General features: G+C 47.5%; 1 protein-coding gene across 1 annotated transcript; it reads left to right on the top strand.

Moving 5' to 3' along the window:
• Positions 1-40,771: 40,771 nt before the first annotated feature.
• On the top strand, positions 40,772-136,868 carry LOC147113800 (regulator of G protein signaling 14-like). The gene is made up of 14 exons (XM_085995129.1): positions 40,772-40,853; positions 51,868-52,037; positions 55,474-55,566; positions 71,980-72,123; positions 74,315-74,494; positions 76,335-76,479; positions 84,925-85,040; positions 93,447-93,638; positions 124,515-124,591; positions 128,465-128,591; positions 130,074-130,171; positions 134,415-134,457; positions 135,292-135,430; positions 136,417-136,868. Exons 1-14 carry the CDS (start codon positions 40,772-40,774, stop codon positions 136,737-136,739), a joined length of 1,929 nt encoding a protein of 642 aa, XP_085851255.1. The 3' UTR covers positions 136,740-136,868.
• Positions 136,869-144,179: the final 7,311 nt, after the last annotated feature.

Below are 144,179 nucleotides of genomic sequence, written 5' to 3'. Positions count from 1 at the left end.
GTCCAATGAACTGCTGGTGGGCGGAGTGATGGCAGGAATGGGGCGGTAAATGTTTTGCCGCGATTTTACGAGGCACCCCTCCTCAGTTACCACTCTGTCAACATTGGGACCCTAGGGTGCGATTTTCCCAATGGAGGCGGATTCGAGGTGGGTTTCGGTTTGAGTGGGTTCCAAACCCGCCTCCACTGAGAGGTGGGAAAAATTTTCGATTTTCCCCTAATTGGCCAGTTGATTCCAGAGGTGTAGGTTCCCCTGGGCCAATTAGTGTTTTGGGACTGAAACTCGCCTCTGCTGACGTCACTTATCCAGCTTCATTTAAGGGCTGCTTGCTGCCTTGGCTCATTCCACTGGTTTTGGTCGATGCTGCACCACCTCCAAGCTGTTATCTCCTTGAAGAATGGCCAGCTCCAAGGCAAGGGCCTCCCCGAGGTTCTCGGATGAGGCGTTGGGTATGCTGGTTGGTTTAGGAGGGTCGTGCAACATGCTGAAAATGTGGTAAAATAACGAAGGCCTGTCAAAATAGGATTATAGAGGCCCTTAACTACTATTTAATGGTCTTAACTACCTCTCCCGACTGAGGGAGGCGGGACCAAATCGTGCCCATCAAACCCGCCTCTGGCAAAATTACGCGGAGGCTGGTTGGAGGCGGGTTCCGAACCTGACTTCAGTTTTTGTCATTTTGCCAACTGCCCTGCCTCCAAACCTGCCTCCTTGGCGCTGGGAAAATTGCCCCCCTAGTCTCTGACCGCAGCAATGAGAATAATGGCTGCGGTAAAGTCATAAACTGGCACTGTGCCAGCCTGTTGTAGGACAGCTGCATTTCCTTTGTCATTAGTGCTTTGTAGAAAGGATGAATGAATATTCGGATTTCACTCATCGCTTCTGCAGGGAAGTCCCGTGAGCTACAATTAAAAAAAATATTTTGACTCAAGTGCGAGCTGCCTTTTGGCTTAACACGACCCCGAATTTTACTTTCCATTGAAGTCAGTGGAGAGTAAAATCGAGTGTGGTGTATAGTGAGCCTCCAATTTGATCACGTCAGTTTCCCACCGGGGTGGGGTTAGGTTAAATGACCTTTTTATGACTCAAGGCATCCAGCCCATAATACAAATCTAATTGAATCTCTATTAAACCAGTCACTTGCCCGTGCATCTCAGTCCTGGCCAAAAGCTTGTTTAATTTAGTGTAACTATCCTCTAAACAGCTGTCTCCTTTGTGTTATAGCCACATAATCCAGGCAATTATAAAATAAATTGCATCCCTAGAACATCCTAAAGCACTTTATCGCTAATGAACTACTTCTGAACTGAATTCACTGTTTTGTAGGCCAATGCAATAGACAATTTGTGTGCAGCAAGGTCCCGCAAACAGTAATGAGGTAAACGACCAGTCAGTCTGTCTTTGGTGATTTTGGTTGAGGGAGCGAAATGTTGGCTAGGACACCAGGAGAACCTGGAGAGGCTGCAGAGGGATTTAATAAAATGATACCAGGGATGAGAGACGAGAGAAGCTGGGATTGTTCTCCTTAGAGCGGAGATGGTTAAGGGGAGATCTAATAGAGGTTTTCAAAATTATGAAGGGTTTTGATAGAGTAAATAAGGAGAAAATATTTCTGCTGGCAGGAGGGTCGGTAACCAAAGGACATGGATTTAAGATAATTGGCAAAAGAACCAGAGGGGAGATAAAGTGAATTTTTTTACACAGCGAGTTGTTATGATCTGGAATGCAAGGGTGTTGAATGCAGATTCAACAGTAACTTTCAAAAGGGAATTACATATATACTTAAAAGGAAAATAAATGCAGGGCTATGGGGAAAGAGCAGGGAAGTGGGACTAATTGGATAGTTCTTTCAAAGAGCAGGCACAGGCAAGTGTATTAGTTACGGGTAAGGACATATAAGAACATAATGGAGAAGAAATTGGCCCAGAAATTCGGGTCCCAACGTGTGAGTATGCATGCATGCACTGCACAAACGCAGGAAACTGGCACTTCCGCTCCCCTGAAAGAAGGGGTTCGGAAGTCGAACACGTGCGCCGGAGAGGCAGCACGTGCGCATCGAACTTATGTTTTTTTTGTAGGGTTCTCCGGGAGGGTAAGTCTCCAACAGTTACACATTTAAAAAGCAGGCGCAAGGCCTGCTTTTAACAAGGTAAGTGGTGAATTAATTAAAATTAAAACATTTTTTCCACAGGCTTATTATTTTTAAATACTTTAAAGAAAGGTAAGTTTATTTTTAGCCCCATTAGAAAAAGTGATTAATTTTTTCAAAAATTTAAATTATTGTTTAAAATAGTTATTTCATGTAATTTATAGTTATTTTAAAAATGTGATGTTTTAAAAAAAAATTATTTGAAGTTTTAGTGATGTTTTGGGGCTTATAGTATTTATAGGTTTGACAGCTCTTCCTGTCAAACTTATGAATGAAGCATTCCCTGCTACCATTGGCACTCCATGGCCCACGTGATCCCAGGGGATGCTTCGAACTAACTGCGCCCCTGGGATACGCAAGCACTGCACGCCGGCAGTTGGAGGAGGCCCAGGATTGGAATACCACGCGGGCCCACAGCTCAACGGCCGGCGCGCTAGGTAAGTGCAGGTCGGGGGCTTGCACCCGCGGGAAGCCCCCAATCCGAATTTCTGGGCCATTAACATAAGAAATAGGAGCAGGAATAGGCCATTTGGCCCTTCGCGCCTGCTCCACCATTTAATAAGATCATGGCTGATCTTCTACCTCATTTCCACTTTCCTGAACTATCCCCATATCCCTTGATGCCCTTAATATTCAAAAATCTATCGATCTCTGTCTTGAATATACTCAACGACTGAGCCTCCACAGCCCTCTGCGGTAGAGAATTCCAAAGATTCACCACCCTCTGAATGAAGAAATTTCTCCTCATCTCAGTTTTAAATGGCCGACCCCTTATTCTGAGACTGTGACCTCTGGTTCTAGACTCCCCAGCTAGGGGAAACATCCTTCCTGCATCTACCCTGTCAAGCCCTGTAAGAATTTTGTATGTTTCAATGAGATCACCTCTCATTCTTCTAAACTCTAGAGAATATAGGCCTAGTCTACTCAATCTCTCCTCATAGGACAATCTCCCCATCCCAGGAACCAGTCTGGTGAACCTTCGTTGCACTCCCCCTATGGCAACTATACCCTTCCTTAGGTAAAGAGACCAAAACTGTACACAATACTCAGGTGTGGTCTCACCAGGGCCCTATATAATTGCAGTAAGATGTCTTTACTCTTATACTCAAATCCTCTTGTAATAAAGGCCAACATACCATTTGCTTTCTTAATTGCTTGCTGTACCTGCATGTTAAATTTCAGTGATTCGTGTACAAGGACACCCAGGTCCCTCTGAACACCAACATTTCCCAATCTCTCACCATTTAAAAAAAATCTGCTTTTCTATTTTTCCTACCAAAGTGGATAACTTCACATTTCTCCACATTTATATTCCTTTTGCCATGTTCTTGCCCACTCACTTAGCATGTCCAAATCCCCTTGAAGCCTCCTTGCATTCTCCTCACAACTTACATTCCCACCCAGCTTTGTATCATCAGCAAACTTGGATATATTACATTTGGTCCCCTCATCCAAATCATTGGTTTAGATTGTAAATAGCTGAGGCCCAAGCACTGATCCTTGCAGTATCCCACTAGTTACAGCCTGCCAACCTGAAAATGACCCGTTTATTCCTACTCTCTGTTTTCTGTCCGTTAACCAATCCTCAATCTATGCTAATATATTACCCCCAATCCCATGAGCCCAAATTTTGTTTAATAACCTCTTGTGTGGCACCTTATCGAATGCCTTCTGAAAATCCGAATACACCACATCTACTGGTTCCGCCTTATCTATTTTGTTAGTTACAACCTCAAAAAACTCTAATAGATTTGTCAAAAACGATTTCCCTTTCATGAATCCGTTTGACTCTGCCCAATCCTAATATTATTTTCTAAGTGCCCTGTTACCACATCCTTAATACTAGATTCTAGCATTTCCCTACTACTGATGTTCAGCTAACTGGTCTATAGTTCCCCATTTTCTCTCATTTCTTTCTTAAATAGTGGGGTTACATTTGCTACCTTCCAATCCACGGGAGCCGTTCTATAATCTATGGAATTTTGGAAAATGACAACCAATGCATCCACTATCTCTATAGCTAACTCTTTCAAAACCCGAGGATGTAGGCCATCAGGTCCAGGGGTTTATCAGCTTTCAGTCCCATTAATTTCTCCAGTACTACTTTTTTACCAATGCTAATTTCTTTCAGTTCCTCATTCTCGCTAGGCCCTTGGTTGTCCCCTATTTCTGGGAAGCTTTTTGCGTCTTCTTCTGTGAAGACAAACACAAAGGGGGAGGAATTGGGTGGAGCCGCAAACGGGGCGCCAAGCTCGCCTGGGCGCCGGAATTAGCGCAGCGATCGGAGCAGTAGCGACCGCCGGAAATTCAGCTTGAACACCCCAAGAGGGACACGGGGCGAGGCTTGAGGCACTCCGCGTCCCTCTTAGGGCGCTGAAACTGAATATCGCTGTGCAACGTGCCGCAGCGCCACACGCTGCGGCACGGTGCGCTGCGGTACTGCAGGCCTTCCTCCTATTCTTAAGGGGGAGGGGCTTGCACCAACGCGATCGGAGATCGTGAGTGCCGGCAAAAGAGCCCGGCACCGAGGAGAAGTGCCGGGCTCTCGGAAAACAGTCGGCACTGCCGCGGGGGGAGATCAGGAGGCCGGGGACGGAGATGCTGGCAGGCGGCCGCCGAAAAAATGGCCGCCCCGCACCTCCACCTTAATTTGCGCCACTGCCGCCACAGGTAGGCCCTGTGAACCGGGCGCGATATGCGAACGGCGCTACAGAGGTGGGCGCTACCGAATATCGAGATCGGGGCAGTAGCGGGGCGCTGCGCACACCGATGACATCATCGGTGGCGGTGCAGCGCAACAGGCTAACGCCGCCATTAGCGCCCCAGCTAAATATCACGGGAGGCGTGGCCAGTGGCGCTAAAGCCACTGAGTGCCCTCTTTAGGCGCTAACTGGTGGCGCAGCCCACCGAATTTCTAGGCCAAAGTATTTGTTTAATTTCTCAGCCATTTCCTTATTCCCCATTAGAATTTCTCCTGTCTCAGCCTGTGAGGGACCCACATTTACTTTCGCTAATCTTTTCCTTTTTACATACCTATAGAAGCTTTTACAGTCTGTTTTTATGTCTCTCGCTAGTTTACTCTCATATTCTATTTTTCCTTTCTTTATCAATTTCTTGGTCCTCCTTTGTGGAATGCCATTTTAACCCAGTGTCTCCAACTGCTAGAGCTACATCTAATCCACAGAGAGAAGGAGTAAGCATCGAATGGTAGAATTCCGTCAGTAGTTCGGTCTATATTGTTTCAGTTCATTAACAGGTATTATCAAGTGAATAAGCATATGGGGACCATGGGCTTATAACTCAACAACAACAACAACAACTTGTATTTGTATAGCACCTTTAATGTAGTAAAACATCCCAAAGCACTTCACAGGAGCATTATAAAACAAAATTGACACCAAGCCACATTAGGAGATATTAGGGCAGATAAAGAGATTTGTTTTAAGGAGCATTTTAAAGGAGGAAAGAGAAGTAGAGAGGTGGAGAGGTTTAATGAGGGAATTCCAGAGCTTTAGGGCCTTGTCAGCTGAAGGCACGGCCACCCAATGCTTGAGCAATTATAATCAGGGATGCTCAAGAGGCCAGAATTAGAGGAGTGCAGATATCTCAGAGGGTTGTAGGGCTGGAGGAGATTACAGAGATAGGATGGGGCGAGGCCATAGAGGGATTTGAAAACAAGGGTGAGAATTTTAAAATCTAGGTGTTGCTTAACCAGGAGTCAATGTAGGTCAGCGAGCACAGGGGTGATGGGTGAATGGGACTTGGTGCGGGTTAGGACACGGGCAGCAGAGTTTTGGATGACCTCAAGTTTACGGAAGGTTGAACGTGGGAGGCTGGCCAGGAGTGCATTGGAATAGTCAAGTCTAGAGCTAACAAAGGCATGGATGAGGGTTTCAGCAGCAGATGAGCTGAGACAGGAGCGGAGTCGGGCGATTTTTCCTGAGGTGGTAATAGGCGGCCTTAGAAATGGTGCGGATTTGTGGTCGGAATCTCATTTCGGGGTCAAATATGACCCCAAAGTTGCAAACACTCTGGTTCAGCATCAGACAATTGCCAGGGAGAGGAATGGAGTTGGTGGCTAGGGAACAGAGTTTGTGGCGGGGAGCAAAGACAATAGCTTTGGTCTTCCCAGCTCAGAGTATCATCACAAAGACAGAGAGGTAATGTTGAGCCTACATCAGTTATAGTTTAGGCTGCAATTAGAATATTTTTATAATTCAATCTCGTAATCAGGGCATCATTGGCAAGGCCAACATTTATTGCCCATCCCTAGTTGCCCTGAGAAGGATGATGGTGGCCCTTCTTCCTGAACTGCTGTAGTCCGTGTGTTGACAATGCTCCCACAGTGTTGTTAGGTAGGGCGTTTTCAGGATTTTGACCCAGCGACAACGAAGGAACGGTGATATATGCCCAAGTCAGGATGGTGTGTGACTTGGAGGTGATTGTGTTCACATGCCTATTGCCATTGTTTCTAGATGGTGGAGGTTGCAGGTTTGGAATGTTGTCTCTAGTTTTGGCTGCTTTCCTTTGGAAGGATGTCAAGGCCATGGAGAGGGTGCAAAAGTGATTCACTAAGTAGATCCCAGGGATGAGAGTTTTTAGTTATGGGGAGCGACTAAACAAACTGGAGTTTTTTTCATTAGAACAAAGAACTTTAAGAGGAGATCTGATAGAAGTGTACAAAATTATGAGAATTTTGAGAATGTAAGCCAAAAAATCTGTTGGTGAGTCAGGATATAAATTTAAGGTTAATATTAAGAAAAATGCAATTGTTTTCATTTATTTTTCACAGGTTCTGGGTCCATCAAAAACTTACATTTCTCCAGTGCCCCTCACATACATAGAGAGACATCTCAAAGTACTGAACCCCTCACATATAGAGAAACATCTTATACAAATCAAAATACTGCAGATGCTGGAATTCTGAAATAAAAACAGAAAATGCTGGAAATACTCAGCAGGTCAGGCAGCATCTGTGGAGAGAGAAACAGAGTTAACGTTTCAGGTCAATGACCCTTCGTCAGAACTGGAAAAAGAACTGGACTTTTTCCAGTTCTGACGAAGGGTCATCGACCTGAAACGTTAACTCTGTTTCTCTCTCCACAGATGCTGCCTGACCTGCTGAGTATTTCCAGCATTTTCTGTTTATATTAGAGAGACATCTTAATGTACTGAACGTCTCACACACAGAAATATCTCAAAGCACTGAACTCCTCACATACAGAGAGAGATCTGAAAGTACTGAACTCCTCACATATAGAGAGACATCCTAATGTACTGAATGCCTCACATACAGAGAGAGAGATCTCAAAGTACTGAACCTCTTGCATATAGAGAGAGACTTCTCAAAGTAATGAACCCCTCACATACAGAGACACATCTTAAAGGCTCCTCACATAGTGCCACATGATCTTTTACATTCATCTGAGTGAGAAGAGGGGGCCTCAGTTTACCACCATCCAAAAGATGGCACATCTGATGGTGTAGTGCACTGAAGCGTTAGCCTAAACTATGACCTCAGATCACTGGAATGGGGCTTGAACCCACAACCATCTGACTCAGTGGTGTGAGTGCTGCCACTGCGCTGAGGTTGATACTTAGAGAAGCTTCTAGGTAATAAAGACATGGGCTGGGGTTTCAGCGCCAGTGTGGGCAGAAGTAGGGTGGAGGTGAGTAATGTGGAGGTCGAAGATAGTGATCTTGGTAATGAACGAGATGTGGGGGAGGAAGGTCAATTCAGGGTCCCGCAGTTGGCCAAGGTTACGGATCACCATACATGCCCAGAGGTACAAGCCAGGGTGGTTGATTAAATCAAGGCCCAAGGCATATAATTGCTGGCAGGAGCTGGAGAGAAGGCAGGACAAGTAGCTGTTATCAGAATGCCCAGTAGATGGTAGAATTTACTAGTTCCCATATTGAGCTTTGAGTCAGGAGACCAGTAGGTGTCAGGACCTCAGGTCTGGGAGACCAGCAAGAGCTTTACGTCGGGGAGACCAACAGGAGTCAGGACTTCGGGTCAGGAAACCAGCAGCAGTCAAGGTTCAAGGCAGGAGACCAATAAAAAAGAAGAAAGAAAGAATTGCATTTATATAGTGTCTTTCACGACCACCGGACATCTCAAAATGCTCAGCCAATGAAGTACTTTTTAGAGTGTAGTCACTGTTGTAATGTAGGAAACGTAGCAGCCAATTTGCACACAGCAAGCTCCCACAAACAGCAATGCGATACTGACCAGATAATCTGTTTTTAGTGATGTTGGTTGAGGGATAAATATTGGCCAGGACACCGGGGAACACTCCCCTGCTCTTCTTCAAAATAGTGCCATGGGATCTTTTACGTTCACCTGAGAGAGCAGACAGAGCCTCAGTTTAACATCTCATTTGAAAGACGGCACCTCCGACAGTGCAGCACTCCCTCAGCACTGCTCTGGTGTGTCAGCCTAGATTTTTGTGCTCAAGTCCCTGGAGTGAGACTTTGAAAACACAACCTTCTGACTCAGAGGCGAGAGTGCTACACACTGAGCCACAGCTGACACAATGGGAGTCAGGCCTTCGGGCTTTGGGTAAGGAGGCCAGCAGGAATCAGGGTTTTAGATGAGGAGGCTAGCGGTAGTCAAGGCTTCTGTGAAGGCCAATTGTAATGCGCCATTCACTGCCCTGGCTGAAATCAGCTAACTCAGCTCAGAGGGAGAAGTCAGATTTCACTATGGAACCCAATGTAATGCATGTAAGTGAAACACTGAGTTACCTTATCTTAGTCAGCAACAGGGCCCATAGTTCCTGCGTTAACTGATGGTTCTTGGCGATAGTGTAAAACGAGCAGACAGCTGCCCATTATACAGCACTCTGAATTGAAGGGAATGGACTTGAAAATTGGAAGAGATGTATAGCGGGCAGCTAATCCAATATTGCCATTTTACATTATTGCCCAAAGTCAAAATTACCATCTGTTGCATTTGAAGCTAATGCATATCTTAAAAATATGCAATATTTATAAGTTCCTATTTGCGCAACAGGAGCCTACCAACAAACAAAAACATAGAAAATATGTAATGTCAGATATAGAATCATCAGCTTGATCTAGTTCCCCTTTTCTCTGTTACTGTCCTTTTTATCTCCTTCCCTCTCAAAGACAGTGATGTGATTGGGTTTGGTTCAACTGGCACTGGAAAACCTCCTGTGTCTCGCTAGGTTGGCCATTCTTCAGGTGGAAGCTGGGACATTGAGTGTCAGCCGGAGGGGCTGAACCTTGTCTTCACCCAACATCCAGCCAGGCCACATTTCAGCGGAAATCAGTCCATAGCAATAAACATAGGAGCATTAGAAACAGGAATAGGCCATTGAGCCTGTTCCGTCATTCAGTTAAATCATGGCTGATCTGTACCTCGACCCCATTTACCCGCCTTTGCTCCAAATCCCTTGATACTCTTAACCAACAAAAATCTATCGATATCAGCCTTGAAAATTTCTGACATCTTCTCTACATCTACCCTATCAAACCCTTTCACAATCTTAAAGACCTCAATCAGGTCGCCCCTCAGCCTTTTCTTTTCTAGAGAAAAGAGCTCCAACCTGTTCAATCTTTCCTGATAGATATATAACTATACACATATTATATATATATACACATACCTCTTAAGATAAAACCTAGAATTCCATTAGCTTTTATTTTTAACAGCCTTGTGAACCTGAGGTGCTGCCTTTAATGTCCTGTCAATCTGTACCCACAAATGCCTCTGCTCTTCCACAGCATCAACCCTACTTTGATTCAGTGTATAATTACTGCTGTTACATTTTTTTACCAAAATGTATCACCTCACACTTATTAACATTGAATTCTATGTTATTTTTTTAGCTCATTCCCTCTTCTTATCAGTATCCTTTTGGAGCTTCCTTTGGTGTTTGAAAGACTTACCTATATCTCCTATTTTGGTGTCATCCACAAATTTTGACACAGCTCCCTCTAGGCCTATATCCAAATCATTGATATCCACAGTGTACAGAAGTGGCCCCAGAACTGAACCCTGTGGGACAGCACTACCCACTCCCAATCAATCTGAAAAACTGCCCTTAACTCCTACTCTCTGTTTGCTCCCTTATAGCTAATTTTTAATCCAGTTTGCTGTCTTTCCCCCTAATTCCATACCCCTTAATCTTTTCCACTAATCTCCCACCTGGTATCTTGCCAAAGGCTTTCCTCAAGTTGATATACACTATATCCACTGCATTTCCCTCATCTACCATGTCTGTTACCTCCTCAAAGAATTCTATGGGTTTATCAAGCACTGCTGCTGCTACCCTTGCTGAGATTAGTTAACTTTGTAGAGACCAGAGATCAAACCCTGGACCTTGCTGCTGTTTGTCTCAGGCAGTGAACTCTCAGGGACCTGTGAGTTATTTTAAGAAGTAGCAAGCAAAGCCAAACACAACATAACAACTTGCATTTATATAGTGCCTTTAAAGTGAAAACAAGTGGTAGGTAATGTTAGGGAGGTGGAAGTGTATGGCCTTTCAGTATAAGAAAAGGAAAGTGAGAAAAGGCCATCAGACCCATCGACACTTACCCTGACCTCTGGCCCAGACACCAGCTACATTTATTTGACTTGTGACAGAAACAATTAGCATTTTAGACTTTGTATTATTTCACCCAGGGATTAGTGCTGGTTTTTATAACTGATACTTAGGGTTAGGGGTAGCAGTTGTGTGCGACAGTGTCAGTAATACCAAGTACTGGCATATATGTGAATGTTGTAAAGTAAAACTGCATGTTAATCTGCTTCAAGACTATGAATGGAATCTCTCATCCCTTTCTATGTTCTTTTCTAGGCTATGGCCATTTCAGACGGAGGTTAGTATACTTGTATGGAGACAAGCAATGGACGACACTTGTGGTAGGATTGAGAAACTTGGGTTTCGGGGCATTGGGGGTTAAAGGAGAAAGACGATTAGAAACAGGTCCAATTATACTGGTTTAGATAAAATATAGTGATGTGGTGAACAACCTTCTACATTATACTGCACACATGCCTGGATCTGTCTGAGAGGATCCTGAATCACCTGGGCCAGCCTTTGACTCCCAATGTGACAAACAAGTCTCCTGAAGTGCATTCCTTCAGGTAGGACAAGGGAAGTCAGGAGATTTGTCTGCAGACTAGCAGATTTTTATTTTTTCCTCTACCAGCCCTGGGGCACTGAGGACAACAGTAACAGCCTACTACTTTTTTAGCTGGCATCAGTTAACATAGGGATATAGGAACAGGTGTAGGCCATTCAGCCCCTCGAGCCTGCTCTGAAATTCAGTTAGATCATGGCAGATCTGTACCTCAACCCCATTTACCCGCTTTTGCTCCATATCCCTTCATACTCTTACCCAACAAAAATCTATCGATCTCAGCCTTGAAAGTTTCAATTGGCCCACAGCATCCACAACTTTTTGGGGAACGAGCTCTAGATTTGCCTGACCTTTAGTGTGAAAATGTGCTTCCTGATTTTAATCCTAAATGGCGTAGCCCTAATTTTAAGATTGTGCCCCCTTGTTCTCAATTCTCCCCACCAGAGAAATAGTTTCTTTGCAAACACAGACAGGGATCAAACTAGGTCTATGGGGGAGAAATTGGGCACCTAAGCACCTCCCGTTAGCGCCTCCGGGGACGCTAACGAGGTGCTAAGCACTTACTGACCGGGCACGACGAGAAGATCGACTCCAGCTATATTCGGCGGGAGGTTTGCGGTGGCGATATGGCATTGCGCCCTGATCTCCTTCGTGCAGAGATCGTGACATCATCATCGTGTACATCGCCCCGGACCCGAACTTCGGATTCGCCCCCTGCAGTATTGCCAGGTGAAAACACCAGCAGCTGCAGGAGGTGTTCATCGGGAGGCCGGGCACTTCAGCGGCGACAATTAAAGGCGAACTGGCAGAAGTAAGAAAAAAGAAATTCTGGATTGCTATTTTTCTTTGTTTTCTTGTCTGCACCAGCGATCGATCAGCCCGGCACTCTGCTACAGTGCATTGGGCTGATCGGGCCGTATCGCGTCCCTTTAAGAGAGGGAAGGAGCCTTCCAACACGGCAGTGCTGCACACCTACCGCCCTGCCTGCTGCCTGTTGCGCTTGATTTAGCACACCACTTTCTTCCTGGAGTGCAAACCCCGAATTTTTTTAAAGCTGAAAAACATTAGCGCCTGGTGCTAGTTTTTTCAACTTTTAAAAGTTAGCGCCCCAAATGGGGCAATACTGAATTTCTCCCCCTATATTTCTTATCACCACACTGGTCAGTACAGGAGAGCTAGATTCCTATTGGATCATGTAAGATGCACTTTATTTAAGGGAATGAACAATAGCTCTTAGTACATGATAACTGCAGTGCTAGAATATCCAGTAGATGGAGCTGGGTCCAGAGGCTTGACTACATAATCCAGGCTGACACTCCAGTGCAGTACTGAGGAAGTGTCGTCACTGTTTAATGTAGGAAACGTGGCAGTCAATTAGCGCACAGCAAGATCCCACAAACAACAATGAGATGATGACCAGATAAACTGTTTTAGCGATGCTGATTGAGGAATAAATATTGGCCAGGATACTGGGAGAACTCCCCTGCTCTTCTTCGAATAGTGCCGTGAGATCTTTTACATCTTACTGAGAGGCCAGACGGGGCCTCGGTTTAACCGAAAGACGGCACCTCTGACAATGCAGCCCCCCCTCAGTACTGCACTGGAGTGTCAGCCTAGATTATGTGCTCAAAGTCTTTGGAGTGGGACTTGAACCCACAACATTCTGACCCAGAAGCAAGAGTGCCACCCACTGAGCCACGGCTGACACATTGGGGTTGATTTTCGCCTTTCCTGCCTGGGCATTAAGCATTGCCTGGGCGAAGCGCAGCAAGGAAAGTTGGGCCCGAGGAGAATAGTGGACCCCTTGCAGAATCCTCCTTTCTTGGTGAAAGAGAGAGACGGAGATAGGGAGGAAGAAAGAGAAGAGGACCAGAAGAAGAAGAAGGAAGATAGAGTTCTAGAAAGAAAGAGAGACTCACTCAAAATAAATGGAGACATGGCAGTAGCGGAAAACCGGCGGCAGCGGATGGGTTCTCCCTTTAAATGGGGTGGAGTGTAAATGGGCCGGCGATGAGCTGGTGCCCATTGTGTGTTGCCACCCAAAAGGAAATTCACTTGCTGAGAGAGAGGAAATGCAGGAAGAAAAAGCCCAGAACGCAGCAGATTTTCTCCCATTAGTTTCCATGGGCTGAAAGCCAGGTGGGTTGTGTTACCAGCGTGGGATCTTCCCTGCGGTTTTTGCAGTGTGTGCTTCGCCCAAGCGATGACTGATGCACAAGGGGGCGGTGACAGATGTCTACCCTGCACACTCAGTATATCACAGGGCTTAAACCCAATCAAATTTGAATCAGAGAGCTCGTGTGTCATATGCAGTCCCTTTCTTTCAGCTGCCTCTTGCCGTCATGCATTTAATTCAAGCACTGTGTGAGAGACATTCGGCTGGAATTTCCCCCCCAAAAAATGGGTGAGTTTGGAGCATGGGGGCAGTTAAAGTATTAAAAATGGGATTCCTGACCTGATCCCGCCTCAAATCCACCCACTTTCAGTTTTACTAGAGGCGAGATGGGAGGGTGGGCGACCAACCCGCTCCCAGGTGGCAGTACGCCAATTTAAATATTATGATGAGGCTGGAAGCCTCTTTTGTCCCCTCCATTTTGTGTTTAACTGCATGTGGATGATTTTCACACAATTTGTGAAACCCAGCAGTAAAGCCGAGGTGGGGACTACTGCATCCAGGAGGTAAGTGGCTTTATACCTACCTCCTGAATTTAGGGTCCGGACCATCGGAGACCCCGTCACGAGGCCTCTGATCACCTTCCAGGCCTCCCCTCCCCACCCGAGGCCTCCCCCCCGCTCCCCAACGATGATGATGAGGCCGGCCACGATCCTCTGGTGGCCAGCCCCGATCCTCTCTCCACCCTGCCATTCCCCGGCCGACCCCCCCACGATCCCTGGCCGCCCCCCACCCCCAACCAGTTCCCGGCTGACCCCCCCGCCCCACCCGATCCCCGACCCCTGCCGATTGCCGATCCCCGACCCCTAACCCCTGCCGATTGCCGATCCCTGATCCCTGCCGTTGCTCTCTCCACCCCTCCCGATCCCCGAACCCTATCGATTGCCGCTCCTCCTACCGCGATCCCTCCCCCGGACCGGCCCCTCACTTCTGAGGCCTACCCGCCCGCAGCCAGCCAGCCTCTCAATCTACCTGGCTATGGGCGGGAATCCGAGGCCTCACATTCAAATCAGGCCCTGCCATTAAAGTCAGCAGGGCCTGTGGGAAACCCAGCCTCCTGGGATTCCCGCCCACCTCGGAGGCCCCCGCCCCCAACCCACCTACCTGGAGAAAATTCCGGCCACAGTGAGCAGGGAAAAATGCAGGAAGGACAGGGCCTGAGAGAAGGAATCGTGCCTCGGGCTGTCTGATGGGATGAGTGGACAGCAGGTTCAGACAGAATTGTGGTCAGCTGCGATGCCCACTGAGGTAGAATAGCCTGCTGGCACTCACCATTGATGCTCACACATGGTGAAGTGAACCTGGAGTTATTATAGTACAAGTGTGATTGGAGAACAGAGAAGATAGGGCAAAGAGCAGTACAGAGCTAATTAAAAATGGAATTGTTTATTTTAGTAATATAAAGTTAATATCACAGAAAGAAGGCTGTCCCTGGAGTCTAGGTAGTTTTATTACTGCAATGTTAGAAGCTTATTTGAGTGCCGGAGTGTGTGAATTAAAAAAAAGATATTTAAACGGCCAGTCCTTGAAGCCTGAAATTCCCTGAACTGCCAGCGCTCTAAGGGTTAAATCACAATGCAAAATATTTAGGTTTTCGAAGCTTTGACAAAACCTTGTTAGCGATAAGTGTGCCTGAGGCTTGAGCAATTGTGACTAATTATCAGTGGGTGCTTTGAGGTGCGGAGTGCGATAGGAAGAATGGCTGCCTGTCATTCGGCCAGAAACCAGAAGGGGGCAGGTTATTTGAAATCAGGGTATGTACATTGTGAAGACCCAGATACTTGGTGTTGAATGTGAGTCTTCACAAATACAGCAGTATGTGATACGGAGTGGGGTCATTTTTAGCCCAACTCGCCTGGCGTGAAACTGACAGGATCAAATCGGCCGCCAGCTTTATACCCGGCCTAATTCTGCTTTTCACTGACTTCAATATTCTGAATAATAAATAGTATCTGAAGTACAGATAAGGGCATAACACTTCACCTTTGACCTCAATCTCTCTTTCTCTCCCCTCTGCCCAGAAGCTTCTGAGTTTCCCTTGTATACCCAACTTCCCCTGACACCCCCCCTCCCCAGAGTGGGAGGAGCCACAGCTCCACCTTCCCACAGCTCAGTCCCTCAGGATTGTCACAATGGGGGGAGTGCGCAGCCACTCAGCATTGCGTTTAAAGCTCCGGGGAGGGGAGCGGAGGGGGCACGGAACCTTCCTCAAAAACAGCGCGGGAAAGCTAAGCAATTCCCTCTGTTATCCAATTCTCCCAGTGACCTGGCAGTCACACTCGAATCCAAAACATCTGAGTTGGGACCAGATGGATGGTTACCCTGGCAACATGATTATATATCTACATATATAAAACAGTATGGCCTAGAAATTCGGTTGGTAGCGCCAGCGGTTAGCGCCTAAAGAGCCCGAGAATTGGGGCGTAACCCAATGTTGGGGCGGGCGCAATGAAGATAGCGACAACTCCCATATTGACTATACATTTAACGCCTGTGCTAAGTGTTTGCGCGCGCCCGCGTGCGCAAGCAGATCATGACGTCATTTCAGTGTGCAACGCCTTTTAGGCGCCCCGACCGGATATTGGGTGGCGCCCGGAACCTTTACGCCTAGCGCTGTTAGTGACAGTTCGAAGGAACGTTAGCAGGCCCTTCTCGGAGTCGGGGGGCGCTATTTAAAGGGGACAGCTCTAGTATAAAAGCTGCAGCCACTTGGCCTGTTCATTGCGATCATTGCTGAAGAGAGTTGGTGAGCTACTGTGGAGCAGAGTTTTTGGAATTTAGCATTAGAGTACTTGGGACCTTCAAACTTGTCCGGAGCAGTTGGAGCACTACACCTAACAGCGTTTTGACCAACTGGCATCGGGATGGGAACTGCTTTGGAGGGCGACGGCCTCATGGCCGAACACTGTGAAGGGGCAGAGAGACGGCAGGAGAGAGGGCTGGGATTGGCCAGAAGGAGGAGGGGCAATGGAGGTCGGCCAATCCGAGGGTATGCTGCGAGGGTCTTTAGGCAGCAGGTGTCATACCTTGACATGTCGGAGGAGCAGTGTGTGCAAAGGCTCCGATTCAGGAGGGACGTTGTTAATGAGCTGTGCTACCTGCTTGCTGAGGATCTGCAGCCGCGTCTACGGTGCAGGGCCTCTCTGTCGGTGGCTGTAAAACTGACTGTTGCCCTCAATTTCTATGCCACCGGATCCTTTCAGTCAGCCACTGGGGACATTGCGAATATCTCTCAGTTTGCAGTCCACTGTTGCATCCGGCAAGTTACAGCTGCCCTTTATAGATGAAGGCATCAATTCATCACCTTCCCTCTGACCCTGGAGAAGCAGGCGGAGCGTGCGCAGGGCTTCGCTGCTATTGCGGACTTCCCCATGGTGCAGGGGGCGATTGACTGCACACACATGGCTTTGAGGGCGCCATTCCAGAATCCTGAGGACTTCCGCAACCGCAAGGGGTTCCACTCCCTCAACGTGCAGCTGGTCTGTGACCACCGCCAAATCATCATGGCAGTCAACGCCCAATTCCCAGGGAGCAGCCATGATGCCTTTATCCTGCGGCAGACCTCAGTTTGTGACCTTTTTGAGGGGCCGGCTCGACCACGAGGCTGGCTTATTGGGGACAAGGGCTATCCTCTCTGACAATGGCTGATGACACCACTCCGTCTGGCCGCCACCCCAGCAGAAGAGCTGTTCAACAGCAGCCATCAGGCGACCAGGAACATTGCAGAGCACACTATTGGTGTGCTCAAACAGCGTTTCCGCTGTCTGGAACATTCAGGGGGAGCCCTGCAGTACTCGCCGGAGCAAGTGGGTCACATCGTCGTCGTCTGCTGCATGCTCCACAACTTGCCGATTCTACGCACCCAGCCAATTCCAGCTGTCCCTCAACGTCCAGCAGAGCAGGCGGACGAGGAGGAGGAGGAGGAGGAGGAAGAGCAGGCGGAGGAGGAGGAGGAGGAGGAGCATGCGGACGAGGAGGAGGAGGAGGAGGAAGATGGAAGGGCTCCTGAAAGTGGAAGGGCCATCCGTCAGAGGCTCATCAGGACTCGTTTCGAGGCCCCTCTGGTGGAATGATGGGTGTCTTTACTCCTGCGCACTTTGGATCTTTGAAAGCCTCTGAAGGCCAGCATCACTGTAAATAGTCACGTGTACCATAGCACATTAAAACTTTTCTTTATTGTCACAAAAGTCTTTCATTACAGCAAAACAACGTCAAGTCAACAGAAACCATAACTAACAAAATAACAGTTAACTCTTCGGCAAAGCCGCAAAACTAAACAAACCATTTCCAACAATTACAACAGGTGAGGGTGTCCTTGAATTTGGCCAAAGAAACATCTCAGCACCTCCCTCTACTGCTGGCCCCTTGATGGAGAACGACTTCTCTTTCCCGGTTGGCCCCTTCCCTCCCTGCTGCTCCTACGTAATTGAACCCCAGTGGCGGGGTCAAGGCTGGGGGACGCCTGCTGACTGTGTGGAAGCGCAGAAGCCCCTGAGGGACGGCCTGGCCGACCTCTGGTCTTGGAGGGTGCGGACGCAGGCTGCTTGATCTGAGCATGGCTGGAAGCAGCGTGCCCTGCAGGTGGTGGCAGCTGCACTGCAGACGTACCAGCGCTGGCATGTGCAATGGTCACCTGCCGAGAGAGGACACCTGCACCATGGTCAGACGACACACTGGCTCTCTGAGGGGACCGGTTCGGCTCATCCGCCACAATCGCATGCTCCACTGATTCCTGGCCTTGTATGGGACTGGAAGGGCCCGGGGTGATCCTAGCTGATGCAGATAGGGTGGCTGCAGTGAGAGTTTGTGTTGCTTCAATCTGGGTGTGGACGAGGCCGGCAAGTGACTGCGTGGCAGCAGTGAGGACCTGTGTGGCAGGTGCCAGTGCTTCAGAGAAGCCCTGGACAGTTCTTTCCATTGCTTCGGACAAGGCTGGAGCAGTCCGTTCCACTGCCTCGGACAAGCCCTGGACAGACCTTTCCAGGGATTGTCCGAAGCCCTGCACAGTCCTTTCCATAGCGGCCTCGAAGCCCTGGACAGTCCTCTCCATGGCTGCCCCGAAGCCCTGGAGAGTCCTCTCCACTGCTGCCCCAAAGTCCAACACACTCTTTGCCAGTGTTTCTATTGACTGAGGCATCCTCCCCACTGCAGCCATCAGCTCAGTGTGCCTGAGCCGGGCCTGGGTGCTCATTTCAGCCAGGCGACGCACCTCCTCTGCACTCTGTGCAGCAGTCATCACTCCCTGCCTTGCCCTCCGGGGAGCCGGTGGCCGAACTTGCCTACCCCCCTTGCGTTGCTGCATGCCGCTTGTTCCGGCAACTGGCTCATCATCAGAGCCCCCCGCCTCCCCTCCAGGGAACTACTATCCCCAGTCTGCAGATGTGTATGCTCCCCTGAGATTGGAACGGATGCTCCGGCTTCCTCCTGATCCTCGCCTCCGGAGGCACTGGCACTGGCAGCTTCAGGGCGTTGATCCCGAGTTGGTGATGAATCATCTGAAAGCAGGGAGGTGGAAGAGTGGCTTTAGCAAAAGGACAGGTTGGCGCAAGGCATGCCAGATTGCGGCAAGGCTCTGACATGGCTGCACACTGAGGAAGCATGCTGGCGGGGGGACCAAGTGGAAGGAAACAGCTGAAAAAGGTGAGAGCCTTACCCTCGCTGTTGAGAATGGGGTCGGCAGCTGCAGTGGTAACAGGACCACTCAGACGTCCTCCAAGAATCTGGTGCACTCTCTCCTCGAGATCTGTGAGAGTGATGACTTGTGGAGGCCCGCCACTGGTTCGAAGCTGGTCCTTTCGCATCGCCGCCAGCTTGGACTGCAGGGGAAAGAAGGGGAAGTTCTGTAACATGAGGCCTTGAGAGATCATCTCATGCCCCCCATGGTGCAAGAACCCTTACATGAGGCCTTGAGAGATCATCTCATGCCCCCCATGGTGCAAGAGCCCTTACATGTGGCCTTGAGTCAAATGTCCATGTGTGTGCCCAGAAAGGGCCATGGGTGCTTGCTGTCAGATGGCCATTGGGGCATCATGGCAACAGGGTGCTCGAAGTCAGGTGCAGATGGAGGGAATCAGAAGTTTGCATAAACAACACTCACCCGAACGACCCGAGTGAGGTCGTTGAATTTCTTCCTGCACTGAACAGGGCTCCTGGTCGCCATACTGCTGGAGTTGACCCTCAGAGAAACCTCCCTCCAAGATCGCCGGTAATCCTTTTGATTCGGCCTCCTGCCATTGTCAGGATACAGAACATCTCGACGGCGCTCCACTGCGGACACCAACTGGTCCAGAGCCTCAGTGCTGAAGCGCTCTGCTCTCTGTCTCACCTTCTCCATCCTCACCAAGTTTTTTGCGCCAGAGAAGGGCGAGCGTCGATTCTGAGGCCTACAGGGTGTTGAGTGTGGCAGCTCAGGCTGACTGACCCACCCCTTTAAGAGCCGGCCGGCGCCTGGAAGTCTCGTGGTTTTCGGTAATTGAAATCACCTGCGCTGCGCCCGTCCGCGCCGATATTGGGTAGCGCCTGAACTTTTGCGCCTTAGGAGCCCCGTGCAACGTCTGAATTCACGCCTCAATCCCCTTTGGGGGCGATGCAACCCAATATCGCGCCAGGCAGCGATAAGTTTCGTCTGGCTATAAACTTTGCGCAGCGCCAGTTCTAACGCCTCAAGCGGGGCTATACCCAATTTCTAGGCCTATGTCTCTCTGTCTCTCTGTCTGTCTGTCTCTCTGTCTCTCTGTCTGTCCGGCTATACAATCAAAAGTTATAGAGCGTACCTACACATATGTTATATCAAAAGAAAGCTCATCATTAGGGGACTCTTGTAGGCATATTTACTTTTTGGTCGGATAAAAATTGTGCCGACGGTTCAAAATTCCGCTCATTATCCGCTCATTAGCATCGAGTGACGTGAAGGTTGACCAATCGTACAGTCGAGCGACCCGACGGTCGACCAATCGCTGCGTCACGGGGGCGGGTTCATAGCGCGTGCGGGCGGGCCATCCTAGAGTCGAGTGACAGGACGATTGACCAATCCTATACTTCAGTGACCTGACGGTTGACCAATCGGTGCGTGTGTGGGCGGGCCTTATCATTCTGAAATGAGGTGAGTGGCCGCCATCTTGATTCCAAACTCTTCATTTCTTTTTCCCACTTTCTGCGTGTTTCTTTTCAAATGTACATTTCCAGCAAAAAAAAAAGTTGCTTTTAAAACACAAAGGCCTAGAAATTCAGTTGGTTGCGCCAGCCGTTAGCGCCTTAGGAGGAGTAGATTCCGGGCGTGAGGCGGCTTGCGCCCGGGCGAAGCGCAAACTGCGCCTCGCCCCAACTTCAGTAGAGATTTAGCGGCGGCGCAAAGTCTTTGCGCGCGCTCAGCTGCGCGCGCAGATCATGACGTAATTTCCTCGTGCAACGCCCTTTGTGCGCCCCCAACCGGAACTTCAGTCGCGCCGCCCCATTGTGCGCCTGGCGCCCCTAGCGACTGTGAAGTGGAACGGTGCTCAGCCGATGCGGGGCGCGGGGGGCGCAAATTAAAAGGCACTCATCCTGCAATATAAAACGCTGCCATTTTGCAGCACACCTTCTTGCGAAACGGATCTTTGGAGAGAGACAAAGGTAGATAGCTTTCTGCTTTGGCCCAACACTCGGACAGGTACTTCTGGCTTCAGGCCACAGATTTCAAAAAGTTTTTGCCTTCATTGACATCTCATTGTTTGCCAGCATATTATGGGGGCTGCAATGGGTGTAAACGCTGGCTTTCTCAATTACATCCAACGGGCTCAGAGACGCCATGAGAGACTGGCAGCCCTGGCTAGATGGAGAGGGGGCAACAGGCGTCGGCAAAGGAGGCCTTACCCACCCAAGGTATACCGCCAGCAGTTCTCCTATCTCCAGATGTCTGAGGAGCAGTGTGTTCGGAGGCTGCGATTCAGAAGGGAGGTGGTCACAGCGATCTGCCAGCTGCTTGCCGGTGATCTGCAGCCACAGCTGAGGTGCAGGACGCCTCTGTCGGTGGCAGTGAAGGTGACGGTGGCTCTCAACTTTTATGCCATCGGCTCCTTCCAAGCCGCTACTGGCGACATTGCCAACATCTCCCAGTTCGCCGTGCATTGCTGCATCCGCCAGGTGACCAATGCCCTTTTCAAAAGGAGACGTCAGTTCATCTCCTTCTCCATGGCCCTTGCCAAGCAGCAACAGCGTGCAATGGGCTTTGCAGCATTCGCGGGCTTCCCCTTGGTGCAGGGCGCCATTGACTGTACGCATGTGGCACTGCGGGCACATCTGGAGAATGCCGAGGATTACCGCAACCAGAAGGGCTACCATTCGCTGAACGTACAGCTGGTGTGTGACCACAGGCAGCTCATCCTAGCTGTCAATGCCCGCTTTCCAGGCAGCAGCCATGGTGCCTTCATCCTCCGACAGACTTCTGTGGCAGACATGTTCCAGGCCCAGCCTCACCCACGAGGATGGCTTATCGGGGACAAAGGCTGTCCTTTGTGTACCTGGCTGATGACCCCGCTCCGTGCGCCCAGCACCCCTGCTGAAGAGCGATACAACGAGAGCCATCAATCGACCAGGAACATCATCGAACAAACAATCGGCGTCCTGAAGCAACGGTTCCGCTGTCTCGATCGTTCTGGGGGAGCACTGCAGTATTCGCCGGAGCGAGTCTCCCATTTCGTCGTCGTTTACTGCATGCTGCACAACCTGGCTATCCGCAGGACTCAGCCACTGCCACCACACATTGGAGGACCACCTGAGGAGGAGGAGGAGGAGGAGGACCAGCACAGGAGGGAGGCACAAAGTGCAAGGGCCGCCCGTCGCCAGCTTATTGAACTTTGGTTCTAGGCCCCCTCTCAGGGGCTGGCTTGTGCCAATGTCAGCAGATGAATGTAGCCGCTCCACAAGCCCTCAACCGAGCAGGGCAACCAGGACTTAACCAAAAAACCATGCACACTGCAATTTAACAACAAAAATTTATTGAAAACCTCTGCCTTTCCCACATTACATGCTCATGTGGAGAAGGCCCCTCCAAAAACACAAAAATGCCAGTCTCGGCCTTACAAAAAGAAAGAAAGACACCAGTCTCGGCCTTACACAAATAAAGAAAGACACCAGTCTCGGCCTTACACAAATAAAGATAGACACCAGTCTCGGCCTTACACAAAAACAGATAGACACCAGTCTCGGCCTTACACCCAAACAACTGCAAAAGTGTTGGCCTTCCAACAAGCACCAGGCATTTGTGCATACCTCTACTTTTTGCTCTGCGAGGGCGATGCCTTGCGCATCCTTGCCTGGCCCCTGCCCGGCCTGCTGCTCCTCCTCAATGGGAGCCCAGTGGCTGCAGCAAGGCTGGGGGAAAGCTGCTGAGTGGCAGATGGCGAGACGGCAGATGCCCTTGGGGTCGGCCTGCACCAGCTCTGGCCTTGGAGTGGCCGGCTGCTGACTGCTCCAACTGTGGCTGGGCGGCAGCAGTCTGTCCAGCAGTTCGTGGCAGCTGCAATGGCGGAGTGGCCGTGTCGGCTGCAGGAATGGTGGCAACCTGGCAGATCGCAGGTGCTCGCTGGTCGCCTGACACATTGACACTCGCACGGGCCAGCAGTGCAGCATGCGCAGCAACCAGCTGAAGGACAGATTGCTGGGCTGCTGCTGCGCGGCGAGTGCCCTGGCGAGGCCTGGCTGATCCAGCGAGGGTGGCAGCAGTTAGTGCCCGTGTGGCCCTGGTCTGTGTCCGCAATACACCAGCCAGTGAATGGACGGCACGACTGAGCACTTGGCTAGAAGCCGACTGTGCTGCCGTGAAGTCCTGCAGACTCGTGGCCTGTGCTGCCGCGATGTCCTGCAGACTCCTGGCCTGTGCTGCATTGATGTCCTGCACACTCCTGGCCTGTGCTGCATTGAATTGTTCCAGACTCCTGGCCTGTGCTGCACTGAATTGTTGCAGACTCCTGGCCTGTGCTGACCCGAATTCCTGTACACTCCTTGCCAGTGACTCTATGGAGTCAGGCATCCGTGCCACTGCAGCCATGAGCTCAGTGTGCCTGCGCTCAGCCTGGACGGCCATTTCCTCTAGGAGGCGTACCTCCTCTGCGCTGACCGTCGCAGGACTGGAGGCCGCACTCACCCTCTGGGGAGAAGTCCGCCGAGCTTCCCCACCCCTCCCGCATTGCTGCAGGCCGCAGGGCCCCGGAGCTTCACTCTCCTCCGACCCTTCTCCCCGGCTCCCCTCCAGGGAAGACGTGTCCCCTACATCGGCATGGGCTGGCGCGGCTGAGGGTGGCACTGATGGGCCGGCTTTCTCTTCCTCCTCCTCGTCTTCCGAAGGGCTGACAGTGGCAGCTTGAGGGCCCGCCTCCTCACCTGGCGATTCACCATCTGAAAGCAGGAAGGCACAAGGGTAGCTTTAGAGTGAGGACAGGGCGGCAGCGAGGGAGGCGTGAGTGGTGCCATTCACCGCATTGGTCAGACAGTGGCAAAGGATGCTGATCTGATGCGCAAGTGGAACGAGAGAGGTCCAAAAGGTCATGCCCTTACCATTGGTGCCTAGAACAGGGTCAGCATCTCCAGTGGCGACGGGGCCAATCAGCCGGCCTCCCATAATGCGCTCCACATGCTGGTCGAGGTCGGAGAGCTCTTTGATGTCAGGATGGCCTCCCCGGTCTCAGTTTGGTTGTGCCAGTTGTGCGCAACCTTGGCCTGCAAGAGAAAGGACGGCCTCTAAGTACAGTGTGTAGCCCTGATCTTGTCTGCACTGCCTCCCATGGTCGAATAGCTTGTACAGTGTGTAGCCCTGATCTTGTCTGCACTGCCTCCCATGGTCAAATAGCTTGGACAGTGTGTAAAGTGCTGAATGTGCAAGTGATTTTCATGCCAGTCCCATAGCTGCTGGATGAGGGCTGGCCATTAGGGCTTTCAGGTCCCTTTGCCCATAATGTGAGGTGCACATGCAAGGATGAGGAGGACACTGGAAAGGGTACTCACCCTGACAACCCGAGTGAGGTCGTTGAACTTCTTGCGGCATTGCACAGCAGTCCTGGCAACCACGCTGTTGGAAGAGACCCTGTTGGACACCTCCCTCCAGGCTTTCCGGTAGGCGCTGGGCAGCGGCCTCTTGCCACCTTCTGGGTACAAAACATGGCGCCTGCGCTCCACTCCGCCAACCAGCACCCTCAGGTCACCGTCGCTGAAGCGCTGCGCTCTCTCCCTGGCCTTCTCCATAGTCCTGGGCGTTGTACAGGTGAAGCTGAAGTGGTCAGGCCTAGGTTGATGGCTGCAGTGTGCAGGGCGTGGCAGGCAAACAAATCGACCCTCCCCCTTTAAGAGCTGACCGGCGCCAGAGTGTCTGCCGTCAATCAAAAACTCGCCGCACCTGCGCTGCGCCCGGCCTCGGTGGTATCGCTCAGCACCGCCGGCTTAGCGCCTAAAGATAGTCGTGCATCGCCTGTTTTAGCGCAGCAGCAACCTCTTGGGGCGTTGCGACTGAATATCGGCGAAGGGGGCGCGACTTTGCGCCGGGCGCAAACTTTAGCGGCCGCCCGACTTTACCACCCCAAAAGCGGCTATAATGAATTTCTAGGCCATATTGTTTTGTAAAAAAGTTAATTAATTTGTAAATCTTTTCTCTAACCTGTATAATTTTCCTACCTTGCACCGTTTTTCCAGGCCTCGAAGCCTGGGCCTCTGTTGCCCAGCCACGCCCGAGCTAGGCACCTTCCGTCGCGCTGAACAAGTGGCCCGCGATCGCCGCCATCTTTGTGAAGGCTGGAGGGGGCGGGCCTGAGCCGAGCGTCGCCACCGCCGCCATCTTAGTAAAGGCGGGCGGGGCATGAGTCAGCGTGCGCCTCAACTTTGGCCCGGAACGCGACTTGAGTCCGGCCGGAATTCACGTGGTAGGTTGGGCACCGGCCGGTTCTGAGGTGCTGATGAGCGGCGGCGTTTCTCTCTCTGGTCTTGAAGCCGGCTCGGGCAGGGGGCCGGTGCTCGGGGGGGTGGGAGCACGGGGCTCGGGAGGGCGGGAGCACGGGGCTTGGTGGGGCGGGAGCGCGGGGCTTGGGAGAGCGGGAAGGGGCCGAAGGGTTACCCCGGCAACCGGGCCCAGCCCTCACTGTGGCCGTGGGCCACTCGCCCTCTCACTCTCCTTCCCTCTGTCTCGCTCCCCTCCCCCCTCTCTCCTCCCCCCTCTCTCTCTCCCCTCCCCCCTCTCTCCTCCCCCCTCTCCCTTCTCCCCTCCCCCTCTCCCTTCTCCCCTCCCCCCTCTCCCTCCACCCCCCTCCACCCCCCTTCCTCCCCTCCTTTCCCCCCTTCACCTCCCCCCCTTCCCCTCCCCTCCCCTCCCCCTCCTCCCCTTCTCCCCCCTCCCCCTCCCCTTCCCCTCCCCCCTCCTCCCCCTCCCCCCATCTCCCCTACCCCCCCACCCCTACCCCTAACCCCCTTCCCTCTACCCCTACCACCCCCTACCCCTACCCCCCTACCCCTACCCCCCCTACCCCTACCCCTAACCCCCTTCCCTCTACCCCTACCACTCCTTCCCCCTACCCCTACCCCCTTCCCCTACCCCTACCCCCCTTCCCCCTAGTCACTCTCTCTCTTCCCCCCAGTCGCTCTCTCTCTTTCCCCCAGTCGCTCTCTCTCTTCCCCCCAGTCGCTCTCTCTCTTCCCCCAGTCGCTCTCTCTCTTTCCCCCAGTCGCTCTCTCTCTTCCCCCCAGTTGCTCTCTCTCTTTCCCCCAGTCGCTCTCTCTCTTCCCCCCAGTCGCTCTCTCTCTTCCCCCCAGTCGCTCTCTCTCTTCTCTCCCAGTCGCTCTCTCTCTCTCTTCCAACAACAACATGCACTCGAAAAAGCCTCGGCACCGCCGGGCACTCCAGTGAGTATATATATATTTTAAACTGAGTTCAAGTAGCGCATGAGGTAATAAACAGAACATGTGAACTGCAGGGAGTGATGAGCTCTGCTTTTTATTGTTGGGATGTGCCATCGCTGGCAAGGCTGGCATTTTATTGCCCATCCCTAGCTGCTCATGGTACAACTGGGTGCTTTGCTCGACCACTTCAGAGGGTCAGTTAAGGGTCAACCACTTTGGTATGGGATTGGAATCATATATAGGCTAGAGAAGATAATGCCAGCAGGTTTCTTTCCCTAAAGGACATTAGTGAACCAAATTGGGTTTTTACTACAGTCACTTTTACTGATACCAGGTTTTAATTTCCAGTTTATTGTTTCAAACTGAATTCCAAGTTCTCAAACTGTCACGGTGGGATTTCAACTCACATACTGGATTACTAGCCCAGTAACATAGCCACTATTTGACTGGGCGTTGGTTCGAAGTTGGTGAAACTACAGCAGGGCTGTATAACCGTGTTTGTCTAGAATTTCTGTGGTGGTTCAGGGTTTTTTTTAGGTGTGGCTCAGACACGGGTTTGAGAGGAAGTAGATTAGACAGTTTCAGTTGCTACACGATATTCACAGAACTACTTCCTAGATTCGATTTCCAAAAAGAATCAAGCATTTTTGAGTTGAGTTAATTAGCCTCAGCACCCTGGCCTAGGGCAGCATTGTGCAATAGAAATCGCTCACTAGCCACAGGTGTTGCTATAAACGACACCATTTTAGTTACCTGTGCTAATTTTAGTAAAAAACGCCTTACACAATACAGGTAAATGTACGGCACGTGTGTATATTTACTTAACAAACATCGAACACCATTCAACAAGGAAGTAAAGCACTCACAACAATCAAACAAACGCTCGCACACGCTGCTTTTTGTCTTCCCATTTTACCAACAAACACATAAAAAGGTTAAAGTCCACATGCACCTGCCGTGCAAATATGAGTATTGAAATCACAGGCCCAAAGATGGTATCTATTACTCATTTTTAATTTACTAATCAGACATGGAGTTAGCCGAATCCAGATTTCCAATTAATCACATGTGGCTAGTCGCTAACGTATTGGACAAGACTGGTCTAGGGAGGGGACGATCAATCCGGATTCCTAGCAAGAGGAAGGGTGGGGGGTTGTGGATTTGGCGGGCGGGCGGGCGGGGGTAGAAATTTGTGGATTCATTAGGTCAGTGATGATTGCTAATTTTTACAAGCGTATACAAGTGGCAGCTTCGGCTTCAGAGTCCAAGTGAACAGTGCCCGAAGGAGAGAGAAAGGAAGTCCAGCATATTTACACTGTCAGAAATGCTTCAAAGCAGTTCAATACAATAAATTAGTCTGAAGTGACTGTTGTTAGCCAACAGCAAGATCCCACATACAACATTGAGATGAATAACCAATTAATCTGCTTTTGGTGGTGTAGTGTATGTAACTCTTCTACCTTTAAGAGAACTATTGTATGTAACCGTTCACCTTTAAGAGAACTATTTTAGGTGTGGCACTACTTTATCTTGGCTGCTGTATACTGTAATACCGACGGTGACCACACCAGTATATAAGTGCTGTGTCAGGATTTATTGGGCAGATTCGCCCTGACCTTCGAATAGTAAAGTCCTGTTTAAGTTACTCTTGTAGTCTGTGTATTACTTCGCTATACAACCCACAGACTTTACAGTGGCGACGAGTTCGATCTTACCCTGCGGCAACAATACTTCTGAAGAAGTAAACGAGCGTCGAGAAGAGGCACCCGCCCTCGTCGTTTTGCTGAGAGAAAACTCGAGTCTGCAGACCAAGAAAGGAGGAAGATTTCAAACACGAAGTCTTCCATCAGCAACAGGCACGGATTGTCCCTTCTGCCACGGTGGTGAGTGAGCCGATCAACACGAGAAGCAAGTCGGCCACGGTGACTGTGAGTAAAGGGAAATAGAAACAAATAAATGGAGGATAAGGGCGGTGCACTCGACCACGGTCGAGGGGGAAAGGAGCCGGACAGAAGTCGGGCCCAGAGGCGCTGAGACTGGGGCAGCGTGGAGCAGAAGCCGCGGTACAAGCGGGCTGGGGAGCGTCGTGAGACGACTAGACCGCGACGGCGAAAAAGGCCGGACAAATACCGCGACCACAAGGCGCTGCGACCGGATCGTAAGGCGCGGGAAGAGATAAAAATAAATAAACCGCGGAGAACGCAGCCGCAGCCGGGGAGGAAGCACCGGACTGCGAGAGGCTGGGAGGAGCGATTGGGTGAAAAAGGTCGGACAGTGACCGAGGCCACGAAGCGCTGCGACCGGGATCGTAAGGCGCGGGAAGAGATAAAATAAATAAATCGCGGAGAACTCAGCCGCAGCCGGGGAGGGAAGCACCGGACTGCGAGAGGGCTGGGAGGCGCGATTGAGAGCCGCGCGAGCGGGAGAAACAGAGTCCGAGCGAGAGCCGCGCGAACGGGAGAGACAGAGCCCGAGGAAGACTGAGCGAGATCCAGCCCGCGGCTGAAACCGTTCGCCGTCAACGGGTTGTACCCAGAGCCGGTTGCCCGGCCGAGAGAAGGGAATGCGCTGAAACCGAAGAGCAGGCTGCGAACCCCGAAAGCCAGCGGCCGTCGCCCGAGGGAAAAGCTTACCCCTCCTGCCAGGGGAAGAAAAGCGGGAACCGCCATCTTGAAAGTGGGCGGGAAAAGAAGATAAGCGCGGGAAACCGCGGGAAGCCGCCAGTAGGCGGAGAAAAAGACAGAAGCGGGAACCGCCATTTTGAAAGGGGCGGGGAAAGAAGATAAGCGCGGGAAACCGCCATCTGGAAAAAAAAAAGTTAAAGAATATTGTTGTTGTTCTCAGGAAGAATGTGAAGATGCCTAAGCATAGTAACAGCAACGGTTTCAATGCCGAGGTGGAAGACTGGCCCACGTATGTAGAACGCATCGAGATATATTGTACGGCTAATAAGATAGCAAATTATGAAAAAGCTCTAACCTTATTAAACTCAATGGGTGCGAGGACATACGGGTTATTGAAGCATCTTCTATCACCAGCTAAACTGGCGGATCAGTCTTTCGATAATATTGTTGCTGTCCTGAAGGATCATTTTAACCCCGCACCGCTGATGTTAGCGGAACGATCTAAATTTTACGGGAAAACACAACGAAAGCAACGCGGAGTACTTGGTCGAGCTGCGTAGACTAGCGAAATACTGCCAGTTTAGAGGAAATCTGACAGAGGCATTGCGAGACAAGTTCGTGTGTGGATTGTCGAAGGAAGGAACGCAAAAACGACTACTCGAAGAGCACGCTCTTACACTTGATAAGGCTGTCCTTATTGCAGCATCGCATAAAGCCGCAGCGAGAGGCACGGCGGAAATGCAGCGGAAGACAGCGGTACTCAGTGTGGATCAAATGACTTCGGGTACAACGAAATGTTCTCGTTGTGGGAAGACAACACACGACCAGAACCAATGCTGGGTTAAAAACCAGGACTGTAGGAAATGTGGCAAGATTGGCCACATAGCTAAGGTATGCCGGTCAGGAAAGAAGAGCAACAATAATAAGTCACCGCAGAAGAAGTACAGAAAGGTACATGAGGTGACTGGGAAGAGTCCAGATGAACAGAATTCGGACTCAGACTCCAACAGCAAGGCACTGGGTAGTCTGAGGATTCATAATGTGAGTAAAGAAGCTGACCGACAAACTATCTGGATCACACTACAGATTGCAAAAGTCCAAGTGAAGATGGAAGTGGACACCGGATCGGCGTTGACGGTCATAAATAAGCATGATTACAAAAAGTTATTCAAACATATTCCCCTACGGGATACGGAGATAGTATTGCAGACATACACGGGGCACAAAGTATACCCCATCGGAAAGATAGAAGTCAAGGTGAGATACAAAGACAAAGATCACCAAAGGATGGACTTGTATGTGCTGCCCGAGGGAGGTCCACCACTTCTGGGACGGGAGTGGATCAGGAAAATAAAGATAGACTGGCATTCACTAAACACAATGACGGTAGATTCCGGGAAGGAAGAGGTCAAACCTGAACGGTTGTCCAGAATATTGGACGAAGCTAAAGAGGTATTCCAGCAAGGACTGGAAACACTGAGAGGAATTAAAGCAAAAATCAAGATTGCAGAACATGCAAGCCCAAAATTTTTCAAAGCCAGATCGGTACCTTACGCGATACGACCTGCTGTGGAGGCAGAACTGGAAGAGCTTGAACGTTCAGGGGTACTGTCTAAGGTGGACTGGAGTGAATGGGCCAGGCCCATTGTTCCCGTCATGAAGTCTTCATCAAGTAACAAGCCAGGGGGACTGGGGAAGGTCCGCATCTGCGGAGATTTCAAGATCACAGTTAATCCGGTGCTTCACACGGTACAATACCCGCTTCCGCGGATTGAGGATATCTTTGCTTCATTGTCTGGCGGGCAACACTTCACCAAGATAGACCTGGCACAGGCATACTTACAAATGGAAGTAGAGGAAGAGTCGTGCCAGTATCTCACAATCAACACGCACAGAGGCTTGTATCGTTATAATAGACTGGTTTTTGGAGTAGCTTCGGCTCCAGCAATTTGGCAGAGGGCAATGGAGCAGGACTTACAAGGTGTTCCAAGCACGCAGTGTTACTTGGACGATATCCTGATTACGGGAGAAGACGAGGAGGAACACCTCACAAATTTGAAACTGGTGCTCACCAGGTTGAAGGAATATGGCCTTCGAGTTAATCGCCAGAAATGTGGGTTCTTCCAGAAACGGATCTCGTACTGCGGTCATGTCATTGACCAAGAGGGGCTGCACAAGTCGCCTGACAAGATAGAAGCTGTCGTGAAGGCCCCCGCTCCGGAAAACGTTTCACAGTTGAGATAGTTTCTGGGGTTGATTAATTATTATCACAAGTTTCTGCCAAATTTATCCACGGTGCTACATCCGCTGAATGCTCTGTTACGGAAAGAAGTGCCATGGAAGTGGAGCGAGGACTGTATAAAGGCCTTTCGCAGAAGCAAGGCGTTGATTACCTCTGAGGAAGTGTTGGCTCATTTCAACCCAACGTTACCTCTTCGTCTAGCTTGTGATGCTTCCCCTTATGGATTTGGAGCAGTACTTTCACACAAGTTACCAAATGGCTCGGAAAGGCCAGTTGCATTTGCGTCCCGATCGTTGACCTCCGCGGAGCGAAATTACGCTCAGATAGACAGGGAGGCCCTCAGCCTTGTGTGGGGAGTAAAGAAATTCAATCATTACCTGCAGGGCAAGAAGTTCACATTACTGACAGACCACCAGCCGTTGGTGTCCATATTCAACCCTAACAAGGCCGTTTCCACTATGACAGCGCAAAGGTTACAGAGGTGGTCCGTGTTACTTGGGGCACACCAATATGACATTGAATACAAAAGCTCCAAACAGCATGGAAATGCTGATGGGTTATCGCGCCTACCGTTGCCGGTAGTAGAAGAGGCGGCTACAATGGACCCGGTAGAGATGTTCCACTCATCCATAGTAGAATGTCTACCAGTAACCAATTCGATGATCGAGAATGAAACAAGAAATGACCCGACTCTCTCACGGGTCTACGATCTAACAGTGGAGGGATGGCCAGCACATGGCGAACCAACACTGCCAGCATTTTTGCAACGGAAAGAACAGCTGTCAGTGTGCCGAGGAACCTTGATGTGTGGATCGAGAGTGGTGATTCCACCCAAACTTCAGCATAAGGTGCTAAAGGAACTTCACGAGGGGCATCTGGGTGGAGTGAAAATGAAGAACCTAGCAAGAGCGTTTGTGTGGTGGCCAGGTATTGATGGAGACATCGAGGAAATAACCAAGAGTTGTCTAGGATGCCAGAAGGTCCAAAACGCGCCACCACAAGCTCCTTTGCATCCATGGGAGTGGCCCTCATCTCCTTGGCAAAGGGTACACATCGACTTTGCTGGTCCATTTATGGACTCAATGTTTCTAATAGCGGTGGATGCGCACTCCAAGTGGCCGGAGGTATTAAAGATGTCCTCCACCACCACGGAAAAAACCATCACAGTATTAAGGACCATGTTTGCCAGGAATGGGCTGCCGGAACAGGTCTGTTCTGATAATGGACCACAATTTGTGTCCGAAGAATTCAGGAAGTTCTTAAAAAGCAATGGGATCAAGCACTACACGTCAGCCCCATACCATCCCGCCACCAATGGCTTAGCTGAAAGGTTTGTCCAGACCTTCAAGAAGGCCATAAAGGCCATGGGTAATGAGAACATCAACTTACAACATAAGGTAGATAACTTCTTGTTGGTGTACAGGAATGCAACACATGCGGTCACAAATCAAACTCCCGCCATGATGTTTTTCAATAGAAGACTAAGATGCCGGCTGGATTTGATTAAGCCAAACGTCAGAAAGGACGTAGAGAACTGGCAATTCCAGGGCATGAATGAAAGGCCAACTAGATCTTTTCAGACAGGTCAACAAGTTTTGGCCCGGGACTACCGTACCGAGAAATGGCAGCCTGGAACTATTGTAAAAAGGCTAGGGCCGCTGCTGTATACAGTGGACATTGGTGACAGCATAATAAGGCGCCATGTTGACCAGATCATAGGGTCATCCACAAAGAGCCAACCTACTCCACAACCTTACACGGCTAATGTAGAAACAGAGATACCCAGAGCACCTACCTCCGATCTGGTAATACTGGAATCAGATGATCCTGACACTGTCCTTCAAGCTGAATCGGCCTTGCCGGAAGAACCTACTACCCCGCCGAAAACTACTACACCACCGAGGCGTTATCCGGACAGAGTCAGGAGACCTCCAGAGAGACTGAATCTGTGAACTGTTTTACATAATTTGTATATATGTTCTAATGATATGGTTAATGGGGAATAAGTATGTTGTAAGCTAAAAAGGGAGGATTGTAGTGTATGTAACTGTTCTACCTTTAAGAGAACTATTGTATGTAACCGTTCACCTTTAAGAGAACTATTTTAGGTGTGGCACTACTTTATCTTGGCTGCTGTATACTGTAATACCGACGGTGACCACACCAATATATAAGTGCTGTGTCAGGATTTATGGGCAGATTCGCCCTGACCTTCGAATAGTAAAGTCCTGTTTAAGTTACTCTTGTAGTCTGTGTATTACTTCGCTATACAACCCACAGACTTTACAGGTGGTGATGATTGAGGGAGGAATGTTGACCAGGACACCGGAAGAACTCTCCACTCTTGTTCGAATAGTGCCATGGCATCTTTAGTGTCCATCGGAATGGGAAGATTTGGCCTCCAGCTTCATGTCTCGCCTAAGGACGGCACCTATGACAGTACATCGCTCCCTCACTACACCACTGGAATGTCAGCCTGGATTGTGTGCTCAAGTCTCTGGAGAGGGACTTGAACCCATAAACAGAAGAGAGGAACGAAAGAATCTTTGAGAAAGGATACCGATTGGAGGGACAGCAGTTAACAAGCGACGAGCTCCATCTTTTGCATTCCGTTCCCTCTAACTAAATTGGGGAAGGACTTTTATTGCAGTAATAAATTTACTCAACAATCGGGAACAGCTTTATTACTGTAATATTAACAGAAAATTGCTAAACATCTAAATCTCAATTTTACACAAAAGGGTCTTTGCCGGATGCTGTTCTTCTAGACGAACGGGGACATTTTACACAACAGCAATAACTTGTATTTATATAGCACCTTTAACATAGTAAAATGTCCCAAGGCGCTGCACAGGAGTTTTTAAGACAAAAAATTTGACACCGAGCCACATAAGGATAAATTAAGGCAGGTGACCAAAAACTTGGTCAAAGGTTTTAAGGAGCCTCTTAAAGGAGAAAAGAGAGGTAATGAGGCGGAGAGGTTTAGGGAGGAAATTCCAGAGCTTAGGGCCTGGGCAATTGAAGGTATGGCCACCAAAGGTTGAGCGATTATAATCAGGGATGCTCAAGAGGGCAGAATTAGAGGAGCACAGATATCTCAGAGGGTTGTGGGGCTAGTGGAGATTACAGAGTTAGGAAGGGGTGAGGCCATGGAGGGATTTGAAAACAAGGATGAGAATTTTGAAATCGAAGCGTTGCTTAAATGTAGGTCAGCAAGCACAGGGGTGATGGGCGAATGGGACTTGGTGCGAGTTAGGACATCGGCAGCCGAGTTTTGGATGATCTCAGGTTTACGTAGGGTGGAATGTGGGAGGCCAGCCAGGAATGCATTGGAATAGTCAAGTCTAGAGGTAACAAAGGCATGGATGAGGGTTTCAGCAGCGGATGAGCTCAGGCAGGGGCAGAGACGGGCGATGTTACGGAGGTGGAAATAGGCAGTGACATGAATCTTGCCATTCACGTAGAAATGACTTATGGAATAATACGGAGCGGCCTGCTGGTGGCGCTGTCCAGGGAGAGTATAAACACTCGGGCATGGGCCCAGCTTGCTCAGGACATTTTGTAAACAGGAACTAGTGAAGGCCAACTAGACCTCCATGTTGTGAAACAGTTGATTAAAGCCTTGTTTAATACTCAGACCAAGTGTCTAGTAGTTTTCTTGCATCAATTTAATCAACTGGAACTGCTCCACGCTTTGAGTGGTTTTGGGAACAGACGGCTACGACTCAAACGGTAGAAGGGAACCAGAGGTAGTAATCAATCCATCATGGAGAAACTACTCCGACCCGCCCGTCTTGACCTGGACCCGAATTCACCTACAACTGCTAAGGTATGGAAACACTGGTATCGTACCATCAGCAACTTCCTCAGGGTGTGTGGTGAGAATGTTCCTGATAAGTTAGAGATACTTACCAATTATGTAGCCCCTCATGTGTTTGACTATATTGAAGACTGTTTAGACTATGACTCCGCTATCCAAATGCTACAGCAACTATATGTTAAGGCCCCAAATGAAATTTTCGCTCGGCATCTACTGCCCACAACTCGACAACAATCCGAGGTATCACTTGATGAATCCCTTCAAAAGCTTTGCAGGCTCAGCAAGGATTGTAATCTCAAAGCTGTCTCAGCTGAGCAGTACCAGAATGAGTTAATTCATGATTCCTTTATTTACGGAATTGCATCTCCCTTCATACGCCAGCGTCTGTTGGAGAATAAAACCCTTGAGTTACAAGCTGCCTATGACCAGGCATGTTCTCTGGACTTAGCAAAAAAAAATGCAGATGTCTATCATTTACCATGTGCACGGGCTGCTGCTATCACTTTTGGTGACTCCTCCGATGGACCTCAGGCGGAAGCCCTCACTGATGACGACTCTATCCTAGCTGATGATGACCTTACCCTAGAAGCCCTCACTGATGACGACCCTGCCCTAGCGGCATGTTGGCAATCTAGAAGGAAGTGTTTCTTCTGTGGAGGCAATGGCTATTTCAGCTTTCAACCTCCTCAAGCAACAACTGGAAAAAGCCACACTTCGTTCCATCAATGAAAATCTCCTTTTCGTGGTCGAGTGCGATGCATCGGAGGTGGTGATCTCGGCTACCTTGAATCAAGGTGGTCGACCTGTTGCATTTCTGTCCAGAACTTTGCAGGGTAGCGAGCTCCATTATCCTCCTGTCGAGAAGGAGGCTACAGCTATTACCGAAGCAATATGTAAATGGAGTCATTTTCTCGCACGTCACCATTTCACGCTTATAACCGATCAGCGCTCCGTGGCCTTTATGCTGGATAACCGAAAACGCACTATGATCAAGAATAACAAAATACAGCTCTGGAGGATGGAATTGGCCGTCTTTGGCTACACCATACATTATCGACCCGGCAAAGAGAATGTGGCCCCGGATACCCTCATGCGTGCATTCTGCTCTTCAATGTCAACTTCGACTCTTGCGGATCTTCATACTGACTTATGCCATCCTGGCGTTACTCGTATGTTGCACTTTGTGTGATCTAAAAATCTCCCATTTTCTACGGAAGATGTGAAAAGAACATGCTCCACTTGTAGAATTTGCGTGGAATTATAACCGCAATTCTTCCGTCCGCTGGATGGCTCGCTCATACATGCTACACAGCCTATGCAGCGACTCAGCATTGACTTTAAAGGGCCATTGCCTTCCTCAACGCGAAACACCTACTTGCTTACTATACGAATATTCACGCATTCCCTTTGCTTTCCCCTGTCCCAATATGCTTACTTCCACAGTGATCAAATGCCTCGATCAGGTCTTTTCCCTTTGCGGTATGGCCAATTTCATCCACTCTGATCGGGGTCCCTCCTTCATGTCAAGCGAACTCAAAAGTTATCTTTCCCAATGGGGAATCGCCACAAAAAAACGACACCATATCATCCTATTGGAAACGGACAGGTTGAGAGATACAAAGCTATCATTTGGAATGCTGTTGCGCTAAGGTCACGCAATCTACCAGACCAGCAGTGGGAAACTATGCTCCCTGGCGCATTGCATTCCATCAGGTCTCTTCTTTCTACATCCACCAATGTTACTCCTCACGAACGATTCTTCGGGTTTCAGCGTCGCTCCACTCATGGGACGTCTCTACCATCATGGTTGGCAGCTCCCGGGCCTGTGCTGCTCCGAAGATTCATCTGATCCTCCAAGAGTGATCCCCTCGTCGACGAGGTGGAACTAACGGACACCAATCCTACATACGCGTACGTGCGGTACCCTGGTGGCCAGGAGTCCACCGTTTCACTTTGGGATCTGGCTCCCTGTCCAACCGATCCCACGGACCCAATCGATAGAGGGATCCGTATCAACAACGCCAATACTCTGCGCTCCTCCGAGGATGATGCCTTACCCGGGACATCAAGGGATCTGCCAGCTACTCTGCCGGATCAACCTGGGGAACAGAGCGCTCCCCGCAGGATGGCCACCCGAAGCCAGGATGCTGGTCAATCACCGACTACTGAGCAGGATGAAGCCAGCTCTGCGCCTGTGGGGACCCGCACCCGGAGTCACGATCACCCCAGTCCCCCTCAGGTTGATCAAGACAACACAGGCCCTGCCAGCCCGCTGGTACGAACCAAGCGACCCAGGGACCAAGACGCGGTCCAAGGAGACATGCCTTCCTGCCACAAGCGGAGATCGAAATGACTGCGGCTATTCGTAGACCGACTAATTCGCTAGAAGGAAATCGCCGGTCTCCAATCCCTCAGGCGGGAAGAATGACATGAATCTTGCCATTCATGTTGAAATGACTTATGGAATAACACTGAGCGGCCTGCTGGTGGCGCTGTCCAGGGAGAGTATAAATACACGGGTATGGGCCCAGCTTGCTCAGGACATTTTGTAAACAGGAACTAGTGAAGGACAACTAGACCTCCATGTTGTGAAACGGTTGATTAAAGCCTTGTTTAATACTCAGACCAAGTGCCTTCTTACATCAGGCAGTCTTTATTATGCTGTGGATATGTGGCCGGAAGCTCATTTCAGGGTCAAATATGACACCAAGGTTGCGAACAATGTGGTTCAGTCTCAGACAGATGTTCAGGAGAGGGATGGAGTCAGTGGCTAGGGAACGGAGTTTGTGGCGGGGACTGAAAATAATGGTTTTGGTCTTCCCAATATTTAATTGGTGAAAATTTTTGCTCATCCAGAACAGAATGTCGGACTAGCAGTCTGACAATTTAGAGACCGTGGAGGGGTCGAGAGAAAAGGTAGTGAGTTAGAGCTGGGTGTCGTCAGCGTACATGTGAAAACTGACATTGTTTTCGGATGATGTCGCCAAAGGGCAATATGTAGATGAGAAACAGGAGGGGGCCAAAGATAGATCCTTGGGGGACACCAGAGGTAACGATGTGGGAGCAATGATTTTAACCGAATTCGCCTGGTGGGAACGAGGCTGGTTCCAATTCGACGTCCTGTTCTACACCTGTAAAACGAGCATCCGATCTGAACATTGCTCCCCCGTTCCCACCGGACAGGTGAGGTTAAAATAAACCCCTGGCTTCCAGCAGGGCAGGACTACTGAACATGACTACATCGCAGGCATGTGGACTTGGGCCCAGTGTTATCGTCGTTAGAAGTGACTCTGGAATTAATAAATGCCACAACTTGATCAGTTTGGGGGTGGGAGGCTTTTGAGAGTTTCATATCTTTAAGGAATTTTGACAACCGCACCTCCAAGTACCCGATTTCGAGAAACCAGGGCATACAGTCACAGCAGCTTGCAATACCCACCGTAGCTCACATAGAATATACAGGGCATAGAATGGGGGGTTGTTGTCATTGAAGGCCGTAGATGTTAATGCCAATTGAGAGGTTTAAAAGGGAGAAATTTTGAAGGACAAGATATGGAGAAAAGAAGAAAAAGATAGAGGAGATTTACCAGAATGACACCAGTGATATGAGGGACTTCAGTTTTGTAGAGAGACTAAAGAAGCTGGGATTGCTCTCCTTAGAGCAGAGAAGGTTATGTGGCGATTTAATAGAGGTGGTCAAAATTATGATTGGTTTTGATAGTATAAATAAGGAGAAACTGTTTCCACCGGCAGGAGGGTCGGGAACCAGAGGAAACACATTTATGGTAATGGGCAAAAGAACCAGATTGGAGATAAGGAGAATTTTTTTTACGCAGCGAGTTGTTCTGATCTAGAATGCATTGTCTAACTCAATCATAACTTTCAAAAGGAAATTGGCTTTATATAAGGAAATGAAATTGCAGGGCTATAGGGAAGAAGTGGGGATGTGGGGTTAATTGGAAAGCTCTGTCAAAGAGTCAGTACAGGCACAGTGGGCCGAATGGCCTCTTTCTGTGGTGTACGATTCTATGAAGGTGCCTTGGCAACAAAATGGCCGATCAGACTCGATGGGCCGGATTAACTACTCCTGTTCCTACGGCCTAGATTCTCCCCAACAGCAGCTTCGCTGTCACAGGTTGGGTTTATTCGCCTGCCCGATTGACCTAGATCTGATTAATTTGCATATTTCATGCAGATTCCTGGCAGTGTTCCCCGCCTGTGTGAGGGAGCCCTTGCATGGGTTGGTGTAAAATGGCTGGTAGAGGCCACTAGTGCAGCAGTGTCAGCAGTGGGGCCTCTCCTCCTGACAATTTCAAACTCTCAGCTGGAGGGATTGAATCGATTGCCCTGCGATCCTTGAATGATTCCAGAGTTTTTTTCCTTCACTACCCTATTCGACACGTTGCTTAATTTTTACAAGAGACGGTGTCCAAAACTGCATGCCGGTTCTGTGCTGCCGAGGTGGAGCCAACAACAACAACAAATTGCATTTATGTAGCATCTTTAACGTAGTAAAAACATCCAAAGGTGCTTCACAGGAGCGTTATCCGATAAAATTTGACACCGAGCCACATAAAGAGATATTAGGACAAGTAAACAAAAGGTTGGTCAAAGAGGTAGGCTTTAAGGAGAGCCTCAAAGGAGGAGGGAAGGGTAGAGAGGCAGAGAGGCTTAGGGAAGGAGTTCCAGGGCCTCGGCAGCTGAAGATACAGCTGCCAATGGTGGCACGATTAAAATCGGGGATGCTCAAGAGACCAGAATTGAAGGGGCGCAGAGATCTCAGAGGGTTGTAAAAAAAAAAGAAAGACTTACATTTATATAGCGCCTTTCATGACCACCGGACGTCTCAAAGCGCTTTACAGCCAATGAAATACTTTTGGAGTGTAGTCACTATTGTAATGTGGGAAATACGGCAGCCAATTTGTGCACAGCAAGCTCCCACAAACAGCAATGTGATAATGACCAGATAATCTGTTTTTTGTTCTGTTGATTGAGGGATAAATATTGGCAAGGACACTGGGGATAATTCCTCTGCTCATCTTTGAAATATTGTCTTGGGATCTTTTATGTCCTCCTGAGAGAGCAGACACCTCATCTGAAAGACGGCACTCTCCGACAGTGCAGCACTCCCTCAGCATTGCACTGGGAGTGTCAGCCTAGATTTATGTGCTCAAGTCCCTGGAGTGGGACTTGAACCCACAATCTCCTGACTTAGAGGTGAGTGTGCTACCCACAGCTGACACAGCTTTAGGGCTGGAGGAAGTTACAGAGATAGGGAGAGGTGAGAGGTCATGTAGGGATTTGAACACAAGGATGAGAATTTTTAAATCGAGGCGTTGCCGGACCGGGAGCCAATGTAGGTCAGCAAGCACATGGATGATTGGTGAACAGGATTTGGTGCGAGTTAGGATATGGGCAGCAGATTTTTGGATGAGCTCAAGTTTTACAGACATAGAGAACATGGGGCGGAGAATCGGTGTTGCAGCACTCTCACCAATTTGAGCGTGACTCCCCACAGGGAGCGCTAAAATTAAGACAGTGTTCCAAATGCAGCCTCGCCAGTGACCTGTGCAAGATGGGAATGGCCTGATGGGACTCTGTTATACTGGCAGGCAGGCACTTGCAACAGAAAGACACCACAACAGCGTGTTAATGCTGGTGAAACAGTTAATGAAAAGTGAGACTAACTGAACACAATGTGTTTGGGAACTATAGAGTGTCACTTCCTGTGAATTGTGTGAGGGAAAAGGAGGAAGGAGTAGTTTGGGATTCTGAAGAGCCCTCCTCAGTGATCATGTTGGTGTGTGCTGAGATTAACATGTTTAGTTTAAGACGTTTAGGATTCTTTAAAGGTCGATACAGTTTCAGAAGCTCTGGTGAGTGCCAGTTTGATGTGTGGTTACTGTGGTTTGGGGAGAATTGATGGGCCAAGGAGTCATTTTATTACCCTCAAGCTCGATTTAAAATAATAGGACCAAGAGAGCTGAGACCTCGTGAGGGGGTGGGGTCACTGGTGTCAAATTGGCTGGTTGATAGGTGGGTGGGCTTCGTGTCCAATGGGCTTGATCTACCATTGACCCCCATGAATTTGCTCATGATTGGCCAACGGTATTCCTGCCTGCACTTAGAAGCTCAACATTGTAGCAGGGGTGGGTGGGAAACGGTTGCTACTGAAGGATGTGAACAACAGCAGCTTCTTAAAGGAAGTCATTGATGTAGCCTCCAGAAATAGATTCTGCCTTATACTGGTCAGATATCTCCCCGGTGGAGTCTGATCATTTTATTTGTTGCTTTATCAAGAAAATTCCCTGAAAATGGCAAATCACCGGCTTGCGTCCTGGACTGTGGCATCTACTCGTTGCCACAGTTATTGAGCGGGCTTGGTTATGCATGCCTCACCTGTCAAAATGGTCATCAGCCGCCACTGCATCGGAAACATTTTATCCTGATAACAAACCGTACCGATAAAATCTTTTTAGATATGACGTAAAAACGGTACCATTTAGGATGAGATTATACTTGTAACGTCACTTGGGCGTGATGCAGGCAGTGAGTGCTGACTCCCAGTATAAGGGCAGCACGGTGGCGTAGTGGTTAGCACTCTTGCCTCACAGTGCCAGGGACCTGGGTTCAAATCGGGCCTCGGGTGACTGTCTGTGTGGAGTTTGCACATTCTCCCTGTGTTTGCGTGGGTTTTCTCCGGGTGCTCCGGTTTCCTCCCACAGTCCAAAGATGTGCGGGTTAGGTTGATTGGCCATGATAAAAATTGGCCCTTAGTGTTAGGGGGGATTAAATACGTGGGGTTACGGGGTTACTGGGATAGGGCTTGGGTGGGATGGCTGTCGGTGTAGGGACCGGGTGCTAGGGTTTGGATGATCAGCCATGATCTCGTTGAATGGCGGAGCAGGCTCGAAGGGCCGAATGGCCTACTCCTGCTCCTATCTTCTATGTTTCTATGTTTCTATAACAGGGCCCTATCTGGTTGCAATCCTTGGTGTAACCTTGCCCAGTACTGTTCATTGAAAACAACTTACTGAATGGCCTTCCTCATCTGTATCCATCTTGCATGAGCTTCTGCCTTAAGTGGAAATCGTATTGGAAAGAAGATCCTCGGGCTGGTGGTCAAAGGCGGTTCAGCACTTTACTTCCAGTCAAAATATCAATAACAACAACAACAACTTGCATTTATATAGCACCTTTAACATAGACAAATGCTTCACAGGAGTGTAATCAGACAAAGTTTGACACCAAGCCACGTAATGAGATATTAGGGCAGGTGACCAAACACTTAGTCAAAGATGTAGGTTTTAAGGAACATCTAAAAGGAGGAACGAGAAGTAGAGAGATGGAGAGGTTTAGGAAAGAAAGAAAAGACTTGTATTTATATAGTGATTTTCATGAGCACCGGACATCCCAAAGCGCTTTACAGCCAATGAAGTACTATTTTGAAGTGCAGTCACTGTTGTAATGTTGGAAAGTTGTAATGTAGTAAAATTGTAGGCCCTAAGCTCAGGAAGAGAATTCCTGAGCTTAGGGCCATGGCAGCTGAAGGCACGACCGCCAATGGGGGGGGCAAAGCAAGTGAGGGATGCATAAGAGACCAGAATTGGAGGAGCACAGAGATCGCGGAGAGCTGTAGGGCTGGCGGAGGTTACAGAGATAGGGAGGGGCGAGGCCATGGAGGGATTTCAACACGCAGATGAGAATTTTAAATTTGAGGTGTTGCTGGACTGGGAGCCAATGTAGGTCAACTAGTACAGGGGTGATGGCTGCTGGCATGTCTGAGCCCGACAATCATGGGACCCGATGTGCTGGCTGGGTTTAGTTGGGTATTTTTAGGTCTCTGCCTCAAGGAACATGGGAATTATCATTCACACTGAAACCTCACAATGATTTGAGAGGTATCAGGTGCTGTCCAACACAATTTACGTGGGTTCCGTACGTAATTCCTGACAGGATTATTGAAAGAAAGATTTTTAATTTCTACAGCATCTTATATCTCTTCAAAAAGTCTAAAAGCAATTCACAGAGTGACTTACTTTGAAGTGCAGACTGTTACAGTGGCCAATTGGCACACAGCAAGATCCCACAAACAATACCAAGATAAATGACCAAATAATCTGTTTTTGGTGATGTTGGTTGAGGGATGAATGTTGCCAAGGACACCAGTACAACTCTCTGCTCTTCAATTTGTGCCATGGCATCTTTTACATTCACCTGAAGTGGCAGACGTGGCTTTGGTTTAATGTTTCATTCGAAAGACACTCCCTCGATGCTGCACCAGAGTATCAACCCAGATTTTGTGTTTTATTATAATAGATGCAAGATTAAATGTAAGCGATTTAGGACAGAAAGCAGAAGAAACTTTATTTATACAGAGGGTTGTGAAGCTGCGGAATGCACTGCCGGATTAAGTGATTGAAGCAGGGACCAGGTCAACATTTGAGAATAGGTTAGATAGGTGGATTGGAAAGGGGATAAAGGAAAACAGGGCGGGCACATGGGATTAGAACTACTGCTAATGTGGAGGATAAACACCAACATGGAGTGATTGGGCCAAATGGCCTGTTTCCATGTTGTAATTTCTATGTAATTCAATGTAAGTAGAATACAGAGAAACTATTCCTCGATAGTGTTTATTGGTTGAACTATAAGGAGTTTGTGTCTTTTGATAGCGTCTTGTTCACACTCTGCAACATAACTACCCATTAACGCTCTGTCTTTTTTGAATTTGGATTTTACTCCTTACCCAGTGTCAAGCTTCTTTACTTTGTATGCCAATTGTGACAAGGTGCCTGGGTGATAAAAGGTTTGATTTCATCTTGACCGCCGATGTGCTACGGTGTTCAGAGTAGTTCCTTTTCTGGCATGCCTCAGTGCACTCAGGATCTGAAACATCAAAGTAGGAATTTCAGCAAAAATACAAAACAGGGAAGGGGTTGGGGGGTGCGGGGACGATGAGGTGCGACAAGGGTAGTAAGGACCAAAAGCAGGAAGTGAAATGAAGTAACATATATCAGTTTTCATCCTCGGTATCTCATTGCAGAGACATTTATAATAGAGACAGACAGTAACTCAAGGCAACAGCTCAGAAAATGAAACTAAAGAAAGTTAGTACTTTTTGTATGAGTTTTGTACTCATTGAGGTGACGGATGTTAGTGCTGGGAAATAGGACACATTATTCTATTTTGGGGGGAGTGAGTGTCAGCATTCAACACTCCCAAACAAGAAAGAGAGAAATCAGGAGCTTGCATTTATATAGTGCCTTCCACAACCTCAGGACATCCCAAAGTACTTTGCAGCCAGTGAAATATTTTTGAAGTGTGGTCACTCTTGTAATGTAGGAAACGTGTAAACAAATTTGTGCACAGCAAGGTCCCAGAAATAGCACTGAGATAAATAACCAATTAAAGTAGTGTTGGCTGATGGATAAATGTTAGCCAGGACACTGAGGACAACTTTCCTGCTCTTCTTTGAATAGTGCCATGGGTTCTTTTACATTCACCTGAGAGGGCAGACGGGGCCTGAACCTATGACCCTCTGACTCAGAGGAGAAAGTGCTATCACTAAGTCAAATACAGCTCCTTGCACTCTGCCCGGACTTCAAAAAAGCACCGCTAACAGCATCAGTATGATATTTTTCCATCTCTCGCACCAACCAACCTGATGCCTCTCTGAGTGAAATTGGTTTATACTCCTACACTGTACAGAGACCAGGAGCGTCACAGGTTCATTTCATGCCAATTTGTGCCAAATTTAAGGCAGTTTTGTACCCATTGGGCTCAGGTCCACTAGGGATTGAATTGAGACAATGGAGAAACACCCCTTCATATGTAATCTAAATGAGCTGGTGTGTAGGACTGGTAATGTGAGGTAGACACTGTGGGGGACAGTGAGGCTCCTGCACAGCACCTCATTAGTACAAAGGGCCTGAATTTAGATTCATGACATGCATTTTCTTGGTTTGATCTCAACAGACTCCTCCCTGTTTCTGTAGGGTCCATAACGCAATGCTCTGCGCCCATAGTTTGGAAGTGCAGTGTGTGCTATCTCTCCATATAAAGCGGCACTCAAGCCTGAGGCCTATACTTCATTCACTTAGCGTGCTGTACTGTGCCCTGAAGTGACTGTGGGGCTCGGGACCAGTGAAATCTTCCAAGCCCTGGGTGGGTTCATTAAGGTGCCAGCTTTCATTTAAATTGGAATGTCCTCCCCATGATGCAGACTTTCAGGCTTATTTACATTCTTAAATAAACAGGCCTTAAATAAAAATGTTTACTCCAGGGTGGGAGCACCCTTTGTGATGTACCTCTGCATGCTTGGTCTTCCAAGGTCAGTCTTTAAATGTCATTATGCCCCAAGGTTTTTGTAGTGTATGTACCTTGAAGAAGGAACTATATTCTGCAGCCCCTGTATACTGCAGTACCAGTAGTGACCACCCCTGTATATAAGCCTGTGTAGTAACTTTGTATAGTAGTTCCAGTTTTGTCTCCATTCAGTAAACACCTGTTATAACCAACTTCTGTAGTCCGTGTCTCAATTACGCACGGACATTACATTGGCGACGAACAGATCCGAACTTACCTACAGTTCTGCACCACCTCACGGGGATCCATCCCTGAAGTGAAGTTATTAGAGGTCGAAGCCAGAAGGAAGAAATCCAAAAAGAAAAAAAGAAAAAAACAAACAGAAGAAACGGGCGTCGACCGTGGGCAACTGCCCTCTGATTCATCGAATTCGAAGATTTGCAGGAGAGGCTGTCGAGAGCTGGGCTTGGTTATCCAGTCTATGGTGTTCCAGCTAATCGGGCTGGTGGCAGGTAGTACACTGATCCTTCCTGGGCTGCGGCGGGCTAGAGCTCGATCGGGTGGCTTTTCAACGGGGCCGAGCAGCGTTGTCGGGAAGAGGAGAGAGAGAGAGAGGGTGGAGCACACAGGGCGCGGCCGGTGCTAGGAAGCCGGGCAGCATACAGACCCAAGAAGAGGGAGGGAAGTGTCCCATAGGGTCTGCTCTGACGACAGGAACAGTAATTAAAATAAAAGAAAAAGAAATTAGAAGCGCAGAAAGCCGCGAGGAGCTGCAGTTTGCCACGGGCACCGCGGAGAGCGGCGTTGGCAGCAGCACGGGGGGAAGCGTGCGAAGACCATAGGGCGTCACCATCAAGGCATAAAAACGCCAGCAACAGCGCTGGCAGCAGCGGAAAAGGAAGAAAGCACGGGAGGCGCCATCTTAATCCAGCGGGGAAGAAGGCAAAGTGCGGGAGGCGCCATTTTGTTCAATCGGGGAAGAAGGCAAAGCGTGGGAGGCGCCATCATAGATCTCCAAGATGCTGAAGACTGGCAATATCACTGCCTTCGATAATGCAATGGAAGATTGGACCACATATGTGGAAAGAGTCGAAGTATATTGCAAGGCAAATGAAGTAGCCGATGAGAAAAAGGCATTGGTACTACTAAACTTAATGGGCACAAGAAGGTATGGCCTATTGTGGAACCTGATCACTCCAGTCAAACCGATGGCGAAGAGTTTTAACGAAGTTGTTGATATCCTACAGGAACACCTAAATCCTACACCGCTGCTGATAACAGAAAGATTTCAATTCCAAAGGAGAAATCAGCATAAAGATGAGAGCAATGCTGATTACCTTACGGAACTACGCAAGCTATCAAAGCACTGCCAGTTCGGAGCAGGACTGGCAGATACCCTACGGGACAAATTTGTCTGTGGACTCCTGAGTGAAGGAACCCAGAAGAGGTTACTCTCAGAGAAAGAGCTGACGCTAGATAAGGCTCTCAGCGTGGCAGTATCGTATGAAACAGTAGCAAGGGGAGCTGCGGAAATGCAGCAAAAGCCATAGGAATACGGCACTCATGAAATGACACGGGGATTTGAAAAATGTTATCGCTGCGGCAGAACAACCCATGACCAGAAGGACTGTTGGTCCAAGGACAAAACATGCAGGCAATGCGGAAAGATGGGACACATTGCACGAGTTTGCAGGTCCGGGAAGAAGACTAACGACAACAAAAAGACTACTAAGGAACAGAACAGGAAAGTACAAAAGATGACGGTCAGTAGTTCCGAAGACCAGAAGAGCGATAGTGAATCTGGGAACAAGAGACTAAGCTGTCTCAAACTACACAACGTAATCACAAAAGAGGATCACCGAACCATTTGGGTCACCCTCACGATAGCAGGGTCCCAAGTCAAAATGGAATTGGATACAGGATCAGCCCTGACCGTCATGAATCGACGAGACTATGAGTGACTATTCTCACATATACCCTTGAAAGACACATCCATTGTCTTGAAGACATATACGGGGCAGAAAGTATACCCCAGAGGGAAAATAAGTGTGCCTGTCGAATACAACGGCAAGGAAATACAGAAATTGTATCTGTACATACTGCAAGATGGTGGACCACCGTTATTGGGACGTGAATGGATCAGAAAGATAAGTTTAGAATGGCACTCCATTCAGGCACTGATTGTGGCTGATAAAAAGGATGACGATGTCACACCTGGACGATTGTCAAAAATCTTAGCTAACGCTAAAGAGGTATTTCAACAAGGACTGGGAACTCTTAAAGGCGTAACCGCTTCGATAAAAATAGAAGAGAATGCAATTCCCAAGTTTTTCAAAGCAAGACCGGTACCGTATGCAATTCGCCCAGCCGTCGAGGCAGAACTGGAGAATCTGGAGAACGCAGGCGTGTTATCTAAGGTAGACTGGAGCGAGTGGGCGACACCCATCGTTCCTGTCATGAAGAAAACGTTAAACAATAAGTCTGAGCAGCCAAGGAAGGTTCGCATCTGTGGGGACTTCAAGGTGACTGTGAACCCAGTCCTTCACACAGTACAGTATCCTCTTCTGAGGATAGAAGATATTTTTGCCTCACTATCTGGCGGGAAACATTTTACAAAAATTGACCTAGCGCAAGCATATTTGCAGATGGAGGTTGAAGAATCCTCTAGGAAATATCTCACGATAAACACTCACAAAGTTCTTTACCAGTATAATCGACTGGTATTCGGAGTAGCATCAGCTCCGGCTATATGGCAAAGAGCGATGGAACAAGTTCTGCAAGAGATTCCGGGGACTCAGTGTTACTTGGACGACATCCTAGTGACAGGTGAAAATGACAGTGAACACCTTGCCAACCTAGAGCAGGTGCTCACTAGACTAAGAGAACATGGGCTACGAGCCAATCGCCCCAAGTGCGAGTTTTTTAAGAAACAAATATCGTATTGTGGCCACGTGATTGATGAAGAGGGGTTACATAAGTCCCCTGACAAAATTGAAGCGGAAGTTAAGGCTCCAGCACCTGAAAATGTGTCGCAACTGAGGTCATTCCTCAGATTGGTGAATTACTACCATAACTTTTTGCCGAATTTGTCCACAGTTCTGCACCCACTGAACACCCTGCTACAAACTGGAGTAGCATGGAAATGGAGCGATGAATGTAAGCGGGCCTTTCAGAAGTATAAAGGCCTGATCACTTCAAGAGAAGTATTGGCTCACTACAACCCATCACTACCGATAAGACTGGCGTGTGATGCGTCTCCCTACGGCGTTGGAGCGTCACATAAATCCCTTGATGGTTCAGAGAGGCCGATAGCTTTTGCGTCACGCTCGTTAACTGCAGCCGAGCGTAACTATGCCCAGATTGACAGAGAGGCCCTCAGCCTGGTGTGGGGGGTGAAGAAGTTCAATCACTACCTGCACGGACAGAAATTTACTCTACTAACTGATCATCAACCGCTTGTCTCCATTTTCAACCCTAAGAAGGGCATCCCGATAATGACAGCACAGCGGCTACAGAGGCGGTCCCTTTTCCTAGCGGCACACCAATATGACATCAAGTACAAAGGAACTAAACAGCATGGGAATGCTGATGGATTGTCGCGCCTACTGTTGCCGATGGTGGAAGAAGCACCTGCAGTGGATCCTGTGGAGATATTCCACTTGACCACAGTCGAATGCCTCCCTGTGACGAATGCAAACATAGAAAAGGAAACACGAAATGACCCGACACTCTCCAGGGTCTATGATTTAACGGTGAAGGGATGGCCAGCACATGGCGAACCACTGTTGCCAGCATTCTCGCTGAGAAGAGAACAGCTGTCAGTGTGCCGAGGAACCTTGATGTGTGGACCCAGAGTAGTAATTCCACCCAAATTGAAGGATAGAGTGCTCAATGAGCTTCATGAGGGTCATCTGGGAGGGGTAAAAATGAAGAACTTAGCCAGAGCGTTTGTGTGGTGGCCAGGAATCGATAGAGAAATCAAAGAGATGACCAAGAGCTGTACAGGATGCCAGAAGGTCCAAAACGCCCCACCACAAGCCCCTCTACATCCATGGGAGTGGCCCTCATCTCCATGGCAAAGGGTACACACTGATTTTGCTGGTCCATTTATGGACTCGATGTTTTTAATTGCGGTGGATGCACATTCAAAGTGGCTAGAGGTAATAAAACTGTCCTCAACCACCACAGAAAAAACTATCACAGTCTTACGAACCATATTCGCCAGAAATGGGCTGCCTGAACAGATTTGCTCCGACAATGGACCACAGTTTGTGTCTGAAGAGTTCCGGAGGTTCTTAAAGAATAATGGTGTTAAGCATTACACATCCGCCCCGTATCATCCAGCCACCAATGGATTGGCTGAGAGGTTCGTTCAAACATTCAAGAAGGCTATCAAGGCAATGTGTAATGAAGACATACCCCTACAACACCAGGTGGATAACTTCTTGTTTGCCTACCGGAATGCGACACATGCGGTTACCAACCAAATTCCAGCCATGATGTTCTTCAATCGAAGACTAAGATGCCGCTTGGATTTGGTTAAGCCAAACATCAGAAGAGATGTGGAGAACAGGCAGTTTCAGAATATGAATGAAAGGCCAACCAGGAGTTTCAAGATAGGTCAACCAGTTTTGGCCCGGGACTACCGCACAGAGAAATGGCAGCCAGGAATGATCTGCACATGGCAAGGACCTCTAATGTATACCGTGGACGTTGGAGAGAGCATTGTAAGACGCCATGCTGACCAAATTCTAGAGTCACTGGATAACGTCAAATCTACACCACGATCCTATACACCTGGTGATGAAACCGAAGTACCAATTGCATCTACCTCAGAATCGGTGATATTGGAAGCAGACGAACCAAACAACGACGTTGATCCCGAATCAACTTTGCCAGAAGAACCTTATACCGCAAAGAGGCGTTATCCAGACAGAATCAGGAAGCCTCCTCAAAGACTGAATTTATAATTGATTAACTTCAGCTAATGTATATAGCAACTCTAATTGTAAATATGTTATTTAATTATTAATCGAATGTTATGTACTGTTTAGCTAAAAGGGGAGGAATTGTAGTGTATGTACCTTGAAGAAGGAACTATATTCTGCAGCCCCTGTATACTGCAGTACCAGTAGTGACCACCCCTGTATATAAGCCTGTGTAGTAACTTTGTATAGTAGTTCCAGTGTTGTCTCCATTCAGTGAACACCTGTTATAACCAACTTCTGCAGTCCGTGTCTCAATTACACACGGACATTACAGTTTTCTACAATTTAAAAAAAATAAAAACTGCTGCCAATTTAATGTCCGGCAGAAGCCCTTTAATAGCTGCTGGCACTTGGTAAGGTGACCCCTGACCCTCGTGGTGATTGCAACATATTACATGCTAAGCATAAGGAGCATGAAGAAATATCTAAATGTGCTGAACCTACCCCATTGGAGAGGCCAGCTCAGTGGGAGCAGGTGTATGCAGCTCCTGAGGAACACAAATCCTGGCAGTGCTCTACTGAGACCACAATATAACCCGACCCCCACCACCAACTTGGCTAGCTGAAACATTGACATCTTAGTTATTCAGATGTAAGTGTGAGTCCCTTGTTACAATAACTAACAGATTTTGCAATGAGTCAGAAGGCATAATCTTTTAGCTTCTGTTGATAATAAATGTCTCCATGAAATGAGTTTGGCCATGCCTCATGGAGCAGGAAGCTACCAAAGCAGGAAAGAGTAGGACAGAAGATGAGACACCAAACTTGGATTTTAAATGTCTTTCAGTTGTTGGAGAAAAGGAAGACTGAGGGAGATAAGAAATCCTGCAGTTTCAAAGTTCTGGGTAAGAATGATTGAGAATAGGCGAGCCGCATTGAGTCTTCTGTAGCAACACAGTGAGGATGTAAGGAGGCGATGCATAAAAGGTACAACACAGAAACAGGCCATTCAGCCAAGCCAGTTCGTGCTGGCATTTACCCTCCATGCAAGCATATTGTCCTTATCATATTTACCTACCCTGTTCCATTAGCCCTTCACCTTCTTTGCCTTCAACCATCTGTCCAATCTAATCTTGAATGTTGATGTAGGTTCTCTCTCAACCACTAATCCTGGAAGTGAATTCCATAGCCTCACAACTTTCTGTATGAAGATGTTTCTCCTGCCCTGATCTAAATCTCTGACATCTAATCATCCGTGACCCCTCATTCTAAACCCTTCAACTACTGGAACCCATATGCTTCTATCTGCCCTGTCCCCTTTTTTGGCTTGCTTTTTCTGCATGGTAGCCATGGAATAAACATGTAAAGGCTGTGGTTGCTGATGGTTCATTGAAATTTTCATGACTGAGATCAATATATTTTTGGGTAAAGGTACCAAGGGATATGGAGCAAAGGCAGGTAAATGGAGTTAAGATACAGATCAACCGTGATCTAATTGAATCATCAGCTCGAGGGGATGAATAGTTCCTATGTAGATATTGTATCCAATGTATCGTTTCAGCTAAACAAATTCAGTGCCATATCCATTGAAGTTTTTGTTGTTCAGCTTAGTGCTTTGATATCCAAAGACAATAACATGATCCAATCTCCACAGAGTTGAACATCAGTGAGGTTGATGGCCGTGGAAGTAACCAGAGTCTAAACAGCAATGTCAGTCTGCCCAATGTCCAGAGCAGTTCAGGCTACGCAGAGAGATCAGTGGCCAGCTGGGCAGTGTCCTTCGAAAGGCTTCTGCAGGACCCCATTGGTGTGAAGTATTTCACAGTAAGTATTCTGTTCTGCACCAAAGGCACATCTGTCACAAACGGCCACTACTCCAGGATCTTCCTGGAATGCAAAGATAACCCCGGCTTCTTTTCTCCACTACCAACTGTATCCTTAAACCTCTCTCCCCGTTCTCCCCATTCTCACCTCCAACAAGTGTGTCACTAAGATTTGAGGTCATCCGTTCAGCTGATCTGGTGCTTCTCCTCTTTCCCCTTTCCCAATAAATCAAACTTTGAACCTGCCTCTCTCTTTTTGTCATTCTATCTCTCTCTGTCAGGTTTCTCTCCCATAAACCCTCATGCTATCTCTGGCAGGGCCTACAACCCCCTTCCTCTTCCTCTGGCCTCTTATGCACCCCCTCCTACCTACATACCAACATTTGCGACCGTGTCTTCAGCCGCCTAGGCCCCACGCGCTGGAATTCCCACCGTGAAAACCCTTCTTCCACTTTGTCACTCCACCTCCCTCTCCTCTTTTAAGACCATCCTTAAAACCCACCTCTTTGACCAAGCTTATGGTCACTCCTCCTAATATCTCCTTCTTTGCCTCATTGTCCATTTTGCTTCATTGGCTGTAAAGCACTTTGGGATGTCCTGAGGTCATGAAAGGCATTATATAAATGCAAGTCTTTTCTTTTTTTATACTTCTATGTTAGAGGTGCTCAATAAATGGAAGTTGTTGTTCTTGATGGGGGAGGGGAATGTTGTAATTCTGGAGACACTTGTTACTTTTTTTTTAATGTATTCTCAGGATGTGGGCATCGCTGGCAAGGCCAGCCTTTATTGCCAAACCCTAGTTGCCTTGGGAAGGTCTTGGCATGTTAGGCCACTTCAGAGGGCAGGCAGTTAAGCATCAGCCACATTGGTATGGAAGTGACCAGACCGAGTAGGGACAGCAGGTTTCCTTCCCTAAAGGACAGTAGCAAACCACTTAAGACAGAGTCATGGTCACTTTTACTGATCCCAGCTTTTTATTACCTGATGATTTTTTAAATCTGAATTCAAATTTTCAGACTGCCATGGTGGGATTTGAACTCACATTCTCTGGATTACAAGTCCAGTAACTTAACCACAACACTACCCATACCACTATGCTTGTTGGATTAATTTTCGTAGAGTCAGAAATATTCAGAGGTATTTTTGGGGAATATTGTTAAATTTTCAGAAGTATTCGAAGGGTTAACCATACTGTTCACAGAAATTGTCTATTCCACTGATCTTCCATCCGGTTTTAACTTTCTTGAAAGATGATACCAAAATTAAGATGATAGAATCATAGAGTCATAATGACACAGAAGGAGACCATTTGGCCCATCGAGTCTCCCGCTCTATCCCTGTAAGTTTATTTCCCTCAAGAGCCTATCCAATTTCCTTTTGAAATCATTAGTCAGCTCTGCTTCCACCACCCTCGTTGGCAGCGAGTTCCAGGCCATTACCACTTGCTGCATAAAAAAGTTCTTCCTCACATTCCCCCGTATCTCTTCCCCAAAACCTTAAATCCGTGTCCCCTAGTATTTGTACCATCAGCTAATGGGAACAGCTGTTCTCTGTCTACCTTATCCAAACCCCTCATAATCTTGTACACCTCTATGAAATCTCCCCTCAGCCTCCTTTGCTCCAGGGAGAACAACCCCAGCTTCTCCAACCTAACCTTGTAACTAAAATCCCTCATCTCTGGAACCATTCTGGTAAATCTCCTCTGCACCCTCTCAAGGACTTTCACATCCTTCCTAAAGTATGGTGACCAGAACTGAATGCAATACTCTAATTGTGGCTTAACCAGAGCTTTATAAAGGTTCAGAATAACTTCCCTGCTTTTGTACTCAATACCTCTATTTATGAAGCCCAAGATCCCATATGCTTTGCTAACTACTCTCTCAATATGTCCTGCCACCTTCAAAGATCTATGCACATGAACCCCCAGGTCCCTCTGTCCCTGCACACACTTTAAATCTGTGCCATTAAGTCTATATTGCCTCTCCCTATCCCTTCTGCCAAAATGCATCACCTCACACTTCTCTGTATTAAATTCCATCTGCCACTTGTCTGCCTATTCTGCTAGCCTATCTATGTCCCATTGCAGTCAATTGGTATCCTTCTCACTGTTTGCCACACCTCCAAGTTTGGTGTCATCGGCAAATTTTGAAATTTTACTCTCTATTCCAATATCCAAGTCATTTATATATATCAAAAAAAGCAGTGGTCCGAGCACTGACCCTTGGGGAACACCACTGTCTACCATCCTCCAGTCTGAAAAACAACCATTTACCATGACTCGCTGTCTTCTGTCCTTAAGCCAATTTCTTATCCAAGCTGACACTGACCTATCTATTCCATGAGCCTCACTTTTGTTAACCAGCTTTTTATGTGGTACTTTGTCAAATGCTTTCTTAAAATCCATATAGTTATGTACTTATAAGGAATGGCTGAACAGGCTGAGGCTCTTTTCTGTAGAAAAGAGAAGGCTGAGGGGTGACCTGATAGATGACTTTAAAATTACGAAGGGAGGGAGACCAAAACTAGGGGCCATAAATATAAGGTAGTCACCAATAAATAGGGAATTCAGGAGAAACTTATTACCCAAAGAATGGTGAGAATGTGGAACTCGCTACCACAGGAGTAGTTGAGGCGAATAGCATAGATGCACTTAAGGGGAAGCTATATAAGCACATGAGGGAGAAAGGAATAGAAGGATATGCTGACAGGGTTAGATGAAGTAGGGTGGGAGGAGGTCCTTGCAGAGCATAAACACCGACATCGAAATCATTCTGTGAACAGGTTTGTTATAGATTGGAGAGAAATGTGGCCAATAAATCCACACCTGCACAAACCTAGAAGAAAATGAAATTAGTCAGTGGACAGTCATTGCCATATGATACTGTTAAAAATATATTTTTTCTGTGGTGAAAAGTGTGTTGTGAGTTTGTGGAAACTACTTCTGTGCTAGGAACGATGACGTTTTGAAGTACTTCTCATGTTAATTAGAAATTCATTGAATGTATCTAACCAGGCAGCCAAATGGCATGCAAGTTGGCCAAGATATTGCCTAGTGGCATGTGATGGAGGCCCGGGATTGACGGCCAATAGATTTTTGTCCCATCCTGTGGGCAGATGTCTTAACTCCACATAGTAGAGTTGAGTCACTCCTGGTCTTTGCACAGTGTAGGACTCTGAAGCACTTCTTAAGATCTACCTTTTTGACCAAGCTTTAGGTCAAATTTCTATTGAATATGCCTCTATGAAGCACCTTGGGATGTTTGTCTATAGTAAAGACGCTATATAAATGCAAGTAGTTGTTGTAGTAGCTGCAGCAGCTGTGTTTCTGGAGAGAGAAATGATAAAGTGAGGTTGATCTCTGAATATGAAACGGGTTAGCTGGGCCTAGCGAACCTTTCCCATTATTACAGTGATTGAGTTGTCTCCTCTTTCCTTAGGAGTTTTTAAAGAAGGAATTCAGTGCAGAAAACATATTATTTTGGCAAGCCTGTGAACGCTTTCAGCAGATCCCAGCAGATGACTTAGACCAAGTAAGTGTTGGCTGATTATACTTTCTACATATGCTTTGTTGTGGGTCTCCAACTTTCTCCTCTCCTCCAGAAGACACCAGCTGAGGCTGGGGTAAGGTTCCACGGATGCTGGTTGCCCTCCAGTATTCTCTTCAAGCGAACACCCTAGTACCCTAGCCTGGACAATGAGGCCTCCAATTTCGGGTGTTCCCCAATGACAAGGGATCCTCAGCAGGATGGGACTTTTACCTTTCACCTGCCTGCAGTCAGGGGGCATTTAAATATTTTGGGTGGGTACTGAGGCTATTTACAATAATGCCCAGCTCTGGTTGGGATGGGGAGAGTAGGGAAGGTATTTCAATGTGTTGCAACATACTTAACGTAGGAATTGATAGGCGAAACAATACCAAGGTCCATCTAGTACGCCTTCTACCATCCTGGTAGTTGCATGATACAGTAATAATGACTAATCATAGCAATCAGTCTCTATCAATTAGTCTACAACAGATCCAGACATGAGATGAGGAAAACCCCAGTGGTGAAGAGCTTTGGAAACCATGGGGGAAAAAGTCAGTATCGCCCCATTTGGGGAGCCATTTTCGGCCGTGCGCAAAGTTCAGCGCCTGGTGCTAATTATCGCCTCTGACAGCAAACTTGGCTTTTATCGCCCCTGGAGGTGATTGGAGCGCTAAATCAGGTGCTACACACCTCTCTTAAGGTGAAAATGCCAAGGAGTGAGGCGCTACCTCAGAGTGCTGGCGAAGCAAGGAAGGGCAAATCAAAATAAACCTGCAAAGTGCTGCTCAGTACTCAAAACTCCTTCACACAGCGTTGAATCTCTCCAGAAGTCTCTCTCTCTCAGAATGCGTGGTGCAAAAATGTCACCGACTAAAAAAGGCAGGAAGCGGTCGCCTTTAAATAGCGCTCCCCCAATCCCTTTCTGACAGCAAAACGCTCCCCTCAACCTGTCATTGCTAGCGGCAGGCGGTAAGGCAGGGGGCGCCACTCGATATCCGATCCAGGGGGCACTAACAGGGCATTGCGCACTCGACTGACGTCACGATCTGCCGGCGCAGGAGATCGTGGCGGTAGTGTTTCGCTCCGCTGCAAAATGTCCAGTTAATTTCGCGAGCGGCGCAAACATCGCCGCGGCCGGGCGCTAGTTGCTTTGTGCCCCAATTGGCGCCCTCTTAAGGTGCTAACAGGAGGCGCAAACAACTGAATTTTTCCTCCCCATAGGTCCAAAGCCACCTTATTCCTCCCAAGAATGCTACACTTACCACATGTTACGTCTCAAATTACTCATATACTGAATCCCAAAATGTTATTTTCTGAAAATCTATTTAATTTGCATTTTAAGAATCAATACTAACTGCTTTCACCAACTCCCTAGGGACCATGCTCTACGGATTGACCACTTGCTCACTGAAATATTGGTTTCCACAGATTAGTTTTGATTTCCGCTGATAAGTTTGCCAGTTAAAGTTGCCGGCCTCTGTAATGCTATCGCTCATAAATCAATTGCATTGCAAAAATTAGCCTTTCCAATTTTACATTCTTCAGAGGCCTATGGCAATTCTGGAAATCAACTATGCTAAGGGGCAAAGACAGAATATATCAAATGACATATTTCCCTCATTTGTATGTCATCATATTATGTGGGCGGATGTATCATGTGACTTGAAAGAAAGAAAGACTTGCATTTATGTCGCGCCTTTCACGACCACCAGATGTATCAAAGCACTTTACAGTCAATTAAGTACTTTTGAAGTGGAGTCACTGTTGTAATGTGGGAAATGCAGCAGCCAATTTGCAAACAGCAATGTGATAATGACCAGATAATCTGTTTTTGTTATGTTGGTTGAGGGATAAATATTGGCCAGGACACAGGGGATAACTCCCCTGCTCTTCTTCGAATTAATGCCATGGGATCTTTTACATCCACCTGAGAGCGCAAACGGGGCCTCGGTTTAACGTCTTATCCAAAAGACGGCACCTCCAATGATGCAGCACTCCCTCAGCACTGCACTGGAGTGTCAGCCTAGCTTTATGTGCTCCAGTCCCTGAAGTGGGACTTGAACCCACAACCTTCTGACTCAGGCGAGTGTGCTACCAACTGAGCCACAGCTGCTCCAAATTTGGCGTAACTCTTGAGGGGGCCGTGGAGTGGAGAAAACCCAGTGCCATGGGGTCCCACCTCAAATTGCACCCTGTATCGGATTAGGGCGTTGTTTGCATCACAACAGGAGAGCAAATTTAGTGTAGGCTATTTGACCCTGGGAGTTACAGTGAAGCCCGATTCGTTCCTGTCCCACCATCCACCCATACACAGCCTTTGGATTGGGAGTTGGAACCTTGTCTGTATTCATTATCTCCTGGCCTTTTTCTAGTACAGAGGCCCTGAGGCCAATTGCAAAACCTTGGTTGAGATCAACTAACTCAATAATTGTAGTGTATGTACCTTTAAGAGGAACTATGTTTTTGAAGCCCCTGTATACTGTAGTACCAGTAGTGACCACTCGGGTATATAAGCCTGTGTAGCGTCTTGTGTAGTTAGTTCACCTCCAGACTTTGTTCAGTAAACACTTGTTAAATCAACTCCTGCATTCCGTGCCTCCATTAACACACGGATCTAACAGTGGCGACGAGTTAGAAACGAACTTACCTGCAATTCGGCAGCACCTCAAGGGGATCGATTCCTCAGACGAAGGTCGAAGCCAGAAGCAAGAAAAAAAAAACTGTGGTTTCACCAGCTAAACGGGCTGGTGGCAGGTAGTGCACTGATCCTTCCTGGGCTGCGGCGGGCTAGAACTCGATCGGGTGGCTCTGCAACGGGGCTGGGCAGCGAGTCGGGAAGCAGAAGCAAAGAGAGAGAGAGGGTGGAGCACTCAGGGCACGGCCGGTGCTGCAAAGCAGGTCGGCGTTCGGACCGAGCAGAGGGAGGGGAAAGTCCCAGAGGGTCCGCTCCACGACGGGAGCGGTTCTCCAAGTAACGGAGAAACTATTGAAACGATATATAAAAAAAATAAAATAGAAATACCGCGAAAAGCTGCAGGTCGTAACGGGAACCGCGGAGAACAGCGTTGGCAGCAGCGGCAGCGGCGGGAAAGCGCGGGAGGCGCCATGTTAACTCGGCGGGGAAGAAAGAAAAGCGTGGGAGGCGCCATTTTGATCCATCGGGGACGGAGGAAAAGCACGGGAAACGCCATTTTAGATTTTCAAGATGCCGAAGACTGGCAATATTACTGCTTTCGATAGTGATATAGAAGATTGGACCACATATGTGGAAAGAGTGGAGGTATATTGCAAGGTGAACGAAGTAACGGATGATAAAAAGGCATCGGTACTTCTAAATCTGATGGGCGCAAGGACATATGGGCTGTTACAAAATTTGATCACTCCAGCCAAACCGATGGACAAGAATTTTAAGGAGATTGTTGATACCTTACAGGAGCACTTAAACCCAACACCGCTGCTGATAGCGGAACGATTCAATTCTTCAGGAGGAATCAGCACAAGAATGAAAGTAACGCTGATTACCTCACCGAATTACGAAAGCTGTCAAAGCACTGCCAATTCGGGGCAGGACTGGCAGATTCTCTACGAGACAAATTCGTCTGCAGTCTCCTAAGCGAAGGAACACAGAAAAGAGTACTTTCTGAGAAAGATTTGACACTGGACAAGGCTTTCAGTGTGGCTGTATCATACGAAGCAGCAGCAAGAGGAGCTGCAGAGATACAGCAAAAGCCACAGGACTTCGGCACCTATGAAATGACACGGGGTTTCGAGAGATGTTATCGCTGCGGCAGATCCACCCATGACCAGAAGGACTGCTGGTTCAAGGACAAAGCATGCAGGCAATGCGGAAAGATGGGACACATTGCACGTGTATGCAGATCTGGAAAGAAATCTGCTGACAGTAAAAAGATCAATAAGGAAAAGTACAGAAAGGTACAAATGATGACGGTCAGTAGCTCCAAAGACCAGAAGAGCGATAGCGACTCCGGAAACAAGAGACTAAGCTGTCTCAAATTACATAATGTAATTGCCAAAGAAGATTACCAGACCATTTGGGTTACCCTCACGATAGCAGGGTCCCCAGTCAAAATGGAGCTAGATACAGGATCAGCTCTGACCGTCATGAGTCGACGGGATTACGAGCGGCTATTTCCGCATATACCTTTGAAAGACACATCCATTATCTTGAAGACATATACGGGGCAGAAAGTATACCCCAGAGGGAAAATAAGGGTGCCTGTTGTATACAACGGCAAGGAAATACAGAAGTTGTATTTATAGGTTCTGCAAGATGGTGGTCCACCGTTGTTGGGACATGAATGGATCAGAAAGATACGTTTAGACTGGCACTCCATTCAGGCACTGACGGTGACCAGTAAGAAAAAAAACGATGATGACGTCATACCTGGACGATTAAAAGAAATCTTGGCCAGCGCCAAAGAAATGTTTCAATAGGAACTAGGAATCCTGAAAGGCGCCACCGCCTCAATAAAAGTGGAAGATGCGGCAATTCCCAAGTTTTTTAAGGCAAGGCCGGTGCCATACGCAATTCGTCCAGCCGTCGAGGCAGAGCTGGAGAATTTGGAAAAAACAGGTGTGTTATCCAAGGTAGATTGGAGCGAGTGGGCAACACCCATCGTCCCGGTCATGAAGAAAATGTTGAATAATGATAAATCTGAAGAACAGAGAAAAGTTCGCATCTGTGGGGACTTCAAGGTGACTGTAAACCCAGTTCTTCACACGGTACAGTATCCTCTTCCTAGGATAGAAGATATTTTCGCCTCACTATCCAGAGGGAAACGTTTCACCAAAATTGACTTAGCACAGGCATATCTACAGATGGAGGTTGAGGAGGCCTCTAAAAAGTATCTCACGATAAACACAAACAAAGGCCTGTACCAGTACAATCGACTGGTTTTCGGAGTGGCATCAGCTCCGGCTATCTGGCAAAGAGCTATGGAGCAAGTCCTGCAAGGGATTCCGGGGACTCAATGCTACCCAGACGACATCCTTGTAACAGGAGAAAACGACAACGAGCACCTTGCCAACTTGGAGCAGGTGCTCACGAGGCTGAGAGAACGGGGCCTACGAGCAAATCGCCCCAAGTGTGAATTTTTCCAGAAACAAATATATTGTGGCCATGTCATTAACGAAGAAGGGTTGCATAAGTCACCTGAAAAAATTGAAGCGGTCGTAAAGGCCCCAGCGCCTGAAAATGTCTCACAATTAAGGTCGTTCCTGGGATTAGTAAATTACTATCATAAATTTTTACCAAACTTGTCGACGGTTCTGCACCCTCTTAACGCACTGCTACAAATGGGAGTAGTTTGGAAATGGAGCGAAGACTGTAAACATGCCTTCCATAAATGCGAAGGCTTGATCACGTCCAGGGAAGTGTTGGCTCATTACAACCCATCACTGCCAATCAGACTGGCGTGCGATGCACCCCTTACGGCGTGGGAGCGGTATTATCGCATAGATTCCCTGATGGCTCGGAGCAGCCGATAGCTTTTGCGTCACGCTCATTGAACTCAGCTGAGCGTAACTATGCCCAGATCGACAGGGAGGCACTCAGCCTGGTGTGGGGGGTGAAGAAATTCAACCATTACCTACACGGACAAAAATTTACCTTGTTGACTGAACATCAACCCCTCGTCTCCATATTCAACCCTAAAAAGGGCGTTCCCATTATGACAGCGCAAAGGCTACAGAGGTGGTCCCTTTTCCTAGGGGCACACCAATATGACATAGAATACAAAGGAACAAAACAGCATGGGAATGCTGACGGGTTATCGCGCCTACCATTGCCAACGGTGGAAGAGGCGCCTACAGTGGACCCAGTGGAGATGTTCCACTCGACCATAGTGGAATGTCTACCGGTGACAAATTCTACCATTTAAAAGGAAACGGGATATGACCCGACTCTCTCATGAGTCTACAATTTAACGGTGAAGGGATGGCCAGCACATGGCGCACCACTGTTGCCAGCATTCTCGCAAAGAAGAGAACAGCTGTCAGTGTGCCGAGGAACCTTGATGTGTGGATCCAGAGTGGTGATTCCACCCAAACTCTAGGATAAAGTGCTAAAGGAGCTTCACGAGGGGCATCTGGGTGGAGTGAAAATGAAGAACTTAGCCAGAGCGTTTGTGTGGTGGCCAGGTATCGATGGAGACATCGAAGAAATGACCAAGAGCTGTCTAGGATGCCAGAAGGTCCAAAACACCCCACCACAAGCCCCTCTACATCCATGGGAGTGGCCCTCATCTCCATGGCAAAGGGTACATATCGACTTTGCTGGTCCATTTATGGACTCAATGTTCTTAATCGCGGTGGATGCACACTCCAAGTGGCCGGAGGTAATAAAGATGTCCTCCACCACCACGGAAAAAACCATCACAGTATTAAGGACCATATTCGCCAGGAATGGGCTGCCTGAACAGACCTGTTCTGATAATGGACCGCAATTTGTATCCGAAGAATTCAGGAAGTTCTTAAAAAACAATGGGGTTAAGCACTACACGTCCGCCCCATACCATCCCGCCACCAATGGATTGGCTGAAAGGTTTGTCCAGACCTTCAAGAAGGCCATAAAGGCCATGGGTAATGAAGACATAAATCTACAACATAAGGTAGATAACTTCTTGTTTGCGTACAGGAATGCAACACATGTGGTTACAAACCAAACCCCCGCCATGATGTTTTTCAATAGACGCCTAAGATGCCAGCTGGATTTGGTCAAGCCAAACGTCAGAAGGGACGTAGAGAACCGACAATTTCAAAGCATGAATGAAAGGCCAACTAGAACCTTCCAGATAGGTCAACCAGTTTTGGCCCGGGACTACTGTACCGAGAAATGGCAGCCTGGAACTATTTGCACACGACTAGGACCGCTGATGTATACCGTGGACATTGGAGAAAGCATAATAAGGCACCATGCTGACCAGATCATAGAGTCATCCGAAAAAGGACAACCTACACCACAACTCTATACGCCTAGTGATGAAGCAGAGATACCCTTAGTATCTACCTCCGATCCAGTGATACTGGAACCAGATGAACCCGACACTGGCATTGAAGCCGAATCGACCTTGCCAAAAGAACCTACTACACCACCGAGGCGTTATCCGGACCGACTCAGGAAGCCTCCAGACAGACTGAATTTGTAATTGATTAACTTCAGCAAATGTGTATATTATTGTTCTTGTAAAAATGTTATTTAATGATTACTTAAAATGTTATGTACTATTTATCTAAAAGGGGAGGAATTGTAATGTATGTACCTTTAAGAGGAACTATGTTTTTGAAGCCCCTGTATACTGTAGTACCAGTAGTGACCACTCGGGTATATAAGCCTGTGTAGCGTCTTGTGTAGTTAGTTCACCTCCAGACTTTGTTCAGTAAACACTTGTTAAATCAACTCCTGCATTCCGTGTCTCCATTAACACACGGATCTAACAATACAGATGAAGGGATTTAATCTGGGACCTTAGAAAGAAAGAAAACTTACATTTCTATAGCGCCTTTCAATACCTCAGGATGTCCCAAAGTGCTTTACAGTCAATGGAGTACTTTTTGAATTTTAGTTGCTGTTGTAATGTAGGAAACGCGGCAGCCAATTTGTGCACACAAACAGCAATGTGATAAATAACCAGAGCATCTGTTTTTTTATTGATGTTGGCCAAGGGGTAAATATAGACACTGGGGAAAACACCCTGCTCCTCTTCGAATAGTGCCCTAGGATAAATATAGACACTGGGGATAACTCCCTGCTCTTCTTCGAATAGTGCCCTAGGATAAATATAGACACTGGGGATAACGCCCTGCTCTTCTTCGAATAGTGCCCTAGGATTAATATAGACACTGGGGATAACGCTCTGCTCTTCTTCGAATAGTGCCCTAGGATAAATATAGACACTGGGGATAACGCCCTGCTCTTCTTCGAATAGTGCCCTAGGATAAATATAGACACTGGGGATAACTCCCCGTTCCTCTTCGAATAGTGCCCTAGGATAAATATAGACACTGGGGATAACACCCCGCTCTTCTTCGAATAGTGCCCTAGGATAAATATAGACACTGGGGATAACTCCCCGCTCTTCTTCGAATAGTGCCCTAGGATAAATATAGACACTGGGGATAACTCCCCGCTCTTCTTCGAATAGTGCCCGAGGATAAATATAGACACTGGGGATAACTCCCTGCTCTTCTTCGAATAGTGCCCTAGGATAAATATAGACACTGGGGATAACTCCCTGCTCTTCTTCGAATAGTGCCCTAGGATAAATATAGACACTGGGGATAACTCCCTGCTCTTCTTCGAATAGTGCCCTAGGATAAATATAGACACTGGGGATAACTCCCTGCTCTTCTTCGAATAGTGCCCTAGGATAAATATAGACACTGGGGATAACGCCCTGCTCTTCTTCGAATAGTGCCCTAGGATAAATATAGACACTGGGGATAACTCCCTGCTCTTCTTCGAATAGTGCCCTAGGATAAATATAGACACTGGGGATAACTCCCTGCTCTTCTTCGAATAGTGCCCTAGGATAAATATAGACACTGGGGATAACTCCCTGCTCTTCTTCGAATAGTGCCCTAGGATAAATATAGACACTGGGGATAACTCCCTGCTCTTCTTCGAATAGTGCCCTAGGATAAATATAGACACTGGGGATAACTCCCCGCTCTTCTTCGAATAGTGCCCTAGGATAAATATAGACACTGGGGATAACTCCCTGCTCTTCTTCGAATAGTGCCCTAGGATAAATATAGACACTGGGGATAACGCCCTGCTCTTCTTCGAATAGTGCCCGAGGATAAATATAGACACTGGGGATAACTCCCTGCTCTTCTTCGAATAGTGCCCTAGGATAAATATAGACACTGGGGATAACGCCCTGCTCTTCTTCGAATAGTGCCCTAGGATAAATATAGACACTGGGGATAACTCCCTGCTCTTCTTCGAATAGTGCCCTAGGATAAATATAGACACTGGGGATAACTCCCTGCTCTTCTTCGAATAGTGCCCTAGGATAAATATAGACACTGGGGATAACTCCCTGCTCTTCTTCGAATAGTGCCCTAGGATAAATATAGACACTGGGGATAACTCCCTGCTCTTCTTCGAATAGTGCCCTAGGATAAATATAGACACTGGGGATAACTCCCCGCTCTTCTTCGAATAGTGCCCTAGGATAAATATAGACACTGGGGATAACTCCCCGCTCTTCTTCGAATAGTGCCCTAGGATAAATATAGACACTGGGGATAACTCCCCGCTCTTCTTCGAATAGTGCCCTAGGATAAATATAGACACTGGGGATAACTCCCCGCTCTTCTTCGAATAGTGCCCTAGGATAAATATAGACACTGGGGATAACTCCCTGCTCTTCTTCGAAAAGTGCCCTAGGATAAATATAGACACTGGGGATAACGCTCTGCTCTTCTTCGAATAGTGCCCTAGGATAAATATAGACACTGGGGATAACTCCCCGCTCTTCTTCGAATAGTGCCCTAGGATAAATATAGACACTGGGGATAACTCCCTGCTCTTCTTCTAAAAGTGCCCTAGGATAAATATAGACACTGGGGATAACTCCCTGCTCTTCTTCGAATAGTGCCCTAGGATAAATATAGACACTGGGGATAACTCCCTGCTCTTCTTCGAATAGTGCCCTAGGATAAATATAGACACTGGGGATAACTCCCTGCTCTTCTTCGAATAGTGCCCTAGGATAAATATAGACACTGGGGATAACGCCCTGCTCTTCTTCGAATAGTGCCCTAGGATAAATATAGACACTGGGGATAACTCCCTGCTCTTCTTCGAATAGTGCCCTAGGATAAATATAGACACTGGGGATAACTCCCCGCTCTTCTTCGAATAGTGCCCTAGGATAAATATAGACACTGGGGATAACTCCCCGCTCTTCTTCGAATAGTGCCCTAGGATAAATATAGACACTGGGGATAACTCCCCGCTCTTCTTCGAATAGTGCCCTAGGATAAATATAGACACTGGGGATAACTCCCTGCTCTTCTTCGAAAAGTGCCCTAGGATAAATATAGACACTGGGGATAACGCCCTGCTCTTCTTCGAATAGTGCCCTAGGATAAATATAGACACTGGGGATAACGCTCTGCTCTTCTTCGAATAGTGCCCTAGGATAAATATAGACACTGGGGATAACTCCCTGCTCTTCTTCGAATTGTGCCCTAGGATAAATATAGACACTGGGGATAACTCCCTGCTCTTCTTCGAATAATGCCCTAGGATTAATATAGACACTGGGGATAACGCTCTGCTCTTCTTCGAATAGTGCCCTAGGATAAATATAGACACTGGGGATAACGCCCTGCTCTTCTTCGAATAGTGCCCTAGGATAAATATAGACACTGGGGATAACGTCCTGCTCTTCTTCGAATAGTGCCCTAGGATAAATATAGACACTGGGGATAACTCCCCGCTCTTCTTCGAATAGTGCCCTAGGATAAATATAGACACTGGGGATAACTCCCCGCTCTTCTTCGAATAGTGCCCTAGGATAAATATAGACACTGGGGATAACTCCCCGCTCTTCTTCGAATAGTGCCCTAGGATAAATATAGACACTGGGGATAACATCCTGCTCTTCTTCGAATAGTGCCCTAGGATTAATATAGACACTGGGGATAACTCCCTGCTCTTCTTCGAATAGTGCCCTAGGATAAATATAGACACTGGGGATAACTCCCTGCTCTTCTTCGAATAGTGCCCTAGGATAAATATAGACACTGGGGATAACTCCCTGCTCTTCTTCGAATAGTGCCCTAGGATAAATATAGACACTGGGGATAACTCGCTGCTCTTCTTCGAATAGTGCCCTAGGATTAATATAGACACTGGGGATAATGCCCTGCTCTTCTTCGAATAGTGCCCTAGGATAAATATAGACACTGGGGATAACTCCCCGCTCTTCTTCGAATATTGCCCTAGGATAAATATAGACACTGGGGATAACTCCCCACTCTTCTTCGAATAATGCCCTAGGATAAATATAGACACTGGGGATAACGCCCTGCTCTTCTTCGAATAGTGCCCTAGGATAAATATAGACACTGGGGATAACGCCCTGCTCTTCTTCGAATAGTGCCCTAGGATAAATATAGACACTGGGGATAACGCCCTGCTCTTCTTCGAATAGTGCCCTAGGATAAATATAGACACTGGGGATAACGCCCTGCTCTTCTTCGAATAGTGTCCTAGGATAAATATAGACACTGGGGATAACTCCCTGCTCTTCTTTGAATAGTGCCCTAGGATAAATATAGACACTGGGGATAACTCCCTGCTCTTCTTCGAATAGTGCCCTTGGATAAATATAGACACTGGGGATAACTCCCTGCTCTTCTTCGAATAGTGCCCGAGGATAAATATAGACACTGGGGATAACTCCCTGCTCTTCTTCGAATAATGCCCTAGGATAAATATAGACACTGGGGATAACGCCCTGCTCTTCTTCGAATAGTGCCCTAGGATAAATATAGACACTGGGGATAACGCCCTGCTCTTCTTCGAATAGTGCCCTAGGATAAATATAGACACTGGGGATAACGCCCTGCTCTTCTTCGAATAGTGCCCTAGGATAAATATAGACACTGGGGATAACGCTCTGCTCTTCTTCGAATAGTGCCCTAGGATAAATATAGACACTGGGGATAACGCTCTGCTCTTCTTCGAATAGTGCCCTAGGATAAATATAGACACTGGGGATAACGCCCTGCTCTTCTTCGAATAGTGCCCTAGGATAAATATAGACACTGGGGATAACGCCCTGCTCTTCTTCAAATAGTGCCCTAGGATAAATATAGACACTGGGGATAACTCCCTGCTCTTCTTCGAATAGTGCCCTAGGATAAATATAGACACTGGGGATAACTCCCTGCTCTTCTTCGAATAGTGCCCTAGGATAAATATAGACACTGGGGATAACGCTCTGCTCTTCTTTGAATAGTGCCCTAGGATAAATATAGACACTGGGGATAACTCCCTGCTCTTCTTCGAATAGTGCCCTAGGATAAGTATAGACACTGGGGATAACTCCCTGCTCTTCTTCGAATATTGCCCTGGGATAAATATAGACACTGGGGATAACTCCCTGCTCTTCTTCGAATAGTGCCCTAGGATAAATATAGACACTGGGGATAACTCCCTGCTCTTCTTCGAATCATGCCCTAGGAGCTTTTACGTCCACCTAAGAGGGAAAACGGTTTAATGTCTCATCCAAAAGCAGCCTCTCTCAGTGCAGCATTTCCTCAGTACTACACTGAAGTGTCAGCCTAGATTTTGTGCTCAAGTCTCGAGAGTGGGGTTTGAACCCATGACCTTCTGACTCGGTGGTGGCAGTGCAACTGTGAACCGTGTTGTCTTGTGTCAGTGATTGTCTAAACCTTAACTAATGCTGTGCATCCCTCTACAGAAGTACGGACTGAATTAACTGACACATCATACTGTGGATTTAAAATATCACCGTTAGGAATATAGGAACATAGGATCAGGAGTAGGCCAGGAGTTCCAGATTGTGTGAAGAATTGCTTCCTGCCATCACCCCTGAACGGCCTAGCTCAAATTTTAAGGTTATGTCCCCTTGTTCTGGGCTCCCTCACCAGATTAAATAGTTTCTCTCTATCAACTTTAAAACCTACTTTAATCATCTTAAACACCTCAATTAGATCACCCATTAATCTACTATATTTAAGGGAATACAAGCCTAGTCTATGCAATCTGTCTTCATAATTTAACCCTTTCACCCCAGGTGTCATTCTGGTGAATCTACTCTGCACCCCCTCAAAGGCCAAGGTATCCTTCCTGAGGTGGGGTGCCCAGAACTGAATGCAATACTTCAGATGGGGGTCTAACCAGAAATTTATATAACTGTAACATAACTTCCAACCCTTTGTAATCCAGCCTCTTTGTGATAAAGGCCAACATACCAATAGCCTTTTTAATTATTGTTTGTACTTGTCCACTAACCTTTAGTGATTTATGCACTTAGACCCCTAAATCTCTCTGCACCTCCACAGTTCCTAGCTTCTCACCATTTAGAAAATACTCTGATTTATCTTTCTTAGGTCCAAAGTGGACGACCTCACACTTCCCCACATTGAACTCCATCTGCCACAGTTTTGCCCACTCACTTAATCTATCAATGTCTCTTTGCATCTTTCTGCTTCCATCTACACAATTCACTATGCCACTTAACTTGATGTCATCAGTAAAATGGCTACAACAATACAAAAGCAAAATACTATGGATAAACATTCCCTATAAGCCCACTTACTCCCACAGCTAAATAACAACAGAAAATGCTGGAAAAACTCAGCAGGCCAGGCAACATCCGTGGAGAGAAATTAGAGTCGACGTTTCGGGTGAACCCTTTTTCAAAACTGGAAAGGAAATGAAATAGATCGAAGGCAGCTCCCACAGCTACCTGGACTATACTTCCTCCCACCCTGCTTCCTGTAAGGATTCTATTCCATTCTCCCAGTTTCTCCATCTCCGTCACAATTGCTCTGATGATGCCACCTTCCATACTAGTGCTTCCGATATGTCTTCCTTTTTCCTCAGCTGAGGATTCCCCTCTACCGTGGTTGACATGGCCCTCGACCTTGTCTGTTCTATTTCCTGCACTTCTGCTCTCATCCCTTCCCCTCCCTCCCAGAACCACGATAGGGTTCCCGTTGTCCTCACCTTTCACCCCACCAGCCTCCACATTCAACATATCATTCTCCGCCATTTCCGCCACCTCCAGCATGATCCCACCACCAAACACATCTTCCCCTCTCCTTTCAGCATTCTGAAGGGACTGTTCCCTCCGTGACACCCTGGTCCACTGCTCAATCACCCCCAACACCCCTTCACCTTCCCGTGCAAGTGCAGGAGATGCAACACATGCCCTTTTACTTCCTCCCTTCCCACTGTCCAGTGCTCCAAACACCCCTTTCAGGTGAAACAGTGATTTACTTGTACTTCTTGCAATTTAGTATACTGTATTCGCTGCTCACGATGTGGTCTCCTCTACATTGAGGAGACCAAATGCAGATTGGGTGACTGCTTTGCGGAACACCTCCATTTAGTCCGTAAGAGTGACCCCGAGCTTCCGATTGACTGTCACTTTAATTCTTTGCTCCACTCCCACTCTGACCTCTCCATCCTCGGCCTCTTACATTGCCCCAACGAAGCTCAACGTAAGCTCGAGGAACAGCACCTCATCTTTTTATTAGACACTTTACAGCCACTTTACAGCCTTCTGGATTCAACATCGAGTTGAACAATTTCAGACCATAACCTCTGCCCCTATTTTGTTTTCACATGGCAGCTGTTGATGATTCAGCCATTCCCATTTTCACCTCATCTAAACTCATCTTTTGTTTCTTAACTTGTCCCATTACCATCTCCTTTTGCCTCGCACCATCATCCTTTTTGTCTTTTAATCTCTCCTGCCTTCCACCCTATCACAGACCTTCCCTTTTGTTCATTCCTCCCCCTCCCTTTCCCTGCCCCTGCACTTGCTTAAAAATCTGTTACATCTCTAACTTTTTCCAGTTCTGACGAAGGGTCATCGACCTGAAATGTTACCTCTGTTTCTCTCTCCACAGATGATGCCTGAACTGTTGAGTATTTCCAGCATTTTCAGTTTTTATTTTAGATTTATGGCTCTCTATTCCTTCATCAAAGTCATTGATAAATATAGTGCAAAGCTGAGACCCCAGTACAGATCCCTGGGGGAACACCACTAGTCACAACCTGCCAACTGAAGTACGTACCCATTATCCCTACTCTCTGTCTCCTATCTCCTAACCAATTTCCTACCCTTGTCAATAGGTGTCCTCCAATTCAATGCACTCTCATTTTTGTTAACAATCTCTTATGTGGAACCTTATCGAATGCCTTCTAGAAATCCATATAAATAATATCCAGAGACATTCCCTTACCTACCACGTTAGTGACCTCCTCAAAAAATTCAACTAGGTTAGTTAGACATGACTTACCCTTTGCAAATCCATTCTAGTTCCCTCTGATCACTTCATATTTCTCCCTAATTACAGGTTCGAGTAACTTTCCCACAAAAAGGTTAGACTAATAGGCCTCTAATTTCCTAGTCTCTCTCTCTTACCTTTTTTAAATAATGGAATGTCATTGGCAATTTTCCAATTCCAGGGGATAATTCCTGAATCATGAGAGCTTTGGAAGATCATGGCCCAGAAATTCGGGTCGGGGGCTTCCCGCGGGTGCAAGCCCCCGATGTGCACTTACCTAGCGCGCTGGCCGTTGAGCTGTGGGCCCCCGTGGAATTCCGATCCTGGGCCTGGTTCAGCTGCCGGCACGTAGTGCTTGCGTATCCCAGGGGCGCAGTTAGTTCGAAGCATCCCCTGGGATCACGTGGGCCATGGGGAGCCAATCGGAGCAGGGAATGCTCCATTCATAAGTCTGACAGGAAGTGCTGTCAAACTTAGAAATACTACGGGCCCTTTCTTCTTACAAAACATCACTAAATCTTCAAATAATTTTTTTTTTAAATCACATTTTTTAAATAAACTATAAATTAAATGAAATAACTATTTTAAACAATAATTTAAATTTTTGAAAAAATAATTTTATTTTCTATCGGGGCTAAAAATAAACTTAACTTGCTTTAAAGTATTTAAAAATAATAAACCTGTAGAAAAAATGTTTTAATTTTAATTAATTCACCACTTACATTGTAAAAAGCAGGCCTTACGCCTGCTTTTTACATTTCTAAATTCTGCAGGCTTACCTTCCCGGGAAAACCTGTTAAAAAAAAACGAAGTTCGATGCGCACGCGCAGCCTCTCCCACGCACGCGTTCGACCTCTGAACCCCTGCTTTCAGGGGAACGGAAGTGCCGGGTTCCCGCGCATGCGCAGTGCATGCAGGAAACCAGCACTTCCATTGGGCCTACGGGTGAGTACCCCGTGCGTACTCACCCATGGAGACCCGAATTTCTGGGCCCATGACTAGAGCATCTACAATTTCCTCACCCACTTCTTTAAAATTCCCTGAGGTGGAAACCATCAGGTCCTGGAGATTTATCTAGCTTTAGCCTCATTATTTTGTCTATTACCATCTTTTTGCTTATACTAAATTCCTCCCATTGATTTGGTTTTAGTTTACCTAGTATCTCTGGTACTTTATCCTCTTCCTCTACTGTGAAGGCCGATACAAACTAAGTAATGTGAAACTTGCTACCACATGAAGTAGCTAAGGCAAATAGCATAGATGCATCTAAGGGAAATATATCAACATTGTTTATTAATAATATTTGTTGATATATCACCCTGATTACTCAGGTGTAGCTTCCACCATTGAAGAACGATGCTGCTTTGACCCATCTCTCTTTGTTCCTACGTTAAGCTTTCACAGATTGCTGCCGAGATCTACAGCACATACCTGTCCAGCAGCTGCCTCAGCCCCATTAACATCGACAGACAGGCACAGCTGGAGGAGGACGTTCTCAATGACCCCACATCGGATATGTTTAAAGCACAACAACTGCAGGTACCCTATGCCAGTCCTCGCCTCACTCCGCTTCACAATCACGTGTCATTGCCAATAGGTTAAGGTACCTCTCGTATCGGCTTGCTGTCTTAGGGCCAATACCTTCAGGAAATCCTGATGAAGGGTTTTGACCTGAAACATTGACTCTATTTCTCTCTCCATGGATGTTGCCTGGCCTGCTGAGTTTTTCCAGCATTTTCTGTTGTTATTTCGGATTTCCAGCATCCACAGTATTTTGCTATCGTACCTTCAGGAAGAGATTGTTTGGGAAACTATATAATTTATATGGTAGTTAGAAAGAAAGAAAATCTTGCATTTATATAGCGCCTTTCACATCCTCAGGATGTCCCAAATTGTTTCACAACCAATGAAGTATTTTTGAAGCATATTCACTTTTGAAATGTAGGACACGTGGCAGCCAATTTGCGCAAAGCAAGGTCCTACAAATAGCAATGAGATAAATGTTGGCCAGAACACCTTGGAGAACTCCTCTGTTCTTCTTCAAAGTAGTGCCATGGGATCTTTTACATCCACCTGAGAGGGCAGACCAGGCCTCGGTTTAACATCCTATCCAAAAGACAGCACCTCCTACAGTACAGCCTTCCCTCAGTATTGCACTGTACTATCAGCCTGGGATGACCTGTTCAAGTCTCTGGATTGGGGCTTGAATCCATGACCATCTGACTCAGAGGCGAGAGTGCTACCACTGAGCCATGGCTGACACCTGGTTCAATGGAATAGATGCTGGCTGTTCACCTGGAAGAGCAGAGGTGACCAAGGATTGATTCATCATAGGTAAAATAAAATTGTCCAGTATTTTGTTGGAGGAAGAGAGATGTTGAAACAAATAAAACCGTTATCGCTTTGCCTTTGCTTGCTCCAGGTTCTTAAAACCTTGGGGCTGAAAATCCTTTTGGCTCCTTGGGCCTGAAATGGGTCCATGCACAGTGCGCACACCCCAACCAGGAGGCCTGAGGCTGGCCCGAAATTGGGCCTTGGGGTCATTAACGTGGCTATGTTTCCACTAGGCAGCTCACCCATTTTATATGCATGATTGTTGGGCTGCTTGCTTTGCCATCAGCAGCCTGAAGGTAAGTCTCTGGCTCCATGACAGAACATAACCTACCTTTCTGTTGGCAGCCGCTGGCTAGGACTCAACCACTCCTGGGAAAACTGAGCAGAGCAGGCCCGATGCAGGCTGAGAGCATATAGTGGGACATTGTGCGCTTTGAGCACATGATTTTCCATCATTGGACAGATAATCATAGGTTGAGGGCTGCACCAAAGTGGAAAATCTCTGCAATGGTTAATTACATTTTTTTTTCTCAGCACTGGAACTCAGTCTAACAATCATAGAATGATACAGCACAGAAGGAGGCCATTCAGCCCATCATGCCTGTTCTGGCTCTTTGAAAGAGCTATCCAATTAATCCCACTCCCCTTTAAAAGAGCTATCCAAATAATCCCACTCTAACTTTGGATGTCCTTCCTTTCTCCCTTATAGGAATGTGTCTACATTGTGTCTACTCTATACCTGAACTATCTCCTCTCTGAAGGCTTCTATTGTTCAATTACTGTTTTGTCTAACAATTTTTGATTCCAATCCATCTGGGCCAGATCCCTTTTAAACTCACTGAAATTAGCCCTCCTCCAGTTAAATATTTTTATGTTGATTGTTCCTTGTCCTTTTCCAATAACTATTATAAACCTGATGATATTATGATCACTGTTCCCCAAATTCTTCCCCACTGAAAGATACTCCAATTGCCCCACTTCATTCCCCAGAACTAGATCCAGCACTGCTTCCCTCCTTGTTGGGCTGGAAACATACTGATTAAGAAAGTTTTCTTGTATACATTTCAGGAATTCCTCCCCCTCTTTGCCCTTTACACTGTTACTATCCCAGTCTATATTAGCATGACTGAAGTCCCCTTTTATCGCTACTCTATAGTTCTTCCACCTTTCTGCAATTTGCACCTCTATCTCCTTCCCACTATTTGGTGGCCTATAGTATACACCCAGTAGTGTAATAGTTCCTCTATTGTTCCTTAATTCTAACCAAATAGATTCTGTCTTTGAACCCTCAACTACATCATCCCTTTCTAGTGCTGTAATGAGTTCTAGATTATGTTACTTTTATGCAAATAGATTTTGGGTTTACCACACCAAACTATATTTTCCCTCCCTGCAGATCTTTAACCTGATGAAGTTTGACAGCTACACACGCTTTGTGAAGTCCCCACTTTACCAGCAGTGTGTGCTAGCAGAGGTCGAGGGTCAGCCTCTTCCTGGTAGTAACTCACAGCAAAGAAGCCCAGCCTTGGAATACAGACATGACCAGGAGAGTGCAAGCCCCTTTGGCTCCAAGAAGGTAAGGTCCTGCGCCTAACATGGGATGATGCAGAATCTGACACGACCTCTGACTTATGACCTCTTTGGTACTCCTATTTAATTGCCTTGCAACAGTGAAAAAACATTACCCTCTTAGTACTCCTATTTAATTGGCTTGCAACACTGATAAACAGAATCTGCTGCCCACTGAGCGAGAACTCAAACTCACACTTCCAGTTGTCCTGTGAGCAACCTGTGCCTATCGCGGGGAGTGGACCTCTTTGGGGTTGAGGTAGTCCAAGGCCACACACCTGGAGCCGAGACTATCCTCAGTGACAGATTCTAATACTGAGCCAGGCCGATCCATTGTTGATGATTGACCAGCCAGCCTGGCTCATTGATGAGCTCGGAGATTCATTCTTCCCTCTCAGCTGCAGATAACCTTACAAGCCAATGTCCTAGCTGGACAAATAGTAGGAAATTTACATAGGAACAGGAGTAGGGTATTCAGCCCCTCGAGCCTGATTCAGTTAGATCACGGCTAATCTGCCCGTTTACCCGCCTTTGTTCCAAACCCCTTGATAACCTTATCTAACAAAAATGTATTGATTTCAGTCTTGACAGCTCCAATTGACCCAGCATTCACAGCCTTTTCAGGAGAGAATTCCAGATTTCTACTACCCTTTGTGTGAAAAAATGATTCCTGACTTCACTTGTAAATGGCCTAGCTCTAATTTTAAGATTATGTCCCCTCATTCTTGATTCCCACGTCAGATTAAAATATTTTCTCCCTATCTACAAACAAATTCTTGTAACATTTTAAGCACTTCGATCAGATCGCCCCAATCTTCTATAACTCAAGGGAATACAAACCAATTTTATGCAACATACCAGTGGTATGTGCTGCCTTTAACTGGTTAGATTCTACTGTGCTCCATTTGGACTTACCTAAGCCTCAGCTCTTGCCAGCCTATGTCTTAGCTTTGTGGTGGATGGGGTGTGTCGACCGAGAGAGAGTGGGCACTCCATATCAGGTAAATGGAATCTCCTTATGTGGATCTCTCAGTGGCTTACTTTGGAGTCTCTTAAGCACAGAATGGGCCAGATTTTGCTGGAGTGGGGCATCTTGCGGTATACCCCATTAGTTAGACATGTTCATGATCATTTAGGTTTTTAAAAATGTTCGTGGAAGTGCGAGCTGATAACGACACAGTGAGGGAAACAGTGCATCTGTGACCTTGGTGAACAATGGGACAAACAATGTATCTCCTTAGCCGATGAGATTTAAGGATTGAGAAATAAACAGAGGAAGGACTGAGAAGGAGGGTGAATTAGAGTGGGTGAATTCAATGTCAAATCAGGTACAGAAAGAGAAATAAAGAGAGGGAAAGAACAATTGGATTAATAGAGAGATAAAAAAGAGACAAAAAGTAAGAAAAAAATGTAAAAATTAAAAATTTGAAATTTTAAACATATACCTGAAGGAATGAGACTCCACACTTATAATTGTTCACTTTCTGGGCCAGAGAGGTTTATTGGCAGTCATTAACAATTATCACATCATTAAAAGGGTTCTTACTCTGTTAATTTCTAGATTTAACTTTCTGTGGCAAGTTTAGCAATTAATGTGCAAATGCAGTAATTTCATGAAAATCACGGGAGGTTAAGCGTAAGTGGCCATTTTCACGAGGCTAATGGTGGAGCGCTGCAAATTGTCCAGCGCCTTGTGGCACCGTTATTTTTTCAGCAAAATCTGGCCCACGGTCTTTTGCACTGACTCCAGAAGATACATGTTGACATTGGACTACTTTCACTTCCAAATGCATGCGTTCAGTGAGCTGGGTGATAACCATAGTGATGCATTGCTTACTATCCTGTAGCAGAAGCAGAAACTGAAGTCAGGAAAGTCGTTCAGCGGTATTCCACAGGACAGCTATGAGAGAAGAGGAGGAAACCTGGAAAAACAGATCTGGAGGAGTACAAGCAAATTAACTCGAAGGAAAGAGAAAAGAGACTCTTTGGGAGGTCAGGCACTAGCTGGAGCTGCTCAAACTAATGAAAAACTGTACTTAATAAATGGAACGAAATAGGGTGCAATATAATATAATGCGTTGTAATGCAATGTAAAGGGGTGCAATGGGCTATAATGGGGTCAGTATGATGTAATGGGTTGCAATGTAATTTAATGGGATGCAATGAGTACAATACAATTTAATGGGATACCATAGGGTGTAATGGAATTTTCTTATTAGTTAACAGGCCTGTTAGAGGACCATTTAATTCTGATTTCTGTGTGTGTCTTTCCCCAACTTTCTACCTCCTCCATCCTCTCCTGAACCTGGTAGCTCTATGCCGGTTTACAGTTCCACAGGCACCAGCTGCCCTCGGTATCCCACCCAGATAAGCCTGACACTGAATTTGATCACATCTTATCCTGATCCTGTTCTCACCTGACACCGAACTGAGCTTGAATCCTACTGGTAATACTGGTTGTGTCCCACATTGTGCAGTGTAAGTTATCTTAACTGTCAGCTCTTGTTACTGCCTTGGAATGGGCTCCATAACATGCAAAGTACATTCCATCCACTGCCTTAAACATCACCCTCTCCACCTGCAGTGTGTGCTATCTCGCCAAGGCTGTATCGACAGCACCTTCCAAACCCACAGCCTTCTCCACCTAGAAAGACCAGGGCAGCAGGTGCATGGGAACACCACCACCTCCAAGTTCCCCTCCAAGTCACACACCATCCTGACTTGGACATGTATCGCTGCTCCTTCTTCGTCATTGGGCCAAAATTCTGGAATTCGCTACCTAACAGCACTCTGGCAGTACCTTCATCATAAGGACTGCATCAGTTTAAGAAGGCCCACCACTACCTTCTCAAGGGTAGCTAGGGATGGGCAATAAATGCCGGCCTTGCCAGTGATGCCCATATCATGAGAATACATTTTTTTTAAATGTCAAAGATTTCTTATTTCCATTTAACTTTCTGCCAGGAGGAGAACATGAAGGGGTAGATCTTCATAAAGCTGTCGGGAAGGAGGCGGGACTACAACTTTCGGGTTTTAGTCCCGCCTACATCGACGTTCAGCCAATCCACGCGATTTTCCCTTGATTGACCTTGTTAAGCCTGCCCAGCGGGCTCAGTAGGCCAATTAAGGGCCACCCGGCAACAGGTGACGTCACAGACTGAAATTTCATCTGTCAAGAGGTCTTGACAGATGAAATATCAGTGTTTCACAGCTGCTTGAAGCTGTCAAACACTGACAGTCTGACTTCTAACCTGAGTCCTTCTACACAGACTCAGTTAGAAGTCTCACCGGCAATGAAAGCTGAAGGCTGTCACTTTTGACAGCTCGCAGCCATTTTGCTTTCAGTGCCGGCTAAGTGATGGACTCCCGAAACCTAGAGGAGGAAAGGCTGTTAAGGTAAGTACAGGTAATTTAAACTTCTTTACACACTTTAGACACACCAAACACACTTACCTTTGCATTCATGCACCCATCACTCACCTGAACACTGACATCGCGACCCCTCCAAGTCCTTCAACCCGACGGCCTGCCTGCTCTAACCCGGTGTGGTTTGGAGCCGTCGAGAACCCCACATGACACCCCTCAAAATAGGGATTAGGCTAAAAACTGCCTGTTAACTACCTGTTAACAGGCAGTTAATTGGCACTAATCCCTTCCCGCCTTGGGTCAGCGGGTCCCAGTGCGGGGCGGGTACCCGCCACCCCTGAAACTTACGTGGAGGCGGGTTTTGGGCGAGATGGTGTCGGGACCCCTGAAATTGGGATTTCCCCCCCCCCACATGCCTGAAACCCCGCCTGATGGCTCCAAGGAAAATCAACCCCAAAGTTTCCACAGGCTACGTTTTGCCAATCAATGATGATAGTGCTAACTCTCCACTCCCACACTCCTGGTGGGGTACTACACTCAAAGGTTGCATGGGTTGGAGATATTGCTACAGCACTATTGTTCGTTACCAAACCACTTTAAGTGCCGCTCCACGTTGCATTTGTTTAACTGAGAGAAATATCTCAGCTTTTATGTGTTTTTTTTTTCTTTGTGGTTTTCAAATTCTGAATATTATAAATATTTTTAATGACAATCAAGCTTTTTTGTAATCGATTGCCTCCCCCATCCCCAACCCCTCAGGTGCCATCTGTGGCTCAGTTGGTAGCACTCTCGCCACTGAGTCAGAGGCTGTGGGTTCCAGCCCCACTCCCAGAATTAAGCACAAAATCTAGGCTGACACTCCAGTGCAATACTGAGGGACTGCTGCACTTTTGGAGGTACCGTCTGTAATGTTATCTTAATAACGTAATTACAAGTCTCCCAAGCAGTTGTAGTGGAGTGCCATTTATTCAGTCCTGACTCTGTGTCTCCTAGTACAGTACTTCAAGCATGGCCAAAATGGCGTCGGATCCCACCCCCGGATATGACGTCAGCCGTCAACCAGCTCTCAATCAAACCCCACTGTCTTTACGACAGCTACGGTTATCCGTACATCTTCCCCCTTCAATGAAGACATAACACAGTAACAACATAACATAACATAACACATAGAACACTTGTTAACATCATATAGAAACAGCCAGTGTAACTACACCGTTGAACTAATTGCAGGTAGGTATAAACCTTACCCATACCCAGGAGTCCATTAACTGTTTACAGTCTTATCAATCCCTGTCTACAGGTCAAGTTTAACTACAGGCTTTCTGGTGTGCTGTGACCTGCGTGGCTGAATGGGTGTTTGCTGTACCACCCCAGTTGTATCCCTTAAGTTCATGTCTGTACCACACAGGTCCCTTGTCACATTATCACTACTGTGTCCTTTGTCACTTTGTGGCATTTCCCTCATCTCCTCTCTTTGTGGCATTTCCCTCATATTGTCATCCTTTCCGTCCTCCTGAGGCTGAAAGGTCTCTGTGGCTTTCAGTAGGTGCCTCCTGTTTCTGCGAAACACATTGCCGTTCTCTGTCATGACACTGTATGACCTGGGGGTGACCTGTTGTAGAATGGTGGCTCTTTTAGGCCATGACTCAGGCCTTTCAATGCAAACTATATCTTTCTCCTGTAGAGGCACTAGTGTAGTGGCTGTGCGGTCATGAAGTGTTTTTTGTTTCTGTTGTAGTTTCCAAGCCATGTCTGCCCACACCTCATCTCTGTGGTCAGATGTGACATAACTGGGAAGTCGTGTATGGATTTTCCGACCCAGTAAGAGCTCAGCTGGAGACTTGCCACTTGCTAGTGGGCCCGCCCTATATGACATCAGGGCCAGATATGGGTCAGTGTTGCTGTGTGCTGCTTACTTTAATAGTCTTTTCACAATCTGTACACCCTTCTCCGCTTTTCCATTAGCCTGAGGATAGAGCGGACTGGAGGTTACATGATTAAACTCATACTCTGAAGCAAATGACTGAAACTCATGACTGGCATAGGGAGGGCCATTATCAGAGACCAGGGTTAGAGGGATGCCCTGCCTGGCAAAGATTGACTTCAGGTGAGTTATCACAGCTCTTGATGTGGTACTGGACAAGAGAGCCATCTCCAGATAATTGGAATAATAATCAATAACTAACAAATAGTCTTTTCCTTCATAGTGAAATATATCAGTTCCGACCTTTTCCCAAGGTTGTGATGGGAGCTCTGTGGTAATGAGGGGCTCTTTTGTTTGCTTGTAGTGATACTCCTGACATGTAGCACACTCGCTGATCAACTGGTCAGTATCAGAGTTCATGTTTGGCCAGTAGAGTGCCTCACATGCTCTCCTTTTTGACTTTTCTGCACCCGGGTGCCCTTCATGTATCCTGTTGAGCATTTCTCGTCGCATAGAGGTGGGCATAACTATCCTGTCACACTTAAGCAGTAGTCCATTGACCACAGAGAGCTCAGACTGAATGTGATAATATTGTTTACATGACCCTTTCTTCCAGCCCTCTTGAAGATTTCTCATTACTTTACTCTGGACTGGGTCCTTTGATGTCTCTGTGACTATCACTGATAGTTGTTCCTGTGTGGTGGGCAATGCTGCGTAGACCATATCCACATGAAGAGCCACATCCTCTTCTGATTCACTGTTTTGTGTGGCGTAAGGTGCAGCCCTGGATAGTGTGTCTGCAATGAACATTTGTGTCCCTGGCACATATGTTAGCTCAGAATCGTAACGTTGAAGTCTCATCATTAGGCGTTGTATCCGTGGTGATATGTCACACAGATTCTTCTTTGCGATCCCTAGCAGTGGCTTATGGTCCATTTCTAGGATAACCTTGGGAAGACCATAGATGTAGGTATGAAATTTTTCACACCGAAATGCCAAGCCAAGGCACTCCTTCTCGATTTGCGCGTACCGGCACTCTGTAGCCGTCATGGAGCGTGACGCATACGCCACTGGTCGCCATTCTCCTTCATCTTCCTGTAGAAGGACAGCCCCTAATCCATTCTTAGAGGCATCTGTGGACACTTTTGTCCTCTTTTTAGGGCAGAAGAACTTCAGTAGGGGTTCACTTGCTAGAATGTGTAGCAGCCCCTTCCATTATCTCTCATGTTCATGTCCCCATTGGAACTCTGTCTCTTGGTGCAGCAGTTTTCTCAGATGAACAGTTTTCACTGCTAGATTTGGAATGAATTTTCCTAGGTAGTTAACCATGCCAAGGGGATTCAGCCAGATCAATCAAAGGTAAAGGCTATACATGACATGGAGAAACCAAAGGACATGTATAGCCTTCACCTTTGATTTGTCTGGCTGAATCCCCTCTGTAGAGATCTTGGGCTAGAAATTCACTTTGGCCCCGCCAGCTAGCTAGCGCCCAAAAGTTAGCGCTGCGCGCGGAGCCAGTTGCGCCCGTCAGAAATTCAGTTTTTGCGCCACCAAGTCGGAAGCGGGCGTTATTCCAGGGTGTGCCCGCCCGCGCTTGGGGCGCTGAAACTGAATTTCAGCGCTGTAGGTGTCGCAGCGCCACCCGCTGCGGAGTGGCAGGCTGCGGTACTGCAGGCCTCCTCCTTCTCTTAAGGGGGAGGTGCCTGCAACTCGGAGATCGCCGCTCGCTAGTGCCGGCAAATGAGCCCGGCACCACGGAGAAGTGCCGGGCTCCCGGAAAGCAGCCGGCAATGCCGCGGGGGGGGGGTGGAGGAGGCCGGGGAAGGAGGTGCGGGCAGGCGGCCGCCGAAAAAGCGGCCGGCCGCACCTCCGCCTTAACTAGTGCCACTAAGGCTGCAGCACGGCCCGGTCTTCACATCGTTGTTTGCGGCCGCTACGGAAGAGGCGGCCGCAACTAAATATGGGGGTCGGGCCGGTAGCGGGGTGGAACCGGGGCACTGCGCACACCGATGATGTCATCGGTGCCGGCGCAGCGCTACTGTCTACCGCCGGCATTACCGCAGTGCTGAATATCAGCACAAACTCCTCTACTGGCACAGAAGCCCTCTTTGGGCGGTAACTGGGCGCAAAGCCCACTGAATTTCTGGCCGCTTGTCTCTGAGGAATGTGATTTCATTGACACTGAACTGACATTTGTCTTTATTTAGTTTGAGTCCATACTGCTGTATTCTCTGAAGTGTTTTCTCCAGTCTGGTGTCGTGCTCCCCCTGAGTGGAGCCCCATACTACCAGATCATCCACATACACCCGCACTCCCTCCAGGCCCTCGATGATTTGCTCCATTGCTCTGTGAAAGATTTCTGGGGTGAAGCTAATACCAAAGGGCAGACGCTGGTAGGATTATCGGCCAAACGGGGTGTTAAAAGAGCACAGCTTAGCACTTTCTTCATCAAGTTTCAACTGCCAGAAACCATGCGAGGTGTCCATCTTGGAGAAGACTTTCGCTTCTGTCATTTCGCTGACTATTTCCTCTCGCTTTGGAATTTGGTAGTGCTCTCTTTTGATATTGGCATTAAGGTCCTTGGGATCCATGCAGACACGCAATTTATCAGTCTTCTTTGAATTGACGCAGACCATGGAATTTACCCAGTCAGTCGGTTCCTCAATCTTCTTTATGACAGCTAGGCCCTCCATGCGGTCTAGCTCTTTCCTCAGTTTTTCACAGAGAGCCACTGGAACTCTCCTGGGTGTGTGAATCACAGGTTGTGCATCCTCTCTCAGTTTGATGGAGTATGTAAAGGGCAGTGCTCCGAAACCCTGAAATACATCTGCATATTTGTGTGCTATAGTCTCATGAGTCAGATTTGTACTATATTGGGGGGCACTCTGCACACAGTTCAGTTCATTGATAGTATAGACTCGTTTTACCAAGCCCAAATCCACACAGGCCTTATCCCCCAACAGTGACTCATGTCCTTCAGGCACTATAACAATGGTCAAAGGGTGAATGTGATTTTTTACCTTAACATTCAGCCTACACGTTCCTTTTGTTTCAATGCTTTGTCCATTGTATGCCTTCAAAGACACTGTCTTGTTCAGTATTTTAGGTCGCACTTTGAGATTCCATGCATCACTCCAACTTATGAGGTTTGCCTTAGCACCTGTGTCTAGCTTAAAGGGAACAATGGTGCCATTTACCAGCAAGGGAGCTATCCAAACTTCAGTCTTTGGTCCTACAGAGTGCACTTCATTAGCATTTTTGCCCTGTTTTGACTCATTTTGCACCATTCCAACAAACAAAGTCTCTGCTCCTGTCTCTTCAGTCTCAATAGCATGCACTGTCTTTTTACCTTCAGTTTTCTCTTCCCAAAAACACATCTTGGCAAAGTGATTCCTGCCTTTACATTTTGCACAGTTCTTCCCATAAGCAGGACACTGTCTGGCTATATGTTTATTACCGCACCGTCTGCATTCGTAAGGCGTCATCATCTTGAACTCTGTGGGCCCTCTTGTGTCCCTTTTGTGTACCACATCCACCGGCAGGTTTTTCAGCCCCAGTGCACTCCCACCCGCTGCTGTGCTGCTCCCTTCGAAAGTTTTCGTGTGCATGGCTGAGAGTTCACTAGCGTGACATATTTTCACTGCTGCATCCAAATTTAGGTCATTGTCTCTAAGCATTCTCTCCCTCACCTTCTTGTCGAGTATTTCAAAAACGACTTGATCGCACATCATCGATTCCTTCAGGTCCCTAAAGTTGCATGTTTGTGCTTTTATTTTCAAGTCCGTCAAAAAAACATCAAAGGATTCTCCTTGCTTTTGCACGCGGGAGCGAAACACAAATCTCTCATACGTTTCATTCTTTTTTGGAGTGCAGTATTCATTGAACCGTTCTATCACCTTGTCCAGATCATTTTTATCATCTTTGGCTGCAAACGTAAATGTATTAAACAACTCGATTGCCTGCGAGCCAGCCACTGTTAGCAACAAAGCTACTTTACGTGTTCCAGAGCTAGTCGAAGCGTCAATCGCTGTGAGGTAGAGAAGAAAGCGTTGCTTGAAGACACGCCAATTTTCATCCACATTTCCTTCTAGTTGCAGGCTAGCCGGAGGTTTTATTCCTTCCATTGTTGTAGTATGTCCTTATCGTGGGTTCTATAAATCCTGGTACCATGTAATGTTATCTTAATAACGTAATTACGAGTCTCCCAAGCAGTTGTAGTAGACTGCCATTTATTGAGTCCTGACTCTGTATCTCCTAGTACAGTACTTCAAGCATGGCCAAAATGGCGTCGGATCCCACCCCCAGATATGACGTCAGCCGTCAACCAGCTGTCAATCAAACCCCGCTGTCTTTACGACAGCTACGGTTATCCGTACACCGTCATTCAGATGAGACGTTAACTGAGGTCCCATCTTGGGTGGACATAAAAGATCCCACTGCACTATTCGAAGAATACCAGGGGAGTTCTCCCTGATGTCCTTGGCCAATATCTAACCCTCAACCAACCTCAATAAAACAGATTACCTGATCAGTATCTCATTGCTGTTTGTGGGATCTTGCTGTGTGTTAGTTTGCTGCCATGCTTCCTACATTACAAGAGTGACTATACTTCAACAGTACTTCATTGGTTGCAAAGTGCTTTGGGACGTCCTGAGGTCATGAAAGGCGCTATATAAATGCAGATCCTTTCCTTTTCCCTTTTCCCCATATCCTCTGAAAGTATCACTCGCGCTGGACTGCATTTCTATAGAACCCAGCTGGGCTCCAGTACCTCACCCAAAAGGTCAATCTTCAGCTGTAACCTTGGATGGTGTGTGTCTGGCAGGCTACTTGATTGTGTAAGTGATCATAGTGTAGACTGACTTTGTCCTCACCGATCTCTCCACACATGAGCGCTTTCTAGAAGGGAGTCACTGGGTGTAATTTGGTAGCCTTCCCATCTGCTATCTTGGATGTGATTAGCTAGTTTGGTGCAGAGCAAGGATCGATCCAGTGACCTTGTGGTCTATGCAACTTAATGCCAAACTAGATGGTGCCTTCACCCACTCACCCATCAGGGAAGCTAATTCATGCTTTTTATAACTTGATCTAGGTCACATCAAAGTGTTTTACAATGTGACTAACAATTCTCTTTCTCTTTTTTTTAGTAGAGTTTTCAGAGAGTAATGGCCTCTCCCTGTCTCGCCGTGAGTCCCAGGGGTCTGTGTATTCCACGGCCAGTGTGGATCTGGGTTTGCTCAGCTCTCTCACAGCCAGAACTGAGGTACGACAGAGGGGAACAAAATCTCTGTGATTGAGGTTAACCATTCAGTCCGCACAAATCTACAGCAGGCGATAGAAATCACGGGGTAGCGTATCCACTTTGGGCGCAATCAGCAATCCGGGCCAGTTGGACCTAGAATATCGCTGAGTCACGGAAGAACAGAACAGCCAACTGCATGACATGCTGATGCTACTGATATGCAGAGCTGAATATCGCAGCACACTACCCTGACTCAGTATTTCAATGACTGAGACTCAGCAGTAGTCACCCTAAATGGATAAGATTTGGCCTCCTGCTACATATGTGGGTCAGTCCATAGGAATTCTTTAAAGGAAATAGGTTCCAAATGGGCCAACCTTACGGAAAGATGTTCCACTTATCTGCATCCCAGTTAGGTGCATGTATTGCATTTTATATATGATTTTCATTTCAATGCTCACCTCAGCTTTGCCAAGATGATGAGCAAAGTTTGCAAAACAGTGATAGTTGCTTATTGCATTTAATTATCTAGTAATTGACCATATATATCAAACCTGTAAAAGACTTCTTCAGTTATTTATCAAAGGTCGATGTCAATTCAGAAAGAAGTTGGAGATCAATACAGTTATTCCAACCATTTATCATCAGATCTCCCACTGATGTGTCATAGAATTATAGAATCATAGGATAGTACAGCACAGAAGGAGGCCAGTGGGCCAATCATAAGAACATAAGAACATAAGAAATAGGAGCAGGAGTAGGCCAATCGGCCCCTCGAGCCTGCTCCACCATTCAATAAGATCATGGCTGATCTGATCCTAACCTCAAATCTTCTATCACTCTCCATCCCACCCGAACCCATGTGATCTCCCGGAGAGGCGAAAAACCAGATAAAAAACCCAATGGCCAATTTGGGAGAAAAAATCTGGGAAATTCCTCTCTGACCCATCTAGGCGATCGAAACTCTTCCAGGAGATCACTCTGTCCCTATATTTTCTACAGTACTTACCTTCTGTAAAGGCGATCTCCACCCCAGCTAGGAACAGGAATAAAACCATCTCCTGAAATCTAACACAGAATTAGAACACAAGAAGTAGGAGCAGAACCAGGCTACACGGCCCCTGGGCCCGCTCCACTACCCACAGGGCCATGACCATTCCGAACCTAGACTCATGTCCAATTTCCTGCCCGCTCCCCGTAACCCTTAATTCCCTTTACTTCTAGGAAACTATCTATTTCTGTTCTAAATTTATTTAATGATGTAGCTTCCACAGCTTTCTGGGGCAACAAATTCCACAAAAATACCACCCTCTGAGTGAAGAAGTTTCTCCTCATTTCAGTTTTGAAAGAGCAGCCCCTTATTTTAAGATTATGCTCCCTAGTTCTAGTTTCACCCATCATTGGGAACATCCTCACCGCATCCACCCGATCAAGCCCCTTCACAATCTTATATGTTTCAATAAGATCGCCTCTCATTCTTCTGAACTCCAATGAGTCGAGTCCCAATCTACTCAACCTCTCCTCATATGACCACCCCCTCATCCCCGGGATTAACCGAGTGAACCTTCTTTGTATTGACTCGAGGGCAAGTATGTCTTTTCTTAAGTATGGACACCAAAACTGTATGCAGTATTCCAGGTGTGGTCTCACCAATACCTTGTATAAGTGCAGCAATACCTCCCTGTTTTTATATTCTGTCCCCCTAGCAATAAAAGCCAACATTCCATTGGCCTTCTTGATCACTTGCTGCACCTGCATACTAATTTTTTGAGTTTCGTGCACCAGAACCCCCAGATCCCTTTGTACGACAGTACTTTCCAGTTTCTTGCCATTAAGATAATAACTTGCTCTATGATTTTTCCTGCCAAAGTGCATAACCTCACACTTTCCAGTATTGTATTCCATCTGCCAAACCTCTGCCCACTTACTTAGCCTGTCTATGTCACTTTGCAGGTTTTTTATGTCCTCCTCACTCACTACTTTCCCTCCCATCTTTGTATCATCTGCAAACTTTGATATGTTACACTCGGTCCCCTCCTCCAAATCGTTAATATAGATTGTAAAGAGTTGGGGACCCAACACTGACCCCTGCGGAACACCACTAGTTACTGATTGCCAGTCTGAGAATGAACCATTTATCCCAACTCTCTGCTTTCTGTTGGAGAGCCAATTCTCCACCCACGCCAGAATATTACCCCCAATCCCGTGATTTTTTATCTTGAGCAATAATCTTTTGTGTGGCACCTTGTCAAATGCCTTTTGGAAGTCTAAATACACTACGTCCACTGGTTCTCCTTTATCCACCCTGTATGTTACTTCCTCAAAGAACTCAAGCAAATTTGTCAAACATGACTTCCCCTTCATGAAACCATTCTGAGTTTGTCCTATTAAATTATGTTTATCCAAATGTCCCGTTAATGTCTCCTTAATAATGGACCCTAACATTTTACCAACCACAGAGGTTAGGCTAACAGGTCTATAGTTTCCAGCCTTCTGCCTACTACCCTTTTTAAATAAGGGTGTTACATTAGCAGTTTTCCAATCTGCCAGGACCTTTGCTGAGTCCAGGGAGTTTTGGAAAATTATTACCAATGCATCCACAATCCCTACAGCCACTTCCCTCAAGACCCTAGGATTTAAGCAATCAGGTCCAGGGGATTTATCCGGCTTAAGTCCCATTATTTTACCAAGTACCACTTCCTTAGTGATTTTAATCGTATTTAGCTCCTCTCCCCCTAGAGCCCCCTGTTTGTCCAGTGTTGGGATATTCTTAGTGTCCTCTACTGTAAAGACTGATACAAGATATTTGTTCAGCATTTTTGCCATCTCCATGTTACCCACCATTAATTTCCCAGTCTCATCCTCTAAGGGACCAACATTTACTTTAGCCACCCTTTTTCTTTTTATATAACTATAGAAGCTTTTGCTATCCGTTTTTATATTTTTTGCTAATTTACTTTCATAATCTATCTTCCCTTTCTTAATCAATCTTTTAGTTATTTTTTGCTGTCTTTTAAAGACTTCCCAATCTTCTATCCTCCCACTAGATTTGGCTATCTTATATGCCCTTGTTTTTAGTCGGGTACTATCCTTAATTACTTTACTTAGCCACGGATGGCTATCTTTTCTTTTACACCCTTTTTTCCTCAGTGGAATATATATTTTTTGGAAGTTGTAAAATAACTCCTTAAATGTACACCACTGATCATGTACCGTCTTACCCTTTAATCTATTTTCCCAGTCCACTCTAATCAATTCCGCTCTCATACCTTCATAGACTCCTTTATTCAAGCTCAGCACGCTTGTTTGAGATCCAACCTTCTCACCCTCTACTTGAATATGGAATTCAACCATGTTATGGTCACTCATTCCAAGGGGATCCTTTACTAGGACATTTTTAATTAATCCTGTCTCATTACACAGGACCAAATCTAAGGTTGCTTGCCCCCTGGTCGGTTCAGTTACATACTGCTCAAGAAACCCATCCCTAATACACTCAATGAACTCATACTCAAGGCTGCTCTGCCCAATTTGATTTGTCCAGTTAATATGATAGTTAAAATCCCCCATAATTATAGCTGTTCCCTTATTACAAGCCTCAACGATTTCCTGATTAATACTCCGTCCAACAGAGTTGCAACTGTTCGGAGGCCTATAGACTACACCCACTAGTGTTTTTTTCCCTTATTATTCCTTATCTCTACCCAAACTGTTTCACTATCCTGCTCCTTTGACCCAATATCATTTCTCTGTATTATAGTGATTCCTTCCTTTATTAGCATAGCCACCCCACCTCCCCTCCCTTCCTGCCTGTCCTTCCTGATTGTTAAATAACCTGGTATGTTTAATTCCCAGTCATGGTCACCCTGCAGCCATGTTTCTGTAATGGCCACAAGATCATACCCATATGTAGTTATTTGTGCCGTTAACTCATTCATTTTGTTACGAATGCTACGTGCATTCAGATAAAGAACTTTCAAATATGTTTTGTGACACTTAGTTCCTGTTTTTTCCCCTTTTACTACTTTACCTTTTACTGCATAACTTCTGTCCCTTCCTGACACATTCTGTTTTTTAATTTCCCCACTGCTACCTAAGTCTATGACCTTCTCCGTTGTCATTTCTGTTATTTGCGCTCTGGAAACCTCCCCCCACTAATTAGTTTAAAGCCCTCTCTACAGCCCATTTATATGATTCGCCAGGACTCTAGTCCCAGCACTGGCCAAGTGGAGTCCATCCCAATGGAACAGCTCCCTCCTGTCCCAGTACTGGTGCCAGTGCCCTAAGAAGCAAAACCCATTTCTCCCACACCAGTCTTTGAGCCACGCATTTAACTCTTTAGTTTTATTTATCCTAGCCAAATTCGCTCGTGGCTCAGGTAATAACCCAGAGATTATTACCCTTGAGGTTCTGTTTTTTAATTTGACCCCTAGCTGTTCATACTCCTTTAACAGAACCTTCTTCCTTGTCCTATCTACGTCGTTTGTACCAACATGGACCACGACAACTGGATCCTCCCCCTCCCACTCCAAGTTTCTTTCCAGCCCAGAAGAGATGTCCTTAACCCTGGCACCGGGCAGGCAACACAGCCTTCGGGACTCCTGCTCTTGACTGCAGAGAACCCCCTAATGATACTATCCCCTACCACTACAACATTTCTTTTTACTCCCTCCACTTGAATGGCCCCCTGTACCACGGTGCTGTGGCCAGGTTGCTCATCCTCCCTGCAGTCCCCACTCCTGCCCTCACAGGGAGTAAGAACCTCAATCCTGCTTGACAAGAGCAAGGGCTGCAGCTCCTTCAACACTACATCCTGGATCTTCCTCACTTGTAGTCACACCATCCTATCCCTGACCATGGACTACATCTGCAGTAATTAATTTCATAGGTGTGACCACCTCCTGAAACATAGAGTCCAGGAACTTCTCCCCCTCCCTGATGTGTCGCAGTGTCTGAAGCTCGGTCTCAAGCTCTTTAACATGGAGCTTGAGTTCCTCTAGCAGCAAACACTTATCGCAAATGTAATCACCGTTAGCCTCAATGGGGTCCACCAGCTCCCACATTTCGCAACAGTGACACATCACCTGTTCACCCATATCTGTGTAATTAATTAAATTTCTTATTATTAGTTATGAAGGCCCTCTGCCCCGATATAGATGATAATATTACACCACTATTTAATAGGACTTACCAAACTAAAGGTATAGAAGAGAAGGAAGAGAACCTACCAACCAGCTGATCACCAACCTCCCTCGTGGAAGCTGCCTGGGGGAGCTGTCTGGTTGAATTGTCTCACTGCTCCGCGTCCGCAGTGTTGGATTAGCCTGAGAGAGGGAAGCAAAACAGAGCAACAAGCACCCCTCACCTCCCACCTGCCCAAAAGCCCGCCCCTTTTTATACCCAGATTCTACTTCCGTTTCAACTCCCCAACAGCTTAATTTACTCTAAAAAATTAAACTTACTTCAAATAATTCACTTTTCAATCGAATCTGCGCCAGCTCTTTCAATGGGTAATACAGTTAGTCGCACTCCCTGGCTCTTTCCCCATATCCCTGCAATTTTTTCCTTCAAGTATTTATCCAGTTCCCTTTTGAAAGCTATTATTGAATCTGTATCCACCACCCTATCAGGCAGTGCCTTCCAAATCCTAACCACTCGTTACGTAAAATAGTTTTTCCTCATGTTGCCTGTGGTTCTTTTGCCAATCACCTTAAATCTGTGCAAATGAAGCCATAGAGACTAGAAAGACCCCAGATTACATCCCTGGTCTCTGCCGAGGCAGCTGATCTCAGCTGGGACAGTGGTAGAGATGCTCCAATTGGCCTCAGTGTTTTCAGGGACAAAGAAGGAAAGCTCAGCTACATTTCCTTGATCAGTATCCAGTGAAAGCTGCTGGAAAGTCGCACATATGGATTTCAGACGAAGACAGGATCGCTTTTAGCTGTGTTACATGCCATGGTTGAATAGCATGTTGATGCTCATTGTCCAGGCTTGTACGTGAAGAATGGCCACTTTGACAAGTTGTCCAGGGATGGACCAGACCTTGCTAAATCCCCTCTTGACTGGGTCGTAGTGTACAGCAAGGAATAGGGAAAAATAACAGGGGAGAAATTGAGTATAGCCCCGTTTGGGGCGCCAGCCTCGCCAGCGTGCTAAAAGTAGCGCCCCGAAAACATTCGCGCCCCTGCACCGGAAATTGAGTTGTTGCACCCCAAAGGGAAGCGCGCGCTACTGGAGGCGCCCCGCATCCCTCTTGGGGTGCTGCGAGTGAATATCATGGTGCAATGTGCCGCAGCGCCACACGCTGCAGCGCGTCGCGCTGCGGTATTGCAGGCCTTCCTCCCCTTCTTAAAGGGGAGGGGCCTTGTGTAGTGCGATCTGGGGCCCAGCTGCGCCCCCGAGGATTGGGAGTGCAGGCAAAAGAGCCCGGCACTGAGGAGAAGTGCCGGGCTCTTGGAGCGCAGCCGGCACTCCGTGGTCGGGGGTGGGGGGGGGGGTGTTCAGGAGGCCGGGGACAGGAGCGCAGGCAGGTGCTGGCAGGCGGTCAACAACAAAAATGGCCGCCCTGCACCTCGCCTTTAATTTGCGCCTCCCCGGCCGCAGGTAGGCCCCCCTGAACCCGTCGGACATAGCGTCCGGCAGTAAATCAGGGGGCGCTGCCAAATACCGCGGCCGGGGCATCAGTGGGGCGCTGCGCACACCGATGACGTCATTGGCAGCGGCGCAGCACTACCAGTTAGCGGCACCATTAATGTCCCGCGGAATTTAGTGGGAGGCGCTAACGGGTGGCGCAACCTACTGAATTTCTCCCCCAACTTCTTTTAGATCCTCCGTGAGTTTTTCTTAACGTGAATTCTTCCAAGAGGATCTTCTTCACATTTAAAAGTAGTCAACACTTGCAATGGACTAGTTGGATAGTGGAGGCAAACAGTTTTGAATCAATTAGAACCAGTTGGATGCTGTGGTGGGAGGACTGTAGGTTTCTCTACATAGATGAGCTAAGATGGGTCGAATGGCTTTCTTTATCTGTTTCTATCTTGTAATCTTGTGGTTTATTTTTTATGGAAAAGAAAATAGTGTTGAAGTTATGCAGTAGATTGTGTTCAGTAGGTGATAGGTAAATTTGATTTGTGGCATTGGACTAGGCATCTACAACCTCAAGTTGCTGAGGTAAGAAGCTCCTGCGTAGGTCCTTTCACCATGTTGAGGGCAGCTGTCCATCCTGTTGCTGATAAACAGCTCAGACTTGGGACGACGGCCACTGAAAGGCGTTGCCAGGAAGCTGGGTATGAGAACATGTGCTCATGTATAATGAGCTCGGTGCTTACCACGACTGGAGTTGCAGAGTGGCAAGCTTCTACAGCTGAAGCTCAGCACCTCCAACTGGTGGAATCAGTGGTGTGGACTCATTCAGTGGTCAAGAGGATGGTGACAGTGCACTCGCACATGTTATGGTGAGTTGTGCTGCTCACCCTGCCACCTATGAGGAGTTCCTGGTGCCTGTTATCTATCCATTGGGGACTCAGCTCTATGGTCGGCAGCTGTCTGACAACCAACTAGTGACTATCCTCCTGAGGGGAGCTGAGAGCTGAACGGGGTCTTTTTGGTAACATGTGATGGAAGCTCACAACCAAGTCTGTGGCAGATTCACTCATCTGATAGCTGAGCCAGCCTGGCCTTCGGTCCTCTATGGCACTGTTAAGCGAGTCAAGCTTGCTGGTCAACCATTATGAAGCCTGGAGGGGGTAGACCTGTCATTGGGAGCGGGAATGGTTTTCCATTCTGCCCCAGATAACCCTAGAAGTCAATGCCGCAACAGGCAGGGTGTCTCTAAATGGACAAGGTGTGGGAAGCAGCTCTGGTAAGCTGATCCTTGTGCCTAATAGAGGGTCCCTAAGACTTGGCATTGCCACTCTGTGCCCAAGCTCTCTGGACTTGGGTAAGAGGGACAATGTGCATTATATAATGGGCAAACAGAAACAACAACAACTTGCATTTATACAGCACCTTTAACATAGGAAACCATCCCAAGGCGCTTCACAGGAGTGTAATCAGACACCGAACCACAAAAGGTGCTATTAGGAGGGGTGACTAAAAGCTTGGTCAAAGAGATAGATTTTAAGGAGGGTGTTAAAGGAGGAAAGAGAGGTGGAGAGATTTATGGAGGCAATTGCAAAGCTTAGGACCTAGCCAGCTAAAGGCATGGCCACCACTGGTGGGGCGAAGGGAGTGGAGGATGTACAGGACTCCAGGGTTGGAGGCTTGTAGATTTTGCGGAGGTTACAGGGAGGGGCCCCACAGATAGGTGTAGATCTTTCAGTTGCAGTGAAGGGCTTCCAAACATGGATGACCAGAAAGAAAACTATACTGAGATGCACTGAGTGAACCACATTGGCATTTTAACACAATCTGTGCTTTTGGTTGCAGAGTGAGAGACCGAACCCAGAGACAGAAAAAGAAAAGAAAGTGAGATACTGCTGCATTTACCTCCCCGACAAAACTGCCTCATTAGCAATGGTTCGGCCTGGCTTGACCATCCGAGACTTACTGTCTGGGGTATGTGAAAGACATGGCATTCCTTTGGCTGCTACAAGCATCTATCTGGCTGGAAGCGAGAAGGTAAGCTGGTGTTTAGCACTGTACAATGCAAATGGCCATTTTATTTCTAGGTAGCATGCCCCGCTACCTTCATGGGTAATGTCACTAACTGGTATAGGCTTCATACAGAGCACAAGTCCCTGGGGTCGATTCAGCGGAACAGGAGTAGGCCACTCAGCTGCTCGAGCCTGTTCCACCATTCATAGAAACATAGAAACATAGAAGATAGGAGCAGGAGTAGGCCATTCGGCCCCCCGAGCTTGCTCCGCCATTCAATGCAATCATGGCTGATCTTCCAAATTCAGTACCCTGTCCCTGCTTTCTCCCCATACCCCTTGATCCCTTTAGCCTTAAGAAATATATCCAACTCCTTCTTGAATATATTTAATGAATTGGCCTCTACTGCCTTCTGTGGTAGAGAATTCCACAGGTTCACCACTCTGGGTGAAGATATCCCTCCTCATTTCTGTCCTAAATGGCTTACCCCTTATCCTGAGACTGTGACCCCTGGTTCTGGACTCACCGAACATCGGGAACATCCTTCCTGCATCTAGTCTGTCCAGTCCTGTCAGAATTTTTTAAGTTTCAATGAGATCCCCTCTCATTCTTCTAAACTCCAGCGAGTATAAGCCCAGTCAACCCAATCTCTCCTCATATGTCATTCCTGCCATCCCAGGTATCAGCCTGGTGAATCTTCGCTGAACTCCTTCCATGGCAAGTGTTAGATCCGTGATTCTGAGAGTATGATGTTTTCCAAGAACTACACGGATGCTGTAACTTAACAATCAACAGGTGTTTACTGGAGTAGGGTAGCCTCAAGACTGGGGGTACAGAGGCATGCTCAAGGCTTATATAGAGGTGTGGTCACTGCCGGTACTACAGTATACAGGAGCTGTAAATTCTCTCTTAAAGGTACATACACTACAATTCCTCCCCTTTTAGATTAGCAGTACCCATAATATTCAAATAACAATTAACACTTTAACATGCACATTAAACAACAATAGTTCATTTATAGATTCAGTCTTTGGGGCGGCTTCCTGATCCTTTCGGGATAGCACCTTTCCTGAGGTTCTTGTTCTTGGTGCGGAGGCGATTCTGGCCCCTTTTCGTCGGTTAGTTCATCGGTTTCCACTGCTACTGGTTCTGAGGTAGATGCTACCGGTATGTCAGGTTCATCCCCAGGTACGCGAGACATGGGGTTGACTCGTTCCTGTGATGGTAAGATCTGATCGACGTGGCATCTCACAATGTTGTCCCCGACATCCACTGTGTACATTAATGGCCCCTGCCTTGTGCATATCATTCTGGGTTGCCATTTCTCTGTTTGGTAGTCACGGGCCAAGACTGGTTGTCCTACATTGAAGCTCCTTGTCGGCTTCTCATTGATGTGCTGGAATTGTTTATCCTCAACATTTCTTCGCACATTTGGTCTGAGCAAATCCAGACGAGATCTCAACCTTCGGTTAAAGAACATCATGGCCGGGGTCTGGTTGGTAACTGCATGTGTCGCATTTCTGTAGGCTAATAGGAAATTGTCCACCTTATGCTGTAGTGGAATTTCATCGTCGCACATGACCTTTATCGCCTTTTTAAAGGTTTGTGCGAACCTCTCAGCCAATCCATTTGTGGCTGGATGATACGGGGCGGATGTGTAATGCCTTACCCCATTCCTTCTCATAAATTTCCGAAACTCTTCGGACACAAACTGTGGTCCATTATCAGAGCAAATCTGCTCTGGCAAGCCGTTCCTGGCAAATATGGTCCGTAGGACTGCAATCGTTTTCTCTGTAGTGGTTGAGGACATTTTTATCACCTCAGGCCATTTTGAGTGAGCATCCACTGCTATTAAGAACATTGAGTCCATGAATGGACCAGCAAAATCAATATGCACCCGTTGCCATGGAGAGGAGGGCCACTCCCATGGGTGTAGAGGGGCATGTGGTGGTGCATTTTGGACCTTCTGGCATCCTGAGCAGCTCTTGGTTAGGTCCTCGATTTGTTGATCGATCCCCGGCCACCACACATAAGCCCTAGCAAGGCTTTTCATTTTCACCCCTCCCAGATGACCTTCATGAAGCTCATTTAGCACTTTCTCCCTTAACTTGGGTGGAATCACCACTCTGGATCCACACATCACTGTCCCCTGGCATACTGACAGCTGTTCTCTTCTGGATGAGAATGCTGGCAACAGTGAGTCGCCATGTGTTGGCCATCCCCTCACCGTCAAATCATATACCCGAGACAGCGTCGGATCATTGCGGGTCTCCTTCTCTATATCCGCGTTAGTTACTGGCAATCGTTCAATTATTGACGAATAAAATATCTCGATAGGGTCCACTGCTGGTGCTTCCTCCACAGTAGGCAGTGGCAGGCGTGATAGCCCATCAGCGTTTCCATGCTGTTTCATGCCTTTATATTATATTTCATATTGGTTCGCCCCTAGAAAAAGGGACCATCTTTGTAACCATTGTGCAGTCATCACCGGAATGCCCTTCTTTGGATTAAAGATGGAGACAAGTGGTTGGTGGTCAGTCAGCAAGGTGAACTTCTGCCCATGCAGATAGTGGTTGAATTTTTTTACTCCCCATACTAGGCTGAGGGCCTCCCTGTCAATCTGGGCGTAGTTGCGCTCGGCTGAGGTTAGTGACCGAGACGCAAAGGATACTGGGCTCTCCAACCCGTCTGGGAATTTGTGCGACAGCACCGCTCCAATACCATAGGGTGATGCATCACATGCCAAACGAATTGGTAGTGCTGGGTTGAAATGGGCCAACACCTCTTTTGATGTGATCAATTCTTTGCACTTCTGGAAAGCTTGTTTACGTTCGTCATTCCACTTCCATGGTACCCCTGTTTGCAGTAGGGTGTTCAGTGGGTGTAATACTAGACAAATTTGGTAAGAACTTATGGTAGTAGTACACCAGCCCGAGGAACGACCTCAGTTGTGACACATTTTCCGGTGCTGGAGCCTTGACTACTGCCTCAATCTTTTCAGGGGACTTATGTAACCCCTCTTCATCGATAACATGGCCAAAATACGAGATCTGCTTCTGGAAAAACTCGCACTTGTGGCGATTAGCTCGTAGCCCATATTCCTTTAATCTAGTGAGCACCTTCTCCAAGTTGGCGAGGTGATCACTGTTATTTTCGCCCGTGACCAGGACGTCGTCCAAATAACACTGGGTCCCTGGAATCCCTTGCAGGACTTGATCCATCGCCCTTTGCCAAATAGCCAGAGCCGATGCTACCCCAAACACCAGCCGGTTGTATTGGTAGAGACCTTTATGAGTGTTGATCGTGAGGTATTGTTTCGAGGCTTCTTCTACCTCCACTTGCAAGTATGCCTGGGCTAGATCAATTTTGGTTAAGCGTTTACCTCCAGATAGCGAGGCGAAAATATCCTCAATTTGTGGAAGCGGATATTGTACCGTGTGAAGGATTGGGTTCACTGTCACCTTAAAATCCCCACAGATGCGGACCTTCTTTGGTTCCCCAGGCGTATTACTCAACGACCTCTTCATTACAGGAACGATGGGTGTAGCCCACTCGCTCCAGTCTACTTTGGACAGTACTCCTGAACGTTCCAACCCTTCCAGCTCTGCTTCGATGGCTGGTCGGATCGCATAAGGCACTGGTCTGGCCTTAAGAAACTTTGGGCTTGCATTTTCCTCTATTTTAATCATTGCTGTTATGCCTTTTAGTGTTCCGAGTCCCTCCTGGAACACTTCTTTTGCGTCAGTTAGCATTTTTGACAGTCATCCAGATGTGACGTCGTCATCCTTTTTGGCCTCAACCTTCAGTGCCTGTATGGAATGCCAATCTAATTGTATCTTCCGGATCCATTCACATCCTAGTAGTGGTGGTCCTCCATCTGGCAATACATATAGGTCCATTTTAGGTATTTCCTGGCCTTTGTATATCACTTTCACCCTTATTTTTCCTTTGGGGTAGACATTTTGCCCCGTGTACGTCTTCAAGACAATCTCTGTAGCTTTCAAGGGTATATGTGAGAATAGCCGCTTGTAGTCCCTTCGGTTTATGACTGTTAGGGCTGATCCTGTGTCCAATTCCATTTTCACTTGGACTCCGTCTAGCTTGAGTGTAACCCAGATAGCCTGGTGATCCTCCATTTTGGTTACCTTATGTAGTTTCAGACAACCCAGCTCCTTGCTTCCGGAGTCTGTATCACTTTTCTGTTCATCTGAACTACTGTCCATTACCTTTTGTACCTTTTTGTACTTCTCCTGTGGAGATTTCTTGCTGTTGATTTTCTTCCCAGACCTGCAGACTCTTGCTATGTGTCTTGCTTTTCCACACTGTCTGCACACTTGGTCCTTGAACCAACAATCCTTCTGGTCGTGTGTTGTTCTGCCGCAGCGATAACACTTCCCTGTTCCATAGGACATTTCATTGGTGCCATATTCTTGCGGTTTCCGTTGTATCTCTGCAGCGCCCCTTGTGGCTGCTTCGTGTGATACTGCCATGCTGAAAGCCTTGTCCAGCGTAAGATCCTTTTCTGATAGAAGCCGTTTTTCGGTTCCTTCACTTTGAAGCCCACACACAAACTTGTCCCTTAACGTATCTGCTAGTCCCACTCCAAACTGGCAGTGTTTCGATAGCTTGCGCAGTTCCGTTAAGTACTCAGCATTACTTTCGTCTTTATGTTGGTTCCTTTTATGGAACTTAAATCTTTCTGCTATCAGCAGCGGTGTGGAGTTTAAGTGGTCCTGTAGGATTTCTACTATGCTTTGGAAATTCTTATTCACAGGCTTCTCTGGGGTTATTAGGTTTCGCAGTAAGCCATAAGTTTTTGCACCCATGGAATTTAACAAAACCAGTGCTTTCCTAGCATTTGGCACTTCATTCGCCCTGCAGTACACCTCTATACATTCCACATATGTCGCCCAATCTTCGACTTCATTGTCGAACGTAGAGATACTGCTACTCTTCGGCATCCCTGGGTGTGATTTAACTGTCAAAAATGGCATCTCCCGCGCTCTCCCTTCTTCTCCGTTGGCACAAAATGGCATCTCCCGCGCTTTCCTTTCTTCCCGCGCTCGCCCTTCTTCTCCGCTGCGGCTTCTAAAAATGGCGTCTCCCGCGCTCTTCCTTCTTCTCCGCGGCTCAATGGCGTCTCCCGCGCTCTCCCTTCTTCTCCCCGTGGACACTGTTCAGCCCTTGAGCCCTGGCTGTGCTCTGCGCGTTTTTTTTCTTTGCGCCTTTCCCGTTTCCGCCGCTCGGTCCTGAACCCGGCTGCTGCTTTACCCTCTCTCTCTCCGTTTTGTTTTTCCTCGACGCCGCTCGGTTTTCAACCCCCGGCTGCGCCCTGTGCGCTTCACCCTCTCTCTTACCCCGTCGACGCTGCTCGGCTTTTTCTCTGCCGTCGGTCGGCTCCAGCCGCCGCTGTCCGGGAAGGGTCTGCGCTGCACCTGTTGTCATTCTGTTGCTGATCGTCGTGGCTGGGGAACCAAGCCCGGCGCTCAACAGCCTCCCCTGTGATGTACACTCTCTGCCGGACGACTGGGCGGTTGCTCGTGGTCGACGCCCGTGCTTCTGGCCTTGACTTTCTTCCACCGCCCTCCCGGAGCGAATCCTCGAACGGAAATGCAGAGTTGCAGGTAGATTCAAATCGACACTCGTCGCCACTGTTAGATCCGTGATTCTAAGAGTATGATGTTTTCCAAGAACTACATGGATGCTGTAACTTAACAATCAACAGGTGTTTACTGGAGTCGGGTAGTCTCAAGACTGGGGGTACAGAGGCATGCTAAAGGCTTATATACAGGTGTGGTCACTGCCGGTACTACAGTATACAGGAGCTGTAAAAGTAGTTCTCTCTTAAAGGTACATACACTACAGCAAGAACATCCTTCCTCAGATAAGGTGACCCAAACTACACACAATACTCCAGATGTGGTCTCACCAAGGCCCTGTGCAACTGCAGCAAGACATCCTTGTTCCTATACTCAAACTCTCTCGCTACGAAGACCAACATACCATTTGCCTTCTTAACCGCCTGCTGCACCTGCATGCTTACCTTCAGCAATTGGTGCACAAGGACACCCAGGTCTCGTTGCACTTCCCCTTCTCCCAATCTACTGCCATTCAGATAATAATCTGCCTTCCTGTTTTTGACACCAAAGTGGATAACCTCGCATTTATCCACATTATATTGCATCTGCCATGCTTCTGCCCAATCACCCAACCTGTCCAAATCATCCTGGAGTTTCTCGGCATCCTCCTCACAGCACACACGCCCACCCAGCTTTGTATCATCTGCAAACTTGGAGATATTACATCTCGTTCCCTTGTCTAGATCATTAATATATATTGTGAATAGCTGGGGTCCAAGGACCGATCCCTGCGGTTCTATTAGATCTATTAGATCATGGCTGATCTGTATCTCAACTCCTTTTATCTGCCTTTTCTCCATACCCCTTGATATGCTGACAGGATCCTGAATCCCCTGCGCCACCTCCCGATCCCCTGTGTGACAGACAAGTCTCCTCAACCACGTTCCTTCAGGTCGAACAAGGAGATTTTTCTGCAGATGAGGAGCTGATTTTTATTTTTCCATTCTCAGCCCATGGACACTGAGGCCAACTTCTTTAGCTGGCGTAAGTTAACATAGGGACACGGGGACAGGGGTAAGCCATTCAGCCCCTCGTGCCTGCTCAGCCATTTTGTTAGATCATGGCTGATCTGTATCTAACCTCCATTTACCCGCCTTTGCTCCATATCTCTTGATACCCTTACCCAATAAAACTCTATCAATCTCAGTCTTGAAAGCTTCTATTTACCCCCAGAATCCACAGCCCTTTGGAAGAGAGAGTTCCAGGTCTTCACAACCTCCTGATTTCACTCCTGAATGGCCTGGATCTAATTTTAAGATGTCCCCTTGTTTTGGACACCTAAACTGATTTGCGCCTCCACAGTTCCGAGACTTTTCCCCATTAACAAAACAGTCCAATTTGTCTTTCTTGGATCCAAAGTGGATGACCTCACACATCGCCACATTGAACTCCATCTGCCATAGTTTTGCCCACTCACTTAGTCTGTCTCTACCCTTTTTTTACTTCCTGCCCCCATCTGCACTACTTACTATGCCTCTTAACTTAGGGGGAAAAATTGAGTCCCGCCCCCTTTGGGGCGCTAACTTCGCTGGGACGCTACTTTTAGCGCCTCGAAAAAATTAGCGCCCCCGTGGCCAAAATTCATTGGTAGCATCCCAAGAGGGAAGCAGGGCGCTACTGGAAGCGTCCCACCTCCCTCTTGGGGCGCTGCGAGGGAATATCGCGGCGCTACGTGCCACGGTACTGCAGGCCTTCCTCCACTTCTTAAAGGGGAGGGGCCTTGCACAGCGCGACCCGGGGCCCAGCTGGGCCACCAGAGATTGGAGTGCCGGCAAAAGAGCCCGGCACTCCGAGGGGAGGGCTGCACAGGAGGCCGGGGACAGCAACGGGGGCAGGTGCTGGCAGGCGGCCAGCACCTCACCTTTAATTAGCACCGCCCCGGCTGCAGGTAGGCTCCCCTAACCCTGTCGGACATAGCGTCCGGCGGTAAGTCAGGGACGATACCGAAGATCGCGGCAGGGGTGGTGCGCATGGCGATAACGTCATCGCCGGTGCTGCAGCGCCGCGGGGCGCTAACGGTTACCGCTGCTGCTAACCTCCCGCTAAATTTCACGGGAGGCGTTGGTGGCGCCGCGCCCAGGCACTAGTTGCTTTGCGCCCCATTGGTGCCCTAAGAGGGCGCTAAAGGGAGGCGCAAAGCAACCACATTTTTCCCCCTTAGTGTCATCTGCAAACTTGAATATACAACTTTCTATTCCCTCATCCAAGCCATTGATATAGATTCCTATTGGTATAGATTCCCATTGATATAGATTCCCATTGATATAGATTCCCATGCCAAGCTGAGTGAGCTGCTCTCGGCTGGGGCAGAATCTGAAATACTGCAGCAAAAACTTGCAGGTACATCATGCCTTTAACGTAAAGAATGTTCCAGGATGCTTTATAATTAGGCAAATAGAGAATAAACACAGAGACATGGGAGGTGGATTAGTAAAGGTGGCCCAAAGTTTGGTGGGAAAGTTTTTAAAGGCGGGAAGGGAAGGGGTTCCAGAGAGTAAGATCCAGGAGGCTGAAGGCTCTGCCACTAATAATGGGGCAAAGAGAGGAAGATGATTACAAAAGGCCAGAGTCAACTGAGCAGAGGGTTCAGGGGTAGGGATGTAGAACGTAATTGGCTTTGGTCCCTGTGCGCTAGGGAGGGGGCGGGTTAGCCAGGGTTCCTGATCTCAGCCATCCCGACTGCAAAGTATGGGTTTACAACAGGCTTGGCTGTGACGTCCTACAGTCAAATAGCCTGCCAATATTCAGTGTCTCAGCCCAGACATGGCGGCTAGCCCTTTGGGTGAGTTACTCACGGATTAACGAGGTATCCACAAGCCTAGCACTAGTCAGCACCTTCAGAAGAGGAGTGGAGAAAATTATAAGTGGTAATTGTAAGAATAATTCTTACCCTTTTAGTAACAGGTTCGTGAAAGCTAGAGGCAGTAATATGTCTGACAGTTAACTTTATTATTGCTTTATATATCGACGTGCAGAGCAGTACATGCAGTCCTATCTACTATTACTGCAACCCTCATCCATGCCTTTGTTACCTCTAGACTCAACTAATCCAATGCCCTCCAGGCTGGCCTGCTACCTTGCACCCTCCATAAACTTGAGCTCATCCAAATATCTGCTGCCCACATCCTAATTCACACCAAGACTCATTCACCCATCACCCCTGTGCTCGCTGACCTCCATTGGTTCCAAATCCAGCAATGCCTTGATATTAAAATTCTCAGCCTTGTTTTCAAATCCCTCCATGGCTTCGCCTCTGTAACCTCCTCCAGCCCTACAACCCTCCGAGATCCCTGCGCTCCTCCAATCCTGGCCTTTTGCGCATCCCCAATGTTAATCGCTCCACCATTGGCGGCCGTGCCTTCAGCTGCCGAGGCCCTAAGCTCTGGAATTCCCTCCCTAAACCGCTCCACATCTCTACCTCTCTCTCCTCCTTTAAGACACTGCTCAAAACCTACCTCTTTGACCAAGCATTTGGTCAACTGTCCTAATATTTATTCTTTAGCTCGGTCAATTTTTGTCTGATTACGCTCCTGTGAAACATCTTGGGATGTTTTACTACGTTAAAGGGGCTATATAAATAGAAGTTGTTGTTGTCCTGCATCTAGAAAACTCATGTATAAAGAATTCTCCGGGTGCCTGTCCAGGCCCTTCGCGATACCCCTCCTTGAAGTTACCCAAAATTCCATGCATGAATTTTGTATCTCTTTTTATACCATGTTAAAAACGGAGCATTTATTGTCTGATTCTTGCAGAGTTTAACTTTGTCAGGTGTTTTATGACCATTATATCATTGAACATATTGCTGGACACAAACAATTATAGGGGCATATCCTGGTCAATACCCTGTTCCAATGTTATCACAGCAACCTGTGCTTCCTATCTTTGCTCTTACCAAACTGTGGCTTTCGTCCTGGGCTGTCTCTGTGATAAAAAGATAAGATAAGCAAGCACACAGTTTCCACCAGTTTTAATTTAGTCATGTGGTTTAAACATAATTGGTACATTAGCTATTCTGTTTTCATTCCCTATTAAAAATAATGGCCCAAAATTTGCGATCGGACGCCTCCGACCTGTAAAAAATCTACGAATGTACCTGGTGGCCCGGGAGATATGGAGGCTTGCGAACCTGGGCCTCTTCGGGTCCGCGTGGGCAGAGCCCCACGTATCCCAGGGGTGCATACAGTTCGCAAGCGTCCCTGGGATCATGTGGGCCAGCCCAACCAATAAAAGAAGGGAATCCCCATTCATACTTATGGGAGTTGATTAGGTATGGAACTCCCACAAGTATGAATGGGGGTCATTTAAAAAATACACGAACACATGAAATAAAAAAAATTTTAATTACATATTTAAAATTAATTAACATGCCATTTAATTAAATATTTTAAACGAAAATTTAATTTTTTGAAAAAAAATTATTGGGGAAAAATTGAGTCGCGCCCCCTTTGGGGCACTAACTTCGCCAGGGCATTACTTTTAGCGCACCGAAAGAATTAGCGCCCCCGTGGCCGAAATTCATCGGTAGCGCCCCAAGAGGGAAGCAGGGTGCTACCGGAAGTGCCCCGCCTCCCTCTTGGGATGCTGCGAGTGAATATCGCAGCGCTACGTGCCGCGGTACTGCAGGCCTTCCTCCCCTTTTTAAAGCGCGACCCGGGGCCCAGCTGGGGGCTTCAGAGGAGGCCAGGGACGGCAGAGGGGGCAGGTGCTGGCAGGCAGCAAGAGGATTCTTGACAGATCGCAAGTTCTGGGTTTTAGCGCATGCGTTTTGCATGCCTAAACCCGGAACTTGCGCGGCCATACGGGCATGTACACACCTTGTACGCACCCATAGGGGTCGCAAAATATGGCCCAATGTAAAAACATACCTATATTCTTACAGTAATGATACAAATAGCACTGGTTATGACAGAGCCCGAATTTTTAGTCCCGATTGTACGTTTTAAATTCAATCAGTAACATATTTAGGTAGAGTTTAGAAATTATAACACAAGCCAAAGTGGTTAGAATGTGGAACTCGCTACCACGTGGAGTAGTTGAGGTGAATAGCATAGGAGCGTTCAAGGGGAAACTCGATAAGCACAAGGAAGAAAGGAATAGAAGTATATGCTGATAGGGTGAGATGAAGTCAGGTGGTAGGAGGCTTGTGTGGAGCATAAACAGTGGCACAGACCAGTTGGGCCAAATGGCCTTGTTTCTGTGCTGTACATTCGATATAATTCCATGTATTACCCTGTTCGGGTAGGCTCTGCTCTGCCCTTCGCTCTTGGTTTTGACACAAAGTTTTCACTTCAGGGTGAAGTGAATGCTAGCCACCCAGGAAGGGGGAAGTTACAATCTTACTTTACACTACTGTAGGAAGTAAAAGTAGTTTTGAAATAAATAGGTTAATTTAGTGTAGTCAGGAGTGTTTTTAACATCACGTGATATTCTGAAGGCATTTTTTTTGTTAAACCAAGCTTCACATGTCTTTAGTACATGATAGACTTGTTAGCAAAATGAAAGCCGATGGGATTAAAGGGACAGTGGCAGCATGGATACGAAATTAGCGAAGGAACAGAGAAAGGAGAGAGTAATGGTGAACGATTGTTTATCTGACTGGTGGGAAGCAATGTTCCCCCTAAGGTGTGCAGACGCCCATCAATTGGGAGGTCCCGCACAGGCTGCTCACAAGAAGACACAGCATATGCGCGGCTGCACACAAAATTTAAAGGGGCCGTGCACAAAAAAAAAATTAGAGGGAACATTGGTGGGAAATATACAGTGGTGTTCCCCAGGGGTTGGTATTAAGACCACTATTTTGATATATATATTAATGACCTCGATTTGGGTGTACAGGGCATAATTTTAAAGTTTGCAGATGATGATAAACTTAGAAATGTAGTAAACAATGAGGCAGGTACTAACAGACTTCAACACATGGCAGATGAAATTTAACGCAGGGAGGTGTGAAGTGATACATTTTGGTAGGAAGAATAAGGGGAGGAAATATGACCTAAATGGTGCAATTTTAAAGGGGGCGCAGGAACAGAGAGACCTGGGGGTGTATGTACACAAATCTTTGCAGGACAAGTTGAGAAAGCTGCTAAAAAAACATATGGCAACCTTGGCTTTATTAATGGAGGAATAGAGCACAAAAGCAAGGAAGTTATGCTAAACCTTTATAAAATACTAATTAGGCCTCAGCTGGAGAATTTATCGTGTTAAATTCTGGGCACCACACTTTAGGGAAGGATGTCAAGGCCTTGGAGAGGGTGCAGAAGAGATTTACTAGTATGGTACCAGGGATGAGGGAATTCAGTTATGTGGAGAGCATGGAGTAGCTGGGGTTGTTCTTCTTAGAGCAGAGAAGGTTAAGAGAAGGTTGGATAGAGGTGTTCAAAATCATGAAGTGTTTTGATAGAGTAAATAAAGAGAAACTGTTTCCAGTGGCAGCAGGGCCAGTAACCAAAGAACACAGATTTAAGGTGATTGGCAAAAGAATCAGAGGCTACATGAGGAAACATTATTTTACACAGCGAGTTGTTGTGATCTGGAAAGGACTGCCTGAAAGGGTGGTGGAAGCAAATTCATTCGTAACATTCAAAAGAGAATTGGATAACTACTTGAAGGGAAAACATGTTTAGGACTATGGGGAAAGCGCAGGGGAGTGGGATTAATTGGATAAGTCTACCACAGGCACAATGGGCTGAATGGCCTCCTTCTGTGCTGCATCATTCTATGATTCCATGACCGCTACCTGCTCTAAGGTCCAGGTCTGTCACAAGGGTTTCATGGGTCACGTAGCTGTACACTATAGAGAAACATAACAATAGGAACAACAGGAGGCCATTCAGTCCCTCAAGCCTATTCCGCCATTCACTTATGTCATGTACCTGAACTCCAGATAAAAAACCTGTCAATCTCAATTTTGAAAGTTTCAATTGACCCCCAGCCTCACAGCCTTTTGGGGAGGGAATTCCAGAATTCCACTGCCCTCTGTGTGAAAAAGTGTTCCCTGATTTCATCCATGAATGGCCTTGCTCTAATTTTAAGATTATATCCGCTCGTTCACGATTCCCTCACTTGAGGATATAGTTTCACTATCCTAGGAATTGGGAATTGAAAAACGGGCACTTTGTGGACACCTAAGGTCTCACACTGGCAGGCAGGAAGCGCGCGCACACTTTCGGCCAGAAATGCACCACCTGCTATATTGGGTAAGGACAAACAAGCGGCGTCCTTTACCCACATCTGAAGCAGACATTAGGCCCATTGGATATGCAAATAAGGGGCTTCATGCATGTTTGAGGTCTCTGCTGCAACATTGGTTTGCTCCCTGAGACATGGGGCTCAATTTTCATTGTGCCGTGGAGTCGGGATTGGAGGCATGCTGGGGGTTAAAATCCCGAAATCGGGGGTCCCGACCCCATCCCGCCCCCAACCCGCCTCCATGCCAGTTTCAAAGGAGGCGGGTACCCGCCCTGCACTGGGACCCGCCTACCCGAGGTGGGAAGGGATTAGTGCCAATTAACTGCCTGTTAACATGTAGTTAACAGGCAGTTTTTAGCCTAATCCCTATTTTTAAGTTTGAACTGTGGGATTCCCGATGGCTCCAAACCACGCCAAGTTGGAGGAGTCGGGCCGTCGGGTTGAAGGACTTGGAGGGGGCGAGATGTCGGTGTTCAGGTGAGTGATGTGTGCATGAGTGCAAAGGTAAGTGTGTTTGGTGTGTCTAAAGTGATTAAAGAAGTGTAAATTACCTTTTCTTACCATTTCAGCCTTCCTTCCTTTAGGTTCGGGGAGTCCCTCATCTCACTGGCACACAAAGCAGAATGGCTGCGAACTGTCAAAAGTGACAGTCTGCAGCTTTCTGTGCAGGAGAGATTTCTAACTGAGTCTGTGGAGAAGGACTCATGTTAGAAGTAAGACTGTCAGTGTTTGGCAGCTTCAAACAGCTGTGAAATGCTGATATTTCATCTGTCAAAACGTCTTGACAGATGAAATTTCAGTCTGTGACGTTACCTGTTGCCGGGTGGCCCTTAATTGGCCTGCTGAGCCTGCTGGGCGAGCTCAACAAGGTCAATCAAGTTAAAATCGCGTGGATTGGCCGCATCTCGATGGAGGCGGGACTACAACCCCGAAAGTTGTAGTCCCGCCTCCAACCTGACTCCTGAATGAAAATCCAGCCCATACAGTGCCATTGTGGGCTGAATTCAGGGAAACCAGCCCTACAGGACACCTGCAACACAAATGGTAACTTACTGCTGAATGTGGAGAGAAGAGGAGCAGTAATGCTCCTCCCCGCTCCAAATTAAAGGGCACTCTCATTCGCTGACGCTCCCAGCCGTCCTTCCCCCAAACTCCCGCCCCTCCTCCCCCTTCCCCCCGGTCCCGAGATCCCCGAGCCCCAACCTCCTTTGTCGCTGGCCCTAACCCTGATCTCCCGCCTCTCCCCTGGCCCCCGAGTTCCCACTCCCGGCGCTCCAGGTTCCCCACCAGGTTACCGATCGCCAATGGGCACTTATCGCTCCCCTGAGGCCCACGATCTCCCCCATGATAACACCTCCTGCCCGGCCGCCCCATCCCCGCCCTGACCTTCACTTACCTGAGAGTGGCTATGGCAACAACAACCCGATCTTCATTCCGTCCTCTTTGGAGGGCTCCTCCCTCCACACTAGCTTCATGATAATGGGGTCCGAGGACCAATCCATTTTGGTGAAGGGTATTTACTCTGCGCGGCGGGTATGGAGGCACAGGGCAGGGGTGGGGGGAGTGACTTTATCATTTTAAGCACCTCGATCATGTGACGTCCGTGCGTAATTGAGACACGGACTGCAGAAGTTGGTTATAACAGGTGTTTACTGAATGGAGACAACACTGGAACTACTATACAAAGTTACGCAACAGGCTTATATACAGGGGTGGTCACTACTGGTACTGCAGTATACAGGGGCTGCAGAATATAGTTCCTTCTTCAAGGTACATACACTACAATTCCTCCCCTTTTAGCTAAACAGTACATAACATTCGATTAATAATTAAATAACATATTTACAATTACAGTTGCTATATACATTAGCTGAAGTTAATCAATTATAAATTCAGTCTTTGAGGAGGCTTCCTGATTCTGTCCGGATAACGTCTCTTTGGGGTATCAGGTTCTTCTGGCAAAGTTGATTCGGGATCAACGTTGTTGTTTGGTTCGTCTGCTTCCAATATCACCAATTCTGAGGTAGATGCAATTGATACTTCGGTTTCATCACCAGGTGTATAGGATCGTGGTGTAGATTTGACGTTTTCCAGTGACTCTAGAATCTGGTCAGCATGGCGTCTTACAATGCTCTCTCCAACGTCCACGGTATACATTAGAGGTCCTTGCCATGTGCAGATCGTTCCTGGCTGCCATTTCTCTGTACGGTAGTCCCGGGCCAAAACTGGTTGACCTATCTTGAAACTCCTGGTTGGCCGTTCATTCATATTCTGAAACTGCCTGTTCTCCACATCTCTTCTGATGTTTGGCTTAACCAAATCCAAGCGGCATCTTAGTCTTCGATTGAAGAACATCATGGCTGGAGTTTGGTTGGTAACCGCATGTGTCGCATTCCGGTAGGCAAACAAGAAGTTATCCACCTGGTGTTGTAGGGGTATGTCTTCATTACACATTGCCTTGATAGCCTTCTTGAATGTTTGAACGAACCTCTCAGCCAATCCATTGGTGGCTGGATGATACGGGGCGGATGTGTAATGCTTAACACCATTATTCTTTAAGAACCTCCGGAACTCTTCAGACACAAACTGTGGTCCATTGTCGGAGCAAATCTGTTCAGGCAGCCCATTTCTGGTGAATATGGTTCGTAAGACTGTGATAGTTTTTTCTGTGGTGGTTGAGGACATTTTTATTACCTCTGGCCACTTTGAATGTGCATCCACCGCAATTAAGAACATCGAGTCCATAAATGGACCAGCAAAATCAATGTGTACCCTTTGCCATGGAGATGAGGGCCACTCCCATGGATGTAGAGGGGCTTGTGGTGGGGCGTTTTGGACCTTCTGGCATCCTGTACAGCTCTTGGTCATCTCTTCGATTTCTCTATCGATTCCCGGCCACCACACAAACCCTCTGGCTAAGTTCTTCATTTTTACCCCTCCCAGATGACCCTCATGAAGCTCATTGAGCACTCTATCCTTCAATTTGGGTGGAATTACTACTCTGGATCCACACATCAAGGTTCCTCGGCAGACTGACAGCTGTTCTCTTCTCGGCGAGAATGCTGGCAACAGTGGTTTGCCATGTGCTGGCCATCCCTTCACCGTTAAATCATAGACCCTGGAGAGTGTCGGGTCATTTCGTGTTTCCTTTGCTATGTTTGCATTCGTCACAGGTAGACATTCGGCTATGGTCGAGTGGAATATCTCCACAGAATCCACTGCAGGTGCTTCTTCCACCGTCGGCAACGGTAGGCGCGACAATCCATCAGCATTCCCATGCTGTTTAGTTCCTTTGTACTCGATGTCATATTGGTGTGCCCCCAGGAAAAGGGACAAACTCTGTAGCCGTTATGCTATCATTATCGGGACGCCCTTCTTAGGGTTGAAAATGGAGACAAGAGGTTGATGATCAGTTAGTAGAGTAAATTCCTGCCCGTGCAGGTAGTGATTGAACTTCTTCACCCCCACACCAGGCTGAGGGCCTCTCTGTCAATCTGGGCATAGTTACGCTCGGCTGCAGTTAACGAGCGTGATGCAAAAGCTATCGGCCTCTCTGAACCATCAAGGGATTTATGCGACAGTACCGCTCCAACGCCGTAGGGAGATGCATCACACGCCAGTCTTATCGGTAGTGATGGGTTGTAGTGAGCCAATACTTCTCTTGAAGTGATCAGGCCTTTACACTTCTGAAAGGCCCGCTTACATTCATCGCTCCATTTCCATGCTACTCCAGTTTATAGCAGGGCGTTCAGTGGGTGCAGAATTGTGGACAAATTCAACAAAAACTTATGGTAGTAATTCACCAATCCGAGGAATGACCTCAGTTGCGACACATTTTCAGGCGCTGGAGCCTTAACTACCGCTTCAATTTTGTCAGGGGACTTATGTAACCCCTCTTCATCAATCACGTAGCCCGTGTTCTCTTAGTCTAGTGAGCACCTGCTCTAGGTTGGCAAGGTGTTCACTGTCATTTTCACCTGTCACTAGGATGTCGTCCAAGTAACACTGAGTCCCCGGAATCCCTTGCAGGACTTGTTCCATCGCTCTTTGCCATATAGCCGGAGCTGATGCAACTCCGAATACCAGTCGATTATACTGGTAAAGACCTTTGTGAGTGTTTATCGTGAGATATTTCCTAGAGGATTCTTCAACCTCCATCTGCAAATATGCTTGCACTAGGTCAATTTTTGTAAAACGTTTCCCTCCAGATAGTGAGGCGAAAATATCTTCTATCCTCGGAAGAGGATACTGTACTGTGTGAAGGACTGGGTTCACAGTCACCTTGAAGTCCCCACAGATGCGAACCTTCCTTGGCTCCTCAGACTTATTGTTTAACGTTTTCTTCATGACAGGAACGATGGGTGTCGCCCACTCGCTCCAGTCTACCTTAGTTAATACGCCTGCATTCTCCAGATTCTCCAGCTCTGCCTCGACGGCTGGGCGAATTGCATTTGGTACCGGTCTTGCTTTGAAAAACTTGGGAATTGCATTCTCTTCTATTTTTATTGAGGCAGTTACGCCTTTAAGAGTTCCCAGTTCTTGTTGAAATACCTCTTTAGCGTTAGCCAAGATTTTTGACAATTGTCCAGGTGTGACATCGTCATCCTTTTTACCAGCCACAGTCAGTGCCTGAATGGAGTGCGAGTCTAATCTTATCTATCTGATCCATTCACATCCCAATAACGGTGGTCCACCATCTTGCAGTATGTACAGATACAATTTCTGTATTTCCTTGCCGTTGTATTCAACAGGCACCCTTATTTTCCCTCTGGGGTATACTTTCTGCCCCGTATATGTCTTCAAGACAATGGATGTGTCTTTCAAGGGTATGTGTGAGAATAGCCGCTCATAGTCTTGTCGATTCATGACGGTCAGGGCTGATCCTGTATCCAATTCCATTTTGACTTGGGACCCTGCTATCGTGAGGGTGACCCAAATGGTTCAGTGATCCTCTTTTGTGATTACGTTGTGTAGTTTGAGACAGCTTAGTCTCTTGTTCCCGGATTCACTATCGCTCTTCTGGTCTTCGGAACTACTGTCCGTCATCTTTTGTACTTTCCTGTACTTTTCCTTAGTAGTCTTTTTGTTGTCGTTAGTCTTCTTCCCGGACCTGCAAACTCATGCAATGTGTCCCATCTTTCCGCATTGCCTGCATGTTTTGTCCTTGGACCAGCAGTCCTTCTGGTCATGGGTTGTTCTGCCGCAGCGATAACATTTTTCAAATCCCCATGTCATTTCATTGGTGCCGTATTCCTGTGGCTTTTGCAGTATTTCCGCAGCTCCCCTTGCTGCTGCTTCGTACGATACTGCCACGCTGAAAGCCTTATCTAGCGTCAGCTCTTTTTCTGAGAGTAACCTCTTCTGGGTTCCTTCACTCAGGAGTCCACAGACAAATTTGTCCCGTAGGGTATCTGCCAGTCCTGCTCCGAACTGGCAGTGCTTTGATAGCTTGCGTAGTTCCGTAAGGTAATCAGCATTGCTCTCATCTTTATGCTGATTTCTCTTGTGGAATTTAAATCTTTCTGCTATCAGCAGCGGTGTAGGATTTAGGTGTTCCTGTAGGATATCAACAGTTTAGTTAAAACTCTTCTCCATCAGTTTGACTGGAGTGATCAGGTTCCGCAATAGGCCGTACGTTCTTGCACCCATTAAGTTTAGTAGTACCGATGCCTTTTTCTCATCGGCTACATCATTTGCCTTGCAATATACTTCGACTCTTTCCACATACGTGGTCCAGTCTTCTATTGCATTATCGAAGGCAGTGATATTGCCAGACTTCGGCATCTTGGAGATCTAAGATGGCGCCTCCCGCGCTTTGCCGCCTTCCCCGATTGAACAAAATGGCACCTCCCGCGCTTTGCCTTCTTCCCCGCTGGATTAAGATGGCGCCTCCCGCGCTTTCTGTCTTTTCCGCTGCTGCCAGCGTTGTTGCTGGTGTTTTTATGCCTTGATGGCGACGCCCTATGGTCTTCGTGCACTTCCCCCCGCGCTGCTGCCAACGCCGCTCTCCGCGATCCCCGTGGCAAACTGCAGCTCCTCGCGGCTTTCTGCGCTTCTTATTTCTTTTATTTTAATTACTGTTCCCGTCGTCAGAGCAGACCCTATGGGACACTTTCCTCCCTCTTCTCGGGTCTGTACGCTGCCCGGCTTCGTAGCACCGGCCGCGCCCTGTGTGCTCCACCCTCTCTCTCTCTCTCCTCTTCCCGACAACGCTGCTCGGCCCCGTTGAAAAGCCACCCGATCGAGCTCTAGCCCACTGCAGCCCAGGAAGGATCAGTGTACGACCTGCCACCAGCCCGATTAGCTGGAACACCATAGACTGGATAACCAAGCCCAGCTCTCGACAGCCTCTCCTGCAAATCTTTGAATTCGATGAATCAGAGGGCGGTTGCCCACGGTCGACGCCCGTTTCTTCTGTTTGTTTTTTTTCTTTTTGGATTTCTTCCTTCTGGCCTCGACCTCTAACAACTTCGCTTCAGGGATGGATCCCCGTGAGGTGGTGCAGAACTGTAGGTAAGTTCGGATCTGTTCGTCGCCAATGCAATGTCCGTGTGTAATTGAGACACGGACTGCAGAAGTTGGTTATAACAGGTGTTTACTGAATGGAGACAAAACTGGAACTACTATACAAAGTTACTTAACAGGCTTATATACAGGGGTGGTCGCTACTGCTACTGCAGTATACAGGGGCTGCAGAATATAGTTCCTTCTTCAAGGTACATACACTACAGATCAGATCACCCCTCAACCTCCAGGCCCACATAAAAACTTTAAATCCCTGTTCTCATTGAACTGCTGATATCTTCAGTTGCCTATGCTAACAGGTCTCGGTGTTCTGATTTAGGATGTATCCACCAATACCTAATGAAGAACAGCCCTTCCCAACCTACAGACCCAACGGAATTATAACAGGGAAAAACAGTGAATGAGAAATGTAAGTGCATGATAGATTTGCCGGATTTCATGGGCCTGATTACAGGGTCTCAAAGGGAGGGCCGCAGGTTTGGTAATACCCTGCTGCACAGCACCAATGGAGAAATAAATCCTTTAGCGTTCCTGTATTTAAGGATTCAGAGTTTTCCCACTGAACTTTTGACCTTTGTGATGGAATTGCCATTTTCCAGCTTGTCCCCTGTATGTTTTGGTTTTTATATTTTGGAGCTGCTGGCACCTAAGTTCTCATCCATTAAGACAAATCTGTCCATTAGTTGCCACACTCCAGTCCTGCACATTCAGAGGTGTTAACACGTTATAATTGTGCCAACAATTTGGACAACACAAAGTAAACTTGAGCCATTGGGCTTATTTCCCAATTGCCTACAGACTACATTTCGGGGGAGAAATTCAGTTGTTAGCGCCACCCGTTAGCGCCTTAAGAGGGCGATAAGTGGGGCGCGAAGCAGCTAGCGCCCGGGCGCGGCGATACCTCTCTCGCAAAATTGAGCGGACATTTAGCGGCGGCGCAAAACCACAACGCCCGCTCAGCTGCGCACGCAGATCCTGACGTCATTTCATGGTGCAATGCCCTTGGGGCGCCCCGAACTGGAACTTCAGTGGCGCCCCCCTCCTTTCTGCCTGGCGCTCCCAGCGACTGGTTGACTGGAACGGTTCCCAGTCGCTGTGGGGCTGGGGTGGCGCTATTTAAAGGGGGCTCTTCCTGGCTTCTTTGTGGTAGCCATTTTTGGACCACTCCTTCTGTGAGAGAGAGAGAGATAAAGGGAGACAGCTTTCTGCATTGAGTCAGCGCTCGCAGAGGTACTTCTGGTTTTGGCCCAGAACTTTGTAGTTGGTTTGATTTTTCAGTGGCATAACCTTGAGTGGCCACATACGATGGGGGCTGCAATGGGTGGAAACGTTGGGTTTCTCCATTGCATTGAGAGGGCTCAGAGACGCCGAGAGAGAGTGCCAATCATGGCCAGATGGAGGAGGGCCAACAGGCGTCGGCACAGGAGGCCTTACCCTCCCAGGGTATTCCGCTAACAGTTCTCCTACCTCAACATGTCTGAGGAACAGTGTTTTCGGAGGCTTTGATTCAGCACGGAGGTGGTCACTGAGCTCTGCCACCTGCTTCAGCCAGATCTGCAGCCTCAACTGAGGAGCAGGACGTCTCTGTCGGTGGCAGTGAAGGTGACAGTGGCTCTCAACTTCTATGCCACCGGCTCCTTCCAATCCGCTACTGGGGACATTGCCAATGTCTCCCAGTTCGCGGTGCATTGCTGCATCTGCCAAGTCACGAATGCCCTCTTTAAAAGGAGACGTCAGTACATTTCCTTCCCCATGACCCTGGACAAGCAGCAAGAGCGCGCAATGGGATTTGCAAGAATAGCGGGCTTCCCCATGGTCCAGGGCGCCATTGACTGCATGCATGTGGCTTTGCGGGCGCCGCAAGAGAATGCCGAGGATTACCGCAACCGGAAGGGGTTCCATTCGTTGAACGTCCAGTTGGTGTGTGACCACAGACAGCTGATACTAGCTGTCAATGCCCGCTTTCCAGGCAGCAGCCATGACGCCTTCATCCTGCGCCAGACTTCTGTGGCAGACCTTTACGAAGCCCCGGCTCACCCAGGAGGCTGGCTTCTTGGGGACAAGGGCTATCCTCTGTGCACCTGGCTGATGACCCCGCTCCGTGCGCCCAGCACCCCTGCTGAAGAACGATACAATGAGAGCCATCAAGTGACCAGAACATCATTGAGCACACAATCGGCATGCTAAAGCAACGGTTCCGCTCTCTGGACCATTCCGGGGGAGCCCTTCAGTACTCACCTGAGCGAGTCTCCCATTTCGTTGTAGTGTGCTGCATGCTGCATAACCTGGCAATCCTCAGGACTCAGCCACTGCCACCAGACATTGGAGCACCAGCAGAGGAGGAGGAGGAGGAGGAGGAGGAGCACCAAGACGGGAGGGAGGCACAAAGTGCAAGGGCCGTCCGTCAGCGGCTTATTGCAAGTCGGTTCTAGGCCCCCTCTGAGGGAATGGCTTGTGCCATTGAAAGAACATGAATGGAACCGTTCCGCAACCCCTGGGCCGGTCAAGGCAACAAATAGTTCGAAGAGCAAACATGCACAATCTGAATAAAGACACTTCTTTATTTAACAAACTGTGTGCCCTTCCCGCATGACAAAGTAACAGAGAGAAACCCCCAAAAAAGCAGTCAGACACATAACTGGCTCTCACAACCTGGAGACAATGAACAAAAGAGTAAACAAAAAATGACCACGATCCTCGGCCTTCACTAAAAAAATTAACAGCATTTTGCCACACCTCCTACTTTTTGTCCTTCGAGGGTGATCTGCTTCGCTTGCGAGATTAGCCCCTTCCCACCCTGCAGCTCCTCTGCAATGTGATCCCAGTGGCTGCAGCAAGGCTGGGGGAAGGCTGCTGAGTGTCAGAAACTGAGTCAGCAGATGCCCTTGAGGGACGGCCTGGACCAGCTCTGGGCCTGGAGGGCCCGGCTGCTGACTGCTCCAACTCTGCATGGGCAGCAGCAGTCTGTCCTACGGGTGGTGGCAGCTGCAGTGGAGAAGTGACAGTGTTGGCAGCAGGAATGCTGCCATCCTGACAGAGGCCAGGCACTCCCTGGTCGGATGACACACTGGCACTCCCACAGGGCAGCACTGCAGCATGCGGAGCAATCTGCTGAAGCACAGACTGCTGGCCTGCTGCGGCGTGGTGAGGGCCCCGGTGATTCGTGCCCGATCCAGTGAGGGTGGCAGCAGTCAGTGCTCATGTGGCCTCAATCTACGTCTGCATCAGACCAGCCACTGACTGCATTGCACCACTAAGCAGTTGCGTGGAAGCCACTTGTGCTGCACCGAACTCTGCAGACTCCTTGCCAGTGCTGCACCGAAGTCCTGCAGACTCCTTGCTTGTGCTGCACCGAAGTCCTGCAGACTCCTTGCCTGTGCTGCGTCGAAGTCCTGGACACTCCTTGCCAGTGATTCAATGGATTCGGGCATCCTTGCCACTGCAGCCATGCGCTCAGTGTGCCTCTGCTCCGCCTGGGCGCCCATTTCAGCGAGGAGCCACACCTCTTCTGCGCTCACTGTAGCAGGACTGGAGGCCAGACTTTCCCTCTGGGGAGAAGGCCGCCGAGCTTCCCTACCACCCCCCCCCCCCACGTTGCTGCAGCCCGCTGGGCCCCGGAGCTTCACCCTCCTCAGACCCTTCCCCCCTGCTCCCCTCCAGTGAAGACGTGTCCCCATTATGGCCGTGGGCTGCCTCGGCTGAGGGTGGCATTGATGGTCCGGCTTCCTCTTCCTCCTCACCTTCAGAATCACTCACAGTGGCAGCTAGAGTGCCCGCCTCCTCACCTGGCGAATCAGCATCTGAAAGCAGGGAGGTACAAGAGTTGCTTTAGTGTGAGGACAGGGCGGCAGCGAGGGAGGCATGAGTGCTGCAATGCACTGTATTGGTTCGATAGTGGCAAAGGTTGCTGGTGTGAGGCACAAGTGAAAGGAGAGAGGTCAAAAAGGTGATGACCTTACCATTGCTGTCCAGAACGGGGTCGGCATCTCCCGTGGCGACAGGGCCAATCATCCGGCCAGCCATAATGCGCTGGACTCGCTGCTCCAGATCGCTGAGGTCTTGAAGGTGAGGCCGGCCTCCCCTGGTCCATTGCTGCTGCCTCCTGTTATGGGCCAGCTTGCCCTGCAAGAGAAAGGATGGGCTCTGAGTACAGTGTGAAGCCCTGATCTTGGCTGCATAGAAACATAGAAACATAGAAGATAGAAGCAGGAGTAGGTAATTCGGCCCCTCGAGCCTGCTCTGCCATTCGATGAGATCATGGCTGATCATCCAAACTCAGTACCCCGTACCTGCCTTCTCCCCATATCCCTTGATACCTTTAGCTCTAAGAAATATATCGAACTCCTTCTTGAATATATTTAAAGACTTGGCCTCAACCGCCTTTTGAAGTAGAGAATTCCACAGGTTCACCACTCTCTGGGTGAAGAAATTCTTCCTCATCTCTGTCCTAAATGGCTTACCCCTTATCCTTAGACTATGACCCCTGGTTCTCGACTCTCCGACCATCGGGATCATTCTACCTGCATCTAGTTTGTCCAGACCTGTCAGAATTTTATAAGTTTCGATGAGATCCCCTCTCATTCTTCTAAACTCCAGCGAGTACAAGCCCAATCCACCCAATCTCTCCTCATACGTCATTCCTGGCATCCCAGGGATCAGCCTTGTGAATCTTCGCTGAACTCCTTCCATGGCAAGAACATCCTTCCTCAGATAAGGCGACCAAAACTGCACACAGTACTCAAGGTGTGGTCTCACCAAGGCCCTGTACAACTGCAGCAGGACATCCTTGCTCCTGTACTCAAACCCTTTTGCTATGAAGGCCAACATACCATTTGCCTTCTTCACCGCCTGCTGCACCTGCATGCTTACCTTCAGCGACTGGTGCACAAGGACACCCAGGTCTCGTTGCACTTCCCCTTCTCCCAATCTATTGCCATTCAGATAATAGTCTGCCTTTCTGTTTTTGACACCAAAGTGGATAACCTCGCATTTATCCACTTTATATTGCATCTGCCACGCTTCTGCCCAATCACCCAACGGCCTAGAAATTGGGTTTTGGCTTAGCCAGGGCTTTAGCGCCGGAAGTTAGTGCCGGCGCTAAGTCCGCCTGCGCGCGCCAAAAATTCAGCAGGGCCGCGCCCAAACGGCTGCCGGCGCTACTGAAGGGTCTTTGCGGCGGTAAATCGGCGCTAACTGCCGTTTCGCGCCGCAATTCTGGCGCTGCGGCACCCGATGCGGTGCGGCAGGCTCGGGAAGTGCAGGCCTCCTCCTTCCGTTAAGGAGGAGCTGCCTGCACCCAGCCGCGGCCCGCGCAAATCTGTCTAAAAATGAGCCCGGCACCTCGGACAAGTGCCGGGCTTGCATCTGTTCCGGGGAGTGGGGGGGAGAAGTCCGGGGAGGGAGCTGCGGGCAGGCAGCCGGCGGGAAAGCGGCCGGCCGCCGCGGGGCCTTTAATGCGCCGGCGCAAACTCATGCAAGACTCTGTTGCCAGAGTCTTAGTTGCGGCTGCCACGGGCGAGGCGGCCGCAACTGAATTTCGGCGCTAGGGCCCGTCGGCATGGCAACCGGGACGCTGCGCACACCGATGACGTCATCGGTGCCGGCGCAGCGCTACCGGTGCAACGCCGCTTTAGGGCCCCAGGGAATTTTTCAACTAGCCATAACTCTGGCGCTAGTCCCTCTAGCGCCTCAAAAGCGGCGCTAAGGCTAGTGAATTTCTAGGCCAACCTGTCCAAATCATCCTGGAGTTTCTCGGTATTCTCCTCGCAGCACACACGCCCACCCAGCTTTGTGTCGTCTGCAAACTTGGAGCTATTACATCTAGTTCCCTTATCTAGATCATTAATGTATATTGTGAATAGCTGGGGTCCAAGGACCGATCCCTGCGGTACCCCACTAGTCACTGCCTGCCACTCGGAAAAAGACCCGTTAATTCCTACTCTCTGCTTTCTGTCCGCCAACCAGTTCTCTATCCAAGTCAATACCTTGCCCCCAATCCCATGTGCCTTAACTTTACACGTTAATCTCTTATGCGGGACCTTATCGAAAGCCTTTTGAAAGTCCAAATACACCACATCTACTGATTCTCCCTTATCTATTTTCCCAGTTACATCCTCAAAAAATTCCAGTAGATTAGTCAAGCACGATTTACCTTTTGTAAATCCATGTTGACTTTGTCCGATCCTGTCACTGTTTTCCAAGTGCTCAGCTATTACATCCTTTATAATGGACTCTAGCATTTTCCCCACTACCAATGTCAGTCTTACCGGTCTGTAATTCCCCACTTTCTCTCTACCACCCTTTTTGAATAGTGGGGTAACATTAGCTACCCTCCAATCCATGGGTACAGTTCCAGATTCCAGCGAATTTTGGAAAATGATCAGCAATGCATCTACTATTTCTAGGGCCACTTCCTTAAGTACCCTAGGATGTAGATTATCAGGCCCTGGGGATTTATCGGCCTTTAATCCCATCAATTTCCCCAACACCATTTCCCTACAAATACTGATTTCTTTCAGTTCCTCCCTCTCATCGGGCCTTATGTTCTCCAACATCTCTGGGAGGTTATTTGTGTCCTCCTTTGTGAAGACAGAACCAAAATATGCATTTAATTGGTCTGCCATTTCTTTGTTGCCCATTATAACTTCCCCTGCTTCTGACTGCAAGGGACCTACACTTGATTTCACTCATCTTTTTCTCTTCACATATGTATAAAAGCTCTTACAGTCAGTTATTATGTTCCATGCAAGCTTACTTTCATATTCTATTTTCCCCTTCTTAATTAATCTCTTTGTCCTCCTTTGTTGAATCCTAAACTGCTCCCAATCCTTCGGGTTACCGCTTTTTCTGGCCAATTTATATACCCTCTCCTTGGATCTTACGCTATCCCTAATTTCCCTTGTTAGCCACGGTTGAGTCACCCTTTTTGTTTTATTCTTATCCCAAACTGGGATGAACAACTTCTGTCGTTCATTCATGCAGTCTTTGAATGTTTGCCATTGCCTATCCACCGTCAACCCTTTGAGTGACATTCCCCAATCAATCCTATCCAATTTGCACCTCATACCATCGTAGTTTCCTTTATTTAAATTCAGGACCCTAGTCTCTGAGTCAACTACTTCACTCTCCATCCTAATGAAGAATTCTGTCATATTATGATCGCTCTGACGCAAGGGGCCTCATACAACAAGATTGCTAATTAATCCTCTCTCATTACATAATACCCAGTCTAAGATGGCCTGATCTCTGGTTGGTTCCTCGACATTTTGTTCCAGAAAACCATCCCATAAACATTCTAGGAATTCCTCCTCCACAGTATTTGTACTAATTTGGTTAGCCCAATCTATATGTAAATTAAAGTCACCCATGATGACTACTGTGCCCTTATTGCACGCGTCTCTAATTTCCCGTTTAATGCCATCCCCAACCTCCGTATTACTGTTTGGAGGTATATATACCACTCCCACTAACGTTTTCTGCCCCTTGATATTTCTCAGTTCTACCCATACAGATTCCGCATCATCAGAGTTAATATCCTTCCTTTCAATTGTGTTAATCCCTTCTTTAACCAGCAATGCTACCCCACCTCCCTTTCTTTTTTGCCTATCCTTCCTAAATATTGAATACCCCTGGATGTTGAGTTCCCAGCCTTGGGCACCCTGGAGCCATGTTTCTGTAATCCCAATCAAATCATATTCGTTTACCTCTATTTGCGCAGCTAATTCATCCACCTTGTTCCGAATGCTCCTTGCATTAAGACACAAAGCCTTCAGGCTTGTTTTTTTAACACTCTCAGACCTATATGAATTATTATTTACTGTGACCATGTTTGATTTAAACCGTTGAGTTCTTTGCCTTCTAATTTTGTTTTTCTCCTTCCTGTCTTTTGCTTTTGTCCTTGTTTCCCTTTCCTCTGTCTCCCTGCTCAGGTTCCCAACCCCCTGCCACTTTAGTTTAAACCCTCCCCAACAGCACTAGCAAACACTCCCCCTAGGACATCGGTCCTGGCCCTGCCCAGGTGCAAACCGTTCCGTTTGTACTGGTCCCACCTCCCCCAGAACCGGTTCCAATGTCCAAGGAATTTGAATCCCTCCTCCTTGCACCATTCCTCTAGCCACGTATTCATTTGAAATATCCTCCTATTTCTACTCTGACTAGCACGTGGCACTGGTAGCAATCCTGAGATTACTACCTTTGAGGTCCTATTTTTAATTTACCTCCTAACTCCCTATATTCTGCTTTTAGGACCTCATCCCGTTTTTTTTACCTATATCGTTGGTGCCTATGTGCACCACGACAACTGGCTGTTCGCCCTCCCCCTCCAAAATGTTCTGCAGCCGCTCCGAGACGTCCTTGACCCTTGCACCAGGGAGGCAACACACCATCCTGGAGTCTCGATTGCGGCCGCAAAAACGCCTATCTATTCACCTTACAATTGAGTCCCCTATCACTATAGCTCTTCCACTATTTTTCCTCCCAGCCTGTGCAGCAGAGCCACCCATGGTGCCAGGAAGTTGGCTGCTGCTGCCTTCCCCCGATGAGTCATCCCCCCAACAGTATTTAAAGTAGTATATCTGTTGGAGAGGGGGATGGCCGCAGAGGATTCCTGCATTACCTGCCTGCGCCTCTTACTCTGCCTGCTGGTCACCCATTCCCTTCCTGCCTGTACACCCTTTACCTGCGGTGTGACCAACTCGTTAAATGTGATATTCACGATGTCCTCAGCATCGCGGATGCTCTAAAATGAATCCATCCGCAGCTCCAGTGCCGCAATGCGGTCTGTCAGTAGCTGCAGCTGGACACACTTCCCGCACACATGGTCGTCTGGGACGCAGGAAGCGTCCCTGATTTCCCACATAGAGCAGGAGGAACACACTACGGGGCTGGGCCGTCCTGCCATGACTTACCCTTTAACTAATTAATTAAAATTAACTGAATCCCACCAATTTCACGACAGTTAAATGATATATTTAAGGGCCCTGGTTTACAAACTGTCCCCGCTACACCACAGAGACCTTAAAAACTATAAACCACAGACTTAAAGTTTTAAAAGAGAGAGAAATATTCCCACCAATCACCTACCTGTTTTGTGGTGACGTCACACCTCAAATACTTTTTACCTCTCTCCTTCCCTGAGATTGGAGATTGGTACGCCTACCTCAGCCTCTGGGGCCTTTTGTAGTCGCTCTGCCGCTCCGAGATTCCTCCCGCCGCCGCTGATGCCGCACTGAGGCCTACCTGAGCCTCTGGGGCCTTTTGTAGTCGCTCTGCCGCTCCGAGGTTCCTCCCGCTGCTGCCGATGCCACACTGAGGCCTACCTGAGCCTCTGGGGCCTTTTGTAGTCGCTCTGCCGCTCCGAGATTCCTCCCGCCGCCGCCAATGCAGCACTGAGGCCTACCTGTGCCTCTGGGGCCTTTTGTAGTCGCTCTGCCGCTCCGAGATTCCTCCCGCCGCCGCCGATGCCGCACTGAGGCCTACCTGCGCCTCTGGGGCCTATTGTAGTCGCTCTGCCGCTCCGAGATACCTCCCGCCGCTGCCGATGCCGCACTGAGGCCTACCTGAGCGTCTGGGGCCTTTTGTAGTCGCTCTGCCGCTCCGAGATTCCTCCCGCCGCTGCTGATGCTGCACTGAGGCCTACCTGAGCCTCTGGGGCCTTTTGTAGTCACTCTGCCGCTCCGAGATTCCTCCCGCCGCTGCCGATGCCGCACTGAGGCCTACCTGCGCCTCTGGGGCCTATTGTAGTCGCTCTGCCGCTCCGAGATACCTCCCGCCGCTGCCGATGCCGCACTGAGGCCTACCTGTGCCTCTGGGGCCTTTTGTAGTCGCTCTGCCGCTCCGAGATTCCTCCCGCCGCTGCCGATGCCGCACTGAGGCCTACCTGCGCCTCTGGGGCCTTTTGTAGTCGCTCTGCCGCTCCGAGATACCTCCCGCCGCTGCCGATGCCGCACTGAGGCCTACCTGAGCGTCTGGGGCCTTTTGTAGTCGCTCTGCCGCTCCGAGATTCCTCCCGCCGCTGCTGATGCTGCACTGAGGCCTACCTGAGCCTCTGGGGCCTTTTGTAGTCACTCTGCCGCTCCAAGATTCCTCCCGCCGCCGCCGATGGTGGAATAGCCCTTACAGTGTGAAGCCCTGATCTTGGCTGCACTGCCTCCCATGGTGGAATAGCCCTTACAGTGTGAAGCCCTGATCTTGGCTGCACTGCCTCCCATGGTGGAATAGCCCTTACAGTGTGAAGCCCTGATCTTGGCTGCACTGCCTGCCATGGTCGAATAGCCCTTACAGTGTGAAGCCCTGATCTCAGCTGCACTGCCTCCCATGGTAGAATAGCCCTTACAGTGTGTAAAGTGCTGAATGTGCATGTGAGTTTCATGAAAGGCCCATAGGTGTTGGATGAGGGCTGGGCATTGGGGCTTTCAGGACCCTTTGGCCATAAAGTGAGGTGCACATGCAGGAATGAAGAGAATACTGAAATGGGTACTCACCCTGACGACCCGAGTGAGGTCGTTGAACTTCTTCCTGCATTGCACAGGGGTCCTAGGCACCATGCTGCTGGAGGTCACTCTGTTAGCCACCTCCCTCCAAGCTTTGCGATAGTCGGTGAGCAGCAGCCTCCTGCCACTGTCCGGAAACAGGATAGATCGCCTGCGCTCCACCGCGCCAACCAGAACCTGCAGGGCCCCCTCACTGAACCGCCGCGCTCGCTCCCTGGCCCTCTCCATGGTCCTAGGCATTACAATGTGGCAGCAGGTCTGTCCAGGCCGAGAATCAGGGCTCCGATGTGCAGGGTGTGGCTGCAATCCAAGATCGACCCTCCCCTTTAAGAGCTGACCGGCGCCAGCGTGTCTGCGTGCAATCGCTAACTGGCCGCACCTGCGCTGCACCCGCCCTCGGTGGTAGCACCTCGCTTCTCTGGCTTAGCACCTTAGGACAGTCGTGCAGCACCTGTTTTAGCGCTCCAAGCACCTCCTGGGGCGAAGCGGGTCAATTTAGCTGTAGGTGGCGATAATTTGCGCCGGGTGCTAAATTTCGTGCCCGCTCGAGTATAACGCCCCAAACGTGGCAATACTGAATTTCTCCCCCAAATATTTTGAGGAATTTTCCAACCCTTTTATATGTTTCCCACCCCTTGCAGTGAGGATGTTTCTTTATGGATAAGTCTAGACAATGAACGTTGGCAAGCCATTTCAACATGGAGGGTGGGGGTGGGGGGGAAACCGCAACTACTCCCCATCCTCTTCTCACCTGGTGTCCACGCAAATACTGTTCGGGCACTGGATAGCGATCGGGAGCGAAAACCCTAGCTGATTCCCCCTCCCCCTTTCCTAGCCCGGGAGCACCAAAGCCAATTGTCACATCACTAACCGCCACCTTATTTGAGACCATTTAACTCAGCTCAGAGCATGGTTTGAACCAAGGACATTCCTGGTCTGTACATGTCATTTATCTCTCAATGGACAAACCAACTGAGACAGTGGGAGAGTCCCAAACACAAGCATTTCCGACTTGCAAAACGACGTTGTTTACGGCCTAGTTTTACTTTCAATTTCAGAAGCCCCTTGTGCTGGATCAGGATAGTATGATCTTGTGTGACCAGGAGCTTCGCGTAGAGAAGAAAATACTGTTTGAGTAAGTGTTACATTTTAGTGTAAGATCAGTAGAATAGTACCGTAGAATGTTAAAAATTAAACTGTCCAACAATCTGGTCAGTGGAAAGACTGGGGAGACTTGGGATTTTCAGCCTGGTAAAGAGGTGACTGAAAGCCATTTAGCACCTCAAGCCTGTTCCACCATTCAGTTAGTCATGGCTGACCTGTACCTCAACTCCATTTACCCGTCTTTGCTCCATATCCATTGATAGCCACCACGGCAATTTGAGAATTTGAATTTAGTTTTAAAAATCTGGAAATAAAAAGCTGGTACCAGTAAAAGCAAATGTGAAGCTGTCAGATTGTTGTAAAAACCCAACCGGTTCACCAATGTCCTTTAGGGAAAGAAACCTGCCGTCCTTAACCAGCCTGGCCTGTACGTGTCTCCAGTCCCACACCAACGTCTTAACTGCCCTCTGAAGTGGCCCTTGAACGAGTAAAAAGACTGTTAAGGGTATCAGAAATTTTAACAAAATATGAGACGTCCCATCTCAGCCCGTTTGGCACTCCTTCCGATTTTATTTTCCACTAAAGTCAAAGAAAGTTGGACAGATTATAAACCAGGCTGCCGATGCACTATCGCCCAAGACAAACTTATACCCCTTATTCTGTTAACATATTTGATATTCTTAACAGTCATTTTACTCATTCATGAGATCTGGGCACCGCTGGCAAGGCCGGCCTTTGTTGCCCATCCCTAGATGCCCTGATGTAATGGTTTGATACAACTGAGTGACTTGCTGGTCACTTGCTTTACATTAAACCCCAATTACTTTCAATTAAACTGTGGGAGTAGAACCAGAGGACATGTGTTCAAACTAGACTAGGGTAATTTTAGGACTGATATCAGGAAATTATTCTTCATACAAAGAGTGATCAATGTAAGAATAAGCTTCCAGCTACAGCAGTGGAGGCAATTCATTTAAGAAGGTATATTGGATGGTACAAAGGTGGGGGATGTTAGTATCTCTCTGTTTGTGTGAATCAAATGGACTAAATGGCCTTCCTCATCTATAATGATCTTGTGATCAAAAGGTCAGTCAGTTTCTAATCCCTCTCTGGGAGTGCAATGAAAAGGCCACACAACATGTGATTGCCAGGCTTGATCACATGTTAACACAGGAGATTTGGGTGAGAATTGTTTTTGCATAATTTCACAAATACCGACCTGAGGAAATCTTCAGAGGAACATAAGAACATAAGAAATAGGAACAGGAGTAGGCCATTCGACCCTTCGAGCCTGCTCCACCATTCAATAAGATCATGGCTGATCTTCTGCCTCAACTCCATTCACTGGCCCTATCGCCATATCCCTTGATGCCTTTTCTAATCAGAAATCTATCGACTTCTGTTTTGAATATACCCAATGATTGAGCCTCCACTGTCCTTTGGGGTAGAGAATTCTAAAGATTCACCATCCTCTGAATGAAGAAAATTCTTCTCATCTCAGTCCTGACTGGCCTACCCTTTATCCTGAGGCTGTGGCCCCTGATACTAGACTCCACAGCCAAGGGAAACATTCTCCCAGCATCCACCCTATCAAGCCCTGTAATCATTTTGTATGCTTCAATGAGATCCCCTCTCATTCTTCTGAATTCAAGAGAATACAGGCCTAGTTTACTCAATCTCTTCTCGTACGACAATCCCGCCATCCCAGGAATCAATTTTGTGAACCTTCATTGCACTCCCTCTATGGCAAGTATATCCTTCCTTAGGTAAGGGGACCAAAATTGTACACAGGTCTCACCAAGGCCCTATATAATTGAAGTAAAACTTCTTTACTCCTGTACTCAAATCTTCTTGTAATGAAGGCCAGCATACCATTTGCCTTCCTAATGGCTTGCGGCACCTGCACATTCACTTTCAGTGACTCATGTATAAGGACACCCAGGTCCCTTTGAGCATCTGCATTCCCCAATCTTTCACCATTTATGAAATGCTCTGCCTTTCTGTTTTTTCTACCAAAGTGGATAACCTCACATTTATCCACATTATATTCCATCTGCCATGTTCTCGCACACTCACTGAGCCTGTCGAGATCCCCTTGAAGCCTCTTCCCATCCTCTTCACAACTGACACTGCCACCTAGCTTTGTATCATCAGCAAATTTGGAAATATTACATTTAGTCCCCTCATCCAAATAATTGATATAGATTGTGAATAGCTGGGGCCCAAGCACCGATCCTTGCGGTCCCCCACCAGTCACAGCCTACCATCCTGAAAAAGACCCGTTTATCCCTGCTCTTTGTTTTCTGTCTGTTAACCAATTCTCAATCCATGCTAGTATATTACCCCCAATTCCATGTGCCCTAACTTTGTTCACCAACCTCTTGTGTGGGAACTTATCGAAGGCCTTCTGAAAATCCAAATACACCACATCTACCGGTTCCCCTTTGTCTACTCCACTAGTTACATCCTCAAAGAACTCCAATAGGTTTGTTAAACAGGATTTCCCTTTCACAAATCCATGTTGACTCTGCCCAATCTTACTATTAGTTTCTAAGTGCCCAGTTATTGCATCCTTTATAATAGATTCCAGCATTTTCCCAACTACTGATGTAAGGCTAACAGGTCTGTAGTTCCCCGTTTTCTGTCTCCCTCCTTTCTTAAATAGCGCGGTTACATTTGCTATCCTCCAATCTGGAGGAACCGTTCCAGAATCTATAGAATTTTGGAAGATGACAACCAATGCGTCCACTATTCCAATGGCCACCTCTTTCAACACCCGAGGATGTAGGTCATCCAGTCCTTGGGATTTATCGGCTTTTAGTCCCATTAATTTTGCTAGTACTGTTTTTTTACTAATAGCAATTTCTCGGAAGGGAGGTACAGTTTCAGTACCAAAGTGATTGGATAATTTTTCACCTCTGTTAACACCTGTTAGAGCTTTGAGTTATGAGAAAGATTGGAAAAATCTGGGTTTTGAAAGGAGGTGACTGAGATGTGATCTTCCAGCAGTATATAAGAATTTTGTGGGAAAGGAAAACCTGGAAAAGTACTTCAAACTGAACAGCAAGTGTAGGACAAGGGAACACAGGTTCAAAAAGGTAAAAAGGCAAATTTAGGCCTGACAATAGCAAGCTCTTCATATGAAGAGTGGTTAACACATGAAATTTACTCACCGATAGAGAAATGGAGTCAAAAGCACTGGAAGCACTTATGAGCCAACTGAACACAACAGCGGGGTACATTAGAGTCTTCCTGGATTGATAACCAAAGATCATAGAATCTTACAGCACAGAAGGAGGCCATTTGGCTCTCTTTGAAAGAGCTGTCCAATTAGTACCACTCCCCTGTTCTTTCCCCATAGCTCTGCAATTGTCTCCCCTTCAAGTTTATATCCAGTTCCCTTTTTTTGCTATTGAATCTGCTTCCACCATCCTTGAGCCAAATGGCCGCCTTCATCTGTAATTCACTTATGATCTTGTGAAGCAGTGAGCAGCTGTGAAGTGACTAAGTTAACCACACCTGTCATGCTATAAGTAACATGAGTATAAGAACATAACAGTGTAAGAAATAGGAGCTGGAGTAAGCCAAATGGCCCTTTGTGCCGGCTCCGCCATTCAATAATATCATGGCTAATCTTCTACCTCAACTCGACCTACACACACTATCCCCTTATTCATTGATTCTTCTGGAGTCCAAAAATCTATCGATCTCAGCCTTGAAAATAAGGGCAATTCCACCGACCCACACTGGCAGTATATGGGGAGTGAGGGATTGGTGAATTTACCCTCCAGTTTGTTTTCAAAGTTGTGGTGAAAGTGAAATAACTTTAAACCACGAGTTCAGGGAAGTTTGCTCGGTGTTGACTTTCATTCATTACCCATCTTTCATTCTGATTCCCTTTCAGGTTGGAACTTGTTCCAGTAAATCGAAAACTTTGGGTGACAGCTAAACCTACCAAAACAGTGTCTGAGGCTTTACAGCCATTTCTGATCAAATATAACTTAAATGCCAAGGAGGTCGAGGCTAAAATCGTACGTATTAACACAGAAAAAAGAAAGAACTTGCATTTCTATAGCGCCTTTCACATCCTCAGGACGTCCAAAAGCACTTCACAGCTAATTAATTATTTTTGAAGTATAGTCATTGTTGTAATGTAGGAAATTTGCATACAACAAGGTCCCTCAAACAGCAATGAGATAATGATCAGATAATCTCTTTAAGGGCTAATACAAAAGCAAAATACTGCGGATGCTGGAAATCTGAAATAAAAACAGAAAATACTGGAAATACTCAGCAGGTCAGGCAGCATCTGTGGAGAGAGAAGCACAGTTAACGTTTCAGGTCTCTACAGATGCTGCCTGACCTGCTGAGTATTTCCAGCATTTTCTGTTTTTATCTCTTTAAGGTGTTGGTTGAGGGATAAATATTGGCCAAGAGAGTGAGAGAATTCCCCTTGCTTTCCTTCTTCAAATCGTGTCATGGGATCTTTTACTGCCAATTGAGAGAGCAGACGGGGCCTCGGTTTAACTTCCTATCCAAAAGACGGCACCTCCGACAGTGCCGCACTCCCTCAGTACTGCACTGGAGTATCAGCCTAGATTATGTGCTCAAGCTGCTGGAGTGGGGTTTGAACACATGACCATCTGAGTTAGGCGAGAGTGCTACCAACTGAGCCAAGACTGACATCTGATATTGAGCCATTGGGAAAGTGGCAATTTTTTGAAGGTGAAACCTTTCATCTAAACAGACTCAGGCTAAATCTATCCTCTTAGAAAACATTCCTGCTCAAGTACTGTAGTGTCACTAGGATGTGGAACCAATCAATCAGGAAGGAGTGTTTTATTCTTATGCTGTATTGTTGACAGGATTTCCAATGATGAATGAAAAACAGCTAGATTTAACAGAACTTTATAAACAGCAGCTCACTGCTGGCTTGCAAACTCCATCTTGCAGACTAACTCCACCAGTCTGGATCTAACTGGTTGCTTATTTGAAAACCTATATATTTACTGATACGAACATATGAGCAACGGTGGACAGGAAAAGACCCTCTGATCCATCCAACTTGTCCCACACAATTTGTGATACCTTGTGCATCATAATATATGCATTCCTCATCCCACCCCACCTGGAACCATGTGTTCTCCTGGGAGAAACAAAAAACCAGATAAAAACCCAGGCCAATTTGGGGGGGAAAATCTGGCCAATTCCTCTCCCACCCCCCAGGGCAATGGAAACTAGTCCAGGACATCGCTCTGGCCCTGATAATACTATGCAGTACCCACCTTTTTGTACAGGGTGATTTCTGCCCCAGCCAGATACAGGTCCAGCTCTCACTTGAGGTATGAAAGGAAAGTCTCAAAGTGTTCATACTCAGACTACTATATTATTACAGGCTCCTAAAGCAGGTTCGTTGTGAAGTGCTGTTGGCGCAGACTCTGGTGAAGTAGATTTAACTGACAGCAATTGGAACTGTGTGGTGAATGATTTAAAAAAAAATCTGTGTAATATAGAGTGGAGACTCCCAGCCTCTGAAACTGGATGTCACAGTGTCCTGCCTGGAGAGTCAGCGAGTGATCCTGGACAAGATAAAGAAACCCGAGCGGGGTATGTATCTTGTAGACATCTTTCTCTTGTTCAGTTTTCTCCTCTCTTCTCCCAAAGGTGCCGACTCTTCCTTTGAGTTTCGCTCTGCGGGCTCCGGGACCCCTTCGGTGCCTCCTCCTTTGTATTTGAGCATCAACAGTGAGGGGGTGTGGGGCTACACAGCTGAGCCTGTTCGGTCCTCACCCGGGCTGACACATGCAGACTTTCTAGTGGGAGTAGGGTTGCCAACTCTGGTTGGACATATTCCTGGAGGTGTCATCACATGACCTCCCGCCTCCAAGTGCTCCGCTCCCACAACCTGCCATTGGTCGCTCAACATGTCCGTCATCATGGTGCACTGCCTTCCCCCACCAATTGGAAAGCCACTAGACTCTTCATTACCTGATTGGATGATTTGTGACTGTCAATCAAACAGCCTTTTCTTTCCCATATCCAATAATTTTATCACTTGGAAACAAAAGTGTTCAAAGAAAATTTAAAATAAAACACAATTTTTTTTAAAGCCCCTATCAATTTTCTCCTGTGTTGCTCACAGCAGTGACCTGGAGATCAGTCTTTAATTGCTGGACACTCTTGGACAATCCTGGAGGGTTGGCAACCTTAGTGGGAGTGACTAGATAGCCAACAGGAATAAGAACCTGTAATGTCCAAGATGTTGGTAATGCTGCTTAAAGAATGCTGTGGGATCCTTGCTTCCTATCTATCTGTTACATGAGTAATCAACATGCTTTGTTTAAGGTCATAATCAGAGAAAACAGGATAAAGCCATTTATAGTAAGTTAGTTGATCCGTTTATTCATTAAGAGTCTCCTGTGCCTCGTGGCGCATGAGGCAACCCATTTTTTCCAATGCTATTTATCCAGAGAAAGATCTTTGACTCCGATCGGAGTATCATCTTGCTTTACATCCAGCAGATCCTGGTTCTCCACAGTTGGGTCTGGAGTTTCCTCCTTGGTCGCAATCAGGAAGTTAGACCTAGAAATGCACCCCAATGCTGCCCTCATTTGCCGATTTCAAATTACACCCAAGTGTCATCCCCAATCTCATTAGAATACGCCCGAACAAGCACAATTGGAGGATACTCTCATTTGGGATCATTGCCAGTTTTGTGGTTTAGTTCGGGCGGAGAGTTTGGTGGACGGACGTGTAAGATCGAGGCGACTTGGGCGTATTATAATTATGTATAACTCACTTACTTCCACAATGCCACGATCTTTTATGCCACGAGATTGATGTGTGCCCAGATTACGTGTGTCACTGGGCGCAAATGCGGAGGGAAGTCCAGGCCTTGATGTTTATCTTTGCCAGTCGGTAACAGACTTCTTTTGACCCTGGGTTGTTTCCATAACAGGAGGCATTTTTACCTGGACAGAACATTAGCCTGACTCACAACCCATACCAGGAGGGTGGTGCACTGCCTTTAGACTGGCTCTTACCTTTTGACCTGTCTGGTTTGGGAGGCCCGACCAGGAGTTACACACCAGACAGCATAGTTCTCAGGGTCATAGGAGCTTGGTGAGCCTTCCCACCACATCAAGGGGAAGACACTTACAATAAGTAGTAGATTCAACCTCCATATCAGATAGTCTCACATAGTTTCTTTATTGATACATCTCTATCAAAGATATATGTACACATGGATATATATATATACACAGGATTTTTCTTTTCCCCATTTCCAAGGCCAGGGTTACAAAGGCCAATTATCACAACCCAGTATTTCCCCCAGCTGAGGTCAGCTAACTCAGTACAGATCAGGGTCCTCTCTGGTCTACCAAATTGAGGAGTGCATTTACTAACTGAGGCACAGAGGGCAGTTGGGCTATGCATTCTAAGAAACAAACCACATCTTTCTGTGAGCAGGCAATGTTTCAGATCGATGTTTCAAATAGCAGGCAATAATTGGGTGGTGAGATTCGCTCTCTGCTTTTTATTGTGTGTGAGTCACCAGATACCAGCTCTAAATGTTAAACAACCAACTGTAAATGATGCTCCCACAGAGCTGACCTTTTACTGGCCAGCTCTGATCACGCACAAGCTCCCAGTGGCAGTGTTAGGTTGTCACATTCAGCTTGTCCCACAGCTGTTGAATTCCTTTTCACAGCCTATTGCCTCCCAGAGCCTTTATTTGGACATCAGTGGGTTTTAGTCCAAGATGTCTGATGTGAAGTATGGATACATCTTGTGCATGACTAACTCACAAACACATTCGGGACTAACCTTACCAGAACTGGTGTTGATTATAACTGCAAACTGTGCCTGTATTTTTGCAATGACTGACATGGCTGTGCAGTGGGTTATAAGTACAAGGCTATTGTGACCTTGTCCCCAAAAGAGTTGCTTCTTCTCTTTGTTTTTGTTTCTCTTGGACAGCAGGCGCTGGGAACGGTGGGTGGTTGCACCAGAGACACTGGGAGTGGTGGAGGTGTGGGCTGGTGTGTGGAGAGGGTGGCGATTACCCTATCGGTTCATGGTTGGTGGGGTGGTCTGCACCCCTGGAATCTACCTGTCTTTCTCTGCCTCATTCTGGGCCATGGGAGCCATTTTCTCTATGCCAGATTTTCCAACCTTCCCTCCCCCTCTGCTATTCTGCTGTACCCATTTATACTTCTTTTGGTAGAATGAACTGTTTTTTCTTTGAACTTCAGTGGACAGCTATTAATCAAACCCACTTCAATTCATAAAGTGAAGACTTAACAAAGAAATGTCTGATATAAATCTGCTTTTCTTTTGGAAGAGAAAAAAAACACCTTCGAATTTCTGTCCTTCCAACTTTCTTGAAGGTCTTGACCTATGCTGGAGCATTGACTTATCTCACCCGAGTGGCTAACTCTTCAGGTGTGAACGAGACAGTGAATATCGGTTGGCTATTTGGAAGGCATCACCACTTGTATTCTAGGAGTAAATGCTTAGCAACTGGCAGGCTGATTCCCCTCCCCCACCAAGCCCAAGGATACTGAGGTTAATTGTAGTGCCTTACCATTAGTCTAGTTAAGGATAAATTAAGCACTCTGCCTCACTTGAGTAACAAGGTTACTCTTTTCCCCAATGTTGTCTCTCACTTCCACAAGAGTAGGGTTCCGCAGGTTACTCTGATATTCCACAGGTGCTTCTAACCCTCTGTTCCTTCTCCAGAAGAAGTCAGTGGACAGCAATCAGTTGGAGAAACCCTCACCCAGCCAGAATGACCCTACAGTACCTCCCCATTGCAAAATTCAATTGTTTCTTAAAAGCATCCAGGGTTTTAACCTCCAGAACTCTACATGGAGGCCGAAAGGCCTAACTCATCCATAATCTTTCGCCCTCCCTAGATGACCATCATTGAAGTCAATTGTATCACTTCTACCTAACTGAGATCAGTTACCTCAGCATAGACTGGGAATTGAAAATAGGCCTCTTCTGAGCTGTATGGCTTAGTGCTACAATGGGCACTAGCCCATCGTGTGGGGTGGGGGGGTGGTTGGTGCTATGAACATACAGCTAATGCCAGTCTTATTTATTTGTCTTGATGAAATAGCTAAGGATGAAGAAGTTGAAAGAAGCCTAGGAGTGGTAGTAAACTTGATGGCCCAGATGTCCAATCAATGCAGAGCAGTTATTAACAAAGCCACTGGATTGGTGAACTACACAGTTAAAACTAGTCAGAGGATATAAAGATCAATGAGTGCTTTAGTCAGATCGCATCTTGTGTACTGTCTCCAATTCTGGTCACAAAGACACAAGGGAAGCATTCAAGCACTGGAGACAGTGCAGCGAAGTGCCACAAGGCTGACCCTTAGTGTTAGGCATCTGAGTTACAAGGAAAGACTGGAGAAACTTGGGATCTTGGACTTTTAAAGGCGGCAATTGAGAGGTGATCTTATAGAAGGACATCAGAGAGTAAACAGTATAGAACAAGTAAATCCTTAAAATTGCTTCAAACTAAACAGTGACAACAGGGCAAGGAGACAAAGGTTAAAATGAGTTCAAATTTAGGACTGATATCAGGACATATTTCACACAAAGAGAGGGCAACACACGGATTGGATTCCACGCAGAATCCGGGAGGTGAAAACTCTGGAAGCTCTTAAGAACCAATTGAATGTTGCAGTGGGGTTGTTCTGGCTGTGTGAAATAGATGGGCTGAAAGGCCTATCTCATCCATAATGATTTAGTATCTTTGAGCCTAAGAGCAGTGGGTAAGAAATAATCAACGTCTTGCTGAATGCTTTCTAACCATCAGTCCTGTTTTCATTGTTCACAGGTAGACAAGAAGAGGGAGCGAGTTCAAACCAATCATCCACACACCTTGTAAGTGGAACAGGATCTTCCATCCTCCAATCATCATGCACTATTAAAGGCACCTTTACATTAGGGGAGAGTGCCCTGCCTGAAACACATGGTTCTCTGAATATCAGGAGACCGATGGCAGTTGCAGACAACAACAACAACTTGCATTTATAAAGTGCCTTTAACGTAGTAAAGCGTCCCATAGTGCTTCACCAGTAGGGTTATCAGACAAAATATGACACGGAGCCACATTAGGACAGATGACTAAAAGCTTGGTCAATGAGGTAGGTTTCAAGGAGTGACTTAAAGGAGGAGAGAGAGCTGGAGAGGTGGAAAGGTTTAGGGAGGGGATTCCAGAGCTTAGGGCCTAGGCAGCTGAAGGCATGGCTGCCAATGGTGGAGCGGTTAAAATCAGGAATGTACAATAGGCCAGAATAGGAGGAGCGGAGATTTGGAGGGTTGTAGGGATGGAGGAGGTTACAGAGATAGGGAGGAGCGAGGCCATAGAGGGCTTTGAAAACAAGGATGAGAATTTTGAAATCGAGGCGTTGCTTATGTAGGTCAGCGAGCACAGGGGTGATGGGTGAATGAGACTTGATGCGAGTTAGGGTACAGGCAGCAGAGTTTTGGATGAGCACAAGTTTATGGACAAAGGGAGCATGGAACGGAGAATCGATGTTGTAGCACTATCGCCACGCCATGCTCCTTTTGAGCACAACTTTCCACTGGGCGTGCGGGAGTACTGGATTGACCCCAAGGGATGTGGGAGATAGGGCAGTAGTTTGCAAGGACAGATTGGTCAAGATACATTATGACAAAGGAGCACTGTGATTTATCCAATTATCCCATCAACAGAAGCAGCAGGAGTCTTCCACAGACATAACGGAAGCCTGCGAGAGTCCCTCTGTGTCCTCCCGGACCACTAGGAGAAGCAGAGGTAAAGAAAAATATGAAGAGCAGAAGGAGCTGTACCGCAAGACTTATGATGTGGAAGGTAAAACAAACAAAAACCAACATCACCATCCGTGGGTAGGAATACTTGCTGAATCCCTATAATTTAAGGAACAGGAGTGGAAAAGGGAGAAACAGAGAGGGCTTGGGTAGCGGAAGGGTGGAAATGCAGAGTTTGAAGAGAAGGATTCAGGAGGTATTTTGAAAGTAATTTTGGAGGTGCAAGGTGAGGTTGGAGGAGGTGGCGGGGGAGGGGGGGGGGGAGGAGATCTTGTCAGGCTATCCCAAGTAAGGTCGCCGACCCTGCTGGATTGTCCTAGAGTCCCCTGGAATTAAAGATTAATCTCCAGGACTCTGCTGTGAGCGATCCAGGAGAAAAAAAAATCACTCCAGCTCGACTCACAACAAACAGCAGGGCTGCGGCATGCCCAGAATGCAGTGCAACCCTGGCGCATGCATACTCGAACCAGTAAAATTATGCAATGGATAGAGCAGTTTCTGGGGTGTGGATCATTGTGGGTATTATAGCCACCATTATTGACCAATTGCCAGGAGGATTGATGTGTCAGGTGATGGCGGGAACATGAGTGGGAGGTCATGTGATGCAACCTCCCGGAATATGGTCCAACCAGACATGGCAACCCAATCCCAGAGGACAGGAACATTGAGGAACAGACAACGACCAATGGTGGAGCAGAGGGAGTGAGGTGCAAGGGGAGGGTTCTTTGAGAATTGTTGTAAGGTTGATTGGTGCAAACATTGTCCAATGTGGACTTGAGCTCTACTGATCAAAAAGGTTAAATCGCTGGACTGTGCATAATTAATTGACCTCATCTGTGGCAGTAGTGGAGATGCTGCAATTGGACTCAGCATCCCTGGGCTTGAATGTTGAGAGGAAGCAGCTCTGGCATTAATTCCTGATCATTGTCTCTTGACTCTCGCCTTCAGGAAGGGAGAGAATTGGGGTAGCGAAAGTCACTTGTACAACAAAGCTACGATATAACTGCAGATTTGTTCTTCCTCTTGCAGCACTGTTCGAGATGTTGTCAAAAGCACAGAGTTGCCGTGTCAACGATCAGCGTGGCCTTCTGAAGAAAGAAGACTTGGTGCTTCCAGACTTTCTGCAGCTTCCTGAAGAACTGGCCAGGATCTGCCTTCACCCACCCGAGTCAGACACTGGAAGAGAGAAAGGCGCAGGAAATCAAACCCATCCAAAGAAAGGTACGACCGGGGGTGAATGGAGCCCAGGAGATCCGGGTGAGAAGCCAACCCCAAAGGTCTCCACTTCACAGGGTGCACAGCAGGAAGCTTTGACGGACCAGAAGAGTCTGTGCTCCCGGACAGAGTTCTAACGGTGGAGAAACAGTGCAGCCGTGGCCTGCAGAGTGGGATCCAATCTTAGAGCAGCCGCTCCACCTCCTCCTGTTCCCCAACTGTCAGCCAAGCACGACAGGGCAGGTTAGCAGAATCCTCATTGAGTCCCAATGAGCCGATAGTGTTGAGTCCTTCAGCACTGTGCCTGATTGCGACACTCCAATGGTGACGGAACTGCATTTCCTCCCAGATGGGTCGAATGGCCTCCTTCTGTGCTGTATGATTCTATGATTCTATGAATTTTAGGTTCAAGGCACTTTACAGAAACCAAGCTGTGAAAAAAATAATGGTGAATATTGGATCTCAAGACAGCACTGTCGCAGTAGGCCACTGCTAATGAAGGATGCGCGTCTTCATAATTTATCTCCATTTTAATATCCCGCTATCGCTGCTGAGTGCAATGAACCTGAATTAGTTGAACTTAAGGAGGACCAGCTTGGATTTTACTCCGAACCTTTTCGTACTCCGAGAAATGCACACTTGGCCAGGAAGGCAGACTTAAACTGCCAGACACCTGATTGATCTTAATTCTAGCCATTTTCAGGATCTTTCCAAAGTGACTTGAGCACCTCAACGGACGCACTTATCCATTCTCCATTTTGTTTACATACATCTGTTGTTGTTGTTGTGAGTCTTTGTATATTTTTTGTTCTTGATCTAAGATCACTGAAGAATGTGGGAAATTGTGGGAATGCACGGATTTCTGAATGGGCCGTGCGGCCCCTTAAAGGGGATGCAAGTCCCAATAAAATGTTAGAGGGAACATTGGTGACAACCTGCAGTTTCTACCCTTGCTGCAAAACACATGAGAAGCCCCAATGACAGTGAAAAAGTTTCTGTGTGGATATGATCCATAGGCTACCAAATAATGCCACTAACTCCCAGAGGAACACTAGCCTATTGTTTCAGTGGGACTATATCAGCTGTCTGCCTGCGACTAAGCAGGCTGCATGGTTCCCTGATCCAAAGGGATGGTTTTATACTCACAAAACAAAACCAGCTTCATTTACAAATCAGAACCAGACAGCCATCCTTTCACTAAATATTATCCATCAGTCCTATATGCACAGTGGCTGTCAAACCTGAGCAATAACCTGTTTGGATTCCCATTATAAGTACGGCCTTATGAGAATATTTTTGAGAGTAATGTGTCGATCTTGTGTGGCTGGTTTAGGGGCTGTTTGTGTCAGCTCTGCTTCACTACAGACTGCGAGTCCTCGCCGATAGCACAGAGCTACGCGTATCAGGAAGGTCGTTAAAGTAAAAGTAAGGTCTCTAGTTTAGAGTAAGTAGTGTTTAAAGGGAAGTAAGGTCCCTAGTGTACTTAATATTCTTTAATTTAAAGGAAGTAAAGGGAGTAAATTAAGGGTAGGACATGGTAGGACATGGCAGGGCAGCTCGGCTGCGTGGAGTGCTCCTCCGGTGCTATGTGGGAAGTTAGGGACACTTTAGGTGTCAGGGCGAACACATGTGCAGGAAGTGTCTCCAGCTGCAGCTACTCGAAATCCGTGTTTCGGAGCTGGAGCTGCAGATGGAGTCACTGTGGAGCATCCGCGAAGCTGAGAGCTTCATGGTTAGCACATTTAACGAGGTGGTCACACCGCAGGTAAAGAGTGCACAGGCAGACAGGGAATTGGTGACTGCCAGACATAGTAAAAGAACTAGGAAGTTAGTGCAGGAGTCCCCTGGGTCCATCTCCCGCTCCAACAGATTTTCCGTTTGGATACTGCTGGGGGAGATGGTTTCTCAGGGGAATGCAGCAAGAGCCAAGTCCGTGGCACTACGAGTGGATCAGCTGCACAGGAGGGGAGGAAAAAGAGTGGGAGAGCAATAGTGATAGAGGATTCTATCGTAAGGGGAACAGATAGACGTTTCTGTGACCGCAGACGTGACTCCAGGCTGGTATGTTGCCTCCCTGGTGCCAGGGTCAAGGATGTCACTGAATGGCTGCAGGGCATTCTGAAGGGGGAGGGCGAACAGTCAGAGGTCGTGTTCACATTGGTACCAATGACATGGGTAGAAAGAGGGATGAGGTCCTGCAACAAGAATTTAGGGGGCTAAGTAGCAGATTAAAAAGCAGGACCTCAAAGGATTGTAATCTCTGGATTACTCCTGGTGCCATGTGCTAGTGAGTATAGGAATAGGAGGATAGAGCAGATGAATGCGTGGCTAAAGAGTTGGTGCAAGAGAGAGGACTTTAGTTTCCTGGATCACTGGGTCTGCTTCTGGGGAAGGTGGGACCTGTACAAGTTGGATGGGTTCCACCTGAACCGGAACGGGACCAACATCCTTGCAGGGAGGTTTGCTAGTACTGTTGGGGGGGGGGGGGGTTTAAACTAACTTGGCAGGGGGATGGGATACGGAGTGGAGCTATAGTAGGGGGTGATGCACAGCCAAATATAGAGGAAAAACAAGTCAGCCTGGAAGGCAGAGCAAATATGTAATGGCACAAGGGAGTATGGCAAGGCTGGATGGCATTTATTTTAATACAAGGAGCCTTGCGAGTAAGGCAGATGAAATGAAGGTGTTGATGAACACATGGGAGTATGATATTGTTGCTATCACAGAGACATGGTTGAAGGAGGGGCAGAACTGGCAGCTCAATATTTCGGGGTATAGAATCTTCAGGCGAGACGGGGGGGTGTAAAAGAAGAGGGGGTGTCACAATATTAATCAAGGAGTCAATTACTGCTGTAAGGAGGGATGATATCTTAGCAGGTTCCTCTAATGAGGCCATATGGGTAGAACTTTAAAACAAAAAGGGGGCAAGCACTTTGCTGAGAGTGTACTATAGACCCCCAAACAGTCAGGGGGAGATAGAGGAACAGATATGTAGGCAAATCTCAGAGAAGTGTAGAAATAATAGGGTAATAATAGTAGGGAATTTCAACTTCCCCAATATTAACTGGGATAGTCAGAGTGTGAAAGGCTTAGAGGGTGCGGAATTCTTAAAGTGCATCCAGGAGAGCATTTTGAGCCAGCATGTAGAAAGTCCTACAAGAGAGGGGGTGGTACTGGACCTAATTCTAGGGAATGTAGCCGGGCAAGTGGTGGAAGTGTCAGTAGGAGAGCAGTTTGGTGACAGTGACCATAATTCAGTGAGATTTAAGGTAGTCATGGAAAAGGACAAAGATGGACCGGAAATACAGGTTCTAAATTGGGGGAAGGCCGATTTTAATATGATAAGGCAGGATCTGGCCAAAGTGGACTGGGATCAGTTACTTGTAGGAAAATCCACATCAGAGCAGTGGGAGTCTTTCAGAAAGGAAATAGAGAGAGTACAATGCCAACATGTTCCTGTAAAGGTCAAGGGTGGGACCAACAAGCCCAGGGAACCCTGGATGTCAAGGGATATACAAGAATGGATTAGGAAAAAAAGGGAGGCTTTTGGCAGATACAAAGTGTAGGTTCGGATCGGTCATGGCCCTGTGGGTAGTGGAGCGGGCCCAGGGGCCGTGTAGCCTAATCCTGCTCCTATTTCGTATGTCTAATTCTGTTAGATTCAGGAGATGGTTCTGTGATAGTAGATTGGCGGTTAGGATCAGATCAGCCATGATCTTATTGAATGGCGGAGCAGGCTCGAGGGGCCGATTGGCCTACTCCTGCTCCTATTTCTTATGTTCTTATGTTCTTATGTTCTTAAAAACAGTGGAAGCCCTAGAGGGGTATAGAAAGTGCAGGGGGGTACTTAAAACAGAAATTAGGAGAGCGACGAGGGGGCATGAAAAAACACTGGCAGGCAAAATAAAGGAACATCCCAAGGCATTTTATAAGTATATTAAGGGCAAGAGGATAGCCAGGGAAAGAGTAGGGCCCATTAGAGACCAAAGTGGCAATCTGTGTGTAGAGCCGGAAGATGTAGGTGAGGTTTTAAATGAATATTTTGCATCTGTGTTCACTATGGAGAAGGATGATGTAGGCATAGAAATCAGGCAGGGGGTTTGTAATATACTTGAACAGCTAATGTAGTACCATTGTTCAATAAGGGTAGTAGGGATAAACCAGGGAATTAAAGGCCAGTGAGCCTAACATCAGTAGTAGGGAAATTATTGAAAAAAATTCTGAGGGACAGAATTAGTCTCCACTTGGAGAGGCAAGGATTAATCAAGGATAGTCAGCATGGCTTTGTCAGGGGGAGATCATGTCTAACCAATTTGATTGAATTTTTTGAGGGGGTGACTAGATGTGTGGATGAGGATAGTGCAGTTGATGTAGTCTACATGGACTTCAGTAAGGCTTTTGACAAAGTCCCACATGGGAGACTGGTCAAGAAGGTAAGAGCCCATGGGATCCAGGGCAATTTGGCACATTGGATCCAAAATTGGCTTAGTGGCAGGAGACAGAGAATGATGGTCGAAGGTTGTTTTTGTGACTGGGAGCCTGTTTCCAGTGGTGTACCGCAGGGATCACTGCTGGGTCCTTTACTGTTTGTAGTGTACATTAATGATTTAGATATGAATGTAGGAGGTATGATCAATAAGTTCGCAGATGACACGAAAATTGGTGGAGTGGTAAATAGCGAGGAGGGAAGCCTCAGGCTACAGGACGATATAGATGGGTTGGTTAGATGGGCAGAACAGTGGCAAATGGAATTTGACCCTGAAAAGTGTGAGGTGATGCATTTTGGGAGGACTAGCAAGGCAAGGGAATACACAATGAATGGTAGGACCCTAGGAAGTACAGAGGATCAGAGGGACCTTGGTGTGCATGTACATAGATCTCTGAAGGCAGCAGGACAGGTAGATAAGTTGGTTAAAAAGGCATATGGGATACTTGCCTTCATTAGCCGAGGCATAGAATATAAGAGCAGGGAGGTTATGATGGAGCTGTACAAAACGCTAGTTAGGCCACAGCTGGAATACTGTGTGCAGTTCTCGTCACCACACTATAGGAAAGATGTGATTGCATTGGAGAGGGTGCAGAGGAGATTCACCAGGATGTTACGTGGGCTGGCGCGCTTCAGCTATGGAAGAGAGACTGGACAAGCTGGGGTTGTTTTCCTTAGAGCAGAGAAGGCTGAGGGGGGACCTGATTGAGGGGCACAAAAGTATGAGGAGCATAGATAGGGTAGATAGAAAGGAACTTTTCCCCTTGGTGGAGAGGTCAATAATCAGGAGGCATAGATTCAAGGTAAGGGGCAGGAGATTTAGAGGGGATTTGAGGAAAAACTTTTTCATCCAGAGGGTGGTTGGAATCTGGAACTCACTGCCTGAAAGGATGGTAGAGGCAGGAACCTTCACAACATTTAAGAAGCATTTAGATGAGCACTTGAAACGCCATAGCATACATGGCTATGGACCAAGTGCTGGAAAATGGGATTAGAATAGACAGGGCTTGATGGCTGGTGCGGACAAGATGGGCCGAAGGGCCTCTTTCTGTGCTGTATTACTCTATGGGGTAGATTTTCCCGAACCTGTCGGGAAGAAGGCGGGACTTCAACTTTCGGGTTTTTGACCCGCCTACATCGACGTCCGGCCAATCCGTGCGATTTTCCCTTGATTGACCTTGTTAAGCCCGCCCAGCGGGCTCAGCAGGCCAATTAAGGGCCACCCGGCAACAGGTGACATCGCAGACTGCAATTTCATCTGTCAAGATTTCTTGACAGATGAAATATCAGCGTTTCACAGCTGTTTGAAGCTGTGAAACACTGACAGTTTGAGTTCTAACATGAGTCATTCTGCACAGACTCAGTTAGAACTGTCACCGGCACTCAAAGCTGAAGACTGTCACTTCTCACAGATCGCAGCCATTCAGCTTTAAGTTCCGGCTGAGTGATGGGCTCCCGACGGCTACAGGAAGAAAGGCTGTGAAGGTAACTACAGGTAAGTAAAAGTTCTTTACACACTTTAGACACACCAAACACACTTACCTTTGCACTCATGCACCCATCACTCACCTGAGCACCGACATCGCGACCCCTCCAACTCCTTCAACCCGACGGCCCGCCTGCTCAACCTGGCGTGGTTTGGAGCCGTCGGCAATCCCACACGAAACCCCTCAAAATAGGGATTAGGCTAAAAACTGCCTGTTAACTACCTGTTAACAGGCAGTTAATTGGCACTAATCCCTTCCCGCCTGGTTTTGGCGGGTCCCAGTGCGGGGCAGGTACCCGCCGCCCCTGAAAGTTGCGTGGGGTGGGGTTTTGGGCGAGATGGTGTCGGGACCCCCAAATTCGGGATTTCCCCCCCCCCCCCACACGCCTGAAACCCCGCCCGACGGCTCGGGGAAAATCGGGGCCTATGACTCTATCTAAGGTCAAAGGTTAGCTAATTTCAGCTGACCAGCAATGCAACGTAGGACTACGGAAGGGAGGAGACAGAAACAGCCAAGGCTCCCAATACTGTGGGATTATTCTTCCCAAATCAAGATGGTCAGTGAAAAAGTGGTTGTGGGCGTTACATGTAGAAGCCCATACTCAAACTCACGCCTAGGGGCCAGTGTGTCTGTGTGTGTGTGTGTCTTTGAGTGTGTCTGTGTCATTCTCGGGATGCGATCTTCTTTGGCAATGCTGGCATTTATTTCCCATCCCTAGCTTCCCTGAGAAGGTGGCGGGTAGACCTTCTTCTTCAAATACTGGTAGCAGTTTAATATAACTGAGTGGCTTACTATGCCTCTTCAGCGGGCAGTTAAGAGTCAACCACATTGGTGTGGGACTGGAGTCACATATAGGCCAGACCGGGTAAGGACGGCAGATTTCCTTTCCAAAAGGGCATTAGCGAACCAATTAGATTTTTATGACAATCCCATAGATTCAGGGTCATTTTACTGATACCAGCTTTTTATTTCCAGATTTTGTTCCAGTTTTATTCTGTATCCCTGTTACAAACATGTTCCATGTTAAGGATGGAGTTTGTAACAGCGATGCTGGATAAAACCGGAACAAAAGATATACCTCAGTGAGGTTAAAGGAGGGGATGTGGGGCAAGAGAAGTTACCGCAGTCAGGCCCAAATAAAGTCAGCTCTTCTTTCAAACCTATAGATGTATTTTGTGGATCTGCCTTGGCAGAACCTCCATCAGTGGCACTGACTGCAATATATTTATTTCCTTGGTCATAAACTGGTTTATTTTAAGGTCTGAGGAAGGGCTGCTCAAGTGATGCAACTTCTCAAACAGTAACTGTTGATACTTGTGGTCTGGTATTTTATTGGTTGTAAATATTGTTCACGATTGTAATTGCAAACAACATTATGGCTTGTGGAAATTTCTCTTGCAAAAAATACAATTAAAGCTGAATTGCTCACCATTTTAATATCACTATTAATCTGTGCGCCTATCTAATTTCTCCCCTCTTAGAAATTCTTTCAGTGCCAGTCTCATGACTTTTTTGCTAACCTTAGTGAATAGAGGAAACTCTCCGGTTATGACTCCCTCTTTCAGTCTCTCACATTCTCTCTGCTTCTCTGTCAGTGTGCCTTT

The sequence above is a fragment of the Somniosus microcephalus genome, chromosome 8 (genome assembly GCF_052327205.1).
Source record: "Somniosus microcephalus isolate GS21.2 chromosome 8, FLI_Smic_1.0, whole genome shotgun sequence".
Classification (NCBI taxonomy): domain Eukaryota; kingdom Metazoa; phylum Chordata; class Chondrichthyes; order Squaliformes; family Somniosidae; genus Somniosus; species Somniosus microcephalus.
The sequence above is the reverse complement of the archived record's forward strand: the minus strand, read 5'-3'. Positions and strand labels throughout refer to the sequence as shown.

Bases quoted from the DNA above. Each gene is read 5' to 3' on its own strand.
- LOC147113800 (XM_085995129.1), top strand. From the start codon at position 40,772: ATGTTGGTGTGTGCTGAGATTAACATGTTTAGTTTAAGACGTTTAGGA. The intron at 76,480-84,924 runs GTCAGGCACTAG...TCTTTTTTTTAG, and splicing joins GAAAAGAGACTCTTTGGGAG to TAGAGTTTTCAGAGAGTAAT. The intron at 128,592-130,073 runs GTACGTATTAAC...TGTGTAATATAG, and splicing joins AGGAGGTCGAGGCTAAAATC to AGTGGAGACTCCCAGCCTCT.